A 120,884-nucleotide genomic window follows, 5' to 3' on the forward strand; every position below is an offset into this window, starting at 1 on the left:
GTAGAGTGCTAGCCTTGGGCAAAAGAGCTCAGAGACAGTGCCAAGGCCCTCAGTTCAAGCCCTATGATCACCGACAATAATAAAAATGATGTGTGTCATTGTGGGTCATTGCCCAGGATGCTGGCTTCTCACCTATAATCCTAGCTACTTAGGCTGACATCTGAGGATCAAAGTTCAAGGCCAGCTCATGGAGGAAAGTCCATGAAACTCTCTCCAGTAAATTACCAAAACAGCTGGAAATAGAGGTATGGCTCAAGTGGTAGAGCATCAGGCTTGGATTAAAAAAAAAAAAACAAGCAGGAGTGCAAGGCCTAGAGTTCAAACCCCAGCATTGGCAAACAAAAACAAAAACCAGCATTGGTGGCTCACGTTCATAATCTTATCTCCAATTAACTACCTTAAAAAGCTAGAAGCAGAGCTGTGCTTTAAGTGGTAGAGAACTAGCCTTGAGTGAAAAGCTAAGGGATAGTACCCAAGCCCTGAGTTCAGGCCTCAACTAATGGCAGAAAGAAACAAAAGGAGCCGGTGCTGGTGGCTCACACCTGTAATCCTAGCTACTCAGGAGGCTGAGATCTAAGGATGATGGTTCAAAGCCAGCCCAGGAAGGAAAGTCCATGAGACTCTTATCACCAAAAACTACTCAGAAAACTGGAAGTGGTACTGTGGCTCAAGTGGTAGAGTGCTCACCTTGAGCTGAAGAGTTCAGGGACAGCGCTCAGGCCTAGAGTTCAGCCCCATGACCAACAAAAAAATAAATAAAGGAAAGGAGGAAGGAAGGAAGGAAAGAGGGAGGGAAGGAGGGAGGGAAGGAGGGAGGGAGGGAGGGAGCAAGGGAAAGAAGAGAGAGGGAGGGAGGGGGGAGGGAGAAAAAAGGGAAAGAAAGGAGAAGAAAGAGAGGAGACAGAGACAGAGACACAGATACGCCATCATGCTGAGTCCTGGATTCCTATCTATCTCTTACAGCAAGTTCAACAGAGACATACACACAGACTGCTAAAGACATATATATATATATATATATGTATTTGTTTGTTTGTTAAGGCCAAGCTGAGAAAGCAGATTCTAATTTGTGCTGCATTTGCCCAGTGCAATCCATTTTTACCCCTCTTATTTCTGGGATAATTCTTCTGAGGTTGCCAAGTATTATGAGCTCTGCCTGACACTAAGCATACTGAAATGGTGGCTACACACTAGTATCACATTTCCAAGCTCCAGAGCTCCTTCATATAGAGAGATGTGTATATATGTGTGTGTGTATGTATATATATATGTATATATACACATATATTTATACACGTATACATAATATACACATATATACACGTGTATATATACATACACACATATATGTAGGTATGCACATATGTATGTAAGCATGTATGTATGTGTGTGTTTTCACCCCTCCTCTGACCCCATTGGTTTAGGAGACTAAAGTACCCTGAGGATAGAGACTATAACCAACTCTTTTTGAAAAAATATTTTATTATTGTTAAGTAGTTGTACAAAGGAGCTGTCATTCAACAAAGCAGTTTATCAATAATGTGTCTTGATCCCATCACCCCTTTCAACATTCTCATCCATCCCTCTCAACTCATCTCTTCTCTCTCTTATTTTGTAGGATATACATCAAAAAAATTTATTTTTGAGTCCAGTCGTGGGGCTTGAACTCTGGGCCTGCGCGCTGTCCCTCAGCTCTTCAGCTCAAGGCTAGTGCTCTACCACTTGAGCCACAGTGCCACTTCCAGCTTTTTTCTTTTTGCTTATGTGGTGCTGAGGAATGGAACCCAGGGCCTCAGGCATGCAAGGCAAGCGCTCTACCACTGAGCCACCTTCCCAGCCCCACATCAATTTTTTTTTACTGCACCCCTCCCCTTCTCTTCATCTACCTCTCCTCCCCTGGACCCTACTCCACCCTTTTCAAGTTCCTGGTGTTTATTTTGTTGAACTATTATTTTGCCTAAGAAATTATACTCTGAGTACTACCCTAAATCTACCACATTTCAGCTAATATATTTGTGTATATTTCCTTTTTTGTTGTTTTTTTGGTTGGTTGTGGAGCCTGAACGCTGGACCTGGGCTTGAGCGCTCTTGAGCTCAAGGCTAGTGCTTTACCAATTGAACTGCAGCTCCATTTCCAGCTTTTGGTCATTAATCAGAAATAAGAGTCTCATGGACTTTTCTGCCCATGGACTTTCCTGCCCTGCCTCAGCCTCCTGTGTAGCTAGGGTTACAGGCATGCATCAGCAGTGCCTGACTTGCAATATCCTTTTTTTTATGGATGATGATATTGCAACTTACTTGCAACTCATCTTTTAATGGATGAATAAAATTCCATTGTGTGAGGTATATATCCCTCTCACATTTTTTTTTATCGATTTGTCCACTGAGAAACATAAGGACTAATTCTATACCTTGGCTATGGTGAATAGTGTTACAATAAACATGGTTGTGCTGATGGCTTTACTTTATCCTAGTTTGGGATAAATACCAAAGAGTGGAGTTGCTGGATCATAGAAGAGACAAACTTTTGTTTGTTTTTGGGTCTGGTCCTGGGGCCTGAACTCTGGGCCTGGGCGCTGTCCCTCAGCTCTTCAGCTCAAGGCTAGTGCTCTACCACTTGAGTCACAGCACCACTTCTGGCTTTTTTTCTTTTTGCTTATGTGGTGCTGAAGAATCGAACCCAGGGCCTCAGGCATGTAAGGCAAGTGCTCTACCACTGAGCCACCTTCCCAGCCACCCCCCCCCCTTTTTTTTTTGCTTTTTTACAGGTACGGGAGCTTGAATTCAGGGCCTAGACACTGTCCCTTGTAAGGTATATTAAATAGGTAGGTTTCATTAGGTAGCTGATGAAGAGACCACAACATGCTATTCAGGCAGGAAAAGAACTTTATTTATCAAACTGCTGTCCCCACTGTGCATAGTGGAGAGGCATGGCTGAAAAGGAAATGGAGACTCAACCCTGGGCCAGGAACCGGAAGAGGTATGGCCAGGTGGGGGAAAGGTGTGGTCACACTGGATACTGGGCGGAAACTTAGCCAAGAGGTAGGGAGGTGTCCCTGTGCAGATCTTACATCCCTTAGGCTTTTTTTCACAAAGTTGTTGTTCTACCACTTGAGCCACAGCTCCACATCTGGCTTTCTGGTGGTTAATTGGAGATGTGTATCACTGACTTTCCTGCTAGGGCTGGCTTTAAACTAAATGTCCTCAGATCTTAGCTTCCTGAGTAGCTAAGATTAAGCAATCAGTGTCTGGAAAAAAAAAGTCACTTTATTTATTGATTTGTTGCCCCATGCTGGGACTGAGCTTATCATTCATTGACTGACACTTTACCACTTAAGCCACATCTCCAACCCCAGAATCACTAATGAACTACTGGCACCTAGCCTGATAAACTCTTACTTGCCACTTAAGTGACTACGAAATGGCCTGGCCCACAATGAACATTCCATATTCACTGTGAAGCAACATAATGAATGAATGAATGCAATACTAAATAAATAATTTGCCATTTTCTTCCCTTTTCTTCTCTTGCTGCTGTACATCTATCCTATGCTTACCATGGCAGTCATCCAGTGAAGGAAATGTGTGTGTGCGTGTGTGTGTGTGACATATGTATATGCATACGCACACATATGCATAGCACCCTGAGCTCTGCAGGAATGGGGTGTTATAACCTCTGTTGCGATAAGATTCTAGAGAATAGATCCTGCTCCTGTGTGCTTGCTGTTCATGTGCTTTACTTCTGCTATGCCCTGGGGTTCAGCAATTGAACTCCCATTTTCTGCCATACTGGCTAATATTTATTGTTTTCAGAGTGTACATAATTTATTAGCAGGAGTTACAGCCATCCAGTGCTTTAAATTATACATGAAATCATAATAAAAATTTTAAAAGTAACCAACATCCCTCCCTGATTTCAACTTCGTAGAGGGTAAATAATAACAATTGTATATTTGTTCCTAAACAGATATTAGATCTTCCTTCGTTTACCTGAACTCAGTGTCTGTCTGGTGCTTTCAGCCGCTCCTTGGCATCTGTTCTGCTTCTGTAGGATGCCATGTTTTCTCCTGAAGCTTGGATCTAGACATTTCCAGAAAAGGCTGCCACTGAGCTTGATAGAAAATTTTCACTTCTAAAAATCAGAACCTCATTTTGAAGTACCTGGAAATACAAAGCAGTCATCTATATCTCTATTATCTCTATATATACCAAGATATCCATATATGCATATATCTACATATCTATTTATATATAATATTGATATGTAGATATCGATATATCTATAAATGTACTGATATAGGGGCTGAATTCAGGGCCTTACATTCTTGCTTGGCTCCTTTGCTCAAAGCTGGCACTTTACCACTTGAGCGACACTCCACTTCCAAGGAACTGCTCTTCTGTGTGCCAGTACTGAGGCTTGAATTCAGGGCCTAGGCATTGTCCCTTAGCTTGTTCACTCAAGGCCACTTGAGCCATATCTCCACTTCTGGCTTCTGTGGTAGTTAATTAGAGATTAAGAGTCTCATGGACTTTTCTGCATGGTCTCTTTGACCAGTGATCCTCAGATCTTAGCTTCCTGAGTAGCTAAGATTAAGCAATCAGTGTCTGGAAAAAAAAAGTCACTTTATTTATTGATTTGTTGCCCCATGCTGGGACTGAGCTTATCATTCATTGACTGACACTTTACCACTTAAGCCACATCTCCAACCCCAGAATCACTAATATTAATAGGCACTGTATGTAAATCTTCCATATACTGAGTTGTTGAGAGTTCCTAGTATATTGGTTAAGACCATGGGTTGTAGCGACAAATGAAGCCAATTTTGAATTCTTTTTTTTTTGGTTGTGGGGTTTGAACTCTGGGCCTGGACGCTGTCCCTGAGCTTTCAGCTCAAGGCTAGCGCTCTACCACTTGAGCCACAGTGCCGCTTCAGGTTTTCTGGTGGTTAATTGGAAATAAGAGTTTCTCATGGACTTTCCTGCCCGGGCTGGCTTTGAACCATGATCCTCATATCTCAGCCTCCTGAATAGCTAGGATTACAGGTGTGAGCCACCAGTGCCCCATCAAGTTTGACTTCTTACTAGCTATGTCACCAGCTACTTCACTTCCCTACACTCAATATGTGAAAGACTGCCCGTAAGCGGGAAAGGCAAAATGAAATCAAGATTACAAATAGAAAGCAGTGCTTCTCAAACTCTATGTGCACAGGGATAACCAGGGCCTTGCTAAAATGCAAACTCTGATTCAGTAGATGGAAACTGAGGCCTGAGACTGACTTTTTCTAGTAAGCTTTCTCTCTGGTGAAGCCACTGAAGCCAACCCTCTGTCTGCACTTTTATTACCTGGCACATTGTGAGTTCTTAAAAATTGTCATCTCTTCCATTATTCAGCGTGGTGATGATGGAAAGAGTATGCAGAGGGTTTATATATATATATATATACATATATATATATATATTTGGTGGTACTGGAGATGGAAAACTAAAGACCTGATTGATGTTTGCTAGGAAAGTACCCTACCATTTAATTTATAACCACAAGTCTTTTTTTTTTTTTTTTTTTTTGGCAGTCATGGGGCTTGAAATCTGGCCTGAGTGCTGTCCCTAAGCTCTTCAAATAAAGGTAAGCACTCTATCACTTAAGCCACAGCGCCACTTCTGGTTTTCTGAGGGGTTACTGGAGATTAAGAGACTCACGGACTTTCCTTGCCTGGGCTGGCTTTGAACCGTAATCCTCAGATCTCAGCCTCCTGAGTAGCTAGGATTACAAGGGTGAGCCACCAGCGCTCAGTACCTCAAATCATTTTTTTTAATCTTTGTTTTTTCACATTGGATCTTATACTTTGGTCTCCACTGTGGACTGTGATCTTTCTACCTCTACCTGCTGGTATTACAAGCATATGCCACCATGATTGGCTATGTGGTAGTTTTGGGCTTTTGTAACTTCCATCACTCATTAGAATTACATGATCATTTGAAAAGTATAGGTGCATGTTTCTCATCTCAGAATATACTGGTAGGTATCTTAAGGCAGAGTCTAGGAGCACTTGTAGCACTTCTTAAAGTGCTTTAATGTGATCCAGGATAAAGTTATTTTATAGCCACTAAAAGACTATCCAAAGGTCTCCCTGGTAAAGAATTCTACTTTACCTGATGCCATTTTTAAATGTGCTGGCTGAATCGTGAGCATTAAGAGAAGAGAGCTGGGCACCACTGGCTCATGAGTATAATCCTAGCTACTCAGGAGGCTAAGATTTGAAGACAGAAAAATCCCTGTGAGACTCTTATCTCCAATTAACCACTCAAAAACCAAAACTGGCACTGTGGCTGAAAGTGCTAGCTTTGAGCAAAATAGAGCTCAGGGACAGCATCCTGGCCTTCCTGATTTCAAGCCCCACAACCAAAAATAAATAAACAAATAGGTAGGTAGGTAGGTACAGGTAGGTAGGTAGGTAGGTAGGTAGATAGACTAGTTACTTGGGAGTCTGAGATCTGAGGATCATGGTTCAAAGCAGCCCAGGCAGGGAAGTCTGTGAGACTCTTACCTCTATTTAACCACCAAAAAAAAAAAAAAAAGCCAGATGAGCACAAATGCCCAGGTACACCATCTGGGCCCTGAGTTCAAGCCCCATGACAGGAAGAAATAACAAAAAAACAATAAAAATTTGGCCCTAGGCTGCTCTGGACTTTTAGCAATTCCATGGCCAATCCCTGTGGGCAAACTTTTAACAAGCAAAGGAAGAAAGGGTTAAAAATGGCAAACATTATAGGGGATCCAACTCCATGATTTGCCATTTGTGGGTTCTTGGCACCGAACTTTAACTTTTTGTTCCTCAGAAACCTCATCTATAACATGGGAATAATCCCCAGCCCATCTACCTCACAAACACATGATTAAAGTGAAATACATTCTCTATAATCTAGCTATTGGAAGTGTGGACCACAAACCATCAATATCAGTATCACCTGAGTATATGCTTGAAACTCAGCCTCTCCGAAGGACTGAATAAGATCCAATTTTATACTGGTGGGTACGTTCACTAATACAACCACTTTGGAAAGCAGTCTGGAGGTACCTCAGAAAGCTAAATATAGACCTCCCCTATGACCCAGCCATACCACTCCGAGGCATCTACCTTGAGCAACAGGAATCAGGACACAAGGATACATGCACCTCCACGTTCATTGCAGCACTGTTCACAATAGCCAAGATATGGAAACAACCCAGATGCCCCACTACTGATGAATGGATCAAAAAATTGTGGTACCTATATACAATATTATGCAGCCATTAGAAAGGACAAAATAATGGCATTCGTGGCGAAATGGATGGAACTAGAATAAATCATTTTAAGCGAGGGGAGCCAAGAGCAAAGAGACAAATGGCACATGGTTTCCCTGATATGTGGATGTTAAATCCAAAATGCAAGGAGATATGACAATGTAAACAGGACTCAAGAAACAAAGGGCCTCCACTCAATTTGCTGAATCATTTCTAAATGACTCCGTGTTCTTGACCACACATTTGGTGTGTGTGTGTGTGTGTGTGTGTGTGTGTGTGTGTGTGTACTTGAAGGACACTAGGAGGGCACAGAGTCATAGGGAAATGGGAAAATATACAACAGAGGGGCCCATCAGCTGCACTGGACATTGACGAAAGGAACTAAGCATCTCAAGGGCAGCTATGGGAGGAAAGGAATGAGAGGGAAAGAGGAAACAGCTTACAATAAGCAAAAGGAAAGAAATGTACCTATCACCTAATTTGGAAGAAATAGTTGTATTGTCAAAGCTGATAGAATTCACAAACATTATAGACTATGATAATGACAATTTGGCTTATAAAAGTTAAAGTGTGTTTGTGATTTTAACTAAATATCACTATCTCACAATACTGTAAAATTTGTGTAACCACTTCATCTTAATAAAAAATTATTTAAAAAATAAAAAGGCAAAAAAATCCAATTTTAACAAAACCAAATGATTGCTACACCAAAATGGTAAACATTGCTTCATAGTATTTCATATATTATAAGGGCTATAAGATGAATGAAAAAGGCTGGTCTGCACATGTGGCTCTCGGCAAGACCACTTGCCTAGCACATGCAAAGGCCTGGGTTCAATCCCTAGCACACAAAGAACAAGCTCTCTATTATTCATGAAAAATTAGAGACAGGTGCAAAAGCAACTAAATAATAATAATGCTAAATAATAAGTGCTAAATATTGTCCATACTTTTCTAGAAGCCATATCAATTGACCTTCTTTCTAGCTCTCAACATAATAATCAGTGCTCTCCAAATGTTTTCCAATATAAGAAATAAATAACAAGAACACCAATGAAGATGTGGTTCTAGCGGTAGAGTACCAGTCTTGAGCAAAACTGCTCATCAAGAATGCTCTCATTCTGAGTTCGTCTCATTACTAGCACAAAAATAAATAAATAACAATAATACTTATACATCAGAATGAAATAAAGGGACACGGTTGTGGAAGACAAGCTATTTATTTTGTGTACAGCTTCATCTGAGCCTTTGCAGAAATGCAGACTCTGAAATGAGGTCTGATATCCTGTATTTCTACAAAGCTTCTAACAGACATCTAAGCAATAGATTGCAAACAAGAATTTAGAGCATAAAGAGGTAAACATGGGAATTCAAGTCACTCACCTAAGCCCTGTCCCAGCAGCCACTAGAGCCAGGGAGGAATAAATATCTCAGCATATCATAATCCATCTGTTTCATACTGGAATACCCTAACCCATCCCATTCAGACTGGGTCCAGAAATATTGCTCCTTGAACTCAATGGCACCTAGTGTTGGATATACATGCTGGGGCGTGGCTAAGGACATTCCTGCCTTCCCTGCATACACCAGTGTTCAGGGGGAAAGGAGGTACTGAAGCAGAAAAATAGGTGGTCCTCTAGCCAAGATACCCATCCAAGTAAGCCTAATGCCTCTCCAGAAGTGTAGAGTTGCATCACTTCCATGAACTTCCCCACATAATTGGTTTCATAGCAATATGAGCTGGTGTAGCATTTCTGCCCCTCAGCTTCGTGGGACTATGTCCAGTTTGGGCAGTGTTACATACTTCCTTCTACCTGTACTCATCACATAAGATTTTAGGAAGACATTTAGACATTTATCTAAAAGAAAAGAATATATTCAATAAGCATTATCAAAAAAAAACCCTGAGGAGATTCAAATATTTTTTTTATAGAATTGAATTTTACAGGAAAACTTAGCCTTAAGAAAAAAAACAAACTTGGTTGTATTAAAAAAAAAATTAACTTGGGCTGGGAAGGTGGCTCAGTGGCAGAGCGCTTGCTTTGCATACCTGAGGCCCTGGGTTCGATTCCTCAGCACCACATAAGCAAAAAAAAGAAAAAAGCTGGAAGTGGCACTGTGGCTCAAGTGGTAGAGCGCTAGCCTGGAGCTGAAGAGCTGAGGGACAGCGCCTAGGCCCAGAGTTCAGGCCCACGACCGGACCCAAAAAAAAAAAAAAAAAAAAAATTAACTTGGGCTGGGGAGGTGGCTCAGTGGTAGAGTGCTTGCCTTGCATGCATGAGGCCCTGGGTTCGATTCCTCAGCACCACATAAGCAAAAAGAAAAAAGCCAGAAGTGGCGCTGTGGCTCAAGTGGCAGAGCGCTAGCCTGGAGCTGAAGAGCTGAGGGACAGTGCCCAGGCCCAGAGTTCAGGCCCCATGACCGTACCCCCAAAAAAAAGGAAAAAAAAAATTAACCTCTAGCTGGGTTCTAATGATTCATTCCTGTAATCCTAGCTACTTGGAATGCTGAGATCTGAGGCTTGTGGCTCAAAAAAGTCAGCCTCCGAAGAAAAGTCTAAGATTCTTATCTCTAATTAACCACTCAAAAGCTGGAAGTGGAGGTGTAGCAAAGTGGTAGAGCCTCAGCCTTGAGAGAAAAAGTTGAGGGAAAGCACCCAGGTCCTGAGTTCAAGTCCCAGTCCCAGTCCACACACACACATACACACACACACACACGTACACACACAAAACCCAGTCCTGTAACAGTGGCAGTCACACAGATACTAATGCGAGACTGTTCTTACGTGGATGTGTGTTCCACCTATTTGCTTCCCTAGGGCAGGCCTTGTACCCTCTGTACAATTAACAGATTTCAATGGAGGAACTCAGTTTTAACAATACCAATGATACTGCCTTAGATGGTTTTTGTTGCTTGTTCGTTTTGATTTTTCAATTTCCTATTCTTTTTAATTCAGGGGAAATTATTTTTAATAAAACAGAAAAGAAAAAGAAAAAAGAAAACCTGGCTGCTCAATGACAAATATTTCAAAGTTTGGCTCTGCTGCCCTCTAGTGCCAGACATTTTAATTTTCACTACTGAAAATGTAGAAAAAAGGTGAAGAAAATGTCCATATAGTTCCAGCTGAGGTACTAATCACACCTCCACTATTGGTTCCCCCCCCACACACACACACACAAACAGGTAAGGGTAGGACAGTATCTATACCTGGCCTTTTATTCACCTTGCAGTTTTAAGACTTAGAAGGTCCTTATTAAGAGGCAAGCCTACTCAAGGAGATAGTCTGTAAATCCTTTAAAACTTAAGCTAGTTCAAGAGGAGATACAATGTAGATTACTTTTTTAATGGTGCTGGCACTGGAGTTTGAACTTGGAGTTTTGTACCCTTGCTTCACTTTTCACTCAAGGTTGACACCCTGCCACTGACTCTTACTTCTACTTCCAGTGTGTGTGTGTGTGTGTGTGTGTGTGTGTGTGTGTGTGTGTGTGTGTGTGTGTGTGTGTGTGTGTGTGTGTGTGTGTGTGTGTGTGTGTGTGTGTGTGTGTGTGTGTGTGTGCACCCTGCCACTGACTCTTACTTCTACTTCCTGTGTGTGTGTGTGTGTGCACCCTGCCACTGACTCTTACTTCTACTTCCAGTGTGTGTGTGTGTGTGTGTGTGTGTGTGTGTGTGTGTGTGTGTGTTTCTGGTTAACTGGAGATGAGAATTTCATGGACCTTTCTATGAGGGCTGGCTTCAAAACTTGATCATTCAGATGTCAGTGGGGATTTCATCCAGTGCCTGACATACTTTTACAGTGAGAAAGGATCAGGAAAGTCTACAGGAATTTGGTCATACAGCTGAATACAGAGAACCCTGGCTATTCCAAGGCTGGGGATCAGAAGCATGAGTGTCAAAATGCTTCCTCAAAACCTTCCATGCTCCTGGATTTGAAGGATTAACATCTTGAAAGTGGCAATGCTACCCAAAGCAATTTGCAAATTCAATGCAATATTCATCAATAGCCCAACAACATTTTTCAAGATATAAAGAAAGCAATCCTAAAATTCATATGGAATAATAAAAGACCTCAAATAGCAAAAACATTCCTTAGCAGGAAGAACAGTGCTGGAGGAATATCAATATCAAACTTCAAATTCTATTACAAAGCCATAGTAATATAAACAGCTTGGTACTGGCACAAGAATAGGCCCAAGGACCAATAAAAGACCCAGAAATAAACCCACAGACCTACATCTACCCAATATTTGATAAAGGAGCCAAGAACACAGGATGGAAGAAAGACAGTCTCTTCAACAAATGGTGCTTGCAGAATTGGCTATACACATGCAGAAAACTGAAGTTAGATCCTTATATATTACCCTGCAACAGAGTCTATTCCAAATGGATCAAAGACCTCAATGTAAGGCCAGATATCTGAAAATATTGCAGGAAGAGATAGATGAAACACTAGTGGCTCACTGGACAGGTGGAAACGTTGTAAGTAAAGATCCAGAATCACAACAAATTAAAGACTGGATAAATGGGATTACATCAAACTGAAGTGTTTCTGCACGGCAAAGGACATAGGCAACAAGATCAGTACAAAGTGCACCAAACAGGAGAAAATTTTTACATCAGAGAAGGGCCTCATATCTAAAATATATGTAGCACTCAAAAAATTAACCTCCCAAAAAATAACCCCTCAAAGAAACAACAACCCAATTCATAAAAGGGCTAAATTAAAGAGAGATTTCCCAGAAGTAAGAATGGCCAATAGACACATGAAGAAATGTTCATCATCTCTGGCCATAAAAGAAATGCAAAGCAGCCAGGCACTGGTGGCTCATGCCTGTAATCCTAGCTACTCAGGAGACTGAGACTTGAGGATCGCGTTCAAAACCAGCCCAGCAGGAAAATCCATGAGATTCTAATCTCCAATAAACCACTAGAAAACCAGAAGTGATGCTGTGGCTCAAGTGGTAGAGCACTAGCCTTGAGCTGAAGAACTGAGGGACAGTGCCCAGGCCCAGAGTTCAAGCCCCAAGACTGACAAAAAAAGAAAGAAAGAAATTAAAAACAAAACAACATTGAGACTTCACTTCACCTCAGTTAGAATGTCCATTATCAAGAAAACTAACAATAACAGGGATGTGGCCAAAAGGGAATGCTACTACAATGTTGGTGGGAATATACTTGTTTAACCGCTCTGGAAAGCAGTATGGAGGTTCCTTAAAAGACTGAACATAAAATAGCTTTCCTATGACCCAGCAATTCCAATATTTGTTGCAGCATTGTTTACCATAACCAAAATATGGATTCAATCCCTTAGTTGACAAATAGATCAAGAAAGTGTGAGGTAGGTAGGTAGGTAGGTAGATAGATAGATAGATATACAATTGACTTCTATGCTTTTATCTGAAGGAATGATACTGTACCATTCATAAGGAAATGGAAAGACTTGGAAAAATTATATTAAGTGAGGTAAGCCAGACCCTAAAAAACATAGATTGCATGGTTTTCCTCATTTATTGTTGAAAGTGCTTATAAATCTACAAGTAGGGGCTGGGAAGGTAGCTCAGTGGTAGAGTGCTTGCCTTGCATGCATGAGGCCCTGGGTTCAATTCCTCAGTACCACATAAGCAAAAAGAAAAAAGCCGGAAGTGGCGCTGTGGCTCAAGTGATAGAGTGCTAGCCTTGAACTGAAGAGCTGAGGGACAGCACCCAGGCCCTGAGTTCAGGCCCTACGTCCAGACCCCCCCCCCCCTAAAAAAAAAAAAGAGAAAAAGAAAAAAAATCTACAAGTAAATCTCTTTTCTAGCTCTTTCTCAGCTCTCTCTCTTTCTCAGGTCTTTCCCATGCCTTTCTCAGCCGCATGGAGGGCCAATATGGCTGGGTCCAGACAGAACAATGAATAAACCTACCCCTTACCTGAATATACCACGTGCATGGTGCTGTTCTTACTAGCCTAACTCTTTTTAAAAGCCTAACATAAATGGTGCCGAAATCCGGGAAGGGTTTAAAGTCAGGATAGGTGGGATTCCTCTGTTTTTTGTTTTTTCCTTTTTCTGTTTGTTTTTTCCCTTTTTGCTCTGAGGAATACCCACAGTTCTTTTTTTTTTTTTTTTTGAGTCCAGTCATGGGGCCTGAACTCTGGGCCTGGGCGCTGTCCCTCAGCTCTTCAGCTTAAGGCTAGTGCTCTACCACTTGAGCTACAGCGCCACTTCCAGCTTTTTTCTTATGTGGTGCTGAGGAATTGAACCCAGGGCCTCAGGCATGCAAGGCAAGCGCTCTACCACTGAGCCAACTTCCCAGCCCAGGAATACCCACAGTTCTGATGGCCTTTTGCAAGCCCATATGTCTGCTGCGGACACAGCACATGGATACCATTACTGGCCTTCACAACCACGTCCACACCACTTCTCTACTCTGGTGAGTTAAACTACTCTCTACGGTTCTCTGTTGCTCAGTCTCTGTCCAGCTGTAGCACACGCCAGAGAGCTCCTACGGCCTTTACCTGAAAGGCCGGTCACCTCTGAAGCCGAGGACGCTTGGTTTTGGGGGCTTGGCCATTTCTCTCTAGAAGGCTCTGGGGGAAGTCAGGATGCCGCTTCTGCCTGGTCAGCTCTCCTTCACTCACCACACTGACTCTCCTACACATTTAATGGGGTGCTGCGAATCACGCCTGAGCCATGAAACCCCTTTGAACTGCCTTCTGCACTCCCTGGAAAGCCAGAGCACATCATTTTTATGCTATTCTCAGATGTAGACAGTTTTTGCCACTGCAATGGTAAATGGTCAGAAGTCTGTTTACTTTTCAGGCTCTCTTTGCTCTCTCTGCCATTCATGTCCAACTTTGCTATCTGTCCCTTTCTCTTTTCTCATTTTGGCTTGTGCCCTGAAGAGTGGGAGCAGCCTGGGTGCCGGGCACCCCCCTCTAGGTTCCCTCTCAAAGGCTAGCCAATGTAGGCTTAATCTGTTTGTTCAGGGTTTCTTTGCATTTTTTCAGAAATTCACCATCTTGAGTTCGCCATCTTGGCCACATGGTGGGTTAAGGGTTTGGTCCCATCTGACACTTAACCTTCCACCAAGCTTACTACTCCATCCATCTATTCTAAGGTGCCTTGCTAACAAGTTGCTCTTTTCACAGGCCCTGGTAACCGAGGCCCAACCATCTGATGTGCTTTGTTAGCAAAGACGTCTAAACATTGTTGTCAAAATTTTAGGTTTGAGTTTTGCCTTTTTTGTCTTGTGTTGTGTATTCTGGTACTGACTACGTGACTAAAATATTGGGCATATCTGTGTTAAGATTCTCACATCTAAGAAGTTTTGTCATTCCAGAATATTTGTCTGTCAATTCTTAATGATAACCAGGTAAACTCTACTTATTCTACTTGATCTCCTGGTTGCTTTAATTGGAAATAATAAAGGTCTTTTGTGGCAGATTGCAGTTCAAAGCCAGCCTGGGCCGAAAAATCCCTAAGACTCCATCTCCCAACTAACCTGCAAAGAGTCAGGCTTGAAGCATGGCTCAAGACTCTTATCTCTATCCAGCCAAACATTGGTGGTAGTGCACTAGCCTTGAGCAGAAGTGCTTAGGGACAGTTACCAGGCCTTGAGTTCAAACCTCCTTGAATACCAACCGAGACAAGCCATCCCAGCAACGAGCACCTAGACTCAGCCAGTCTGGGGAACAAGGGACCATGGAGAGGAGTAAGAGGAGATGATGTCACATCAGCAACTTTGTGCCTGCCCTTTCAAAATTAACCAGAGCTGGGAGGTAAGTACAAGTAAGAAGCCTGCCCATCCAATGTCTATACCTGTCTACCTATTAACTGAACAGAAATTTATATTCTTGTCTTTGTCACCTGACTTCTCTACCTAGTCGCCAGATGTCAGTAGCAGCTAGGGACATTTCTACAAACATTTTCAGTTCCAAGTCCTTCCTCTTGCCATTTATTTGCTCTCTAGTATTTTTTTTCCAGCCCCTCAATGCCTCATGAGACTTCTCCAGACTTCATCTAAGGACTCACGCCACCAAGGGACAGCTGCTGCTCACTGTCTTCTCTGGGAGGGGACCAAATTCCAGCCTTTTACCCCTATTGTCAACACCCCTTGTCAGCAGGAAGTAGCTAGGGAGAATCCATGCCCTATTTCATGATTATTAAAGGCTGGAATGTAAGGTCAGCTCTTGGATGGTGAGCAGACTCCACCCTCCTCGCAGCAAAGACTCCACCCAGTACCTGTGTTACCTAGGCAACTGGCACACCTGGAAGAGGTCACATCTGCATCCACTGAGGTCACATCTGAATTTGATGTGGCCACACCTTTCTCTGCCCATACCCTAGATAAGGCCTAGCCCAGGCCCAGACGCTCTCTTTTCTAGCTCTTTCCCAGCTCTCTCTTTCTCAGGTCTTTCCCATGCCTTTCTCAGCCGCATGGAGGGCCAACATGGCCTGGTGCCAGCCAGAACGATGAATAAACCTACCCCTTACCTGAAAAAAAAAATCTACAAGTAAAGATACTGGTGGTAAAAGACAAATACATTTGGACATGATAAGTTATACAGGACTCTACACAAGGAGGATATTCTTAGGAATGGATCACAAAGGTTCAATAGCTATGGCCATCTGATCATATAAAATGATCTCTATCAAAATGAACTTCAAGAAATGGAAACCATGTTTTTTGTTACTTTGCTTCTTATTTTTTCCCTCTTTTGTTGCTGTTTTTTTACTACTGTACCTTTTGTCTTGCATGTAAGTTTATCTGATTTGGGGATGGTAAAGGAGAACAGAGAAATGGTGACATAAAGGGTGAACAAAACAGCCATGATACTCACTAGACACTGTTGAAAATGAACTATATAACTTGTAGGGGAGTGGGGCCAGGAGGGAAAAACTGGGAGAAGAGAAGGGAAGAGGTAACACTGTTCAAAAAGAAATGTTCTCTGCTAGGGGCCAGTGGCTCACACCTGTAATCCTAGCTGCTAGGATCTCAGCCTAGAAGGCTGAGATCTGAGGATCGTGGTTCAAAGCCAGCCAGGGCAGGAAAGTCCATGAGACTTTATCTCCAATAAACCACTAGAAAACTGGAAGTGGTGCTGTGGCTCAAGCGGTAGAGGACACACCTGAGCTAAAGAGCTCAGGGACAGAGCCCAAGCCCAGAGTTCAAGGCCCACGACTGACAAAAAAAAGAAAGAAAGAAAGAAAGAAAGAAAGAAAGAAAGAAAGAAAGAAAGAAAGAAAGAAAGAAAGAAAGAAAGAAAGAAAGAAAGAAAGAAAGGAAGAAAGAAAGAAAGAAAGAAAGAAAGAAGGAAAGGTACTCACTACTTGATTTACTTATCTGTAATCCTTCTGTACATCACCTTTACAATAAAACAATTTAAAAAATGCTTCCTCTGCTCCCTCAAAAGTTGCCATTGTCTATCTAAGAGCAATGCCTTAAGCCAATAAAATTAGAGCATAGATCTTGAAATATGCAAAAGTCCCTATCACAACAGGTGACTCCCTTTAACATGAAATTGTGTTGAAATCAAGAGCCATAGATTTGGAGTAAAAAAACAGATTACATGCTTCCCTTCTTTTATGTATGTGTGTATATATATATATATATATATATATATATATGTTAATCTTTTAATTATTATTATAAAAGTGATGTACAGAGGTGTTACAATTACATAAGTCAGGTAAAGTGTACAGTTCTTTTTGGACAGTGTCATCCCTTCCCTCGCTCTCTCCCAGTTTAGGTGTCATCATTCTATTAAGATATATCATAGCAGCCAGGCACCAATGATTCACGCCTGTAATCCTAGCTACTCAGGATGCTGAGATCTGGGGATTGTGATTCAAAGCCATCCCAGGCAGGAACATCCGTGAGTCTCTTATCTCCAATTAACCACCAGAAAACTGAAAGTGGCACTGTGGCTCAGTGGCTAGAGCACTAGCCTTGAGCTGAAGAACTCAGGGACAGCACCCAGGCCAAGTTCAAGACCCATGACCAATATATATATATATATATGAAACCATTTGGCCTGCTTTTCTCATCTGTAGACTGAACATGATGGATAATTCTGCTCTCTATTAAATGTTGGTGAAACCATACCTTATGTAATGGTTTTCTTTATTATCTTAGAGATCCCTGAGAACAGTGGGTTGTACTAGGGTTGAAGGTTAATGAAGGGTTATGTACAGAAAACAAACACTTGTTTTCTGACCTATGCCTGGTAACTTGATGACTATTATTAGGTAGCCATCGGCAGAGTATGAAGTCTTTAACTTTTTAGCAAAATCAAGGAGAGAATTTGCAGGGTAAACAGGTCCCTATGAAAGAACTTCAGGATCTGAAAATCCAAAAGTGGAATCCTATAGTAATACCTTAGAAACAAAGATAGGAAATCTTTTTTTAAAGGTAAGGGGATCATTAACATGGGAAAGATGACTGGAGATGAGAGAGATTCAAGTTATAGATAGCAGGATCCAAATGTAGAACTCACAGAGATGGTTTAAGAGACAGACAGGCTCAAGAGGCTCCAGAAGCTCTTGGAAAGGTGGTTCTAGATAGTGGTGCACAACAAAAAGAAAACGGTGAAACCATTCTCAATTACTTCTACTTGACTCATTTAAGAACAAGAAATAACCAAAGTTTTATCACATCAGACATATAAGAGAGAAAAGATTCCCTATTGGCCAATGAGTTAAAATCCAGAGTTATTTTTGACATTAAGATATTATTATAATAGGAAAAACAGTCTGTCTAATGGTAAATGGCTTTAAACACCAATGGGTAATACTGACTCTAGAAGACACAATCTGGAAATAGAAGACTGGTACTAAGAGATCTGCCCTAATCCAATCCAAAAAATTAAGATTGCAGTTAGGGAATGCAATGTCATTTCCTCTAGGGATTGTTGATTTCCTGGAGACTTGTGTACAGCAATGTTTTTTAAGTGTTAATGTACAGACTGCCTTTTGCTTCCTGATGCCGCAGAGGTTGCACAGGTCAAGCCTGTGGTCGATGCCAACATGCGCTGTCACCTCCTACCTTCTGGCCGCCCTTGGGGGCAACTCCTCCCCCAGCACCAAAGACATTAAGAAGATCCTGGACAGTGTGGGCATAGAGGCAGACGATGACCAGCTTAACAAGGTAATCAGTGAGCTAAATGGGAAGAGCATTGAAGATGTCATGGCCCAGGGTGTTGGCAAGCTTGTTAGTGTGCCTGTTGACAGGGCTGTAGTTGCTTCTGCTGCACCTGGTTCTGCAGCTCCTGCTGCTGGTTCTGCCCCTGCTGCAGCAGAAGAGAAGAAAGATGAGAAGAATCTGAGGAGTTAGACAATGACACGGGATTTGGCCTGTTTGATTAAATTCCTGGTTCCCTGCAAATAAAGCCTTTTTATGTATCTTGAAAAAAAAAAAGTAGACTGTCAGCAGAGCTAGTGAAACTACAGAATCTTTGAGCTGAAGGTATAGTTTGGTGGTAGAGTGCTAGCCTAGCATGCATGAGGCCCTAGATTCAATTCCCAGCACTTTGTACATACACACACACACACACACTCTCTCTCTCTCTCTCTCTTTTTCTGATTCAGCATACCAGGGCAGGGACTGTGAGTCTGCATTTCTAACAAGTTCCAAAAGGATGCTGATGCTGCTAGCCCTTGGTCTGCACTTTGGATAGCAAGAGTCCAGATTTCTATTATGTTCTTTGGTAAATGGAAATAATTATTGGAGAGAATAGCACTGGGTTTTGTGTTGGATCAATTAAAGCAGATGAATTGCTAGTAATAAAGAAATGGGATTCTAAAAGTTACTTGCCTGCCTAGGTGGGCACTAGTGGCTCATGCCTGTAATTCTAGCTACTCAGGAGGCTGAGCCTTGAGAACGATGGTTCAAAGCCAGGCAGAAAAGTCTGTGAGACTCTTCTCGCCACTAAACTACAAAAAAAAAAACAAAAAAACTGGAAGTGGCACTGTGGCTCAAGTGGTAGAGTGCTAGCCTTGAGTAAAAGCTCAGGGACAGAGTCCAGGACCTGAGTTCAAGCCCTAGGACCAGCACAACAAAACAACAAAAAAAAATGTTACCAGCCCTGTATCTGTGCTGGTGGCCAAATAACAGTATGATCTTTTATAATTATTTATATGTACTTAAGTAGAATATGCACAATTTTTCTATATGGTTTTTACAACTTAAGCCTTTAAAATATGAAGTATGGCTGGCCTTTTGTGGCTCACACCTGTAACCTTAGCTACACAGGAGGCTGAAAATTGAGGACTGCAGTTTGAAGCCAAGCAGAAAAGTCCCTGTGAGACCCTTATCTCCAACTAACCACTCAAAAACCAATAGTGGAGCTGTAGCTCAAAGTGGTAGAGCATTAGCTTTGAGCAAGAGTTCAGGGACAGCACCCAGGCCCTGAGTTTAAGTCCCACAACCACTAAAAGAAAAATAAAATAAAATATGAAGTATAACTGAGAGCTGATGACTCACACCTTTAATCCTAGCTACTCAGGAAGCTGAGATCTGAGGATCATGGTCTGCAGCTAGCCCAGGCAGGAAAATCTATGAGAGACTTATCTCCAATTAACCAGCAAAAAGCCAGAAGTGGAACTGGGGCTCCAAAATGCCATTAAATTGAGGACTAGGGAAACTGCAGGATGCTTTTGAAAATTACAGCTTGGCACTAAATTTTGCCCAAAACATTATATAATAGGCATATATTTTGATAGGGCTGAATGGACATCTCTGAATCTGCGCTTGATGCTCAAGATGTTTTGTTCAAGGAACATGTGACAGAAATGGGGAGGGAAGCAGGGGAGAAAAATTCAAGTATTTGAGAATTGTAGTCCTGGTCCTGCCCTTTGATGCATGTGCATTTGGCCAAGTTGCTGAATCTCTCAGCTTCTAGGTAGGGTCACCCTATTTCTCCTTTATGTACTTGAGAGCTCCTACAAATTACTGTGGTCTTTAGCATGTTGCTTCTCTCGGCAAATTCTCCTGAAGTGCTCTCATCCACTTGTACAACTTGGTACACCAGCACCTGATATTCTTAGTCCAGTTCTTTCTGTGGTTTGTCTCCCGGTACATTTATCTTATTGTACAAAACTCAATGGTTCAAAATATGCAGTGTTGAGATCATCACCATATTCACTTAGCTGTTTTGACTCTTTTTCTTTCTTTCCTTCCTTCCTTTAATCTCTTCCCTTCCTTCTTTTTGAAACAGGAGCAGCTCAGGCTGCCCTGAAACGTCCACTCCTCCCACCTACTGAGTGCTGGAACTATAGGCAGGTGCCACCACGCCCAACTTCACTCTCCCCTCGATCTCAGATGCAAGCACTGCTACTTTTGCAACCTAAATATTTCTGGAATTCATTGCTCTGTGTAGATATCCCATAAGCAGCTCGACTTGGATGTATTCAAGGCCGAACTCATTCCTTTCTCCTTTCAAACCTGCTGTTTTCCACCCTGTTTTACGGAATGTTATCCCCATCTCCTGTCATCAAATCTAGAATCTGGTTGTCATCTTGGATTTCTCCCCATCTCTCAAAACCAGGTAATCACCAATTCCTGGTATTTGGCTTCTTTGGCCTGATCAAACCACTTCTGCTTTCGTTGTTCCTCCTTAACTTCCTGAAGAGTTCCACCAGTTTTCCCACTTCCCTCTAACATGTCCACAAGGCAGGATCACAAAGCGATCCTGTCGCCAACTTCTCACTCCCCCATCTCGCTTTTTAGTCCTTTGACCCCGGGTATGTCTAACCCCGTAGACTGAAGAACACTAGGATTATAAGCCGTTTACCAGTAGTGAGTACCACGCCATCCTCGGGCGGGTTCTGCCCGGGTCAGTCTGTGATGTGTGCCAGCGCCGGGCCCTCAGCCGCAGTGCCTGCGGGGTGCCGGGGCCTTCCTGGGAACCGCCGCACGCCAGCCACCGCTTCCACCCGAGGACGTCCGGGTCACGCCCCGAGGCCGTCACAAGGGCGCCGGCCGCCACGGCGAGCTGGCGGCTCGCGCGGTCAGCTCGGTCCTGGGGAGGCCGAGATGGAAGGATCGCGGCTGGAAGTCAACCCGGGCGGGAAGGTTCATGACACTCTTGTCCCCAACTAACCACCAAAGGAGAGCTGTGCTCACCGGTGGAGAGCTAGCACCGAGCCAGGCCCCGGGCTCAAGCACCAAGACCGGCAAAGAAGGGGCCCAGCGCGTTCCCCGATCCCGGCCTGTGAAAGGGATAAAGGGCCGCTACGTAAGGCTGCGTGCGCGCGCACGCACGCGCGCTCAGGCGCGCACCGGGCCGCCGCGCACTTCCGGGCGGCCTCAGGACTGCGGACCAGAGCGGCTTCCCGCGGCTGGTCCCGCCATTGGCGGGCGTTTGAATGGCGGAAGTGACGAGGGCCGAGCGATGGCCGCCCCTTAGATACGCAAACGGCTGCCGGGAAGCTGCGCGGTGCGGACTGCCGCGGGAGCCCGCCTGCTGCCCGGGTGAGTGCTGCCGCCGCCCGCCTGCGGAGCCTCGGCCCCGGCCGCCCGCGGGCTCGGTTGCGGCTGGACGGCGGCCGGGGGTGGGGGGCGCGGGGTCCGGACGGACGGACAGACGGCGGGAGCGCGGGATCCGAGCGCCCGGACGGACGGCGGGAGCGCGGGGTCCGGACGCCCAGACGGACGGACAGACGGACGGCGGGAGCGCGGGGTCCGGACGCCCAGACGGACGGACAGACGGACGGCGGGAGCGCGGGGTCCGGACGCCCAGACGGACGGACAGACGGACGGCGGGAGCGCGGGGTCCGGACGCCCGGACGGACGCCCGGCCTCGCCCCTGCCCCCGCCTCCAGGCCTCCCGTCTGAGTGCAGTGGTCCTTTAAGAGCGCTGCGTGGAGTCATGTTTTGCCAAGAGCGCTCGCGCGGCTCCACGACCTTTAATCCCTCTGATTATAGACATACACAACATGTACATCCTGTCACTCAGCCTCTGGAACGGCAACCATGAGCCTAACATTTGTGTGAGGCAGTCTTAGGCTCATTAAGTCTCAGTCGTTCGTTTAACCCGCTGTGGCAGATAGCACTCCCCTGATAGAGCTTAAGAAAGCCATACCAACAAGATTAAGTGACTTGGCTAGTGCCTGCTAATTAGTGGGCATGGTTGGTTAATTAGCCCACCTTGTCTGAGTTTAGTGTTTTGTGATTACCACGTGTCAGGAATCTTCTAGATGAAATTTTGCAAGGTAGTAGAATCACCTTTGTTATTGTTACTAAAACATAGAATTTTAATTTTGACAGGAACAAGTAATTTCTTACTAAGTAATTTCCTCATAAATGAGCAACTTAAGGAAGTAGCACCAGCAGTAATAATGATTGATATGTATAAGAAAGGAGTAATGGAAATAGAAAATAACACTTGATAAAGTGACTGGTTTGCACAATTTTCAGTGGTTGATAAAAATAAACAATGGGCAAAAGAGATGAGAAATATGAGTTTATAAGGCCTGTACTATCTATCCATCAATTACTAGGGGAAGAAATAATTATAGTAGAGAAGCCTAGTAAGGCATTGTCTTAACTAACCTATCAAAACTCACATCATCATACAGACATCACATACCTCCTGATAAGTATATTATGACTTTGTGCAATATTTTAAAAAAAAAAATTTCCAGTACTGGAGGACCTAAACTTGTTAGGCAAGTTCTTTACCACTTAAGCCACAACCCTCTATTTTGTTGTTGTTGTTGTTCTGCTACTAGGGCTTGAATTTGGTGCCTGGACACTGCCTCTTATTTTTTTTCACTCAAGGCTGGCACTCTACCACTTGGGTCACAGCACAAGTGACTTTTTGGTAGTTTATTGACTGTAAGAACTCAACAGACTTTGCTTCCTAGACTGGTCTAGGCAAAAAATTAAATATTTTTTTTACCCCAGGTTTTAGCATGGTAGAAAGCAAAGAGCCATTTCACATGAGGCAAGCAAATTCTTCTCTTGGCTCTGCCAAGAGGGCAGGTCCATTAACACAGAGGCCTTTATTTCTTTCATGTATAATATGAAGACAAATAACTGACACCTTAAGTACTGTTACCAAAGCCTTTACCAATTCATTTTACCAATATCACATCAGTATGACTCATTGGAACAGTTTTAAATACAAACATCATAATCCTGTTGAAATAGTGATACTTTAAGTGAATTAAGACACTGAATGTGTCGTCCAAAACTAAGCACCTATGTAGTTGCTTCATGGAGTAAGTTCACAGGCATAAAATGGTATATAAGGTCATCTGTGTCTTCATTGAAGTTACACTGAGATGGAGAATTCACTGGAAAAGTATTGGCCCACGTTAGGTCACCCTAGGTCATATTCTGTTTGTGCCTAATTGAACACAGTGTGCATTTATAGTATGTGAAAATGTTATTAATTATTGTAATTGAAAGGATTCTTCACATCCATCCCAGGGGACCACCCCGAGGCAAGCAGGCACATAAGAAAGTTAATTATAAGGTTTATTAGAGGGGCCATAATTCCCAGGAGCACATGGCAGGTAGTTTTGGGGGGAGAGGGCATGTAGGTGCATGCTCAGGTGGGTCTGGGTGGAGCCAGCTGTAGGGCCTGGGAGGAGTTCAGGTATGGTTGGAGCTGAGAACCAAAGATTAGCATAATGCTAACATTTCCCCACTTTGTTGTTTAATAAAAATAGGGGTACCAGGCCGTGGGTGTGGGGGGAGGTAATGGGTAGAGATCATTTCTTCTGGAGCTACTTCCTGCTGTAAAGGGGTGAAGTAGTCAGGGGTCCCTGCTTCATTGCTCAGCCGAGCACTGTCCAAGAGCCATTTTGCCTGACAGTTTGGTTGGTAAAGGTCCTCATCTTCTCCATGACAATAGTTATCTAAAATGCAAGACACAATAAAAGGCAAAAATTGCTGTTAGTAGCCCAAGAGAGAAATATGCCATGAAGGGATTTATTTCCAGAAGGGGCTATCAAAGACCTGAAATTGCCTTTTCTGTCTCAAATTAGAGATACAGCATGGTACCTGACTCCTGGCATCCTTGGAGGGGGGAGTAAGACTTTTCCTGCTTTGGGATTACAGTAATTTGAGGAGGAGGTAGCAGAGATATTTAAAGATACCAGAGCCAGTGGGTATCATGGGTTCTTTTGGCTTCTTCCTGCTAGCCTGGGAGTATCAAGGAGTCCCCTAGAGCTGGGGGTCTTTAGAGTCTAGGTCTGTGCTGGGCAAGGCAGGGCAATGTAAGTGATGTTTCCAGTTGCCTATAGTAACAGGATGGCCTTGACTTGTTCCCAGGTGGTGCCCTGGGTGGGGGATGTTATCCTGTTAAAAGAAACTTTTGAAAGGTCAGACAAAAAGCTGACAAGGTAACAAGGTCAGTTAACATAAATGATATAGGAGAACACCCATTGGCCATGGGCCAGAAGCATTCCATTTGGAGTATAAGCCCAGTTGTGGCTTATTACAAGAAAGGAGGAATAACTGGACTCAGGGCAGGAAGGGGGTGTCTAGGGTATTCTTGGCACCTGGGTAGGGGAGAGCATAATGGGCTGGTTGGGAGTACCAGGCAGAGGCTACTATAAATACAAATAGCAGGTAACAAAGGCAAGACAGTAATTTTCTGTCCAGTTAGAAGGTAGACAGGCATGGACATTAGGTGGGCAAGCAACTGTTTTTCTTGATCTCCTGGCTCTGATTAAAAGAGCAAGTGTAAAGACTCCATTTAGGATGTCATCTCTTATTCCTCTCCATTTTCCATTGTCAGGATTGACTTTGTCCTGGGGGGGGGGGGGGGGGGGAACGTTCCTCAGCATTCGTTGTTGGGATAGCTTGTCCCAGCTGGCATTCACAGGGTGTGCACTCAAGGTTGTCCCTGAGCACTTCTACTCCAGGCTAATGCTCTACAACTTAAGAATTACAATACCGTTTTCAGCATGCAGCTGGATACTTGGAGGTGAGAGTCTCTTGAGCCAGCTTCCAGCCTGGGTCTTTACTAATTAGTCAGGAGATGGAGTTGTGCGTGGGCTGGGTTTGAACTGTTGCAAAAGGAGTCTTTGTCACAAAAGCCCTTTTTATTTCCAGTTAAAACAACAAGGAGATCAATGGAGATAGAGGTTACCTATAACTTGTTAACAGTTTGACTAACAATTACTTGCCGGAGTTTTGTAATAACATCGCAGTAGATATTTTTAAATTGCAACTGATTGGCATTCTAAGTACTGCCCATTGCCCCTGGGCAGCCTGTTTAAAATGGCTTATATTCAACAGTTAATTTTTAACAGATGTACAGACCTTTTCTTGGGCTATAGTAGCATAGGCTGTTTAGCACTATGGTTTGCAGAAGCATTTTTCTGGATGGTTGAGGAACCTGATCTCTAGTGACACCAACAATGCCTACCTGTGTAGGCCTTTAGACAGATCTCAACAGGGACCTAACCTCAGGTCTACAAACTTTCTTTCCTTGGCAGATGAATTTATATGGCTGGTGCCAGTTCAAGTCACTACCAATTAGGACTTTGAGCAGATACAGGGGGGTTGGGATTTAAATTATCCCTCACATTTTACAACCTTAGCGTTTACTACCCACTATCACAGATGACTGGCAAGTTCTTGCCCAGTTAGACAGATATGGGCATTAGGAAAGCATGCTTACAAACTTATCTTCCCATGACCTCCTGGCTCTGATCAGCTTTTGAAGGGCCAAGCACAAGTGACTCCAGGATCTGACACCATTTTTGCCATCCATGTGGTTGTTTGTAATTGCCTCTGGATGTTGAAACATTGCCAGGGTCCCCAGAGTGCCTTTCTCCAGGCTGGGATAAATGCATCTTTGGCATTCTCCTTGGTCGGTTGCTGGACTTGAACTCAGGGTTTGAGTGCTATCCCTCAGCTCTCCAGGTCAAGGCTAGCACTCTGCCACTTTGAATTCTTAAGCAACTCCACTTTTCAGTACTCTGCTGGCAGATTAGAGATGACAGTCTCACAGGGACCTTTCTCTGTTTCTCTGCCTGGCTGGTTTCAAACCACAGTTCTCAGATCATTGGGGCCCTTGCGGTGAGTTCTGGGCACTTGGCCGACATTTTGCTCAGAGCAGGGCTTAGTAGCCCACCAAGGCCCAAGTGGCCTTACTATAGAAATACAGAAATTGGAAACCCAGATCTCTGGTCAACTGGTCACTTACGTTGGGGTAGGACTTAATTAGCTGGTGTTGGATGGGCAGCAGGTAGAGGGCGTGGTCAGAAGAAAATTACCTAGGTGGTCCAACTCTGGCTGGAGTGTAGGATTGCAGGCTAGGTCCCTGGGCAGCTGGTTGGACCCTCACCCGAAGTGGAGCAGGGAGCAAATCCACCAGGGAACCTATCCTCGGTTTTGGCACCAAATGAAAGGCTCCTTCACATCCATCCTGGGACCACCCAGAGGCAAGCAGGCACACGAGAACGTTAATTATAAGGTTTATTAGAGGGACTGTATTTCCCAGGAGCTGGAGTACATGGGAGGTGGGGAGAGTGAGGTAGGTGCATGCTCAGGTAGGTCTAGGTGGAGAGGGAGTAGCCAGCTGTAGGGCAGGAATTCCAGGGCTGGGAGGAGCTCAGGTATGGATGGAGCTGAGCACCAAAGGTGGACATAATGTTAACAGTAATTAATATTAGTTTTAGTTTAATATTTTTTTATTTTGTGTCAGCTATCGAAACCAGGGTATCACACATGCTAAGCACATTCTCTACCACTGAGCTACTTTCCAGCTTTTTGGGGGAGAGGAGGGGTTGTTTTTTATTTTTTTCTGGTCGGTCGTGGTGCTTGACTCTGAGCCTGGGCCCTGTCTCTCAGCTCTTCAGCTCAAGGCTAGCACTCTGCCACTTGAGCCACAGCACCACTCCCAACCTTTTCTGTTTATATGGTGCTGAGGAATCAAACCCAGGGCCTCATGCATACAAGGCAAGCACTCTACCACTGAGCCATCTTCCCAGCCCTTGTGTTGCTATATATATCAGGTTGGCCTTGAACTCAGAATCCTTCTGCCTGCCTCCTGAGTGCTGAGGTTACATGTGTAAGATTTTTTTTGAATGACAGCCACCATCTTTCAATTATTAAGAATATATCTACAAAAGGAAAATTGATCAAAAACTAGAAGAAGTAATACCAAGACAACAGTAGAAGGTAATATGCATTATACCTGGATAGGGCAAGAATGGATGAGCAGAGCAGCATTTACTAGAAGACTGCATCATGGAAGTGGCAGGCTTCAGCTACTTTCAAAGGTTGAAGTGTGCAGGAGTATAGCTTGTCATAGTAAAGAGGCCTGAGAAAGAGACTTAAGATAAAGTCATGATGCCAGCACCAGTGGCTCACACCTGTAATTCTAGCTACTCAGGAGACTGAGATCTGAAAATCACAGTTCAAAGTGAAAATCCCCAGTGTGAAAGTAGAAATACATCTGGTTCATCTAAATACCACATCCAAATGAATTATTCTAATAGAAGTGAGTATTGTTTTATTTTTTGTTTTTTGTTCTTGTCATCGGACTTGAACTCTGTCCCTAAGCTTATTTGCTCAAGATTAAACCAATACCACTTGAGCCACAGCTTCACTTCCATCTCTTTTACACTTGCGCTCCAGCTTCACTTCCATCTTTTTTTTTTTTTGGTCCAGTCATGGGGCTTGAACTCTGGGCCTGGGCACTGTCCCTCAGCTCTTCAGCTCAAGGCTAGCACTCTACCACTTGAGTCACAGCACCACTTCCGGCTTTTTTCTTTTTGCTTATGTGGTGCTAAGGAATCAAACCCAGGGCCTCAGGCATGCAAGGCAAGCACTCTACCACTGAGCCACCTTCCCAGCCCCCACTTCCATCTTTTTTAATGATTAATTGGAGATGACTAATTTTGATGATTAATCTTTCATCCGGGAACAGTGATCCTTGCTTGTAATCCCAGTTACTCAGGAGGCTGAGATCTGTGGATCACACTTCAAAGCCAGCCCAGGAAAAAAAGTCATCATGAGATTCTTATTTCCAACTAACCACTTAAAAGCTGGAAATGGTGCTGTGGCTTAGAGTGGTAGAGCGCTAGCCTTGAGCAAAAGAGCTCAGGGACAGTGCTCAGGTCCTGTGTTCAAGCCTCATGACTGACAAAAAAAAAGTCTTTCCTCTCACAGACTTTTCTACACAAGCTGGATTTGAACTGCAATCTTCAGAGCTCAGCCTCCTGAATAGCTAAGCTTGCAGGTATGAGCCATCGGTGTCCAGCCTAATAGAGATTTTTAAAGTGATCAATGATACCTTTGTAATTATTAAAGAATAATTTGCTGTAGAATAAGCCCATGGGATTGCTGCAGTTATGAGATGCAGTGATGCTTGGCACTCCAATTATTTACAACAGACCCAGCAGATGGATATAGCTCAGCTTGCTTGTTCAGCTGGAGTTCTAGACCACTTGAGCCTTCATTTCTGCTTTTTGTAGGTTATTTTGGAGGAGTTTCTTAGACTTTTCTGCCAACCACAGTGTTGGCTTCATACTGATCCTCTGTCTCAGCCCTTTGATTAGCTACAGTTATAAATGTGAGCCAGCCACATTGGACTTCTGCTTTTTCATTCAAATGAAGTAAACTGAAAATGCCAATAGGAGTAAGTCAGATCTCAGATAATTCTAGGTAAATAGTATGCGACAAGTAGAGGCGAACTCTACCAAACCTTTCTGTTTCATTCTTTACTTCTTTTTAACCATTGTTCTGAGATCCAAAGGCTGGATTTATAATTATTAGTAAATAAGCTGGCTCTTTCTTGTTTTACCCCTCCCCGCCCCATTATTTTACTTGTATGTGCATAGCCATTTTTGGGGTTTTTTTTGGGTCAGTCAGGGGGATTGAACTCGGGGCCTGGGCACTGTCCTTCAGCTCAAGTGCTCTACCACTTGAGTCACAGAGCCACTTCCAGTTTTCTGGTGGTTTATTGGAGATAAGAGTCTCACGGACAAAAAAAAAAAAAGAGTCTCACGGACTTTCCTGCCTGGGCTGGCTTTGAACTGAGATCCTCGGATCTCAGCCTCCTGAGAAGCTAGGATTACAGACGTGAGCCTTTTAACTGTCATAAGTATGAATATGAATTTTTTAAATTATTTTAATGTCTGCTACCCTATTCAATCATTATCCAATAATCTTTTCTTTGTGGGAAGTGAACTTAGGGCCTCACACTTGCTAGACCAGAGCTCTATTTCGGCCACAGTTCCAGCTCAATATTTGATCTCTTTATAGATATTTTTATTTTCTTTCAATTCAGATCATTTATATTTAAAATACACAGAAATGAAGAGAAAAGTAGTGAATGCTGGAAAGCTGAGATTAAGTCCTAATGAGGAAGCTTGCATTTTGAAGGAAGATTATGAAAGAAGACGAAAACTAAGATTGCTACAGGTATGATTTATTGGGATTTATTTTAACTTCTTTATGTTCCTCAAATCATGTGTTTCTCATTGGAGTGTTTAAATGAAATACTTCATTTAAGTGTTTTTTTTTATATAAGAGCACTAGTTCTTGTGTATTAACCAGGTTTGGAACATTTTGAAAAAAAAATGGTAAGTAGATTAGAGATGAGTTGGAGGGTAGATGTGTAACTCAATAAATATTAGAAAATAATTCCAGTTTAAATGATCTGAAGTTGGCAGAAATTAAAATAGGAAGTTTAGATTGACTTTGAAGAAAATATATTGGAAAGATTATTGGCTTTGTTATTAGATGATTTCTCAGGAAATTATAGATTATTATCCTGTTCTGGCAGTGGAGAATAAGAATGGAGTCTTTGTGAAGTACGCTTTAGATGTGATTGTGTCTAGAATTGGAGATGTTGTCCACTAGAAATGGAGCTCTTGTCTGGCTGTTAGAGCTCTTCTGAGCCCTGAATTTTTTTCTCATATTACTATCTTAGCCTCTTATAGATTGTTAAGATGGTAGTGCCTGTTCCTCTAGGGGTTTAGAGTCAAGTGTAAAAACCAAAATTAAGAGACTTTGCGAGCCTTGTACTCAATACTCATCTTCCAGGTTCGAGAGCAAGAAAGGGACATCGCCTTACAGATAAGAGAAGACATAAAGCAGAGGAGGAACGAGCACTTAACTCGTTTGGCAGAGGAGCTCAGGGCACAATGGGAAGAAGCCCAAACTCAGAAAATACAAAACTTGGAAAAATTGTATTTGGCAAGTTTAAGAGAGATGGGAAAGGGACATCGGCAAGCCAAAGAAAATGTGAGTGACCTTATTTGACTACTTGATTGGTTGTAGCAGTGATATTTTGTCAGAGTAAATGATATTGTGTAATGTTTGTAGATCTGTGTATTTTGAATTTGCTTTGAGCAGCCTCAGACAACTTCTTTTGCTTAATATAACTTGAAAATAATATTATGTGCATTTCTTAGTAAATCATATCAAGTAAAATACTTATTCCTATGATGCTTGAATTAGCACTCTTCCATATTTTCTCCATTTGTGTAAATCAAGCAATAGCTTTTTAAATCAAAACTTCTTAAGCATTTTGGACAGATTCCAATTTAGATTTCCAATTTTAGTACCATTCTTGATATGTTGAGTATCTGGGTGAACATAAATACACTTACATTTCATATTTAGATAGAAAAACTGATAACAGAATGGCAAAAGAGTTTATTCCCTTTTTAAGGCTGTTCCTTGACTTACTTTTATTTGTTTATTGTCACTTATGGTTAGAAAATAGTATGCTTCGGCTGGGAAGTGGCTCAGTGGTAGAGCGCTTGCCTTGCATGCCTGAGGCCCTGGGTTCGATTCCTCAGCACCACATAAGCAAAAAGAAAAAAGCCGGAAGTGGCGCTGTGGTTCAAGAGGTAGAGCACTAGCCTTGAGCTGAAGAGCTGAGGCACAGCGCCCAGGCCCAGAGTTCAGGCCCCACGACCGGACCCCCCAAAAAAAAGAAAATAGTATGCTTCTTAGCCTCAGTCACACAGTAAACAGGCTGGTTCCAAGGAAGACGAATCTGTGGTAACATTTAGTAGAAAAAACAAATATCTTTAAGCAGCCTATTTTTCTCCTGGTTTTCATCTATGTTTTTAGTAATAGCCCTAGGTTCTGACATTAGCTTTTTGTGGCTTTGATGTCAGATTTTGCACCATTAACTTTTGTGCTTTAGCTAATCAGGAGACTGAGATCTGAGGATTGCAATTTGAAGCCAGCCCTGGCAGAAAAGTCCACGAAACATGACTCTTGTCACCAGTTACAGCCAGAAGTGGAAGTGTGGCTCAGGTGGTAGAATGCCAGCCTTGAGCAGAAAAAGACAAGCGAGAGAAGCTGAGGCCTATAGTTTAAGCCTCCATACCAGCGCGCACACGCACGCACGCACACACACACACACACACACACACACACCAGTTACAGCCAGAAGTGGAAGTGTGGCTCAGGTGGTAGAATGCCAGCCTTGAGCAGAAAAAGACAAGCGAGAGAAGCTGAGGCCTATAGTTCAAGCCTCCATACCAGCGCACGCGCACACACACACACACACACACACACACACACACACACACACACACACACACACACACACACACACACACACACACACACACACACACACACACACACACACACACACACACACACACACACACACACACACACACACCACTTTGTACTTCGGTGCAGTTTTCTCCAACCTTGGTCATTTCAGTGGCACTGAATGGTTTTTCCCTGGCTGAGAGACACCCAAGTATTACTGTATATTTAGCATGTTTTCTTGTTTGAACTCTGTTAGCTTGCTTCTGTTTGTCCTTGCTTCTGTTGTAGCCTATGATTGGTGATATTATTATTATTATTATTATGCTTTGGGAGGTACTGGGTAGCATGAGGGCAGAGATGACAAAAATAAGTAATGTCTATACTGATATGAAATATAGATGCATTTGTTTAACATGACATTTTAAGTAATATGTGCTTTTAGCAACCAGATTTGGATGCTGTGGCACGGCGAGCAGCAGAAAGGAAGAAAAAAGCAGAAGTGAGACATAGAGAAGCCCTGAAATTACAGAAAATTCAAAAAGAAATGTCTCTGAAACAGAAAACCTGGTAGTGTAATTTTTACCATATTATTTTCAACCATAGCTAACATTGTTGAAAAAAGAGTACATATGATATTGTGTGGGCTAGGAATGTGGCTCAGTGGTAGAGTGCTTGCCTAGCATGCATGAAGCCCTGAGTTCGATTCCTTAGTACCACATAGACAGAAAAGGCCGGAAGTGGCGCTATGACTCAAGTGGTAGAGTGCTAGCCTTGAGCAAAGAAGCTCAGGGACAGAGCCCAGGCCCTGAGTTCAAGCCCCAGGACTGGCAAAAAAGATATTATGTAAGCCTATTACGTAAAAGTCATATAGTGTATCCACTGCATTATTAAAGTACATTTAAAACAGTGCAGTGGGGGAAAGGTTTACTTGTGATAACTGATGAGTATTGCCATGTTGTAGTCTGAACGTTCTGCAGAAATGGATGGACTACTCAGAATGTAAGGTAGCCAAAATCTAAAATATGTCTGTCTCTGATGTAAAAGGGAAATAAAATTGATGCGATTAAGAATGTTAGGACAATGGGTTAGGCGCAATGGGTGACAATGTTATCAGACACCTTGTACTCATGTACTGTTTTGTAGAATGGGAACTTCTTTGTACAACTACTTAAAGATCTAATAATTTTTAAAAATGTAAAAAAAAAACAAAAAACATTAGGACAGCTTGTAGACCTTGTGGATGTCATTAGGTTGGTTTTCTTTGTTTTGGGGGTTTTCTTCATGTTTTAAAAATGCCGGGCACCAGAGGCTCATGGCTGTAATCTAGCTACTCAGGAGGCTGAGATCTGAGGATCGCAGTTCAAAGCCAGCCTGGGCAGGAAAGTCCATGAGAGTCCAATAAACCACCAGAAAACCGGAAGTGGTGCTGTGGCTCAAGTGGTAGAGCACTTGCCTTGAGCTGAAGAGCTCAGATACAACGCCCAGGCCCAGAGTTCAAGTCCCATGACTGACAAAAAAAAAGAAGAAGAAGAGTTTTAATGGTGTCTGATGGTCAGTTTGTACAGTGGCCCATCTTACTTGATATGTACTTTGTAACTGTTCTAAAGAATACTAGATGTTTGTGAAAATGTTATAGAGTTTTCCGTAGATTGGCGTCTTCCAGTTGGTAATGTCCACTATGGATGGGCTTTTGTTATATAGTGTGCTAAGCCGGTAGGCTTAGGCTAGAGTCTATGCCTTTGATGTTTCTAACTCTGATAGAACCTGAGAGATTAAGTGATGATCTCTTGTTTTTTAAGGCATATAAATGCTCGGAAGGAAGCATTGCTTGTGGAAAAGGAGAGATCTGCCAAAATTACAAGCTTGCCAATTCCTCCTCCAGCTCCTTTTGAGGTAAATTACTTTGAGCTCTGAGAGGAATTAGTTCATAATAATTCATGATGTTTAAATTTTATTGGAGTTTATCATTTGTTTAAACTTAAATGTTTAGCTGAGCAGAAGTGGATTATTCTTGTGATCCTAGCTACTCAGAAGGCTGAGATCTGAGGATCATGGGTCAAAGCCAACCTGGGCAAGAAAGTCAATGAGACTTCTACTTCCAATTAATCACTAAAAAGCCAGAAATGGATTGTTGCTCAAGTGGGATGGAGTGCTAATCCCAGGGACAAATGCACAGGCCCTGAGTTGAAGCCCCAAGACTAGCACAAAAACAAAACTTAATCTTTAATTGTGTAAGTAACATTTGAGTGTATCTGGAGTATATGTGCATACATGTACAATATAATTCTTTCTGAGGGACAAGGACAAAGGGAAGACTAAGTATGGATGATGAATAATTGTGCAGTACATTACAACTATATAGGAAAATGGCATAAAGAATCTCAGTGAGAAGGATTGGGATTGGGGGGGAGGGGGGAGGCTGGGAAGGGATGTGAAGGGTAAACAAAGGAGGAGGCTGCAATGCTTGGTAAGAAATGTACGCATTATCCTGCCCATGTAATTGTAACCCCTCTGTACAGTATGTTCACAAATTAAATTAAAAAAAAAAAAGAATCTCAGTGAGAGCTGTAGATCTGCTAACATGGAGATGAATGAGGATCAGTGATTAAAACAGCTTATTTACATCTATGAAAGTAGAACAGTGAGACTGGTGGAGGATGTGTTGGAAAGAGGGGAAGTAAGGGAGAGTGGAGGAGGTGAAGATGGGGATGTTGTATTCATGTATGGAAATGTTACCATGAAAAATCCCTTGTATAACTAATGTATACCGGTAACAATCTTACTCCTGATATGTAGACTTAAAAAAAAGCAATACTGGGCTGGGAAGGTGGCTCAGTGGTAGAGCGCTTGCCTTGCATGCCTGAGGCCCTGAGTTCGATTCCTCAGCACCACATAAGCAAAAAGAAAAGAGCCGGAAGTGACGCTGTGGCTCAAGTGGTAGAGCACTAACCTTGAGCTGAAGAGCTGAGGGACAGCGCCCAGGCCTAGAGTTCAGGCCCCATGACCAGATCCAAAATAATAATAATAATAAAAAAAGGCAATACTTATTCATGTATTGCCTAGTTTTGCTCAATTTGGTGATAATTTTGAGTGTGTAAATATGTGGGTGTGCACGGATATGTGCAGACACTGAATCTTGAATGCATGGCCTCATGTTCTTGCTTGGGTTTTTCACTCATGGCTAGTGCTCTGCCTCTTGAGCCACATATATCCAGGGGTGTTTTGCCAGTTAATTGGAGTCTTTTTCTGTCCATATTGGCATATTGTCCATATTCTGTAATGCTCAAGTCTCAGCTTTCTGAGTAGCTCAGATTACAGGCATGAGCCCCAGAACCTTCCTAGAATTGATGGTAATTTAACCTTTAAAATGCAGCCCCAGTTTTGGGAAGAGAGAGAGAGAGTGTGTGTGTGTGTGTGTGTGTGTGTAGTATGTCCATTTATGCCTTTATTTTTCTGGAAGTACTGGCCATTAGGAATTATGAATTAAATCTTATTTTTATTCCAATTACATAAAGAAGTCTGTTTGGTGGTTTTTGGAGTTTTTTGGTTTTTTGGTGTTTTTTTTTTTTGCTTGCGTATATATGTGTACGTTTGTATGTGGACATGTATGGCAGTCCTGAGAGGCTTGAACTCAGGGCCTGAGCTCTGTCTCTGAGCTTTTTTGCTCAAGGTTAGCACTCTGCCACTTGAGCCACAGCTCCACCTCTGGCTTTTTGGTAGTTAATTGGAGATAAGAAATTCATGGACTTTTCTGCCCGGGATGGTTTTGAACTGAGATCCTTTGATCTCAACATCCTGAATAACTAGGATTACAAGCATGAGCCACTGTGCTTGGCTGGTTTGGTTTTGGTTTGTTTTGGTTTGCTTTGGTTTTGAAGCATTGACTTTAAAAGTTACTGAGTGGCTAGGCGCCTTTGGCACATTCCTGTAACCCTAGCTACTCAGGAGATTGAGACCCTGAGGATCATATTTCTGAAGCTAGCAAGATCTTTTGTGGAGTGGAACATTCTTCTCTGATATAAGTTAGTGTATTATTATTATCTCTGAATTTCTTCTTTGTAATTTCATTTTCTTTCTGTTCTTTCGCATTTTCTTCCTTCCCCTTTTTCTGGTGGTACAGCAGGTTGCTACAACTCATTTTCAGCTTTGGCCAGATATTTATCATCTGAAAGCTTGTGCCAGGCTCCATCCCACCATCCCAAAGATTCTGATTTTAATTGGCTTAGTAGAGGGCCGGTTTGTCCCCACTTTCTTAAAGCAGTTCAGACAATAATACTCTAGTTACTGGTTATATTAGTTTTTGTTAATACCACCTTTGTCCCATTTTCTTAGTATTATTTCTTCTTTTTTTTTGGTTGGTCATGAGGATTGAAGTCTGGGCCTGCCTGTGTGCTGTCCCTCAACTCTTCACATCAAGACTAGTGCCCTACCACTTAAGCCATAGCCCCATTTATTGTTTCTTTTTTTAAAAAAAATTATTGCTCAGTTTTCTACATTAAAGCTAAATCTGATTCTCAATCCACTCTTTTTTTTTTTTTCTCATCCTCCCTTTTTCCCTCCATTCCTGTGCTCTCTTAGAAGATTTTTTTGTTGTTGTTGCTGTTCTTTTTTTTTTTTTTTTTTTTTATTGTAAAGCTACTATACAGAGGGTTACAGTTACATGAGTGAGGTTATGAGTACACTTCCTCTTGAACATTGTTACCCCCTCCATTGTTTTCCCCCTACCATCCCCTCCCTCCCTCCCTTCCCCGAGGTTCTTTTTTTTTTTTTTTGATTGTGATTAAATGATTACATAATTTCAAAGTCACAAGTTCATTCTAACTTCCCTGGAGCAAATTGTCTACCACAGTCTGTAATATATAACAGTGTTCACATGTTATATACCATATTTGTGATCAGCAGCATGGGGATATTTAGTAGTGGTTCAACCAGATGAGCGGGAGTTCTTTGTTTCTTAAGTCCTGTGAGTTTTGTCGTATCACCTAACCTTTTGGATTTAGCATCCACTTTCAATCCACTCTTACACTTTTCTTCCTTCAAGCTTGTGTTAAATTTGTGTCAGTGTCTACACTTTGCAGTTTTTACGAGTTTTCTTAGAAATCAGTTAGGACAAAAATTGTCACAATGACTCTGTTACAAGAAAAACTGTATACCTACTTGAAAAGACAGGCTAGCCTAGTGCAGAAGAAAGTCGGCAGAAGCATTAGCATTTCCTTGTAAATATTTCTTTCACCATGTTAGATGTAAAATGTTGTATTATTAGAACCGTTACTTTGAGCTCCTTAAAGGCAGGGACCATTATTTTATTTTACTTTTCAGTATCATCATACAGTAGGTAATTAAGAGATTTTGTGTTTGAGTTAACTAGATGCCAGTGCAAAATGTGATAGACCAAATCTGCTTTTATGACACAATGTAGGAAAGTAGGAGTAGTAATTTGTCTCAGCTTTGTGAGAATTATTTTGTTCCTAATTAGTATACTTAAATTAATTGGCCAGGGCCTCAACACCAAAACAAAATATGTCATTAAACATTGAGAAGTGAACTGATATGCACTACAGTGGAATTTTTATGATTTTTATGACTCAGTATGGAAAAGACATAATAACATAATAACAGTATGGAAAAAACATAATAGTCTGGGGGCTTTTCTGGTTTTTATTTACATATGGAATACCTTGCCAAGTACAGTAAACTCATGCCTGTAATCCCAGCTACTTTGGAGGTAGAGATTCTCAGGATCACAGATTAAAGCCAGCCTATCTCTTAATATGTGAGGCATAATGGTATATATCTATGGTCCCAGCTATCCTGGGAAGCCTTAGGTAGGAGGATTCTGGATGGGACCAGCCCAAGAAAAAAAATGTGAGACATACCCAAAAAATAACTAAAGCAAAAAGGGGCTAGATGTCTGACTGAAGGTCTAGATTAGTTGCTTACCAAGCATGAGGTTCTTGAGTTCAAACCCTAGTACTACCAAAAAAAAAATCTCATTGGCAATGAAGTTCAGAGGAAGGAAGTATGACTATCTAGCATATATGAGGCCATGAGCTTAATCCCTAGTCTGAGGCGGCGGGTGGGGGGAGGGGGGGATGTGTGTGTGTGTAAAACATCTCTTTAACTTGAAATTTGAAGTGAAGTAAAAGACAGCTAGAAGATGTTTTGAAGTACTGGACATCTAGTACTTCCATAAAAATTTGAAATAATTTAGCTCTAGTAAAAAGTTTCTTGTAGGATATTTAGCTCATCTCAAATGAGCTTACAGCTAATTTTCAATCCATATTCTGTCACTAATGACACAAGGCCATACACTAGGCATGTTACAGAGAAAAGAAAAAGGTTTTGGTGTATGGTCCAAGGTTGAGGGACTTAGACACAGTCTGATGTTGTTCTTTACAGTGGCAGAGCTCATTTGGTGAGGAGTGTTACATGGCCAGAATCAAGGAGTGTGCCAGACTGCCTTGTATAGCAACTCTGGAAAAAATTGAGAGGATTAGTCTGCTCCTGAAAGGAGAGCCTCCCAGAGGTTCCACCTGGCCCCCAGTAATATCTCATAATGGGGACTAAGTGTAAGATTTAGAAGAGGACAAACCATAGCATAATTAAAACACAATTAGGATCCAGCTGTCAGTGAATGTTAACTCTGTTAATCTGAACATCTATGTTTTATATTCCTCTTCGCAGAACATTGAAATAAAAAAGATTTCTTCAGTGAAAACCAATAGTTCTACCTACCATCATATGTCCACATTTGTGAATAGACAGATGGATACATCAGAGGTGATTGACTTTTTCTTTCTTCTGTGTTCACTGAATTGAGTTATATCATGGTTCTATGTCTAATGTTGCCAGATTTCAAATTTTAAACAGTTTTACTTAAAGGCTATGCTAGCATAATAGGTATCAAAGCCTCTTAAATATGTTTTTGAGTTTTCATGTCAGGTGTATAATGGCTGTTTCACTGGTTCTTTCAAAATAGATTTTCTTGCTCTCATTAAGTGTACAAAATAATGGGTTTTATGATTCTCTAAATTTGATTTAAAAAATTTTTATCATAAATAGTGGTCTTTGTGGTGAAAATTTTAGATTTGTACATGGTAACTATGGTTAAGTGCTAATTATTATATCACCAAAAGTATATTTTGGTTAATACCTTAATGAATTAATCTTAGTCTTTATATATATATATATATATATATATATATATATATATATATATATATATATATATACGTGTACTTTTCAAAACATGATTTTTAATAGTCACTTAGTATTAATCATTGGGTTTATTTAACTCATTATTTTGGGTTTTACTTCTTTAAATAATGCACATTTATATCCATAGCATTTGAAAGACTAGATTCTAGAAGAGCAGTTTTTGATTCCTAACTATAATACTTAATGCAGATCATTGAATTGCTTTTTATAAAGTATCTATGAGAATGGTGCTTTTATACACCCTTGTCATATGGAGGAAGTTATGGCTTAAAAATGATTGCCATCTGGCACTGGTGACTCATGCTACTCAGGAGGCTGAGACCTAAGAATCTTGGTCTGAAGCCTACCTTTTTTTCCCTCCTTTCTGGTCAGGAAAGCCTGTGAGACTCTTACCTACAATTAACCATCACAAAGACGGAAGTGGAGCTGTGGCTCAAGTATTAGAGCTCTAGCTTTGAACAAAAAAGTTCAGAGACAACACACAGGCCCTGAGTTTAGGCCCTGGAATTGCACCCCCTCCCCCCAAAAAAAGAGATTACCAGCTTCGAGTGACAAATGATATTTTTGTTATTATGACTACTATAGATTTTATTTTTTAATTTTTTTATATTTTATATATTTGGCTAGTAGGAAAGTAAACTATCAATGTAGTATTCATATGGGGTTTAGAATAAAGCAAATATGGGCTGAAGTATGGCCAAAGTGTAGAGAACTTTCCAGTTGCTTAGCATGTGAGGACCTGTGTTAAGTCCCCAGCACTGAAAGAGAAAAAAGGGAAAATAAAGAGAATGCAACAAATAGATATTTTGGCTGACTTCTTAATAGCTGGTGTTAAAGTCAATGTACCAAAGGTAAGTATCATCATTATAGAATGGGCTTCTAAGATTGAAGACTTCACTTACTTAAGATTTATTTAAAATTGTATAATGTTATGATTTCAATATCTACAGTTTTTGCAGTATTTAAGAGTGATGAAGAAAGACTTTTTTTTCTGCCTCTCCATTCATGTAGGATAATGCTGAAAGTGCTGCATTTGATTTTTGTTGTTATTGATGGTTGTGAGGCTAAACTCTGAGCCTGGGTGCTGTCCCTGAGCTCTTCAACTCCAGGCGAGTACTCTATCACATGAGCCACAGTGCCACTTCTGGTTTTCTGGTGGTTAATTAGAGATGAGAGTCTCATGGAGGTTCCTGCCACCAAGATCCTCAGATCTCAGCCTCCTGAGTAGCTAGTATTACAGGCATGAGCCACCGGTATACACTAGCTTTCTTTTTTTGATAGTCACAATGTCCTATGACCTCTTCAGTTTCAGGCAATGTTGGCTGCAAACCAAAGACAAAAACTGTTTCCCTTAATTACTATGTAATCTTAAATGCTGTAGGATTTTCACTATCTTTCAGCAATTTCTTTTTTTTTTTTTTTGGTCCCGTCATAGGGCCTGAACTCTGGGCCTGGGCGCTGTCTCTCAGCTCTTCAGCTCAAGGCTAGCACTGTACCACTTGAGCCACAGCGCCACTTCCGGCTTTTTTCTTTTTGCTTATGTGGTGCTGAGGAATCGAACCCAGGGCCTCATGCATGCAAGGCAAGCGCTCTACCACTGAGCCACCTGGTTCCTAGCCCTCTTTCCGCAATTTCTTTACTTCAGAAATATTAAGGAATATGTTTAGATGAGTAAAGCTTAATTTGGTTTGAAATTATAAAACTATACTGATTTTGTCCTTTTTTTTTTATCACTTTGCAGTTGATTAATTGTGGGCCTCTTAATTTTAATAAATAGGAAAGTATTTTTAAGGTTATTTTTATTTTGAGCTAATTCTTTGTCTCACAATTTAAAGAAAAAAATTATTTAAAATATTCTTGATTGACTGCTAGCCAGATGCTCATTTGGCTGCTGAAAAAGAAGCTACCCGATTGGAAGTACTACAGAGGCAAGCTGCACAAGAGAGAATGGAGCAATTTGAGAAGGCATGGGCACGGGGTTTCCAAGCTATGCAAAAGATCCATTTGGCCCAGGTAAGACTCAACTTGTACTTGTGACTACTACTGGTGGTGTTACAGACCTGATTAGTGAATGAGCTCAATTGGGGAGGATAAGGAAGGATGTTAAATATATCAGATTAATCTGATTTCAAGTTTCCCACTTCCCTTGTCCTGCTAGTTCAAGTTTAGGTTAGATTACGCTGTTCTCACAGCGTAAATTCTAAAATTTTACTAATGATTTTCTTAAAGGTTATTTCAATCCCAAAATAACCTGAAACTATTAATTACTTTCTGAATATAGTTAATTGTGCATACGTGCTGTATAAATTTAAGGATTCCATTTATTAAATGTTTATTGAGCAAAACAGCAACTGGCTTTGCAGTATATTGATTAAAAAGTAAATGCAGCAGGGCACTGGTGTCTCACGCCTATAATCCTAGTTACTCAGATAGGTGAGATCTAAGGATTGCAGTTCGAAGCCAGCCGAGGCAGAAAAGTCCCCCTTCAATTACCCACTCAAAAATCAGAAATGGAGCTGTGGTTGAAAGTGGTAGAGTGTTAGCCTTGAGCAAAAGAGCTCAGGGATAGTGCCCTAGCCCTGAGTTAAGCCCCACAACCTACAAAAGAAAAGTCACAGTCGTGGCTGTCAAAGAGCTCTGAAAAAGCAAATATTGTAGACCAGGGAACTACGGTTTCGGCCTTACTTATGTTGTGTTGATTCTTGAAACACAGAGTAAAAATAATTTGGCCTTACTTACGTTATTTTGATTCTTGAAACACAGCCTAAAAATAATTCATCCTTAAAAACTTATCCTTGAAATAAAAACGTAATTTCATTTTCTGAATTTGACTAATGTACTTGGATATTTTAAATACCCACCTTAGGTATGAGTTTTTAATTCTGTGAAAATTAAATGCTTATTTTTTTAAAAAAAAATCATTTGATTAACTTGAACAAAATTATGATCATTTTCCTTACAGTTTTGGCTTTCGTAAACTGGGTAATTATGACTGAAATAAAGGAATTATCTTTAGTCTAAGGTTTAAAGCTATAGAAAAAATACATATAAGAAGCAATGGTAAATTGAATCCATTCTTCTATAGCAGTTTTGTGTGGCTGGTGGCTCCAACTTGCAAGGATTACTTCTCCTCTTTATTAATTGTTATTTGATCTCAAACAAGTTACTCAGCCTTTCTGAGATCTTTTCCAGGGGCTTTTTAAGGAGATAATGATCTTGTAAAGCCTGTAGGGAATGTGCATGGAGTTTCCAAAGTTCACAGTAAATGTTGGTGGTGTAATGATCACTGTTATTTGCTTTCCTTTTAGTGAGTTATAGTAGTACACTTACTCAGATAATTTACTGAGATGATTTGAATTTTTATGTAAATAAATGTATTCTCATTTGGTTCTTTATCACTTCCACTTTACTATACACTTTGTGCTTCTTACATATGAATGTTTGTTTAACATGGAGTACTCTTAGTACTGGCATACTTCCTTTTCCCTGTCTGAACCATTTTGCTGTGGTACCTGTTGTGACTATTTTCCTGATTGGTCTGTTCTGCATTGTGTGTGGCTATGATCTATCTCTCCTGGGTTTATTTTGGTTTTTTCCTTCCCTTACTCTAAACAGTGTGTGTTCTCTAAATACCCCAGGTCTTCATTGCCATACTTTTGTGCTGCAGTATTTTTTTCCTTTTTACTTCTACTACTTCACTCACATTGACTACTAAATTCTCATTCCACAGACTGAGCAGTCTTCCTGTCTCTCTTCTTAACTTCTGCTGACAACACTGTGCTTAACCTCTCCTGTTGGCTATATTCTAAGCTTACAGAGAGATGCAGACCCCCATTAGTGATGGAATATTAAGAACATGGAATAACAAGAAGTATCATTGTTAAGCCAGAGTTACTCTGGGTCTTAGTATTTGTCTGTGTATGGAGTACATTGTAGGAGCCATGGCAACTTCATGTTAAAAGTAACTTACTGACTTTCTTCAGAAAGGAGAACAGTAGTTGGCAGATGCTTGAAGCTCTGTGATCTGGCCAGAGCTACTCTCTCATAGTAGTAACAAAATCCTACCTGTTGGGCTCACCCACTGCATGCTGGGTTGAGGGTTTTTTCCCCTAGTTTGCTCCCCTATTTGCTGACATTCAGCAAATATTTGTTGAATTCCTAAATTAATTAATGTAATTTTTTTGGTGCAGAACAATAAGGGAGAAAAGGAAGCTGTAGGTCCTCTGTTCCTCATAGTTTCCCCACTTGTTTCCCTTGCTGATTAATATCCAGAGTTTGACAAAGCTATCATTAATTTCTTTATTCTAAAGAATCAAGAGAAAGTACTGAAAGAACTCAAACAGCTTCAACAAGAGGACTTGGCACGCAGGAGGCAGACAGTGGCCCAGATGCCACCGCAGCTCATTGAGCTTCCATACAAACGAAGTGAGGTGAAAGAAGACTGGCAGAGAGAGCTGGAGGTTGCTTTTGAAGACATGTACAGTGCAGACAGGGGTAAGAGCTAGAGGTTGCTGTTGAAGACATGTACATTACAGACAGGGGTAAAAGCTGGAGGTTGCTATTGAAGACATGTACAGTCAGACGGGGAAAGAGCTGGAGGTTGCTGTTGAAGACATGTACAGTGCAGACAGTAAGAGCTGGAGGTTGCTGTTGAAGACATGTATAGTCAGACAGGGGAAAGATGTTTTCCACAGATTTTCAACAGTGCTGTTAAATATTTTAGTGGGAAAATAAATCTGTGATGGTAAAGCAGTTCTTATTTTGAAATAAGCTTTCAGTTTGAAAGAGTCCCTAGCATTTTAGATTTTAAACGGCCTACTTCTTTTTAATCATGGTAGAATGGAAACATCTCTATTTTATGCTTTTTATTATTAAGAGGTGAGAGGAAACCTGATTTTGCATCTTGAGCCAGAGCCTTTGCCCATGGTGAGTGACCAGATTCACGATGAAGAACTGGATCTTTCTATGGAACGGGAAGATAGAGAAGAACCTGAGAACCTTCAAGTTACGGATGCTGCAGTAATGTGTCCTACTGAAACAAATGGTAAAAGCTCCTTCTAGGCCCAATATGGCAGTATTTCACAGGAAAAAAAAAATCCACTGCTATCCAACAGAAAGGTCTGTTCTGGTTTAAGTGCAAAGAATGACCAATCCTACAGGAAGAGAGTGCCTAGGTGAGGGTTACTATTTTCAGGTGCTCATAATCTGGAGATTCTTAGATTAATTAGCTACTCAATTCTGAATTCATTTGAATGGTCAGCAGTTTTTAAGCTTAGAAATCCTCCTGGATACTTCCTATGTAATGATGAATGCATGGACATTATCGCCTTCCCTTCATCTCTGTCTCCAGCATGCTGGACTGTTCACGTAGTCCCACAGATACTTCAGTGTCCAGCAAAAAATTAGCATCATCACTTGCCTACTGAAACTTTTTCTTCCTATCTTCCTTATCTTAGTGAATAATGGTACCACAGTCTGAAGTTTCCCATGCCACACTAGTGGATTCTTTTTTGACACTTCCCCTTTCTTTTACTTCCATACCTCCTTAAAGACCAAGTCCTTTTGGATTGACTTCTTTTCCTTCTCTCATACCTCTGTTAGTATTGCCTGTTGAAAACCACTCAGATTCCTTGTTATCTGTACCCCACACTGTGTAGTTACAACCCTAAGATTCCAACCTTATATAAGTCTACTAGATTCCTCAGGTGGGCACTCTTTTATTCTTGGCTTATCCACTTATTCTATGCCTACATTGCTATCCAAACAAGTATGTTTGGCTCTGGCATAAATTCAATGTAGTTGCAGTATTTACCTGTCTTTTTTTTTTTTTTTTTGGTCAGTCATGGGTCTTGAACTTGGCCTAGGAGCTGTCCCTGAACTCTTCAGCTCAAGGCTAGCACTCTACCACTTGAGCCACAGAGCCACTTCCAGTTTTCTGGTGGTTAATTGGAGATAAGAGTCTCATAGACATATCTGCTTTGTCTGGCTTTCAACCACAATCCTCAGATCTCAGCCTACTGAGTAACTAGGATTACAGGCATGAGCCACCAGCACCCAGCTTCATTTGCCTTTCTTCTAGGGTTCCCACTGAAACATCATTTTTGGCTTCTTCAGAATCTCATTTTTCTTAATAAGTCAGCAGTGTCTTTAAAGAGATGTTCTACCAGGACTGAGAATGTGGCTTAGTGGTAGAGTGCTTGCGTAGCATACATGAAACCCTAGGTTGGATTCCTTAGTACCATATAAACAAAAAACTAGAAGTGGCACTGTGGCTCAAGTGGTACAGTGCTAGATTTGAGCACAGAGAGGCTCAGGGATAGAGCCCAAGTCCTAAGTTGGAGCCCCACATCCAGCAAAAAAAAAAAAAACCACAAAACATGTTCTACCATTTATTCAGCCTTTTATTTTATTTATTTATGTATTATTTTTTGTCAGTCGTGAGGCTTGAGCTTAGCCTAAGTGCTGTCCCTAAGCTTTTTCTGCTCAAGGATAACACTCTACCACTTTTGGCTAACAGCACCACTTCGAGTTTTCTGGTGGTTAATTGGAGATAAGAGTCTTACAGACTTTTCTGCTCCAGATGGCTTTGAACCATGATTCTCAGAACTCTGCCTCCTGAGTAGCTAGGATTACAGGAATGAACCCCCTGCACTCAGCCAAATTCTTAGTTTAAAATACTGACAACTAAAGTTCAGAATGCTAATTGGTGGTAGAGCTCTTGCCTAGTATATGCAAGTGTCTGAGTTCAATCCTCAGGAAAATGCTGATAATCTGTTTCTTAAAAATGGGTTGTCTGCCAGCAGCTGGTAGCTCAAGCCTGAAATCCTAATTACTCAGGAGGCTGAGATTTGAGACTTTGGAGCTGAAAGCCAGCCTGAGCAGAGAAAAGTCTGAAACTCTTCATTTAAGCTCCATCTGTGCACTTAGGTTCCCTATACTTTGTAAGTCTATAGTACAGTTACAAATTGTGTTTATGGGTGGGTGTGGATCCTGTGGGTGGGGATAGGTGGATGGGTATGGATCCTGGGGCTGGATCTCAGGGCCTGAGTGCTATCCCTGAACTTTTGTGCTTAAGGATAGCACTCTAGCACTTGAGCCACAGTTCCACTTCAGGCTTTTTGGTGCTTGCTTGGAGATGAGAGTATCAGACACTTTACCGCCTAGGCTGTCTTGGAACCACAGTCCTCAGATCACAGCCTCATGAATAGCTATGGGTAAGGAACTAGTTTCCCAGTTTTCATCTGTGGAGATTTCTTAATTTTATTCTTTGATTAGCCAGTGCACTGTTTCACTCTGACTTTCGTTTCCATAGAAAATTATTGACTTGGGCTGGGAAGGTGGCTCAGTGGTAGAGCGCTTGCCTTGCATGCATGAGGCCCTGGGTTCAATTCCTCAGCACCACATAAGCAAAAAGAAAAAAGCCAGAAGTGGCGCTGTGGCCCAAGTGGTAGAGTGCTAGCCTTGAGCTGAAGAGCTGAGGGACAGCGCCCAGGCCCAGAGTTCAGGCCCCATGACCAGAACCAAAAAAAAAAAGAGAAAGAAAATTATTGACTCTACTGATTCTTAACATCACATCATCAGTCTGGATAAAAGAATGCTTTTGTTTTTGTTTTTGATCATTGAAGGTACTTTATGACTATAGAAGGGAGAAGTTTCCTCACATAGTAACATTGGGAATAACTTGGGAGCATTTAATTTGCTTTAAAGTTACAAAGCAGTTTTTGAATTATGAGTATAGAAATCAGTAGAGCATATTTTAGGTACTAATCTTAGCAACAAATTGACTAGGAATATGTAGTTTATAATCATTTAATAAGCAAAAGAAACATTCTAAGTTTTGAAGCTTGAAATTTGTGTTACACGTATATTATTGAAAAAGCCAAATTTAAGCATGCTTTCTACTTAAATGTAATATTAAGGAATACAAGAGTGTTTTTGTTTGTTTGTTTGTTTGTTTTGGTTTTTTGCTAGTCCTGAGGCTTGAATTCAGGGCCTGGGCACTATCCCTGAGCTCTTTTGCTCAAGGCTAGCATTCTACCACTTGAGCCACAGCACTGCTTCCAGATTTTTCTGTATGTGGTATGGAGGAATCGAACCCAGGGCTTCATGCATGCTAGGCAAGCACTCTACCATAAGCAACATTCCAGTCCCAAAGTTGTATTTTTATTTTAAGTAAGGGATCATAGCAGTAACTGAGTATAATGATAGAACACTCTCTGCCTGGCACATAATAGGTACTAAATAAGTGAGTTTTTTTCTTTCTTTTTCCCCTTGGCAGTGAAGACTCATCAAATTCCATCAAGAATTCTTTTTAAAAAATTACTAAATAAGATTCGAAGCCAAAAATCCCTATGGACAATTAAATCCATGTCTGAAGATGAATGTGAAATGACTACAACTGTTAGTGAATCTGAGAGCAAAACAGCAGCAATTGAAGCAGGAGCAGTTGATGGTGAGGAAAGAACATTTTCTCCGTTTGTCTATTTGATAGCACAAACTTTTTTAAGTTGTTTAAAAATAGACTCATTCCTGAAACATTGAGGTAAGAGGTTAAAAATTAGAAAAACAAATAGTGAAAACCTTATTGAGTCTCTGTAGAATACATATTAATCTCAGTGAAGTCAGTGAATCAAAATTAACCAAATTCCTATTGCTGGCTGTGGCTGTGACATTTAGGCTGTTTATACTTTTTTTTTTTTTTTTCAGTACTGGGAATTGAACTCTGGGCCTCTCCCTTGATGGGCAGGTGCTCTATCACTTAAGCCATACCTCTAGCCCCTTTTCCATTGGTTATTTTCAAGGTAGAGTCTCTATGCTTGGCTGGACCTCCATCCTCCTAATTGTGCTTTCCTATCTTGCTAGAGATAACAAGCATGGACCAATATACTTTTCCCATAGCAGGGATGATACGTGTGTGCCATTGTCTGAGATGGAGTCTTTCAAAGTTGCTCTTAGCCCCAGGTTACAGGTTGGAGTCACCACGCCTAGCCCATGTCTTTTCTTCCACAGATTTTTTTTTTTTTTTTTTCAATTCTGAGGTTTCAACTCAAGACCTTATTACACTGGCACACTTGCTTGCTTGACATGTGTGTACCACGTGAGCTACACTTGTAGCTCCCCACTTGCCTTTATTAGCATACATTAATTGTACAATGTAGGAGGTCTTTGTTGTGATTTATCAAGTAAAATAATTTGGTCAGTTGGTGCTAGTGGCTCACACCTGTACTCCTAGCTACTCAAGAAGCTGAGATCTGAGGATTGAGGCAAGCACTCTACCACTGAGCCACCTTCCCATCCGACTCCTTCTTGTCTCCTTTTTATCCTTGCAGTTGTTTGTTTTTGCCAGTCCTGGGGGTTGAACTCAGGGCCTGGGCAATGTCACTGAGCTTCTTTTTGCTTAAGGCTAGCACTCTTAACACTTGAGCCATAGTGCCCCTTCCAGCTTTTTCTGATTATGTGATACTGAGGAATCGAACCCAGGCCTTCATGCATGCTAAGCAAGCATTCTACCACTAAGCCACATTCCCAGCCCATCCTTGCAGTTTTGTTTTGGGTTTTTTTCTCCCCCCAATCAGTAATCACTTTGATTTATGTTTATTTTTTTCCAACAAAGAAGAGAAATATATGATTCAGTAATGCAGTGTTAGGTTAATGGCAGAATACTGTGTGTGCAGAATCAGTGGTCCTGACTGAGCTATAGTGCGTGACACCATATCCTTGCAGTTTTATAAAAGAAAGTTTATTATGACCTTTCCTACATGTATACAGTGTACTTCAATCATATTCTGCCTTGCTGTCTGTCCCCTTTCATTTCCTGCTAATTCCTTCTTCCCCAACAATCCTCCATTTATGTTCATGGTGTTTTTTTTCTCCTTGTGATCTCCTTTCCACATAATGAGAGAAATAGCCATCATTGCCCTTTTGTGTAAATGATATTTTGTGTCTTTTTAAAGACTCTATAGAAGTATATATGCCACAATTTTTTAATCTGTCTATCTGTTGTAGACACCTAGGTTGATTCTGTAACTTGGCTTTTGTACTAGTATTACAGTAAATATGAATGTGGAGGTATTTGTATTATGTGCTTACATCACTTTGGATATGTCCAAGAATGATATAGCAGGACCATATGGTAGATATCTTATTACTCTTTGAAAGAACCTCCTTCAGCAGTGTATAAAGATATATATCACACACACACACACACACACACAAACACAAACATACCTACCTACCTTCCACATCTTCACCAGCACTTGGTGTTGTTTTCTTAATGATTGCCATTCTGGCTGAAGTGAGATGGAATCTCAGTATAGTTTTTTTGTTTTCGTCTGTGCCTGGGCACTGTCCCTGATCTGTTTTTGCTCAAGGCTAGTGCTCTACCACTTTGAGCCACATCTCTACTTCTTGTTTTCTGGTAGTTAACTGGAGATAAGACTCTCATAAGATTTTCCTACCTGGGCTGGGTTTAAACCGTCATCCTCAGATCTCTGCCTCCTGAATAGCTAGAATTATAGGCATAAGCCCCCAAGGTCTGGTTCTCAGTATAATTTTGATATACATTTCCTTTATGGCTCATTGGTGGTGAATATTTCCTCATATATTTATTGGTCATTTCTATGTTTTTAAAATATTTTATTAAGATGTTGTATAAGGGTTACTGTTATATAAGTCAGGTAATGAGTACATTTCTTTTTGGACATTGTTACCCTTTGCTTTCCCCTATTTTCTCCCTCCTGTCACTCTCCACAAGTCACACAGTTCATTTGAGTTCTTTGTATATTCTAGATATTAATCCCTTCTCCGATAGTTAGTAAAGATTTTCTTGCATTCTGTAGGCTAGGTCTGCATTCTGGTAATTGTTTCTTTTGATGTGCTTGATGAAGTCCTGTTTGTCTATTCAAGCTTTTTTTTTTTTTTTTTTTTTTTTGTCGGTAGTGAGGCTTGAACTCTGGGCCTGGGAGCTGTCCCTCAGCTCTTCAGCTCAAGGCGAGCACTCTACCACTTGAGCTACAGCGCCACTTCCAGTTTTCTGGTGGTTTATTGGAGATAGGAGTCTCACGGTCTCTCCTGCCCGAGCTGGCTTTGAACCGCGATCCTCAGATCTCAGCCTCCTGAGTAGCTAGGATTACAGGCGTGAGCCACCAGCGCCCGGCTATTCAAGCTTTTTATTTCCTGATATTTTTTTTTTTTTCACTCACAGCTAGGGTGCTACCACTTGAGCCATACTTGAAGTTCCAGCCTTATGGTGGTTAATTGGAGAGAAATATCTGTTTGATTTGTGTTTCTGGGCTGGCTTTGAACTGAGATCCTGAGATCTTAGCCTCCTGAGTAACTAGGATTACTGTGCTTTTTGAGAGAGGCTCAATATGTAACCAGCCAAACCTTAAACTCATGATCCTCCTTACCTTCAGGAGTGTGTACCAGCACATCTTTCTCTTTTCTTTTTCTTTTTTTTTCTTTTTTTTTTTTGCTAGTCTTGGGGCTTGAACTCAGGGCCTAGGCACTATCCCAGAGCCTATTTGTGCTCAAGGCTAGCATTGAGCCACAGCTCCACTTCTGGCTGGAAATAAGAGTCTCATGCCTGCCTGCGCTGGCCTGGAACAGCAGTCCTGAGATCTCAGTCCCCTGAACAGTTAGGATTATAGACATGAGCCATTGGCACCTGGACATATTCAGTATATGTTTGATTTGTTTATATGTTTGATATGCTATATTATCAGAGCCTAGTGCTCTTCATTAAAGGTGCCCAATTAGTATTGGTTGAATTAGTTGAATAGCTTAAATCAAGAGATATGACTTAAGAAATCAGACATATGTATACTGTTTATAGCCATAGACATGTAAGAAATCTTTCTCTTTTTTCGGGGGGGGGGGGGGTAGTGGGAGGAGTTGCCAGTCCTGGGGCTTGAACTCAGGGCCTGGGCACTGTCCCTGAGTTTCTTTTGCTCAAGGCTAGTACTCTACCACTAAGCCACAGTGCCACTTCCAGCTTTTTCTGTTTATGTGGTATTGAGGAATCGAACACAGGGCTTCATGCATGCTAGGCAAGCAATCTATCACTTAGCCACACACCCAGACCCAAAGAAATCTTTTAATGGAAAGAATTTAGTGAGAAGAGGGCAACCATCTGAGTAATTACAGGAACCTTTCATTAATACATAACTGAGTTCTTTCTCTATACTCATCTTGCTTCATCCTTCCCTTCTCCTGACCATATGCGCACGAATCTTTAGTTCTCCTCCCCACCTCCCACCCTGTCCACCCTGTCACAGGTGTGGAGGGGAAGAAAAGTGTCCCAAACCAGCAACTCTGCTTTTTACCATTCATGCATGCATGTGTGCATGCACACACACAAACATAGCCAGGTAGAAGTGGTGCACCTCACCTCTGTCTCTTACAACTGGCTGCTTTCTGACGAGGGATTGTTTAGAGACTACAGACCTCCTCCTTTGGTTTCCTGTGTAACTGGAGTTACAGAGATGAACCACAGTATCTCACTTACTCAGGCTACTCAGCTGGCAGCACCTTTTATTTTATCTTTCTTTTCCTGCCAGTACTGCCCTTGAGCTCAGAACCTGAGGGCTCTCCTCCTCCAGTTCTTTGAGCCAAGCTTCTTTATTTTTCACAGGGCCTTTTATTACCTGCTGAATCTTCTGTACCTATTAGGAGTCTGCTTCAAGGTCATTTCCTCCAAAAAACAGATCAGACCTGCTAACTCAATATTATCTTTAACACATTCATTCTGTTATATAACTCTTAAGTTTTTCCAGGATAATTATATGAAGAATTTGTCCCTCCCTTTACCCTGTTAAAAAATTTCCTCAAAACCTGTTCTCATTTACCACGGATCCCTTAGTAGCTAAGTGCCAAACAGTTAAGTGAATGCCTCAGAGTATCTGGCTGCTACCTTCATGTGGTGAGAGTAAATTGTTGATTTCTTTTGTGTCCTGGCTTCACAAATAATAAAAATCCATGCATTTAAACATATCAAAGATATACTGACTTTTCCTTAGCTTCTCTTTGTTACTGTTGATACTTCACCTATTCTGTGCTTTTCCATTGTGTTTGAAAACTGTCAGCATACATTTTAAACCAGTTCTTTTATTTCCTCCTTGTTCATGATTTTAGTCTTCTGTTCTATATTGTGATAAGATCCTTGGGTTTGATAGATAATATATATGATCATCAAGAAGGTGATGGGATCTTAAGTGGTTCACTTCAGGTAGACTGAATGGGTAATCTGAATGTCAGTTTTTAATTTTTCCTTCCTTTAAGCTTGACAGTGATGATATGGTTATAATAACAGTGGTATAATCTCTTATAGTTATCCAAAGTGATACATTGACAATTGAGTCTGGACCACTCTCTAGTGATGATAAACCACTTCTGCACCACAGAGACACTGGAAAGGAAAAAGGTATTTCTTTTTATCACATCCTCAGATTAAACTTGGTAGGCTTTTGAGGTATTTTTCCTAGTAGTATTATGTAATAAATGAATGGTAGGACATTTATTGCAGTCAGTATTCTAAGTTATTGAAACTAATTTTTCTTTTGGGCATTTTCATAGACCTATATGAAACTCTACCTGGCACAGCTGTCGCTCAGAGCTCAATTCTACTTCATCCTCAAGAAGAAGCGATCAGAGTTAGAGCAGCAGCAAGGCAGAAACAGGTTATGAAGTTTTATTTTTAAACGTTTTCTTCTCCTAGATACTGTGATTTTGTTTAACCCATGTAATCTGTCTTACTGTCTGGCTAATTTTGGTATCATGTTTTTTTATCTTGTCTTACACAGACATTTAGCTGATAAAATATATTTTGTCTTTGCTCATTCATTTGACCCATACTGTGTCTACTTTGTATTATATGCTTGTATTACTATAAAATTTGAAAAATTTTTAAAAAGTTAGACACTGTTCTCTTTGTAAATGCCTTATATACATAGTAAGTGCCCAATGAAATGTTTGTTGAATTACCAAGTTCTTGCCCCATAATCCGACAGCCCAGATGGGCTTTATATAACCCCAAAAGATTTTAAAAGGTAATACTTTAAAGAAATTAATTTTGGGTTGCAGTGCTAGGGATAAACTTGCTAGACAAGCACTCTACTGTTGTGCTAAACCTTCCGCCTAGCTTATGCCTCTTTGGAGGTCCATGAGACTCTTATCTCCAATTAACCACCAGAAAACTGGAAGTGGAGCTGTGGCTCAAATGGTGGAAGAGTGCTCACCTTGAGCTGAAAAGCTCAGGATCAGCACCCAGGCCCAGAGTTCAAGCCCCACGACCAAAAAAAAAAAAAAAAAAACAACTACATCTGTGTTCCTTTTTCTTTTTCAGTAAATATTTGCAAAGCCAGGAACTACATTGTTGCCTGCATTTGGCAGGCAACAAAACAGACTAGTCCTTTGGCTTCCAAATAGCTACAATACTTAACGGCTGTTCCTAAGAAATCAAATAGTTACTGGAGGCCCCAACACTTATTTTCTTTAGTAATATTCATACTAGGAACAATGTAAATTAAAGAAGTAAGCAGAGTTCAGCTGCCCAGTGTTTGCAGCTTTTCTGGAAGTGACTCTTAAGTGGTAATCGTGGTTTCCTGCCTCCCAGAAAACAGAAAACATTAATGCCCTAATTCCCTCTTTTCTCTTCCACATTAAGCTTTTTTTCTCATTTGTCTTTTCACATCTCTCCTGTCTTCCTTTGGTATTACTAGTAGCATAAATAAAACTCCTTCTGGTAATGAGCCCTGTTTCTTCCTCCTTTTTTTTTTTATAATTTTTATTTTGGTGGTACTGGGGTTTTAACTCAAGGCCCTGCACTTTGTAGGCAGATTTTCTACAACTTGAACTATATCCCCAGCCCTTTTCTGACTTCATAGTTTTTTTTTCAAATAAGGCCTTTTTGTTTAGGCTGTTCTAGACCGTAATCTTCCTATTTACATTTTCCATATAGCTGCGAGACCAGATGTGCACCATCATGCCCAGCTTTATATTGGTTGAGATGGGGCCTTTTGATCTTTGCTGGCCTTGAACTATGATCATCCGGAGTTCTGCCTTCTATAATAGCTAGGATATCATGTGTGAGCAACTACACTTGGCCTAAACCTGTTTTTAATTTAATGAATATAAATTTTCTTTTGTATAAGTTTGTTGTTAACAGATCAATAACATTCTCATTACCTAGATAATGGATATAGAAGTGCAAAAGCGAAAGCAGTTGGAATTACTAGAACAAATTGAACAACAAAAATTAAGGTTAGAAACAGATTGCTTCCGGGCTCAGTTGGAAGAAGACAAAAGAAAAAGAACTCAGCAGCCTGAGGTAGGGTATAAGAAATGTCATCACAACTATGGGGGAGGAAAAGGAAATATGAGCAGTTGTAATATTCAGAAATGTAAAATACCCTTCATCTACATTTATTTGGTCATTTAATAAATAAAGTTATCTGTATAGACAAATAAGTTTGATTTTTTTTTTCTTTACAGTTTTAGTAGGCTGCCAAAACAGATATGACCATACACCATAATGTGTATGCAGAGATTTTAGACTTAGCACTAAAGTAGAATACTTCATTTCTTTTTATAGACGTGCCAATGTTTTTAATTTTGTGTTGTGTTCTAGCACAGGTTACTATGTAGCCTGCCCAAGGTAGCTTTAAACTGTGTTCCTCCTGCCTCAGCTTCCTGAGTGCTGGGATTCATGGGCTACACACACTCACACTCAAGAGTTGAGTAACTATTACCATTAGATCAGATTGTATGAGGTTTTTTTTGTTTGTTTTAAAAACACTTTGTTGTTTCATTTTTATTTATTATTGCAGTGCTTGTGATCAAACCTAGACAAGTGCTCTATAACAGCTGTATTCTCAGTCCTAATTTCCAGTCATTTTCTATAAAATAAAGCTGGGCACTAGTAGTTAATCCTAGCTACTTAAGAGGCTGAGATCTGAGTATCATTGTTTGAAGCCAGCCTGGGCAGGAAAGTCTGTGAGACTCTGATTTCCAGTTTCCTGCCAAAAAAAGTTGGCTCAAATGGTAGAGTGCTAGCCTTGAACATCACTCAGGCCCTGAGTTCAAGCCCCAGGACTGACTGAAAAAGAAAAGCCTATATAAAAATGTATAATTGTAGAACTTCAATTTGTTTTGTTTTGTTTTGACTTCAGTATTAGCTGGGTGCCCGTGGCTCGTGTGCCTATAATCCTAGCTATTCCACGATCTGAGGATTGTGGTTCGAAGCCAGCCTGGGCAGGAAAGTTCGTGAGACTCTTATCTCCAATAAGCTACTCAGAAAAAGTTAGAAGTGGCTCTGTGGCTACATAAGTGGCTCAAGTGGTAGAGTGCTAGCTTTGAGCAAAAGAAGTTCAGGGACAGCACCCTGAGTTAAAGCCCCAAGACTGGCAAAAAAAAAAAAACTTTAGTATTTGTTTCTGAAATTTGCCTTCTAATTAACTTTGTGTTTTATTAGGTCAGCATTGCTTCTGCATCAAGCACTGTCATTTCTGATGAGGATAACCATAGGCAGATGATTCGTAACTATCAACAGCAACTCTTACAGCAAAACAGGTATTAGAATATAATTTCTGTGTAAGAGTAGGCTACATCTTCAGGATTAATTATTTGATTTATATAAGCATCTGACTGGGATTTGTTTAGAACTTAGCATTTTGATTTCTCCAAGGGCAATGGGAGGGTTCCTTGTCTGCCATGATTATAGATAATCCTAGATTGCTCTTTGCTAAATTCAGTATGTAAATACTTGAGAATGTGAAGCCTTTTTTTTTTAATTTAAAAATAAAAAAACCTTGTTTTGTGCTTGTTTTTGATAGGTTACACAGACAATCTGTTGAAACTGCCAGGAAACGGTTACTAGAATATCAAACAATATTAAAAGGGAAGTACCCTTCTTCGTCAACCACATCATTGGTATCTGATTCTGTTGTATCAGAACATTGGGATCAGAGTAGGAGCCCAAAGTTAAGTCCCTACAAATACAAGCCTGTGCAGCCCATACAGTCCTCCAAATTAAAACAAGATCATATTCAGTCACTAAGACCAAGTCACATTCCACTAAGACAGAGTCATATTCCACAAAGACAGGTAGAAACTACAGAAATACTAAGCGCTTCAGATGTTTTAGCCAATAAGTCTTTAGACTCAGAAGAACATGTAAGGCAATTCTCTGGAACTGAAACACAACAGACAGACTGGTTGGTCCCTAATAAGTCACAAATACTTTCAAGGACCTTGTCATCGGATAGGGCACGAATACAAAATGCTAGAGAACTATCTGAAACATTTAGGCTAACAACTTTTCAAACTTTAGATTCCCAACAAGTATCACAGGACAGTGAAAATACATCTTCTAAGCTCACTGAACCTCCTTCATTCGTACCACTGGTACCTGAACATTCTTTTACTCTTCTCCCTGTTAAAGTTGAATCTGGAAAAATTCAGGAGCCTTTATCAACCATAAACAAAAGTGCAGTTTGTATAAGCCATTCTGTAGGCAGCCAGATCCATGATCAGCCTTTGACATCCTCAGAGACTATCACAGCCCAGCAAGGTAATTTGAAGGCTCTTCAAGAACAGTTAGAACTCCAGAAGGATATTCTTCAGGCAAGACAAGAAGCTCAGGAGCAATTGCTTTTGCATAAACAGAAGGAGTTGGAAGAGCAGATTGGCTTCTCTATATTCCTCCCAACTGTAGCAGATTCATTTGCTTCACTGACTTATTCCAAAGCTGAATCAAGAGCCCAGGAATCTTCTGTAGCCAAAAATGCTACATTAGCTTCCTCAAGCAATCCTGTGATCCAGCTTCAGGATAGTCTTATATGTTTCTCACAGCCTATGTTATCACAGCAAAATAATTTAAAATTTCCTCACAAACAGTTGAATGTTGTTAAAGATAGCCTACAGGCTAGACGGGAAGCTCAGGAAGTCTTATTTGTAGGTAAACAGTGTGATTTGGATGGAGGACTATGTTCTGAACAGTCTGCAACTTCTTCTCAGCCACATCAAGTAGCTCAGCATATGTTTACTTCATTACCTTTTGCTGTTACAAAATATAGAAAAATCCAGGAACAACATTTATCTAGGAATGAGGAAGGGTTTCTGTCAAGCCAGTCTGAAATCCCAGTGTGTCAGGATGGATCTTCGAGTTTCCTGCCTCTACATGATAGTTCAGAGTTACTCCAAGAACACCTGGCTACACAGAAAGATACTCCTCCAGCTAGATACAATGCTCATGTGGACATACTTTTACATAGACAAAAGGATTTGAGGGACATTGAGCCTGGGCGCATGAGTTTTTCATTCTCACCAGTATTAGTTCAGCATATAGATACTTCACCATCTTCTACTGAATCTGAGCCTAGATTTCAGAAACATTATTTATCTAAGAAGGAGAGCATAATTCCCTCTGATAATTTGATCAGCCCAGCATTTCAAGATACTTCTCTTAGCTTCCTACAGCATAGCTTGCCAGGGCAAGAAAATTTCACAACACTCCAAGAACAATCACACATACAGAGAATAATACTTGGAGCTAGAAAAGAATCTCAAGAATTTGTACACAAACAAACTGAATTGAAAAGAATTTCTTCTGAACAGAGTGGCACCTCTTCGCTATCACCAGTAGCTAAATCTGAAAGATTGCAAGACTTCATGTCAATCAAGAGTGACAGTACAGATCCCTTAATTCATTCTGCAATTCCTAGATTCCAGGAAAGACTTTTAAGATTTTCACATGTGCTACCTCTACCAGATAATTTGGAGAAACACCAAGAATACATAGACACACCAAAAGAGTTTGTAAATTTTAGTCAGAAAACTCAAGATAATACATCTTCTGAACAAACTGGTTTTTCTTTGTTTACACCTCAAATAGAACAGCACTCATTTACATCATTACCTTCTGCTGACTCTAGTTTAACCCAGGAGCCAGTTTCAATAGAGAGTGATAACAAAACGTCAAGACGTTTTCAGATCCCCAAGTTACAGCACAAGCTTGTACAGCTGTCACATTGTATACAGCCTCAACAAGATAATTTGAAGGCACTTCAAGAAAAATTAGCTACACAGAGGGAAGGCATCATTCAAGCTAGACAGGAAGCTAGGGAAGAAATGCTTTCATGGAACCAGCAGAGTTGGAAGGAAAGAGTGTCTCCTGAGCAGGGTGGCATCTCTCCCTCACTCTTAATAACACATCCATGTGCTTCATTACCTCTTACTGAATCTGAAAGAACCCAAGAATGCTGTCCTACAAACATTGATAGTACACCCTCCTCCAGTAATTTGGAGATGCTGATTTTGCCTAATAGGCAGTTGAGTTTATCACATACTTTACCTCAACAGGATAATGTGATTACACTTCAAGAGCACTTGCATGCACAGACAAGTTCTTTTCCTTCTATTGAGAAACCCCAGGAAGAGTTAGTGTTGCCCAGACAACATGAATCTGAGGCAAAAGTATCTTCTGAGCATTTTATCCAAGCTTACCATGGTGATTTCAAGACATTGCAACACCAGTTAGATATGCAAAGGAAAGTCATTCGCTTTGGCCAAGAAGTTCAAGAAGAACTGCTTTTACAGAAATTATGTAAATTGGAGAAAAGGGTATCATCTGAGCAGATTAGCTCTTCATTTGCATCCCAGGTAGCACAGCCTGTTGCCAGCTCTGAAGGAACCCAAAAGTCTTTCTCAACCGACAGCAGTAATGCAGAATTCTCCACGTTACATGGTAAGTTTTTGAGCTCTTCACAGCCTCTTCTGCCTCAGCAAGGTGATTTGAGAGTGTATCATAATGAGAACACCGAAGAAGAGCTGCTGTTAAACAAAGAAAGTCAGTTTAACAAAATTGAATCTGCGGAGCTTGCCCTTTCTTCTTCCTTTCTATCTGAGGATCTAGAGCATTCATTCATTCCACTACCTTTTGCAGAAGCTAAATATACAAGTACTTACAAAATGAACTCATCTAAAAATGAACATGAAGCTCCCTCGAGTGATTCTGAGATACCAGGATTTCAAGAGAGACTTTTGACTTATTCACAGCCAATCTTACTAAAGCAAAATTACATGAGTCTTGAGAAGCAGTTGGATCTACAGAGAGAAGTTTTGCATTATAGCCAAAAAGCCCCGGAAGAATTACTTGACCATATACAAACAACATTGCAGAAACATGATGACCATCAGGTATGTTTTAACCTAAAAACCTAAAATTTAAGCAGATATTTAAGCCACCTTACTCCCTTTTAATTCTAGGCCTCTGCTTTTCAGTGATTTGAGGACAAGTTTTACCTTAACTGCTTTCATCTGCTCCCATAACAATGGGGAAATTTAAATAAAAATTTCTGTACCTCATAAATGTTTATTTGAAGCCTGCCTAATTTTAAATGAATATAAAAAAGAATATAAATTTATAACTCTTCTTTTCTCTGCTATGCTCAGCTGGAATACAGGGGTTGGTGCATGCTAGGCAAGATCTCTACCACTCATCTCTATCTCCTGTGAGAACATAGATTCTAATTTGGAATGGAGTTTTGTTATGGATTTTACTGAAGTTAGATATGTGACTCAAGTGGTAAAGTATCTACCTTGAGTGAAAAAGCCAAGTAAGAGCACAAGGCCTTGAGTTCAAGCCTAGTGTTGGCACATACAAACACAAAACCCATGAGACTCTTTAACTCCAGTTAACCATTAGAAAACCTGAAGTGGTGCTGAGGCTCAAAGTGGTAGAGTTCTAGCCTTGAGCAAAAAGAGCTCAGGGACAGCACCCAGGCCCCAAGTTCAGGCCCCAAGACTGACCAAAAGAAGTCTGAGAATGTGGCTTAGTAGTAGAGTGCTTGCCTAGAATGCATGAAGCCCGGGGTGGGTTCAATTCCTCAGTACCACATAAACAGAAAAACCTGGAAGTAGCAGTGTGGCTCAAGTGGCAAAAGAAGCTCAAGGACAGCTCCCAGGCCCTGAATTCAAGCCCCAGGACTGCCACAAAAGAAGAAAAAAAGAAAGGAAGGAAAAAGGATTTTTGAGCTTAATATAGATAAAATTATAAAAGTAACTCACTGGTATAATTTTTCTTATGCCATAGCAGACCTTTATGTAATTGTTGACATTTGTATGAGTGTTCTTTATATGTAGTACAAGTACATTATTGATATTTATATGTGATTAAAACTAGTACCCACTTTTTCCTTAATTACATTACTGTGAATTGTTATAAAGGTATTTGTAGGGTGATTTAGAACTAGACTTGCTGGTCTTGCATCTGAATACTTAGAAAGACTGGCTCAGACATTCATAGCTCTTCACATAGGAGACAAGAGTGTTTTCACCTGTATGAATGTGTGCATATTACTGTGGGAGGTCATTGAACTTGAGTTTGAATCGAGTTCAGCAGAAGCTAAGTCTTAGGAATTAATATAGAGAAAAAATGATGGAAATGAGAAGCAGAGAATAGCCAAGTATAATCTTCCACTGCAAAGTACAGAGGAAACATAAGTTGTTGTGGCCATAGTTATGATACTTTTAATGGGAAGATAAACTTCAATATTGGGAACATATCTCGTTTTATCTGTGAATAAAATTGTAGTTGTGTGAATGATGTTGGTTTGGTAGAGATTCTAACATAAGTGAATTCCCACTTGACCCCCCGGTGTGTCATCCCTACTTTCCTCTGTCCACTTTTCAGACAGGTAAGCCCATGATTGAAAATTATCTTAATATACAGAAGATGGAGCAGTTCAGAGAATGGCTTCCTCATATCCAAGACCTGCATGCAGGCAAGGGCAATGCTGATGCTGATCAGCTGCTTTCAGAAGATTCTAGTGCCAAGTTAAGGGGTAACATGAGTGCATTTTATTGCAGTTCTGCTCATTGCTTTCATCCCCTACAGCTTGCTCGTTGAAGAGAAGCTTACAGTGTGCTAATAGATCTTTATTGTGCCTGATTTTGTCTTGGAATTGATAGGTGAGCATCTAGACAAAGAACTGGGTAAAAGAGCCTCAAAGCCACCTGTGGCCAGGGTTAAATGTGGACTGAACTTAAATCAGCATGAACTTAGTGCTATACAAGAAATAGAATCACCAGCAAGTGGCAAGACGTCTATACCAGGTAATCCAGTGGTTTGATAAATGATATTTTAATATTTTGCTGGTTTTCTGCAACTTTTTTAAGATGCTAAAATTTATCAAAAGAGACTTAGTCTTTACATTTGAGAAGAAAAAAACTTTTTTCTTAGATAGGTCTTTAAAACTTGTAGTTTGGAAAACAAAACAAAACTTGTAGTTAAAGCCGGGCACCAGTGGCTCAGGCCTGTAATCCTAGCTACTCAGGATGCTGAGATCTAAGGATCATGGTTCAAAGCCAGCCCCGGCTGGAAAGTCCATGAAATTCTTAATCTCGAATGAACTATTAGAAAACTGCTAAGTGGTGCTGTAGCTCAAGTAGTAGAGTGCTTGCCTTGAGATGAAGAGTTGAAGCATAGCATACAGGCCCAGAGTTCAAGCCCCATGATCAACCAGAGGAGGGGGAAGGGGCAAGGGGGGGGGGGACAAAACCCTTGTAATTAAAGAAGTGGTATTAGGTGACTACTTGAAATATTAGGTGACCACTTTTATATGTATAGAAGGGAAGCAATTTACAGACAGAAGTGATTGTTATATCCCATATTCTGACATTCTTGTTCCTTCTGCCATCTTTCATATCTACCTTCTAAATCTGTTTAGGATGTGACTCAATTCTTTTTTCTTCCATTGTTACTTTTCCACTTTCACTAATTTCACAGCTCTCTGTCTCTCTGTATTTTACAATTATGACTTACTTTAACAATATTTCCAGTATTGGGACTTGACCTCAGGGACTCTCGCCTCTCCACTTTTTTGCTCACAGCTGCTGCTCTACCACTTGAGCCACTTCCACCCTTTTGAAAGTTATTGGACATGAGTCTTGCATATTTGTCTGCTCCGGCTGATTACAAACTGCAATTTTCAAGTAGCCTCCTGAATAGCTAGGAATAGGCAGTGAGTGAGCTTACCAGTACTCCCTGTTTTCCATTCCTGAAGATGAGTAGCTTCTTTTTGTAACACTTGGTACCTTTAATTCCCAACTTTTTTGTGGGATTTGGCATTTGTTCTTTTTTGTATTCTCATTCAGAGAAGTGCGTGAGTCTTAGTTTATTTCAGTGGTTTGTTTAGATAAACTTACAAGATAAATCACTGGATTCAGGTCCACAGCTGAAACAGCCACATAAGGATCACCTAGGTCATGAACTGGAACATTAGAGCTCCATGAATTATTCTTCCCTTATGCCTTCCTAATTATCCTTCTAAGCCTGTATCTTGATGTATATCACAGATTAGTTGTGGCTGTTTCTTGAACTTAATACATATTATTCATGTATGTTATATCTTAAAATATGACTTGGGATTAGTAGATTATCCAGGCTTTTTTCTTTCTTGTGATTAGTCAGTATGAAGTATAATCTGATGTTAGGAAATAGGAGCATCCTTAAAGACTTATAAAACTGACAATAACTAAAAAGTCTGTGAATAATAAGCCATTATTGTTTTGTTGCTTTTAAGTTCTTATATTTTCCCTTTGTATCTAAATTGACATTTTTGTTTTAATGCATTGTACAAATCTAAGGAATCAATTTTCTTCTCAGATAAACTAAATATTTTTGAAGACAGAGACCCCATGAGAGTCTCAATAAGCCGAGAACAAAATTTCCTTAAGAGCCCCCCTGCCCAGAATGCATTTGTTTGTCATCAGCCGTCTGTGCAGGAGAACATCAGAAGTGACGCTATCACTGATGGAGCAGGTGAGAATTAAGTTGGAACTGGGACTAAAATTGGAACTGTAATTATTGTTAGTGGTAAGTAACCTCAGTGACTATTAGGAATGAAACTATGGTAGCACATGCATGCTCTGTGCTCTATGCATAGCAACTTACCTAAAATGGCCATCGTTATTAATACAGGGTTATTTGTTTCAAGGACTAGGTTTTGCTTTCTGTTAGTACTCACACATTATAGATTTTTTAATAATCATTATTATGTCTGAAGTTTACTGGGAAAACAAGTAATTTTGTTTTTAATTGCTTCATTAAATAAATACCAGTAGGAAGTAATAAGGGTAAGAGTTTGATACGGTTAGCAGCTCTATAGATTTTGTGTTATTTTTGTTTTTGTCAGGCCTGGGGCTTGAACTCAGGGCCTAGGCACTGTTCCAGAGCTTCTTTTGCTCAAGGCCAGCTCTCTACCACTTGGGCCATAATGCTACTTCCAGCCTTTTCTCTTTATGTGGTAATGAGGAATCAAACCCAGGGCTTCAGGCATGCTAGGCAAGCACTATCACTAAGCCACATTCTCAGCCCCAGATTTTGTGTTAAATAAAGACTACTTGTAACAGTCCACATTTAATATATTTGTAATCTATCTTTTAAATATCTTAAATTTACATTTAAATTCTTTTTATTTTAGCCTGTTATGTCTATCATTTATATCTTAGTTATACCTATAGTTTAATAGAATGAGATGAGAGACAGTCTTTTTGAGGGTTTATAGAGGGAAAAAATTGTGTCTTTTTGAAATTGCAGTTGGGAGTAACTGTAAAAGATAGCACTTCAGGAAATGAACCTGTGGCTCAGGTTGTAGAGTGCTAGCCTTGAACAAGAAAAGCTCAGGGACAGCGCCCAGGCCCTGAGTTTAAGCTCCAGTTTAAAAAAAAAAAAAAAATATATATATATATATATATATATATATATATATATTATATATACACACAATTTAGTACATTAAAACTTTTGAAGTTTTACAATAAAACTTTATATTTTTAGGTTGCACCACTGGATACTTGAATTTTACTTTTGTTCTATCTATGTCCTGTAGTCAAGGACTACAGGAGCAGAGCTTAGGTTTTTACACCAAGGGCAAGCCTGAAACACCTCAGTAAAAAGGTATTAAAACTTAGAGCCATCTCTCTGCATTTAAAGTTTCTGTATCTGTGGATTCAATCACTTGAAGATTAAAAATAATTTAAAATGGTGGGAGTGTAGTTCAGTGTTAGAGCATTTACCCAGCATGCCCAACACCCTGAATTCAATTCCCAGCACTGTCAAAGGAACAACAACAACAACAAAAATTGCATGTGCTACTAGATATGTTCAGGCTTTTTACTTTGAAGAATTATGTATTTTCAGTAATATAAAGATGATTAAAGTATGGGGGGAGGAAGTATGTAAGGTAGAGATTTCCAAATGACATACCCTTTTTATGAGGTGCTTGCTATTTACAGGGTCATAGAACCTGTCACTTTTGATTTGTTTTTTGTTTTTTGTTTTTATTTTTTGTGGCTGGTCGTGGGGCCTGAACTCTGGGCCTGGACGCTGTCCCTCAGCTCTTCAGCTCAAGACAAGCACTCTACCACTTGAGACACAGTGCCACTTCCAGTTTTCTAGTGGTTAATTGGAGATAAGTGCCTCATACACTTTCCTGCCCTGCCTGGCTTTGAACTGTGATCCTCAGATCTCAGCCTCCTGAGTAGCTAGGATTACAGGCATGAGCCACTGGTGCCCAGCTCTTCCCACTGTTTTCTTAGTAGCCCTTTAGATTGAATTACTGACTTCAAGCTCTATACCCTTAGCTTTTGTAAGAAAGCAATATTTTAATATAAAGAATATATATGTATATATATTCTCACATGAACTATGTAAGGCATGAATTATAGAAAAAATGAACTAGAATAGGAGAGTAAAATAGTACTTGAAGGTTAGTAATACTTGCTATTAGTTTTTGTAGACACATACATACACACTTAGGTTTGTAGATGTGTATTCATTTATGTAGAGAGCATCCATTTAAATATATATATATATATGTGATCTCTCATAATATCATGGCAATGGTAATAGAGAAATTTAGTTTTAATTTTATTCACTTTCAGAGCCACAGGTAGTTGTGTGTCTTAGTGAAATTTCTCAAATTCAAAACTCCAGGGTATAATTGGTGAAGAGGTATAATTTTTGTATGTGAAATTTAATTAGAAATGGCAGCACATTATTCATCTATACTCTGAATGTAGAAAACATTTCAGGTATAGTTCGGTGAAAAGTGATTGCTTAGCATGCACAGGGCCCTCAGTTTTAGTGGCATATAACTGCAGTTAAGGAACTTCAGAGAATTGAGTTGGAAGGATCTTCCTCCCCTCCCTTCTCCTCTTCTTTCTTCCTTCCCTTTCTTCTCTCTGTCTCTGTCTCTCTCTGTCTCTGTCTCTCTGTCTCTCTGTCTCTCATTTGTATGCTGGTACTGTGGCTTGAATTAAGGGCCTTCTGCTTTTACTTAACTTTCTTTTTGCTCACAACTAGTGTTCTCCCACTTGGCTTTTTTCTGATTAGCTAGAAATAGAATCTCTTGTCTTCCTAGGCTGGCTTCTAACCTTGATTCTCAGATCTCAGCCTCCTGAGTTGCTAGGATTATAGGCATGAGCTACTGGCACCTGGCTAACTCAGGATATTTTAGGTTTACCTTTGGGCAACATGTAAAATAAGTGTCTGATCACTAATAATTACACTTTGGTGTCTTTTTCTTTTTTGGGGGGGGGGGGGGATGTCTGGTCGTGGAGCCTGAACTCTGGGCCTGGGCGCTGTCCCCTCAGCTCTTTAGCTCAAGGCTAGCACTCTACCACTTGAGCCACAGCACCACTTCCAGCTTTTTTCTTTTTGCTTATGTGGTGCTGAGGAATCGAACCCAGGGCCTCATGCATGCAAGGCAAGCATTCTACGACTGAGCCACCTTCCCAGCCCACTTTGGTGTTTTTCTTCAGTGTCTCATATGCATTTTGCTCATATTTGAGTTATATTGTTCTTTTGTTATCCTTTTTGCTTCACAGTACAATGACAAAAGGATTTCCCACTAGTTAGATGTGTTTACCCCTAATAGTTATATATTTTTAAAGTGCTTTATTCAAGGAGTAAGAGTGACAAGTAGTTTCTTAGTTGTGGGGTTTTTTTCTCCAGTTAACTAGCAGAAGGCTGGAAGTGGAGCAATGGCTCAAGAGGATCAACCTTACTTAAAAAAAGATAAAGAATGCCTTGGGGCTGGGAAGGTGGCTCAGTGGTAGAGTGCTTGCCTTGCATGCATGAGGCCCTGGGTTTGATTCCTCAGCACCACCACATAAGCAGAAAAAGCCTGAAGTGGCTCTGTGGCTCAAGTAGTAGAGCGCTGGCCATGAGCTGAAGAGCTGAGGGACAGTGCCCAGGCCCAGAGCTCAGGACCCATGACCGACAAAGAAAAAAAAAAAAAGAATGCCTTTGCCCTGAGTTCAAGCCCCCATACTGGCACAAAGATAGGCAAACAGAATAAATGTATTTCTTTCCTCTAGTCTAAGATAAGGCAACTTTACAAAGCCAAAATGTTAAACTTAATTGTAGGAAAGAAGAGAATGATGACTTGTTGCTGAGAATTTGATTTGCCCTAATCTACCCTACCCTCATTTTGAATTTCAAAATCAGTTTTAGTCAAGGTCAAGGAATCTGATGTTGAAAATCATGCAGTATTAAGCTATGCTGTGGAAGGAGAAGAGTGCATACATGTGATGCCAGTTGTGCAGCCAGATAATAAGGTTAGTAATGTCTTCACATTTACTGTTTTTTTGGTTTATATTCTCTAGTTTCCTGAAAAATTGAAGTCTGTTATCTGAGGTCTGCTTTTATTATAGTGGATCAATGATGAAAATAGCCAAATCTGAGCATCAGAAGATCTACCAGTCTACCTGATGCATGATCTCTTTAATTCTGAGAAGCAAAACCACAAAATAATAAAGATATGTGTGTGTGTGTGTGTATGTCTGTGTGTGTGTCTGTGAGAGTGAATGAATGAGAAGCTAATCATTTCTGAGCAATGATGAAAAAATTTTAATACTGACCATTGTAACAATGAAGGTTTCTACACTTGACCTGAGCTCAGAAGTGACAGCTACAGAGATTGATGAGTTTTTGTAGATATTGCTTGATACATCATGTTCTAAGATCTAATATTTCCCTTTAATTTTTAGACTGAAACACAAGATATTTCTCATGAGCCATCTTCAGTGACTCTTTCTACTGGTAGCTTTTTAAGTTATGAAAACACAGATTTGAGCCTTATAGACACAGGTAACATCATCAAACTATGTAAACAAATTGAAAGACCAGTTCGAGCATAATGTTGGGAGAAGCATTACTTTTCCTTTAAAACAGTTTAAGTTTAAGCAGTTTAGGTTCCAAAAGGAAAGTTTTGGTGATGAATAGAATATTAGACAATATAGTATCCTAAAAATGACTGGAAGTCACAGGATGTTCTGTAAATCCTTTGTGAAACACTTGCTAGTCTGACATTTTCCCTCTTGGTAATCTGAACAGATTTCTTGGTAATGTTCATCTCTTAGCAATGTATATTGCCATGCCTCTGTACCAGAATGTTTCTAATGAACTACTTAGGCAATTAAAAGTAAGTGTTAATTCATTTAAATTAATTCATTAAATTCATTTTTCAGAGTCATTCTTGGACCGTCAGGAACAAGAATCTACCATTAAACAAGAAGAAACAGATATTTTAAGTTCTGTAGTTCCTTCAACACAAGTAATTTATACCTCTCAGCAGCAGCAGAACTCTTCAGATCTTCATAAGTCTCTATTGGAAGAATTTACTTCTGGTCACACAGAATCTCAGCAGAACACAGACAGTTGCATAAAGGAAGTAAATCTGATACCTGAAAAAACAGACTTGTGCGGTAAAATTTTAAAGGAATACTTTTACATAAATTATTTTTAACTTTTCACATTTCATCCTTTTTAGTATTATTTGAGCTGCATATATGTGTATGGTCTGCTGCAGCACAGTTATACCACAGAAAATATTGAGAGCATTTAGTGAGAAAAGTACCAAACTTAGTACCAGATTTACATGAAGAGGTAAATGAGATGTTTAGCCTTTTCACTTCCAGCTTAAAAATCAGAGAGGCCAGGGCTGGGAAGGTGGCTCAGTGGTAGAGTGCTTGCCTTGCATGCATGAGGCCCTGGGTTCAATTCCTCAGCACCACGTAAGCAGAAAAAGCTGGAAGTGGCTCTGTGGTTCAAGTGATAGAGCGCTAGCCTTGAGCTGAAGAGCTGAGGGACAGTGTCCACACCCAGAGTTCAGGCCCCACAACCAACAACAACAACAACAAAAAATCAGAGAGGCCTATATTCAATTCAGAGTTAGACCATTTCCTAGCCATGAGACCAGGGGAACAAGTGAAATCAATCCATCTTCCGTAAAAGGATGCTAGGGATTAAATAAGATAAAACCTGTGAAGTACTCTGCATACGAGAGTGAATCTTTCCTTTTCATCTTTTTTAAAATCATTAATCCTAAAGTGAACTATGTAAGAACAGAAAAGTTTATTTAAAAGAAAAAAAAGTAATGAGCACTATACCCCTTAGAAGGTTTGGGAACTGGAAATAGAAATTTATATTTGTCAAAAATTCTGGACACTGGGGCTGGGAAGGTGGCTCAGTGGTAGAGTGCTTGCCTTGCATGCATGAGGCCCTGGGTTCGATTCCCCAGCACCATATAAGCAAAAAGAAAAAAAAGCCGGAAGTGGCGCTGTGGCTCAAGTGGTAGAGCGCTAGCCTTGACCTGAAGAGCTGAGGGACAGCGCCCAGGCCCAGAGTTCAGGCCCCATGACCGGACCCAAAAAAAAAAAAATTCTGTTTTTTGTTCTCTATACCTGAAAACAGTCATAATAGGACTTAATTTAAAAGCATCTGTTGATTGTGGAGGGGAAAAAAAAAAGAAATGGCTTTGGTGAACTAGAGTTAGCTATTTTATTTTGAATGATAATGTCTCTGTACTCTTTTCCTGGGCTTTACAATGAAAACAAAAATTATCTCTCTCTCTCTCTCTCTCTCTCTCTCTCTCTCAAAAATACCAACAGTTGACCTTGACTTTCCAGAATTGGAATTTGTTTTCCCAAATTTGCATCGTCAGCTCTTTCAGCCCTTAAAGCCACATACAGATTTTGATTTCTCACCTTCAGGGATTTCTCAAGACAACAGCAACTTTTACCAGGTATATTAAAGTAAATGCTCCATTGCAAAAGAACAAGTTTGGTTCTTTTGTTTTGGTTGTTTTTTTGTTTGTTTGTTTTGTTTTTTTGCCAGTCCTGGAGCTTGAACTCAATGCCTGGGCACTGTCCTTGAGCCTCTCAGTACTCAAGGCTAGCTCTGTACTACTTGAGCCACAGCACCACTTCTGGCCTTTTCTGTTTATGGGGTACTGCGGAATTGAACCCAGCGCTTCACGCATGCTAGGCAAGCAATCTACCACTAAGCCATTTTCCCCAGCCCCACATTGTATTGTACATACATACATACATATATATATATCCATATATATATGTATATATATGTTTGTTTTTGGTGTGTAGTCATGGGGCTTGACCTCTGGGCCTAGGCACTGTCTCTCAGCTCTTCAGCTCCAGATTAGCACTCTACCACTTTAGCTACAACGCCACTTCTGGGTTTTGAGTCGTTTATTGGAAATAAGAATCTCATGGAACTTAACTGCCAAGGCTGGCTTTGAACTGCAATTCTCAGATCTCAGCCTCCTAAGTAGCTAGGATTACAGGTGTGAGCCACCGACGCTTGGCCCAAGTTGTTTTCTTTTATAGAAAAGATTTTTTTTTTTTTGGAGGGGCAGGGGTCAGTCATCAGGCTTAAACTCAGGGTCTGGGCACTGTCCCTTAGCTCTTTTTGCTCAAGGGTAACTTGGAAAGATCCCATGTGAACCACCTACCAAGTATGGTTGTATGTATCTGTAATTCCAGCTGTTTAGGAGGCTTCAGGTTAGAAGAATGGCAGTCAATGGCTGGCTCCTGGCAAATATTGACCCTGTCTGAAAACTAATGCAAAAAATGGACTGTGGGTATGGCTCAAGTGCCTAGCAAGCATGAGCCTTTAAATTTCAAATGACTCTCCCTCCAAAAACAAAAGTCCTAATACTGACACTATACCCTAGGCCAATTAAATCACTGCACTAATTTGCTTTTTTAAAGCTCCCAATTGGTTCTGATGTGGAGGCAAGATGGAAAAATCTCTGCATTGGTGTGGGCTTGGAATATGGCTCAGTGGTGGAGTGCTTGCCTAGCGTGCATGAATTCCCGAGTTCCATTCCTCAGTACCACTTGAACAGAAAAAGCCAGAACTGGTACTGTGGCCCAAGTAGTAGAGTGCTAGGCTTGCGCAAAAGAAGCTCAGGTACAGGCCGAGGTCCCGAGTTCAAGCCCCTGGACTGGCTAAAATAAGTAAACAGTTTAAAAACTAAAAAGCTAACTGAAATTGCTCAATATTGGCACTTAAAAAATAATATGAAGTTGATTTGGCTATTTCAAGCTTTTTCTGTTTCTGACAGACCATAGGTACCTCATCTGAAAGACACCATGCTACTGTATCATCCAGAAGTACAGTTTCTTTTACAGCACTGAGGCAGACCCACTTACATTCTTTTCCTAATACAAGGCTAAGCCAGCAACCTGACGCTAACTTGGCTCATACTGCAACTTCTAGTTTTGCTGCAGAAAACACTGAGGGTATGTACATCATAGAAAAAGTTAAAACTCAGTACTTTATAGTTCCTTTTCATCATTTCCTTAGGGATTAGGAAATGGCACTGTGTCTCAAGTGGTAGAGTGCTCACCTTGAGCTGAAGAGCTCAGGGACAGCACCCAGGCCCAAAGTTCAAGCCCCACCAATGACCAAAAAAAGAACCAGGCTCTTCTCCTTAGGTATTATTCCTGGATACTTCTTTGCCTGCACATTTGTCCTCAGTATTAAAGGTATATTTATTCAAATTTTTAAAAAAATACACACACACTCTCAGCAGGGCACCAGTGGTTCATGCCTCTTATCCTAGCATCCTAGCAACCAAGGAGGCTGAGATCTGAAAATTGCAGTTACAAGCCAGCCCAGCCAGCAAAGTCTGTAAGACTCTTTAACTCGAGTTAACCACCACCAAAAAGTATAGCTGCAAAAAAAGTATAAAAGCTCAGGGACAGGCAGGCTCTCAGTTCAAGTCCCAAGATTAGGTGACAGATGCATGCAAGTAAACACATACACACATACTTGAACCTGGAAAGGCTGAGATCTGAGGATCAAGGTTCAGAATCAGCCCAGACAGACATATTTGTGAGATTCTTACCCTAACCAGCAAAAACCTGGAAGTGAGAGTGTGGCTCAAGTAGTAGAGCTCCAGCCATAAGCAAAAAAGAGCAGCACATCACACGTATCTATGTTTATACTTGATTTAAATTTTTACAGTACTGATTTTCATTAAAAAGTACAAAAGTTCCCATTGAGATTCTGCACTTCAACCCTTGTAATTCTTTCAAGATCTTTATCACAGATTATGTATTTGTTACATCTAGGTATACACATGTAGAGACATTACGTGCATTCTATTTCAAGTGTACTCACTTCCATAGGGAGAAAATCTGCATTGTGTTGAATATATTTTTATTTAGAAATACTTGCAAATATGTAAGCTGTAGAATTCATTGGAAACCATTATGCTCATCTTTCATATTTATCTATAGCAATCTTTGCTCATAAAATTGTACAAACCTGTGCTGAGTGCTGGTGACTCATGCCTGTAATCATAACTGCTCAGGAGGCTGAGATCCTAGAATAACGGTTCAAAGCCAGCCCAGGCAGGAAAAGCTGAGACTCGTATCTCCAATTAACTATGAAAAAACCTAAGTGGCACTGTGGCTCAAAGTGGTAGATCATTAGCCTTTGAGCTGAAAAGCTCAGGGACAACACCCAGGCCCAGAATTCAAGCCCCTTAACCAACAACAAAAATTTTGTAGGGACTATGCATCAATTGCAGAATGTATAAGACGTATTTTTTAAATTTTGTAATGTAGGATCTGAAGAACCTTTTCCACAGCTTCTGCCAGAAATTTCTTCCCAGGAGGGGAGCCAGCATGCGGATCTTCCAAGTATTGTTAGCATTGAAGCAAGAGATTCTTCCCAAGACATGGAAAATGAAAAGTCTCCCTCTGAACAGACTGAAATTATACAAAATAAGAAAAGTGTTCATTTTCAGCTTTGTGTAGGAAATTCCAGTTCAACCTACAGTTCATCTGATGCTGGCGTGTTCGATCAGTTGCTTGTACAGCATAGCACTCCATGTGGCTCTCTCTCAAGTGACTGTTCAATAAAACTAGAAAGTGAAGGCAGACTGGATTTCCAAGAACTGTCCAAAAGACAGATTGTCACAATATTACAAAGTCCAGAATTCAAAGATGATAAAAGTGCAATCTGTAGTTTGCCTACACATGCCCATGTTGAAGATATTGACTCACAATTGCATGTAAGAACAGCAAAGATAGGAACTTCAACTGAAAACTATTTTGAGAATTCACTGAAGATTGAAACTCCAGAAGCCCTAAGAAACCTACCTCAACCAGCACAATCAGAGCCCCATATAAGTTTTGGATCATTTTCATTCCAAAGCTCTATTCCAGTGTGGGTAAGAATTCCAATTAACATAATTTAAATTCCTTTGAAATACTAGAAGCAACAAGTGTAATGGTTAATGTTCTTGAACTTCATTCTTAAATTTTTAAACATTTTTTTAAAAATATTGCTAGAGATTTATCCCAAGATCCCTTTCCTGTGCTTTGTACTTGCACTTTGTACATTTACTCAACCTGCTGGAAATAATGGAGCCTGCTTGATCACAATTCTGTAAACAGTGCCTACAGTGTAGGCAACTCATTCTTTTAAGTACAAATTGTTGTGCAGTCCTTTAAGTAAGGTGGCATGTAAGGTCAGTGTCACCCCCCGCCCCAATTGCTCTCCCACATTTTTTTTTTACTTAATACACATCTGTGTGCCCACACACCTATTACCTCACCCATTTTTGCTTCCTGGCATTCACTTTGGCAATTATCTATTCTTAGTTCCAACTTTCTGGCTCTTAATTGGAGGAGTCTTGACTTTCTTGCCTATGCTACCTTTTAAGCCATGATCTCAGCCTCCCTAGTAGCCAGGATTAAAGGCAGTAATTGCCACTCCTCAGGCAGCAGAGGGAGGTGTACATATGAAACCAAGCAGCCACTGCTCTTTAGTCTGACCCTGTATAACCATTTAAGTTTCCAGTTGTATTTTTTCAGAAGAATCTTAACTATGGGTCTTCCATACAATTTCGTATTCATGTCTATTTGTACCAAAGGCTTTTCTCCTTCTGCACAGGAGACAGAATCTGGCCATGGTATAATGGAGGAACCAGATCTTACTTTAGTAAGCAGCAGTGACATCAGTATTGCTGAAACAAGCTTTGCAAACTTGACCATAGAAGAAAATGGGTCAAACTGTACTCAGGTAAACTTCTAATCATTTGGTGGACCATGAAATTACGAAAAAGTAACTTTGTGACTCAGTTCCTTTAGAGGATCTGCTGGTAGGGAGTATTTCATGTGGGTACCTGGAGCAAAGCCCAACTTTGTCCTAGTTTTACTTTTATCAACTAGAGGTGATATACAGAGATTGTATTGTCTTCTGTCCCCTCCCGGTCCCTTCCTCATACTTACGTGCATGTACCTAGCTACCAAGTGTGCAGAATACAAACTAATGTTTGAGGTACATTTTCTTAGGGGAGGGATAATGAAAACCTGAAGGTAGGGTGTGACAGAAGCAATTCTAAACCTTTTTTTTCTATTAGGTTACTGAATATCTGCCATCAACAGAAACCTCAGATTACCCAACACCAGCAGCTTCTACAGGTATGCATCTAATAGTAGAGGAAAACGGGAGCTCATGAAAACTACAACTGCCATTCAGTTTTAATGAAAACATTCCAAATTACAGCTGTATCTGGGAGCTTGCAAGCAGCATCATTTATAAAAAGATCCTACCAGGGGCAGAAAAGAATGTGTAAAACTCAAATCTCTGAAGACTCGCACATTGAAACAGGTAGTTACCATGACTTCTTTTCAGTGCATTCAAACTCAGCCCCCTGAAAGACATCTAATGCTTTCTTTTCTCAGATTCAGATTCATACATGGGTCATCACAAGGGTGTAAATAAAGTTAGAATATCTCTTTCTGAAGACAGACATCATGAACAAGCCATCATGCAAAAAAGGTAGCAAGTGTTGGTGCTTTATTGATTTAGGTTTCAGCAGTATTTGCATTTACTTCATAGAAATTCTTTCAGGTTATACAATCAACTAGCTGAAGTCAAGCAAAAGGAAGAAAAGGGAAAACTGGAGGCTTATGCCCAAAACAGAGCAAGGGCGAAAGAGTTTCATAAGGTGAGCAGGACACCCCACCATGTTACTTCATTCTGGACACTAACTGAAACCACTAAACTTCCTTTTACTCTCTCCACAGAAAACACTAGAGAAACTTCGAACCAAAAATACATGCTGACTTTCTACAAACAGGATACAATGGAGTTTTATTTGAAGTCAATAAATTTTTATTTAATAATTTTCACGTTATGTTGTGATTCCTTCAGTGCCCATCAAAGTGAAGCTCAAAATTTCTCTTAATCTAAGGCAGCCCTGCAGGAAAAGTAGATACAGGTTAATCTAGAACATTTATGATTATTGCTTTTTCCAATTTTTTCCAATTTTATTACAGTATATCTCCTCTGGAAAACATAGCACTACTATTGAGTGACTATCGCATCCTATGGAGAACTTCTATCTTCGGTCACAGCGTTAAGAGCTCTTGGTTTGGAAACCCAACAAGCCCTCTTTGAAATGACCACCATATAGTATCTTCTGTGTTATATACACACCTTTTTGAAGCAAACAATTCAAGTCAGCCGTACCACTGCTCAGGAGGCCAAAATCTAGTTGCTATGTTCAAATGACCAACAAAAAGCTGAAATTGATCAGCCCTGCATAACAACACAGAAAAGTAACTCACCTAACAATATTAGAAACAATATTAGAAATCTTGGGAAGGTAGCTCAGTGATAGAGTGCTTGCACTGGGTTTTTGATTCCTCAGCACCACATAAGAAGTGGTGCTGTGCTCAAGTGATAGAATGCTAGCATTAAGTTAAAGAGCTGAGGGCCCAGAGTTCAGGCCCTACCACCAACTCATTAATATATATTAATCTTATTAGAAAATTTATTTCTGTACTATTAGACAGTGAACATTGTTGTGAGCCAGAGAAATGAGTGTCACCTCTGCCTGATGAAGGCATACAGATTTGCTTAGGAGGTACCTTCAAATACAACACACTCTCCCCTTGCCTTTATAAATACACTGAAACATGTACAGCATGAGCTGCTGCACTCTTTAAACCCCTGGATGGTGTACATGGTTCTACTTAATGTCCATCAATGTCTTCAATCTCCTACAAGCTCCCCTCAGAAATAACATACACAGCTGGTCTACAGAAGAATAAAACTAGTAAGCTAGTGTTCCCAATAGGCTGATTGCTAACAATGTAGCATATACAATGAAAACCTAGTGGGGAATTTTTTTATGGTCATGTCCACAGCGAATTAGAAACTGCATTCTATCAGCCTTGGTAATGACCATTAGACAAATAACAAAATACTTTGCTATTAGGAGAATACTTACCTGCCACAAATCTTTTATTAGGGCTTCTTGCACTATTACAGAATTACTGATGACACATCTGTGAATAAAAGGACTTTCAAAATTAGGTGGCTAAAACTTAAAATACCCTTAACCTTGCTGCATTCTTCAATACATAGGTCTCTAACATATGGCACTGGGCAAAGGATGTGACATGATCATCACTAGCCTTAGCCAGACACTGTCTCATAAGAATAAAAAAAATATTACTCTGATACTACACCTCAACTCCGAAATTTGAATCTCAAGTTACCACTGCTAAAAACAGTTCTAAATTCCTTCTGTGGACGTTCAGAAAGGCTGCTTCATTCAGCTCATTCAGAGCAGTTGAACATTTTTGCCCATCATCATAACATCATACATCACTGCAAGCCATATAAACATGAATGATTAACCTTTGTTCCTAATAGTAAAAGTCAAGTGAAAAAAAAAAAATCAAATTTGGTTGCAATGACATTGCTAACTAGTCCTGTAGTGAATTTACATAGCATCACACAAATTAGGCTACCGGCACGTCTAATTAATGAGATAAAGGTTCTTACCTAAAATCCTTGAAATGTCATTCCACAATCAAATTTTGGGATCTTAGAAAGAAAGTACAGAAAGCTCATTATGAATAATTCTTTGCATTACTATTAATACTGAGTGAACACATTTCTCATTTTATCTTGACTTATGAGCTTATGTTACAGGTCTCATTGTCACCACTGCAATGCATATACTGTGATGGAAGCACAACCTGTGTCTGAATTTAGCCTCAGTAACCAGTTTTGGACCCTGATCAACAGTGCCCATTCATATCGGGAATGAGGCCTTGTGCAAGTTCCTCCCAAGTTCTGCATATGCATGAAGTCTGTTATAGGGTAGAAATGAACAGCTAGGTAGGAATAGAAATAGCCTTACACTTTAAGTCCAACAGCTTGATTCAACTGCTAACTGCCTGCCTAGAGAAAGAAAAGCATTTACTGAGATCATTTATTCAAAGTATTATCAATATGAACTGTCAAACTGTATATACTGTATCAATAGAACTACCAGGTTTACCATGGACAAAGCCAAGAAAACCAACGATGCCAGATATTGAATTTCTATTGCACTGTCCTTTGAACACATCAGCAGGAGGTATTGCTGAGTGCAGATACCATACAGTGCAACTATAATTACACTGTGTTCGCCTTCCATCATGCTGAGAAAATTTGACTTTATGCACCATTATTAGCCCAACAATGTAATTATCATCTTACAAACTATCCATCTTTATCTAATCAAGCCAAATAACTAGAAAGTACACTAGAGTTACTATAGGATTGAACTATGGTATCACCTACTGGAAGAGGGCTTTAATTCATGCCTGTAATCCTACCTAAGTCAGGAGGCTTATAGTTAGTTGAGAATAGCTGTTTGAAGCCAGCCTGGGGAGTAAAGTCTGTGAGCCAGAACTGGAACTGTGGCTCAAGTGAGCAAAATAAAGCTCAGAAACAGCACTCAAGCCCTTGAATTCAACCCCCACCTTAGGCCTGAAGGGCCAAGCACTGCCCACATGAAACATTACAAATGTCATGGTTATTGCTGCTTCAATTTTTTTTGAGCTAAGAGACCCTTTTTTGAAACAAGGTCTATACTCTAGAGTGGTCTCAAGCTGCCATCTTCTGGTCTCTGAAATTGCAGGTATGGGCTAGTGTGCTGGTCAGCTTAATCTCCTTATTGACTCTAGGTATTCAAGACAAAACATGCCTAACCTGCTTATGGCATATACCTAGTCTATTGTGGTATGAAGCCAGCCTGGGCAAGAGAAGCCGCTGAGACCCCAATTCATCTGGCTTTTATGGTAGTTTATCTCCAGTTGCAAAGCTAATAATGAACAGCACACTAACCCTGAGTTCAAGCCCTGTACTGTGGCACTAAAAGCAAATTTATAAAAATGGCACCCTTGATGCTGTGGTGACTCACTTTAATCCTAGGCTCCTGAGGACTTTCAGACATTTGCAATTTAGTCAGCCCAAGCAGTCCATTTCCAATCATAAAGCCCCACTGGGGATATGGCTCAAGTGATAAGCATACCACCCCAACAAGCAAACCAAACAAGGATGAGACTGAGCTCTTGACCTCAGAACAGGCAAAAAAAAAAAAAAAAAAAAGGAAAAATAAGCATAGGAGGGCACAGTGATTCATGTCAATAATCACATCTACTCAAGGAGCTAAGATTTGAGATCTGAGGATCAACATTCAAAGTCAGCATAGGCAGTAAAGTACTTCTATACACAGTTAAATTACTTCACTTACCCAATTTTCTTATGAATAAGCTGGCAGCATAGTAATTTCTCCTGAGAAAGTATCAAAGAAAAGCTTAGGACGCTCTATTTCCAGAAATTGAAAGGTATTACATATTTAGAATGAATAGACATCTAGCTCTGTCAGAATTAAGCTATAGTTCATTCTGTATCATGCAGCAGTTGAACAGTTACATTCATCATCAGAACTAAAATGCTCTTACCAAAAGATTTATTGGGAATTAAAACTTACCTATATCACAGTCAGGAATTGTATAGACTTCAGAGACATTCTAATACCTAAGTTAAAATATATATATATGAGCAAGGCATGATAGCTTAATGCTTTTAATTCTACCTACTTAGAAAACATCTGAAGCCAGGTGCTGGCGGCTCACACCTGTAATCCTAGCTACTCAGGAGGCTGATCTGAGGAATACGGTTTAAAACCAGCCCAGGCAGGAAAGTCCTTGAGACTCATCTCCAATTAACCACCAGAAAACTGGAAGTGACCAAAATAATCTCAATGTATATAATGGTATACACACTAAAACATTTGTATATTCACATAATTCTATTTTTATATAAACAGACATATCATACATGTCTTGTGTCTTGCAGTTACTTCCCACAGACAGAATAGTCCTGTGAGTAAAGCACACCACAAATTTACTCTGTGAGGCGTTTCCAACGATGTGTTGCCACAGATGCTCCATCGGGATAGACCTCACCAACACTATTTTTAAGTATGAAATCAAATTAACTAATTGTCATTGTCATTAGAACAGGAAACCCAAGGCATATTTCACATTAGTCAATCTTATACTTACTGTAAATATGATCCACTCACAGTAAATTTGTCTTGAACTCCAGACCTCATTTTCTCAAAATAGAAGCCTTAAAAAAAAAGCCATCTTCATGTTATCACATTAACAATTAAATGTTTACTAAGTCTCAGAAGCATAAATTTGATTTTACATCAACTTTATTCTCAGAGCAACCTGTGTGAATTAAAGCCTCACATTTCGAACTGTTGTAGTAATCATATTCCTTCTTACATGTACCAAAATCTCATATCAGCAATGAGTTCTGGGTTGCAAAAGAGGATTTACTATTTGCACCTGTCTGTAAGGCTTTGTTACAAATTAAACAAAGACACACACAAGTGCTCCAATATACATCAATACATAATTAGTAACACTGTAATTACAGTAGTTGAAAGCAAAGGTATTACAGTTAGTAAAATAGGAATCTTTATGGTGCCGAGGATTGAACTTAGCTCCTTGGACTTTCAGTCAGATCACCAACTCATGGGAAAACTAATTCTTGTAACAATCTGAAACATTGAACTAAGGTATCTGAAACATTCAGATACCTTCCATCAATAAATTGCTTACAGCTTTAAATAACACCTATGGTTTTAACAGAGGCATGAAGATGAGTTATTTCAAGGATCGCCTGAGCTATTATTACATTACACACCATATCTCAAAAAGACCACAAAAGTTGGCTGTATAAAAATGACTTAATACTTTTTTTTCCTCATCATTAAAATCGTTTCAATGTTGCAGTCACATCTGTTAAGATTACCTTGCTCTGAAATCAGTTATTAGTGTTAAAAAACAGGACTAGGGCTGGGAAGGTGGCTCAGTGGTAGAGTGCTTGCCTTGCATGCATGATGAGGCCCTGGGTTCATCATTAAAATCGTTTCAATGTTGCAGTAACATCTGTAAGATTACCTTGCTCTGGAATCAGTAATTAGTGTGTTAAAAAACAGGACTATGGAAGTGGCGCTGTAGCTCAAGTGGTAGAGCACTCGCCTTGAGCTGAAGAGCTGAGGGACAGCGCCCAGGCCCAGAGTTCAAGCCCCACAACCAACAACAAAAAAAAAACAGGACTATGGCTGGGAAGGTGGCTCAGTTGTAGAGTGCTTGCCTTGCATGCATGATGAGGCCCTGGGTTCGATTCTTCAGCACCACATAAGCAAAAAGAAAAAAAGCCGGAACTGGCGCTGTGGCTCCAGTGGTAGAGCGTTAGCCTTGAGCTGAAGAGCTGAGGGACAGCGCCCAGGCCCAGAGTTCAGGCCCCACCACCTGACCAAAAAAAAAAAAAAAACAAAACAGCAAGACTATAACTCGGAGAACAATACCCCACCCTTTCCTCAGCGTTTCCTTTTTAACCATTTTGTTCTCCTTGTATACACTTCAGATGTTCCTATTCTTCTCCTTTGGATGTTCTTGATTCAAAAATTCTTCATCGAAAACTGGTTCATACATTCACATTTAACCTTCCTATTGAAAGTCATTCTTGCTGTATATCGTTTACCTCCTTTTCAGGCCAATCTGTCCTCTTTACCCTTTTTGTGTTCTTAGAAGTTCTCTTCTTAGACAATGCAACTTCATTATTTTCTTGTTCTAAATCCACCTTTCTTTTCTTTGGGAATTTAGAACTTATTATGAAACGACTGTGCTCCTACATAAAAAAAAAAAATTTCAGTGTAACTATGCAGATAATCTATGTGTCTTAATGCCATTTCTTGGGGGGGGGGGGGGGGGAATGTAAGCTATATCCAGGTGCAAAATTCCAAATTGTCTACATATTTTCTCATTTTACTATTAATACCCCAAATTTAAAAGTTCATAGAAATCCTTTCAGCCCAGGTCACAGCTCAGTGGCAGAATGCTTGCTTTAAGACAATGTTTGATCCCCAGCAATGCAAATATAAGTGTCCATATTATCTTTGTCACATATCTCAAATATTTCTTGTTTCCTGCATTAAATTTACTGAGCCTTTCAAATTTAAATGGTATGTACCAAAACTGCTGTACCAGCTCCTAACTTCCCCAAACGAGGTAAAACACTTACTACCATCTGGATATCACAATCATGTTCAAGGTGTGCAGTCTCCTCTTCACCTCTGTAACAAAAAGATGCATACCTTAAAAAATGAAGTCTTTGTTAATCAGTTATATACTCTTGATAAAGCAGTACTAGTGATGGGGGAAAAAGAAAAACTATTCTGTTTAACACTCCAATAGTTGAGCTCAAGCTCAAATACAATTCTAACTACAACTTATTCCAGCATTTACTGAGTATTAAAAACACTGTGGGTCAAACCTATTAGCATAGTTATTTAACATGACTCAACTTACAACTCTTCAATAGGAGAAATGGATCCATCATCATCCAAGTATTTGTATCTACGACTATCCAGATCTTCCTTTTCTAAATCTTCACCAACATTCATTTGTTTCAATGATTCCTTAAGGTGGTGTTCATACTTTAGTTTCTCAATGTGGTTAAAAAATCCTCTTGCAACAGCTTGCTGTAAAAACATTTTGTTCTTTAGTGTAGTAAGTTTAGATGTTTTCCTTCATAATCATCAGGTAAAATAGGTACCTATAAAATGTGGACCATCTGGACTTTAACCAATCCCCATTTCTGGACTCTGCATTGTTCCTTATAATGAATCCTGTATTGTTTCTCTTGGGGGAAGGGGGGAAAATCATCGGTTCTGGAAAGGGACTAATTATCATTCAAGTATTTGAATGAATGGGTTTCATTTGAATTACTGCAAATAGGCAAAACCTGTATTTACAGGTTGTATTTTAAAACAAGAGACAAGGACTGGGAATGTGCCTCAGTGGTAGAATGCTTACCTAGCATGCATGAAGGCCCTGGGTTTTATTCTTCAGTACCGTATGTAAACAAAATAGCCATGAAGTGTCGCTCTGTGGCTCCAGTGGTAGAATACCAACCTGGAGCTGAAGCTCATGGACAGTACCCAAGCCCAAAGTTCATTGTTTTAGTCTAACATGCAACATCTAAATTTTCACTGAATATGCTACGATTCCACCCTGAAATCCAAGTGTTCAGCTTAGAGATGTGCTTTACACAGAAACTAGTATAAAACAGATTCATCATCCTGGCTTAGGTGGCACATGCCTCTAATTCCCATCTTGGCTGACTGGAGATCAAAGCAGTAAACAGTAAAGCTGTCTCCCATCTTCCATTAACCACTAAAAAGCCCAGTAAGTGGTACAAATGAGAGTGCACTAGCCTCAAGCAACAAAAGCTCACAGTGCGCAGGCAGACCTGACTTCATGCCTGGGGAGGGATGGGGGGGAGGCGTGGCAACTGGATAAATCATACAAAATCATTGAAAAAGGGATGGATGGAAACAAAGGAGTATTTTCAAAATATACTGCAAATAATCTGAATACAGCATAAGGGATCTCAATGAAAGCAACCAACCAATATGAGGTTAAAGGGCAGGGAAATGGACACCTTTTGTTGTCGGTCATGGAGCCTTCACTCAGAACCTGCACGCTGGAGCTCTTTTGCTCAAGGATAATCCTCTACTACCTGTACCACAAAGCCACTTGAGGTTTTGAGTGGTTAGTTGCAGTCTCAAGGAGACTGATCTGCCCAGGCTGGCTTTGAACCTGGATCCTTAGATCTCATCCTCCTGAGTAGTTATGATTACAGGAATTAGCCACTATTACCCTGCTCAAAAATTAAGCATAATTTTGCTTTCACAAAAATTTCATGTTTCATGACAGGAATATTAAACAGGCTCTGTGGTGAGTAGAGCTGGTAAGAGGGGTAAATAAGGATCAATAGTCATAGTAGTTTGTCTGCCTATATGAAAATAAAACCAGTTGAAAAAGCCCAAATAGTTTTAATGGGATTTGATGCAATGGGTGCTATTGGTTTTATTGTGTATGTTAACATTATCCTCACTGTAGTCCACAGCTCCACCCAGACCTGAGCTCCTCCCTGCCCTAGAGTTCCTGCTCGATAGCTGGCCACCCCCTATCCCATCTAGATCAACCTGTGTATGCAACTTGACCCAGAGCTACCCACCTGGATGGGGGGGGGGGGCCCAGATGCCATATTACTCCCTCTCGTGGGGGATATACGACCCCTCTAATAAACCTTATAATCTTTCTCCTGTGCCTGTCTGCTTGGGCATAGTTCCCTGGAATGGTTCTGATGGATATTAACAGTATATAGGAGTAGATGTGCCATGTGAAACCTCCCTTTGTATAACAAATGCATGCTAATATTTTTCAAGTATTTCAGGCTCTATTCCAAGTGTATTTCTTTTGGTATGGATTAAATTGGGCTTGAACTCTTGGCCTTGTGCTTTTTCACCAAAGGGTGGTGGTCTACCACTGGAAGCACAGCCCACATCCAACTTTTTGCTTTGCTGATTAACTTCAGACTTCTGCCTGAGGTAGACTGAAACTTAAATCCTCAGAGTAGTTAGGGTTGCAGGTGTGAACCACTAGTGCCAGACTTCCAGGGATACATTAGGACAATTCTGAGTATTTTTGTTTTGGCCAGCCCTGGGAGTAAGAACCCAGGGCCTGGGCACTGTCCTTGGGCTTCTTTTGATCAAGGATAGCACCCTACCACTTGAGCCACAGGGCCACTTCTAGCCTTTTCTTATGTGGTATGGAAGAGTTGAACCTGGGGCTTCATACATGCTAGGCAAGCACTGTAACCACTATGGAACATTACCAGTCCTCCATTTTTAAATCTATGCACATCAACAAATAAATACCTACCTCAAAGGTTAAAATTTTCCTCCATGGCAATGTTTTTTTTCCACTCTCTGTCTGTAAAAATAGAAACCTTGATCCTTTGTCTTTAATTTGTTTCTTATCTATGTGGGACCTTCTAGTGCTTCTTCTGCCTTTTGGTCTTCCCCTGGGTCCTAATTTTCGTTTATATTTCTTCTTTTTACGTTTCCGTTTCTTTTGCTTGAATCTTTCAAAAATGGCTTTTAAAGTCAATGGTCTTGGTTCTATAGATGAGTCACTTGATGAATCTGTTTCAACACTTTCAAATGATTGAGTAGGAATAGATTTTCTGATAAAGTCTGTTTTTTGCCTCCGTTTAGGTGAGAAAGGAACACATTGTGTTTTAAATAAACTGCTACCAGATGAAGAGTCCTCACTATTAACAAAAAAAAACAGTGAATGACCAATTATAATGTAGCAAAATGTACATTTCTTCCAGACTTATATATAAAACGCCTAGCTGGAAACTGGTGGCTCACACCTGTAATCCTAGCTACTAAGGAGGCTGAGATCTGAGGATCATGGTTCAATGCCAGCACGGGAAAGAAAGTCCATGTACTTATCTCCAATTAACCACCAGAAATGACTGCCAAAAATTAAAAGTATTTATTCTTACATCAGTAACAATAAAACTTTAGAACAGGGGGGAGGATTGGGTGGTGGGGAGGTAGGGAAGGGATGTGAAGGGTAAACAAAAGAGGAGGCTGCAATGCTTGATAAGAAATGTATGCATTATCCTGCCCATGTAATTGTAACCCCTTTGTACAGTATGTTCACAAAAAAAAAATTAAATTTAAAAAAAAAAACAAAAAAACTTTAGAACAGGGTAGAGATCAGCCAGTGTCCTAACCATCATATCTAAAATTGACACACCACCTCTGGTAAAAAACATATCTTCATTTTGTGAAACTATATGCTCCAGTGGTCTACAGCAATCCCTAACCAGTGCACTACACAAAACTGGGGTAATTTACTCAGTAATAGAATGTTTTTTCAATAACTCAAACTATACAAACAAGTCAGTGCTTTCTTAAGTCAATGAACTTATCTCCTGGTAACCAAATACCCTAAGTATTTTGACTAGTCAGTCATGTCTCTCATAAAAATCCATTTACCTTTCATTTTCAATTTCCATAGCTCTGTCAGATGACATGCAGTCAGCAGAATCCATTTGTCTTCAAGTTTTCTACAATTACAAATTTCAGTTAATGTAATATAGCTCCACAGAATAAATGCAAACACACCCAATCATCTAAAATCTAGAGCCTATTTCATTTCTGTAAACCAGGAAGTTGCATTCTGGGGTTGGAAGTGTCACGAGTTCAAGTCCAGTCTCAGAAAAATAAATGCTATATTTCCAGGCTCTTTTCACTTTTACTCTCTTCATATATTCAAAGCTTCATCAGCCACAGTAACAAAATCATTAATACAATAATGTATATTAGTAGACAAAAAGGAGTTTCCAATGCCCAAGGAAATTATGTATTTATATTCCTGGTGTGGGATTTACCAGAACTATCCTTGCTTTTATGGATACTGTTTTGTCCACAAACTAAGACGATATGCTTACTTTGTGTTAACTACTTATTTCACTATTACAATTCTCTTATACATGAAGCATGCCATCTAAATAGTAACAAGTCCTAAAATAAAGTACTCCAAATACAGAAAAATGGCCGGGACAGTAATTTTTTTTTTGTCCTTTCTGGTGAGTGCTGGTTCCAAGGCTTGGATTCTGTCCCCCTCAGCTTATTTGCTCAAGGCTGTGCTTAGGCTAAACATCCCCCTCCCCAGCCAGATGCCGGGTGGCTCGCGCCTGCCATACTAGCTACTGAGGAGGCTGAGATTTGAGGATCGCGGTTCAAAGCTAGGCCAGGCAGACACAAAGTCCCTGAGACTCTGATCTCCAATAAACCACCAGAAAACCGGAAGTGGCTCAGGAGGTAGAGAGCTCGCCTGAAGCTGAAGAGCTGAGGGACAGCGCCCAAACCCAGAGTTCAAGACCCACGACCGACAGAAAAACAAAAACAAAGCCAGGAGGAATGTAACCGATATAGCTGGAGCACCTTGGGCCCGGGGGCGCGCGCAGGCCCGGCGTCGGTCCCAAGGCGGGCCTGCTGCGGGCGCAGGCTGCGTGGCCGGCAGCGTCTCGTTACCGAGCTGAGGGCATAGCGCAGGTTAAGATGGCGCAGTGTCGGTCGCCGGCAGGATTGGATCCCGGAGCGCCGGCGGCACACGCACTTCAACCCCAACTCAACGGCTCCACCGAGGGCCCACGCTGTCCGTCCTGCGCGGCGCCGAGACAGGGCGGAGCCGCGGCGCGCCTCGTCCTCCACGCGGGCCCCGGCCGATGCTGCCCGAGCGCGCCGCCTGCGCGCGCTGAGCTCCACGCGGGCTGCAGCCCGAGCCCCCGGCCACCGCGAGGTCCCCCACACCCCGCTCTGCACAGGGCCTCGACCTCCTCAGCCGCGCCGTGCCCCACACCCCGCTCTGCACACGGCGCAGTAGCTACCTCCTCAGCCGCGCGGCGGAAAGAACGCGCCGGGCCCCCAGCCGCAGTTAAGACTCGCGTCGAAGTCTCGCGGCAACACAGCACAGCGAGAGGTGGGAGGAGACGCAACCCGGAAGCCCCTAAAGGACTCCGCGGGAGGGCAGCGCGGGGGGGGGGGGGGGGGCGGGGGCGGGGGAGGAAATAGGCGGGGCGGCTCGAGGGGTGGTGGGGCGTGGCCTGGAGGGGAGAGGCCGCGGGGTTGGCGCGGGGAACAGAGGGGTGGGGCGGAGGGCGCGGGAGGACGCGGAGGGAGGGGCAGCGGAGCCTAGCGTGGGGCGGCGCGGGAGGACGGAGAGCGGGGAAGAGGCCGAGGGGCGGGGGGCCAGGGGGCGTGGAGGCCGGCGTGGCCGGAGACGGAGGGGCGGAGCGGGAGCGCCGCTGCGGGGGACGGAGGGATGGGGGCCACGGAGGGGCGGGACACGGAGGCCGCCGCCGGACGTCGTTGCCGGCTGGCCCCCTCAGGCCTCCCCGCCCTGTGTTGCCGGCTGGCGCCCCCAGGCTTCCCCGCCCGGCGCAGCGAGGTTTCGGGAGCTCGCGCTGTCCGGTAGGTAAGCTTTGCGCGTCGGGCGCAGACGTGGGGTTGCCGGCCGGCGCCCGCAGGCCTCCCCGCCCGGCGCGGCGAGGTCTCGGGAGCACGCGCTTTCCGGTAGTAAGACTTTGCGGGTCGGGCGCGGCAGGTGTGCCGTGGGGTCTCCTGCGAGCCCATGTCAGGCGGAGCCTTGAAGCAGCCGGGGACCCTGTGCCTCCGGGACCGGCCTCTGCCTTGGACGCTCGTACTCTGTGAAGTAGCCTTTTTTTTTTTCCCCAAAAAAGTAGATTTTGTTGTTTAAAAACGGAAGAAACCTTTGTATTTTCATTTTTTTTTGGGGGGGGGGGCCCGGTCGTGGGGCCTGAACTCTGGGCCTGGGCACTGTCCCTCAGCTCTTCAGCTCAAGGCTAGCGCTCTACCACTTGAGCCACAGCGCCACTTCCGGCTTTTTTCTTTTTGCTTATGTGGTGCTGAGGAATCGAACCCAGGGCCTTGAGCATGCAAGGCAAGCGCTCTACCACTGAGCCACCTTCTCAGCCCACGGAAGAAATCTTTGATAGAACAATTCCAGACTAAGTCTGATCCTCGTCCTGCCAGACTTCGGGAGCTCACACCTGTAACCCTAGCTAACTTTTCTACAGTTCTAAAAGGTTTTATTTTTAAAAGTGAAAAGAAGAGCCGGGGTCCGGTGGCTCACACCTATACTCCTAGCCACGGGCAGCTGAAACCTGGAGAATCAGGCTTCAAGGCCACACTGCAGAGAAGTCTGAAAGACTCATCTCCAGCAGAAGCTGAGACGGCTCCAATAGAATGCCAGTGGCGAGGGAACCAGCCAAGCTCTGGATTCAAATCCAAATTAGGGCAAAAAAATGTTTTTAGTCTGACCTTGTAGGCACCTCTATCAGTCTGAAGTTACTATGTGCTCCAGTTGCTTGTCTCACAAACTGTCACATTCACCTTCATGAGTGAACAGGCACAGCACAAACTGAAAATGCAAACCCCTTGCTGGAGAAAAAGAGACGTGTCATTGTAGACGCTAAAATAGCTGGTGTAGTGGTGCATGCATATCCAGACACTTGAGGATCCCATTTGGTGGTCTGCATTCCATAGCCAGAACTTGTCCCCAATACAAAACATGCTAAAATACTCTAAAAGCTCCCCCGTGGAAATGCTCTGGTTTTGCCTTTGTTGGGAAAATGGATGAAAAAGGAAAAGGAATAGGCTGGACTTACAATCAACAGACGAGGAGTGCTAATTGAAGAACAGCCAGAGGCACAGACCTTCCCACGGTTTTGGAGGTTTTGGGTGTTGTGTGAGAGAGTTGGGACAGGTTTTTATATGAGGTCTGAGCAAGGAGACAGGTTAAGGAAAAATCCACTAGGTCAAGGAAGGTGGGGGCTTATCAAATGGAACCACAATAGGATGTTTACAGCTGGGCTTAAGACGATTGCCCTGCCAGCACATCAAACAAGTACACATTTACCTGGGATTTTACCTGGTGTCCCAATGTTCCTGGGACAATAGGGTGGGGGGAGTCAGTCCTTCATATTCCATCTTTAGGTGGAATGATCAGGCCAAGAAGGGAGAGGGAAGCCTTAGGTGTCTTAAAATTGGTTGTTGTAGGAAGTGGCACCATAGCTCAAGTGGTAGAGTGCTCGCCTTGAGCTGAAGAGCTGAGGGACAGCTCTTGAGCCCAGAGTTCAAGCCCCACGACCAACAACAACAAAAAAAAGTAAAGGAGAAATTGGTTGTTGTATACCATTGCAAGTAAACAAATTTAAAGCAAAATTATCAGCATGCTTTGCCATTCTTTTCTTTATATTGTACAGTACTTTTAAATACAACTTTAAAAACATTTAGATGCAGAATCACTGAAATGTCACAATTTATAGTTTACATAGCCATGTATTTTTTTTGTTGCTATGAGTGGAAGTGCTGTACAAAACTAACTCAGCTGTTCTTAATTTTTTCCCTAAAGTACTGGGGATTGAATCCAGAGCCTCATCAATGCTAGGCAAGCATTGTACCACTTGAGCTAAGCTCCAAGCCTTTTGGGTTTTGAGAAAGGGGGTGTCTTGTTATCCTTAACCTATTTCTGCCTCTCATGTAATGTTTTTATTCTACTTTTTTTTTGGTCAGTCGTGGGACTTGAACCCAGGGCCTTGATTGCTGTCCCTGAGCTTTTTTGCTAAATGGTAGTGCTAATTTGTGAGTGTGTAGATACACACACATACACACACACAAAATGTGTGTGTCTGGTGTCAGCATCTGGTGGCCATGTAATTGATAACACTAATTGCATACTGGCAATGCCAATCTTGTCCTAGCACCTTAAATCTGGTACATCATAAATGTTTAACAAAGCCGGGGACCAGTGGCTCATGCCTGTAATCCTAGCTAGTCAGGAGGCTGAGATCTGAGGATGGAGGTTCAAAGCCAGCTCAGGCAGGAAAGTCCATGAGACTCTTCTCTCCAATAAACCACAAGAAAACCGGAAGTGGTGCTGTGGCTTAAGAGGTAAAGCGCTAGCCTTGAGCTGAAGACCTGAAGGACAGCATCCAGGCCCAGATTTCAAGCCCCACTACCAATAATAAGTAAATGTTTAACAAGTAATTGGTGGCTGGATACCATGGCTCACATCACTAATCACAGCTACTTGGGAGGCAGAGACTTAGAAGGAGGCCAGCCTGGAAACTATCTTGAAAATAAACTATACAACTTATGTGTGTGGTGAGAGTGAAAAACTGGGAGAAAGCAAGGGAAAGGGTGACATAGTCTAAAAGGAAATGCACTATGCCTGACTTTTGTAAACCATCTGTTTAATAAAGACTTTGTTAATTAAAAAATAAAATATAACCAGGCACCAGTGGCCTATTCCTGTAAACCTAGCTAGCTATTCAGGAGGCTGAGATCTGAGGATCATGGTTCAGTCAGCGCAAGTAGGAAAGTCTGTCAGACTCCTACCTCCATTAACTACTAAAAAAAAACAGAAGTGGCCCTATGACCAACAACAACAACAAAAAATTATTTCTTTTTGTCACCTGAAATTATCATTCCTTCACTGGTGAGCAGATCTGCAGTGCTCCTAGAAACTCAACCAGCCTTAAGAGTTTTATATTCCTGTTGTGATTGGCCTGGACTGCAGTTAGAGTCCATCTATTCCCCCCTTCATTTTATTTATCTTGCTCTGCTTGCACATCTCAACATTTTTATACCTGATGTGAGGTAAGTACTACTATCTGTGGATGTGTTGCTACTTACTGTGAAGTGTATCTGGAGAATGATTTTAAGATAGCAAGTTTCACTTGTTATATTAAGGTAATTGAAAAAACTTGTCTACCAAGAAAAATTACTTATTTGTAAACTAAAGTATCAGAAGCTAATCATTCCATAGGTTTCCATTTCTATTAGTAATTTTAATTTTCTTTTGAAAATTGTAGCCTAGGCCTTCACACACAGTGAGACTAAAGGAGGATCCTCGGGGAAGGGGGGGGGGGGGGGTGGGAGGAACACAAAGGCACAATGCCTATGTGCCTCTGATCATGTAAAATAATAGTTACCGAAATTCCAAAAAAATTGTTTTTGAACTGTTTTTAAATTTTCCTTTGTAACAATAAAATTGTTTTGTTTGGGTTTTTTTTTTTTTTGGGGGGGGGGGTCCAGTCATGGAGCCTAAACTCTGGGCCTGGGCACTGTTCCTCAGCTCTTCAGCTCAAGACTAGCGCTCTACCACTTGAGCCACAGCGTCACTTCCGGCTTTTTTCTTTTTGCTTATATGGTACTGTGGAATCGAACCCAGGGCCTCATGCATGCAAGGCAAGCGCTATACCACTGAGCCAACTTCCCCAGCCCCTAAAATTTTTTTTTTTTTTTTTTGTAAAAAAATTCAGGTTTTGAGCCAGTCACTGGTGGCTCACTCCTGGAATCCTAGCTACTCAAGAGGCTGAGATCTGAGCATCTCGGTTCAAAGCCAGCCTGGGCATGAGACTCATCTCCAATAAACCACCAGGAAACTGGAAATGGTGCTGTAGCTCAAGTGGTAGGGTGCTTGTCCTAGGTTGAAGACGGACAGCACCCAGGCCCAGAGTTCAAGCCCCACAACCAACCAAAAAAAAAAAAAAAATCAAGTTTTGGGAACTGGGGATGTGCTTATAGAGTGTTTGCCTAGCATTCATGAAACCCTGGGTATAATTCCCCAATAGCACATAACAGAGAAAGCTGGAAATAGTGCTGTGGCTTAAGTGGTAGAGCACTAGCCTTTAGCACAGAGATACTTAATTTTTAGCTTAAAAGTCAAATACAAATTAAGAATGATTATGTGTGTGTTGATTCATATGCGCACACACATACACTATACAGTATAGTATAATAGGCATATCATGTATCTAGTATACATAATATGCTACCTACAACCACTTAGCTTGTGTGTGTGTGTATGTGTGTGTGTGTCTGCTGGTACTAGGACTTGAACTTTGCATTCTGACTCTGTTTTTTTACTCTTCCATTTGAACCATGCCTCTGGTATAGATTTTTTTTTGGTGGTTAAGTAGAGGTAAGAGTCTTAGAGATTTTGTCTGCCCAAACTGGCTTTGAACTCTGATCCTGCTAAGTAGTAAAGATATCCAGCTAGACACTTGTTCATAATCCTTAGTAATTTTGCTTCAAGACCTATTTACCACAATGGAGGGGGTAACAATGTTCAATAGGAAGTGTACTCATTACCTCACTCATGTAACTGTAACCCTCTGTATAGTATCTTTACAATAATAAAAAAAAAAGACCTATTTACCATTGACCAACCAAACCCTAGAAAATTAAGTTCATATGCTGGGCACCTGTTGTTCTGGCCTGTAATCCTAGCTACTCAGGAGGCTGAGATCTGAGGATCATGGTTTGAAGCCAGCTGGGGCAGGAAAGTCCATGAGACTTAGCTCCAGTTAACCACCAGAAAACCAGAAGTGGTGCTGTGGCATAAGTGGTAGAGCACTAGCTTTGAGCTGAACCTGAAGGACAGCACCCAGGCCCAGAGTTCAAGCCCCACAACTAACAAAAAGAGAAAAAGAAAAAAAGAGAAAATTAAGATCAATGAGGATAAGTGACCAAAGAAAGGAATCACGGGTACCTTCTTGGTTTGGGAATTTTCTCTTGTGTCTTTTTGTTTTGTTTTGTTTTTGGGTCCGGTCCTGGGGCCTGAACTCTGGGCCTGGGCACTGTCCCTTAGCTCTTTAGCTCAAGGCTAGCACTCTACCACTTGAGCCACAGCACCACTTCCGGCTTTTTTCTTTTTGCTTATGTGGTGCTGAGGAATTGAACCCAGGGCCTCAGGCATGCAAGGCAAGCGCTCTACCACTGAGCCAACTTCCCAGCCCTCTTGTGTCTTTTTAAATGTTAACCATTTAAAAGAACAAAGCCCAGTGCCAGACTCCTTACAGCATGGCCGATGGTGCTGCTGCTAATTTAACATTCCTGAGCCAAGGAAGCCAAGTCCATGCCAGGGTGTCAGGTAAGTGAAGCCCGGTTCCCGTCACCATGGACAGTTTCTTCTTTGTCTGTGAGCTCTCGGGCTACACTTATTCCTTCACCTTTAAAGTAGAGGAGGAGGAAGATGCAGAGCATATGTTGGCATTAACTATGCTCTGCCTCACCAAGGGAGCAAAGGATAAGGATAACATGGTAGAAATTGTTGCCCAGCACCATGACCACCAGGAGATTGCAGTACCTGTGGCCAGTCTCAAGTTGTCTTGCCAGCCCATGCTTAGTCTGGATGACTTTCAGCTTCAAATACCTGTGACTTTCCAGCTGATGTCTGGCTCTGGCCCTGGACAGATCACTGGTTGGCACCAGATTGTTACTATAAGCAATGATGGTTCTGAAGATGATGAGAGTGAAGATGGAGAGGAGGAAGCTGAGTTGTTCACTATCCTTCCTGCAAAAAGGAGAGGGGCAGGCTCTAGTTCTTTTTGGTCAAGTATCTGCCTGCTTACATGTGCTGCACACCACATTCCTGGACAAGTGTAAAGAACTATGTATGTTCTTCATTGTAGAGGAGTTGGGTGAAAGAGAGTTAGTATGGTGCTGGGATAACAAGGGCAGTCTCCATAGGGCCTTGGTCCCAAACTATGCCTTTTCTGTAAGGGTGGAAGACTTCTTTTTCATGAGCATTGAAAGTCAGTATTTGAACACCATAATAACATTTTTAAACACTTTTTATATTTTTAGATAAATGCTTAAAGTACTGAGGGGTTTCTGAAGGAAAAACAAAAAACAAAACCAGTGCCAGTAGTCCCAGCTACTCAACAGTCTGAAATCTGAGGATTGTGGTTTGAAGCCACCTAGAGCAGGAAAGTGCCTGAGATTTATCTCCAATTACACCACAGCAGGCCAGAAAAAAAAAAAAAAGAGCTATGGTAGAGTGCTAGCATTAAATAGTAAAGCTAAGGAATAGTGCTCAGGCTTGAGTTCAGTCCTCAGTACTGGCAAGAGAGAGTGATAAAGAGATAGAGAGATAATATAATACTGGTTGGAAATACAGCTCTGTGGTAGAAGCGTGCCTAGCATGCATGAGGCCCTGGGTTTGATCGCCAGGACAACAAAAAAGAATAGTATTAGAAGAGGTCACTTGGGCATTGTTCAGTTGAAATACTAGATGCTGTGATTGTCTTTCTGTGGGAACAGGAAAATCTTTTGCTCTCTTTGTATAACTGAACTCTTGAGTGTAGAAAATTCAAAATGTATTTTGCCCTCTTTATGGTTATGTAACTCCTTAATTGTTCATTTACAGAGCAGTGGCTGTTCTTGCTGATAACACTGTAAACTTGTAATAACTGGCCAACACCAGCTCCACCTGCAACCTCCCACCTAAAGAAGAGGGAAACATGTCTTGTAATGAATTTTCGCTTCATGTGCCAACTCTGAAGGAGCTTGCTGGAGGTAAAAACAATATTTACGTTGGGGTTTTTTTATTTTTATTTTTGTCAGTTGTGGGGCTTGAACTCTAGGCCTGGGCGCTGTCCTCGGGTCTTCTGCTCAAGGCTAGCACTCTACCACTTGAGCCACAGCACCACTTGCAGTTTTCTGGTGGTTTACTGGAGATAAACCAGGCCTTTCCTGCCTGGGCTGGCTTTGAACCAAGATCCTCAGATCTCAGCTAGGATTACAGGCATGAGCCACCAGCGCCTGGCTCACTTTGGATTTTTAAGGTCTATTTTAAGGTAAAAATGATTTTAATGTATTTTATTCCTTATCTGTGTTTTTATCTTGGTTGTTGAAATGGTGCTTTCAATACAGAATTTTCCATTCCAGTATCTGTCCTGTACTGTTTTGTAGTAGAGTAGGGCTTGAACTCAGGGACTGGGCACTGTCCCTGAGCCCCTGTCTCTCTCTCTCTCTCTCTCTCCCTCTCTCTCTCTGTCTCTCTCTCTCTCTTTCTGCTAGTCATGGCATTTGAACTCAGGGCCTGGGTGCTGTCCCTAAGCTCTTTTGCTCAAAGGTAGCACTCTGCCACTTTGAGGTACCACTATTCAATTTCTGGTGGTTAATTGGAGATAAAATTCTTAGGGACTTTCCTGCTGGGTCAGGTTTTGAACCTTGATCCTCAGTTACAGGCATAAGCCACTGGCACCCAGCTTGTCCCTGAACTTCTTTTTGTTCAAGGTTAGCATTCTACCATTTGAGCCACAGCTACATTTTTTCAGTTTTTTGGCAGTTTTTTGTTGGAGGTAAGTCTCACCAGCTTTCCTGTCTGAGCTGGCTTCAAACTGTGATCCTCAGATCTCAGCCTCCTGAGTAGCTAGGCTTGCAGGCAAGAGCCACTGGCTCCAGCCTGTACTAGTATCTTTTGTTTTTATTGAGAAAGTTCAAAATTGTGTTTCTCTTCAAAAAAAAAAAAAACAAGAAAACTAAATTAAGCATTTATATATGTTTGATGATACCAGTTTTACACAGGGGACTGGTACTCCAAGATTTAAATATGTGTGATGTGCCCAAGCAGAGTTCAAGCCACATACAACCAACAACAAAAAAAAAAAAAAAAGAAGGAAGAAAAAGAGAAAGAAAGGGAAGGTGGCTCAGAGCTTGCCTCGCATGTATGAGGCTCTGGGTTCGATTCCTCAGCACCACATAAACAGAAAAAGCCAGAAATGGTACTATAGTTCAAGTGGTTAAGCTCTTGCCTTGAGCTGAAGAGCTCGGGGACAGGCCCAGAGTTCAAGCCCTACAACCGAAAATAAATAAATAAATAAAATAATATAAGTATAGGTTGCCAGTAAGTCACACAGAAAACTTAAAGGAAGAGTTAAATGCTAAATTTTGACTTCATGTCAAGCATCCCTTTTTTACATGTTTATTAGTTTTGCAGAAGGGGCTGCAAGATAACTTCGCTGATGTCCAGGTCTCTGTAGTTGATTGTCCTGATTTGACTAAGGAACCATTTACCTTTCCTGTAAGAGGTAAGCAAGCTTTTTAATATGCTTTTGGTTTTCTTTTTTTCTGAGCCCATATAATTTTTTTTTTTTTTTTTTTTTTTTGGTCAGTCGTAGGGCTTGAACTCTGGGCCTAGGTGCTGTCCCTCAGCTCTTCAGCTCAAGGCTAGTGCTCTACCACTTGAGCCACTTCCAGTTTTCTAGTGGTTTATTGGAGATAAGAGTCATATGGACTTTCCTGCCTGGGCTGGCTTTGAACCGTGATCCTTAGATCTCAACCTCCTTAGTATCTAGGATTACAGGTGTGAACCACCAGCATCCGGCTCCATATAATTTTTTTTTAATCAGTAAAATAGCATATTGTTAAAAACTTATAGGCTAAATTTTGCCTGATTTCTATGTTCATTTTTAATGTTGGTCAAATTTCACTTTACACCCACATAGGAAAGATAATGTTTTATGTGCTTCACTGGTTGTATAATAGATATTCAATAAACTGGAAAGTTTTTTTTGTTTGTTTTTTTGTAGTACTAGTGAACTCTAGCCCGTTGTGGACTGGCCCAATGCCCCCCAGTTCTCAATAGGCTAGAATACTTTGTGTGTGTGTGTGTGTGTGTGTGCCAAAACTGGGACTTGCACTCAGGGCCAGAGTACAGTCCCTTAGCTTTTTCCACTCAATGCTGATGCTCTACCACTTGAGTGGTTACTTGAAGACAAGAGTCTCAAGGATTTTCCTGCCTGAGTTGGCTTCAAACTAATCCTAGTCATTAGGACTGCATGAACTACTACGAACCACCAGCTAAGAATGTTGATACTGTATCCTGATAACGCAATTGCTTTTAATTGTTCAAATGAGTACTGGGACACTAACTTTAATTTTTGGTTTTATTTCTTTATTCAATACCATAAAGGATCTTAAAAGGCTTATATTTAATTCACTTATTAAATACTTCCAACTTTTCAATAAATTTGCAAAGTGGTACACTGGAAAATGGAGACACTATTTGAAATGAAAAGGGAAGGACATTAATATTGGTTGAGTATAATAATGTGTCATTATGATAGATGCCCATTTTTTGCAAAGTATTAGTTGCAAACATAGAAAAGAAACTGAAGCTGAGAGAAGCTGAAGCGTGAGGCAGCTCTGTCTGCCTCAGATGTCCTTCTACCAAAACTATTGCTCTCTTATTATGTAATTGATACCTTCTATTAAAAAGATACCTGGATCCTAGAACCCTTAGCCAGGGCAATAAGGCAAGAAAAAGACATTAAAGGGATCCGCATAGGGAAAGAAGAAGTGAAACTATCCCTTTTTGCAGACGACATGATACTATACCTCCACGATCCCAAAAACTCCATCCCCAAACTTTTAGAAATCATAAGTCACTTCGGCAAAATAGCAGGATACAAAATAAACCCACAAAAATCAGTTGCCTTCCTATACACTGATAACGTACAGGAAGAGAGGGAAATAAAGGGAGCAACCCCATTCACAATAACCTCCCAAAAAATAAAATATTTAGGAATTAACCTAACCAAAGATGTAAAAGAACTATTTAATGAGAACTATAAAAAGTCAAAGAGAGAAATTGCAGAAGACACTAGGAAATGGAAAGACCTCCCATGCTCCTGGATAGGCCGACTTAATATAGTAAAGATGGTGATACTTCCAAAACTAATATACAAATTCAATGCAATTCCTATTAAAATCCCAATGACGTACATCACTGAAATACAGAAAACAGTCCAAAAATTTATATGGAACAACAAAAGACCTAGAATAGCCAAAACAATTCTAGGGGATAAAGACAATATGGGAGGGCTATCCATGCCGAACTTCAAACTCTACTACAGAGCTATAATAACAAAGACAGCATGGTACTGGCACAAAAACAGACCCGAAGACCAATGGAACAGAATAGAAGATCCAGATATAAATCCACAGGCCTACAGCCAGCTGATATTCGACAAAGGAGCCAAAGACATACAATGGAAGAAACACGGCCTCTTCAACCGCTGGTGCTGGGAAAACTGGGCAGCCACATGCAGAAAACTAAAAGTGGACCCCAGCCTATCACCATGCACCAACATCAACTCAAAATGGATTAAAGACCTTAACATTAAACCTGAATCTCTGAAACTACTGCAGGACAGAGTAGGAGAGACACTTGAACTAATAGGCACAGGAAGGAACTTCCTGAACAGAGTCCCAGGGTCACAACAAGTTGGAGAGAGACTCGACAAATGGGACTACCTTAAAATAAAAAGCTTCTGCACAGCTAAATCTATCGCAACTAAGCTAGAAAGACAACCAACTAATTGGGAAAAAATATTTACCAGCAATATATCAGACAAGGGGTTAACATCCTGTATATACAGGGAACTCAAGAAACTAATCCCTCCCAAACCTAACAAACCAATTACTAAATGGGCAAGGGAACTAAAGAGGGACTTCTCAAATGAAGAAATAAAAATGGCAAAGAAACACATGAGGAAATGTTCATCATCCCTGGTGGTGAAGGAAATGCAAATAAAGACAACCCTGAGATACCACCTTACCCCAGTCAGAATGTCCCACATCCACAAATCAGCCAACGACAAATGCTGGAGGGGATGTGGAGAAAGAGGAACCCTATTACACTGCTGGTGGGAATGTACACTTATACAACCACTTTGGAAAGCAGTCTGGAGGGTCCTTAGAAAGCTAAAGATTGACCTCCCTTACGACCCAGTCATACCACTTCTAGGCATCTACCCTGAACAACAGGAACCAATATACAAGGACACGTGCACCTCCATGTTTATTGCAGCACTGTTTGCAATAGCTAGGATATGGAAACAACCTAGATGCCCCACCACAGATGAATGGATCCAAAAATTGTGGTATCTATACACAATGGAATATTATGCAGCCATTAGAAATGACAAAATAATGGCATTTGCAGGGAAATGGATGGAGCTAGAAGGAATCATGTTGAGCGAGGTAAGCCAAGAACGAAGAGACAAACGGTACATGGTCTCCCTGATAAGTGGATGCTAAATCCAAAAGGTTAGGTGATACGACAAAACTAACAGGACTTAAGAAACAAAGAACTCCCGCTCATCTGGTTGAACCACTACTAAATATCCCCGTGCTGCTGATCACAAATATGGTATATAACATGTGAACACTGTTATATATTACAGACTGTGGTAGACAGTTTGCTCCAGGGAAGTTAGAATGAACTTGTGACTTTGAAATTATGTAATCATTTAATCACAATCAAAAAAAAAAAAAAAACCTCGGGGAAGGGAGGGAGGGAGGGGATCGTAGGGGGAAAACAATGGAGGGGGTAACAATGTTCAAGAGGAAGTGTACTCATTACCTCACTCATGTAACTGTAACCCTCTGTATAGTAGCTTTACAATAAAAAAAAATAAAAAATAAAAAGATACCTGGAGGGGCTGGGAAGGTGGCTCAGTGGTAGAGTGCTTGCCTTGCATGCATGAGGCCCTATTCTATTCCTCAGCACCACATAAGCAGAAAAAGGCAGAAGTGGCACTGTGGCTCAAGTGGTAGAGTGCTAGCCTTGAGCTGAAGAGCTGAGGGACAGTGCCAAGCCCAGAGTTCAGGCCCCATGACTGACAAAAAAAAAAAAAAAGATACCTAGAAAAAATTAAAAATAAATAAAACAAAAAGATACCTGGGCCAGGTGCTAGTACTTCATGCCTGTAATCCTAGCTACTCAGGAGGCTGAGATCTGAGGATGGTTGTTCAAAGCCAGCCCAGGCACGAAAATCTATAAGACTTATCTCCAATTAACCACCAGAAGACTGGAAGTAGAGCTATGATTCAAAGTGGTAGAGCGCTAGCCTTGAGCAAAATAGCTCACCGACAGTGTCTAGGCCCTGAGTTCAAGCCTCAAGTCCTAGTAATAGCATACACATGCACGCACGCAATGAAAAAGTCTGATTGTAAGTAGTCAGGCAAATTCTAAAACTTACTTGTGTCTGATTCAGATTCTCTCAGCACTTTGAAATCATTTAGAATAATATTTTAGGCTATTCTTATTTTGTGTAACTCCTTTGGCTTTTCTATTTATCGCTGTTTGAATTGCTACTTTGAAATAACAACTTTGAAATTTTTAGGTCTTGAAGATCTCTCTTAGCTATATGTAAAATATATAATATAGAATATATATTCTATATAATATATGTATATAAAATGCTGATGTATTTTCAGCTACGTAAAGGACATCTCTACCAATAATTTCCTGTCTTTCCTCTGTATTCACCATTATTAGCTCTCTTACTTAGACTGCTAAGAGTCATCTAATGTTTTCTCTATACTTGGTGTGAACCAAAGGCTCAAAAGTAATTCCTGGTGACTTCTCTAGAATTCAGACTCCCTGTCATTTCTGAGAAACTTGTTTATGATTAATTTACATGGAAAACATTTCCTAAGTCCCTATTTACAAGAAGGACCTTATAAGACTTTTTTTCTTTTTTTTGGTCTTTTGAACTCAGGGCCTGGGTGCTCTCCCTGGGCTTCTTTTGCTCACTAGCATTCTACCGTTTTGAGCCACTGCACCACTTCTGGCTTTTTCTGTTTATGTGGTACTGAGGAATCAAACCCAGGACTTCACGCATGCTAGGCAATCACTCTACCACTAAGCCACATTACCAGCCATATAATAACAATATTTTTTTAACTTAAAAAAAATAAACTTCCCAGGAGGCAGTGGCTCATGCCTGTAATCCTAGCTCCTCAAGAGGCTTGAGATCTGAGAATCCCATTTAAAGTCAGTCTGGGTAGGAAAGTCCCTGAGACTCTTTATCTCCCATTAACCAACAAAAGTCAGAAGTAGCCAGTGCTGGTGGCTCACACCTGTAATCCTAGCTACTCAGGAGGCTGAGATCTGAGAATTATGGTTTGAAGCCAGCTTGGGCAGGAAAGTCCATGAGACTCCTCTTATCTCCAATAAATTACACAGAAAAAAGCCCCAAATGGCACTGGCTCAGGTGGTAGAGTGCTTGCCTTGAGCAAAAAAAGCTCAGGGACAGCACCCAGGCCAGTGTTAAAGCCTCAGGACCAGAAAAAAAAAAAAAAAGCCAGTAGTACCTCAAGTGGTAGAACACCATCCTTGAGCAGAAAAACCTAAGGTCTAGTTCCCAGGCCCTGAGTTCAAGCCCCAGTACTGGCACAAAAAAAGAAAAACTAAGTAGACAAACTGAAATATAAAACTCCTAGCATCTAAACCTTATCTGTATTAAAACTACTAGAAATAAATTAAGACTATTTCCCAATATAGATGTAAAAACTATATATTCTCTCCAGCGCCAGTGGCTCAAGCCTGTAATCCTAGATATTGAGGAGCCTGAGATCTGATGATTGTGGCTCAAAGCTATGATGAAAAGTCCATTAATCTTCAGTCACCAAAATTCGAGAAGTGGAATTGTAGCTCAAATGGTAGAACGCTAGGCTTCAAGAAAGCTAAAGAACTGTCCCCAGGTCCTAAGTTCAAGCCCCAGGACTAGCGAACACACACACACACACACACACGCACGCACACACACACCTATTTCTCCTAGAGTGAGTTTGTTTTTTGTTTATTTGTCAGTCCTGGGACTTGAACTCTGGGCCTGGGCACTGTCCCTCAGCTCTTCAGCTCAAGGCAAGCTCTCTACCACTTGAGTATAGCACCACTTCCAGTTTTCTGGTGGTTAATTGGAGATAAGAGTCCCATGGACTTTCCTGCCTGAGCTGGCTTTGAACCATGATCCTCTGATCTCAGCCTCCTGAGTAGCTAGGATTATAAGCATGGGCCACCAGCACCTGGCTTCTTTTTTAAATTACAATTTTATTATCGTTAATGTAGTGGTACGAAAGAGTTACCATTCAACCAGAGTTGTTTTTAAGTTAAAAAAAAGAAAGTTCTAACCAAAAGAAGAAAGGAAGAAAGAAGGGAAGCAAAGAAGAAAGAAAGGAAGGACCTTCCCACTGGAAAAATATAGACTTTAAGAGATTATGACATTATAGGGGCTGGGAAGGTGGCTCAGTAGTAGAGTGCTTGCCTTGCATGCATGAGGTCCTGGGTTCAATTCCTCAGCACCATATAAACAGAAAAAGCCGGAAGTGGTGCTGTGGCTTGAGATGAAGAGCTGAGGGACAGCACCCAGGCCCAGAGTTCAGGCCCCACAACCGAAAAAAAAAAAACAAAAGAGATTATGACATTATCGACTAATTCTAGAAATTTTATCCAGTCTGAACTTGGCCCTGTCAGTAGCTTTTAGTTATTTGTATTCTTTCAACTGTATCAAGTGGTACTTAAAGATGATAATATTGCAGACACAGCTAAAATAGGACACGTGTGCTAGTTATATCTTCCAAGCCCGGCTGTTGGCAAAACTAGGAGAATGGAGAAGTGGCGTACTATGAACTATTCATAAATTAAAGTATTATCTTCTGGCATTTAATACTGAGGTGGTGTACTTACCTATTTTACCTACAGTTCCACTTCTGGCATTTTAGTGATTGAAGATTAATGGCTTGTGTTTTTTTAGGCATTTGTGGGAAAACTAGAATTGCAGACGTAGGAGGTGTGCCTTACTTAATGCCTCTTGTAAACAAAAAAAAAGTAAGTGTACATTTTATTCTTCACAGTCACATTGAAGATGGTGGAAATTGGGTTGATTCCTGTTTATTATAAGAAAATTGATCAATGTAGCAAGCAAAGAAGTGCTTTAAAATATGGTTATAAAAAAGGAAGTTAGGCCGGGCGCTGGTGGCTCACGCCTTTAATCCTAGCTACTCAGGAGGCTGAGATCTGAGGATCGCGGTTCAAAGCCAGCCAGGGCAGGAGAGACTGTGAGACTCCTATCTCCAATAAACCACCAGAAAACCAGAAGTGGCACTGTAGCTCAAGTGGTAGAGTGCTTGCCTTGAGCTGAAGAGCTGAGGGACAGTACCCAGGCCCAGAGTTCAAGCCCCACGACCGACCAAAAAAAAAAGGAAGTTAGGCCAGGCCCTGGTGGCTCACGCCTATAATCCTAGCTACTCAGGAAGCCGAGATCCGAGGATTATAGTGCAAAGCCAGCCCAGGCAGAAAAGTCTGTGAGACTTTTATCTCCAATAAACCATCAGAAAGACAGAAGTTGTGCTGTGGTTCAAGTGATAGAGCACTCACTTTGAGCTGAAGAGATGAGGGGCACAACCCAGGCCTAGAGTTCAAGCCCCATGACCAACAAAAGAAAAGAAAAGAAAAAAATAGGAAGTTATACTCACAAGATACTGTGTCGGAAATGAATTTTACACCTTGTGGGGGCGGGCTGTGGCAAGGAGTGGGGGAGAGAAGAGATGGTGGGAGAACAACAAAGGAGTGGGTAACAATGTACTTGTTACTTTACTCATGTAACTGTAACCCCTCTGTATAGCATCTTTACAATAAAAATTTTGGGGGCTGGGAAGGTGGCTCAGTGGTAGAGCACTTGCCTTGCATGCCTGAGGCCCTGGGTTCGATTCCTCAGCACCACATAAGCAAAAAGAAAAAAGCCGGAAGTGGCGCTGTGGCTCAGGTGGTAGAGTGCTAGCCTTGAGCTGAAGAGCTGAGGGACAGCGCCCAGGCCCAGAGTTCAGGCCCCACGACCGGACCCAAAACAAAACAAAACAAAAATAATAATAAATAAAATAAATAAAAATTTTTAAAAGTCATGAAATGTGTACGTTCTGATTTAAATATGTTTATCCTCATTATAGGTTTATGATCTGAATAAGATTGCACAAGAAATCAAGCTGCCTGGAGCTTTTATTCTTGGAGCAGGGGCAGGACCATTTCAAACTCTTGGGTTCAATTCTGAGGTCAGCACACACATAATTCTTCTGTCAGTTTCATGTTTGGTTTGTCTTTTCTTTTTACTGCCCTATCAACAAGCCTACTTTTTTTGAGTAAATTTTAAGTAGTTGAAATCATACCTTTCTACAGATATACAACTATTTGATACAGATTTGAACTATAGCACATGCTCCAACAGGTACAACAGTAGTGGATCAGTAATCTTTATGTTCAGATTTTCTTTTTTGTCAGTCGTGGGCCTTGAACTCTGGGCCTGGGTGCTGTCCCTCAGCTCTTCAGCTCAAGGCTAGCACTCTACCACTTGAGCCACAATACCACTTCTGGTTTTCTGTGGCTAATTGGAGATAAGAGTCTCACAGACTTTCCTGACTGAGCTGGCTTTGAACTGTGATCCTCAGATCTCAGTCTCCCGAGTAACTAGGATTAGAGGTGTGAGCCACCAGTACCCAGCTTAGATTCAGATTTTCTTAAGGAATAGGTTCAACCTATATGAGCCAAATCTTTATGGTATTCTGGGAAGACCTTGGAGTGTAAAATTTTGAGATCTTTCCTCAAAAAAAAAAGGAAAGGGGGGCTGGGAAGGTGGCTCAGTGGTAGAGCGCTTGCCTTGCATGCCTGAGGCCCTGGGTTAGATTCCTCAACACCACATAAGCAAAAAGAAAAAAACTGGAAGTGGCGCTGTAGCTCATGTGGTAGAGCACTAGCCTTGAGCTGAAGAGCTGAGGGATAGCGCCCAGGCCCAGAGTTCAGGCCCCACGACCGGACCCAAAAAAAAGGAAAGGAGATAGAGAAGGGGAAAGGAAAGAAAGGAAGGGAAGGTAGAATAAGAACAGGGACAGCCAGGCACTGGTGGCTCACCCCTGTAATCCTAGCTACTCAGGAGGCTGAGATCTGAGGATCTGAGATTCTTTTTTTTTTTTTTTTTTGTCGGTGGTGAGGCCTGAGTGCTGTCCCTCAGCTCTTAAGCTCAAGGCTAGCGCTCTACCACTTGAGCCACAGTGCCACTTCTGGCTTTTTCTGCTTATGTGGTACTGAGGAATTGAACCCAGGGCCTCATGCATGCAAGGCAAGCACTCTACCACTGAGCCACCTTCCCAGCCCGATCTGAGATTCTTATCTCCAGTTAACCACCAGAAAACTGAAAGTGGTGCTGTGGCTCAAAGTGGTAGAGTGCTAGCCTTGAGCAAAACGAGTTCAGGAACAGCATCCAGGCCCCAATTTCAAGTCCCAGGAACGACAGAAATAATAAATGAAAGAACAAGGGCAAAGGAGGGAAAACAATATAAACATTTATAAAATGTTTATATTAGATTTCCATAGTGATAACGTATCTGTGATAACTAACTTATAAGGAGGAAAAATGTATAAGTTTCAGAAGTTTGTTTACTCCCATTTTTTTTTTGGAGGGGGGGGTCAGTTCTGGGCATGAACTCTGAGCCTGGGTACTGTCCCTGAGCTCTTCAGCTCAAGGCAAGTGCTCTACCCCTTGAGCCCACAGCGCCACTTCTGGTTTTCTGGTGGTTTATTGGAGATAAGAGTCTCATGGACTTTCCTGCCTGGGCTGGCTTTGAACCGTGATCCTCAGATCTCAGCCTTCTGAGTAGCTAGGATGACATGTACCGGTGCCCAGCTAGTCCCATTTCTTAGAGCAAGAGGTTCATATTGGAGCAAAGCTGCTTATCCTGTGAGGACCAGGAATTAGAGACAGACGGATAGAGACAGAGACAGGGAGAGGTCACTAATACAACAAAGCCTTTCCCACACCACCCATTAAGCTATGAATCCATACGTGGATTGACTAATGAGATCCGAGCCCTTATAATTTAATCATCTCCCGAAATCTCCAACTCTGAACCCACTGTACTAGGCCCCAACCCTCAGGATACAAGGGCACTTAAGTTCCAAACTATAGTGTTCCTTGTGTTTTGTACCTAAAGATAAGTACTTCATATTTCATATGGTTTTGTATATGTTTAAAAAAATACTTGAAATAAAATGTCCTAAGTCTAAGACAAAATATTCTGCTACATTATTTAAGGTATTTTCTAGCCAGGTGCTGGTGGCTTACACTTGTACTCCTAGCTACTCAAGAGGCTGAGATCTGAGGATGATGGTTCAAAGCCAACCCAGGCAGGAAAGTCTGTGAGACTCTTTATCTCCAATAAACTACTCAGAAAAAGCCAGAAGTGGCTCTGTGGCTCAAGTAGCAGAGCGCTAGCCTTGAGCTTAAGAGCTGAGGGACAGCACTCAGGCTCTCCTCTCTATGAGAGCATCCACACTCTGTTAGTGGCGTCCTTTTCTTTCTTTGAGGAAAGATCTCAAATTTTTACACTCCAAGGTCTTCCCAGAATACTATAAAGATTTGGTTCATATAAGGATGAACCTATTCCCTACCTTTCTGCTTGTGCTTGTGTTTGTTTATTGTCTGTCTGCTTGCTTGCATGCTTATTCAATAAAGCTCTGCCAAGTTTTCTTACCATTAAAAAAAAAGAAGCTGCTTAAGGACAGCGCCCAGGCCCTAAGTTCAAAGCCTAGGACTAGTCCAAAAAAAAATATTTTCTAAACAGGGATTTACTAATTGCCTTTTTTTCTTTTTAGTTTATTCCAGTTATACAAACAGAAAGTGAACACAACCCTCCTGTGAACCGAAGTTACTTTGCGTGGATTAACCCTGTAAATGGAGGGTGCCTGCTAGAGAAATACAGTGAGAAATATCATGATTTTGGATGTGCATTACTGGCTAATCTTTTTGCCAGTGAGGGCCAACCTGGCAAGGTGATTTTTGTACAAATTTTTGTATAGAATTTTGTACAGGATACAGAATTCTAGTTGGATCAGCTGCACTGTACATTGATGAAAGTGAACTAAGCAACTCAAGGGCAGTGAAGGGAGGGAGGGAATGAGAAAGAGGGAACAGCTTACACTAAGCAAACAGAAAGAGATGTATACATCACCTGATTTGGAAAAAAAATAGCTGTAGTGTCAAAGTTTGTAGAGTCCATAGCTTTATAGACTATGATAATGAAAATGCACCTTGTGAAGGTTAAAATGTGTTTGTGACTTTAAGTATCACTATCCCACAATATTGTGAAGTTTATGTAATCACTTAAACTCAATAAAGAAAGAAAAAAGAGAATTCTAGCTGGGTGCTGGTAGCTCATGCCTGTAATAGTAGCTACTCATGAAGCTGAGATCTGAGGATCACATTTCAGTCAGTCTTGCCAGGAAAGTCTGTGGACCCTTATCTCCAATTAACCAGAAAAAAAAAAAAGTAGAGCTGTAGCTCGAGTGGTAGTATGCTCACCTTGAAGAGCTCAGAGACAGCACCCAGGCCCTGAGTTCAAGACCCAAGACTGACAAAATAAAACAATTAAAAACAAGGAAAATCGGTGCTCTATTTCATCTTTTCTTTCTGTGAGTATGCAAATAGATAGTGGTAGCATTTCTAAAGGCTCACTTTTTGTAAATACAGACAGCTGAAATGAATTAAGAAAAGTAAAAATACCTAATAAACATAGTGAAAACTTTTACAAGACATGAGAAAGCATCTTAATTACTCCCTTATGCTCATTTACCAGTGATTAACCTTTATGCCAGGAAATTCTCAGCTATTTATCACCATGACATATATGGTCATTCTCTAGAATTCAGTATACCATGAATAATTACAGGCTCTTGCCTGTAATCCTAGCTACTCAGGAAGCTGAGCTGAGATTCATGGTTTGAAGCTAACCTAGGGATGCAAAGCCTAGACTCTAAAAACAGCAGAAAGCCAAAAGGGGAGGTGTTGTTCAAGTGTGATGTTCAAGGAACATCAGCCATGAGCAAAAAAGCCATATGAGAGCAGTAAGTGGTAGTTGGCACAAAATTTTTAAAAAGGATCAGATACTAGTGGTTCATGCCTAGATACTCAGGAGGCTGAGATCTGAGGATCATGGTTTGAAGTCAGCCCAGGCAGGAAAGTCCATGAGACTCATCTTCAATTCCACACCAAAAATCTGGAAGTAGAGCAGTGGCTCAAGTGGTAAAGCCCTTCCTTGAGCAAAAAGCTCACAGTTCTCAAGTGCTGAGTTCCAGCTTCAGGATTGGCATACACACACAGGAGGGAGAAATGGAGGGAAATAGAGGGAAAAAAAGGAAGAAGGGAGGAAAGGAAAAGACATTATTTAAAGTTACATGTGTGTATGTATGTATATATATATATATATGCACACATATACATGTAATGTGTATATATGTGTGTATGATTAATTAAGTGTTTCAGAGGATTGAGACATCTCAACTCAAACTTGGATGCACTGAACAAATAAGAATATTTTCTTGATGGCACTTAGATAATGCTACATCTAAGTAGTTAATCACATGTATTTTGACAGCTTACTGATGTGCTTATTTGTGTTTCCTGTAGGTCATTGAAGTAAAAGCCAAAAAAAGAACTGGACAACTTAACTTTGTGACTTGCATGAGACAGGCTCTGGAAGACCATTATGAAAACAAACCTGTAGGGATGGGAGGCACTTTCCTAATTCAGAAGGGAAAAGTAAAGGCTCACATTATGGTAAGAGCTCAGCGTGCATTACATGATTGGTGTGTGTATATACACATACTCACTACCTTAGAATTTTTAAATATTTATATCTCTAAAGACACTTTTGTTGAAAATTTGAATATAAAAATAGACATCAGGGGCTGGGAAGGTGGCTCAGTGGTAGAGTGCTTGCCTTGCATTCATGAGGCCCTGGGTTCGATTCCTCAGCACCACATAAGCAGAAAAAGCTGGAAGTGGTGCTGTGGCTCAAGTGGTAGAGCACTAGCCTTGAGCTGAAGAGCTGAGGGACAGTGCCCAGGCCCAGAGTTCAGGCACCATGACTGGCAAAAAAAAGATAGACATCATATTGTGAGAAAATGCGTAGTGAAACTATTGCAATTTTATTTTTTATCTTTTAATCTTCAAATGATTGTATAAAGGATTTACAATTTAACATGCCCATATATGTATCTATCTAGTGCTTCTTGATCAGTGTCACCCCTTCCATCTTTTCCCCTGCCTACTCTACTACTCCTCCCCAGGCTCATATATTTCCATTTCTTCATCAGATATGTACATTGAGTATTACGACTATATTTGTCCACCATTCCCTTTTCCACTCATTTACAAGCCCCCTCTCACTACCTCTCCCCCTACAATGTTTATATTTCAATATGCTTTTTCTTTGCTGATGCTTTAGTTGACCCAGTGTCTCACTCATGCTAGGTAAGTGGTCTATCACTTGAGCTATGCACACTATCCTTCCATTTTTAATTATTTGTGAACAGGCCATATCTTCCATAGTGGCTGCACCATTTTACTTTCAGCAATGCACAAGGGCTTCAGTTTTTGTACATTGTAGCCAATACTTGTTATTTAAGGTTTTTATGGGCTGAGAAAGTGGCTCAGTGGTAATGTGTTTGCCTTGCATGCATGAGGCCCTGGGTTCAATTCCCACCACATTAGAGGAAAAAGCTAGCCATCCCACTGGGTTAAAGTAGTATCTTACTGTCATTTCAAGTTTAATTTTCCTAATAATTAGTGATTTTTAGTATCTTTTCACATTATTTTCATTTTTACTAATTTTTTAAAGATGTTAACATAAATCCAGGCACCAGTGAATTACCCCTATATTCTTAGCTAGTCTGGAGTCTAAGATGTGAGTATCCAGGGTGAAAACTAACCTAGGAGAGAAAATCTGTAAGACTCTTATTTCCAATTAACCATCAATAAGTCAGAAGTAGAAACTGTGACCCACATGGTAGAGTGCCAGCCATAAATAAAATAGCTAAGAGCAAATGTCTAGGCCCTGTATTTAAGCCCCAGAACCACACCCACATATATGTACTTATAAATGATAACATAGAAAACCACACATTTATGGGGATTTGATGCATTATATCATGTTTAAATTAGCTTAAATGGATTTGACAAGACAGTAACCATTATGGATTAAACATTCAAAATCCATTTTTGTAGCTTTTAAAAATGTACAGTGTATTACCGTTATTATTATACTATATTTATATTATATATTTTTATATTATACTATCATTATTTTTAGTTCACCAGAATTTCTTACTCTATCTAAATAAAACATATTATCAGTTAATCAACTTTACCCAGCTATCCTTCACTCATGGAAATCATATTTTGCTTTCAACTTCTTTTTTATTTTAATTTTTTTTTAGTAATTTTTTTTTTTTTTTTGGGTCCAGTCATGAGGCCTGAACTCTGGGCCTGGGCGCTGACCCTCAGCTCTTCAGCTCAAGGTTAGCGCTCTACCACTTGAGCCAGAGGACCACTTCTGGCTTTTTCTGTTTATGTGGTGCTGAGGAATCGAACCCAGGGCCTCATGCATGCAAGGCAAGCACTCTACCACTAAGCCACCTTCCCAGCCCCCCCCCCCCTTTTTTTTTTTTCCGGTCATGGGACTTAAACTCTGGGCCTGGGCACTGTCCCTCAGCTCTTCAGTTCAAGGCTAGCACTCTACCACTTGAGCCACAGCACTACTTTTGGTTTTCTGAGTGGTTGGTTGGAAATAAGAGTCTTACAGACTTTCCTGCCAGGGCTGGCTTTGAACTGTAATCCTTAGATCTCAGCCTCCTGAGTAGCTAAGATTACAGGCATGATCCACCAACACGCAGCTCTCTTTATTTCTAATTAACCATCAAAAAGCTTTGAGTGGCTCAAGTGGTAGAATATTACCCCTTATTAAAAAAGAACTTAGGGGACTGGGGAGGTGGCTCAGTGGTAGAGTGCTTGCCTTGCATGCATGAGGCCCTGGGTTTGATTCCTCAGCACCACATAAACAAAAAGAAAAAAGCCGGAAGTGGTGCTGTGGCTCAAGTGGTAGAGCACTAGCCTTGAGCTGAAGAGCTGAGGGAGAGCGCCCAGGCCCCGAGTTCAGGCCCCACGACTGACAAAAAAAAAAAACAACAAAACAAATAAAAAAGAACTTAGGGACAGCACAGAGGCCCTGTGTTCAAGCTATAGGACTGACAGAAAGAAAGAGAAGAGGGGAGAGAGGGAGAGAGAGAGAGAGGAAGGGAGGGAGGGAGGGAGGGAGGGAGGAAGGAAGGAAGGAAGGAAGGGGGTCTAACTTTATTCCTTTCTATATTGCTATCCAATTTTTCCAGTATGATTTGTTGAAAACATTGTTCTTTTCCCATTGAATGGTGTTAATATTTCTTGTTTCAAAAACATTTGACCCTGTACTCAAGGGTTTATTTCTTCCTATTATTCTTTCTGATGGTCTGAATGTCTGTCCTTATGCCATAGTGCATGCACTGTTTTGATTACTGTAAGTTTGTAGTTTTGAAAGTCAAAAAGTATGAGATTCTTACATTTCTTTGTGTGTTTGTGTGTGTGTGTGTGTGAGAGAGAGAGAGAGAGACAGAGAGAGAGAGAGAGAGACTGGGGACTGAACTAGAGTCTTACACATATCAGGCAAGCACTTTACCATTCATAGCAATGAGCTACATTCCCCTAGCCCTGATTGGTAAATTCTTTATTAGTGGTACTAAGCATAGAATAGGCCTTACACTTACACAAATGCCCTATCACTGAGGTAATGCCTTACCCTGCAGTGAATCTTCATAGATAGCATTAGGTAGTATTGATACCTCAGTATTAAGTTATCCAATCTCCAAACACATGATGTTTTCCCACTTATAAAACTTTTTTTTATGTCAGTCATGGGGCCTGAACTCTGGGCCTGGGTGCTGTCCCTCAGCTCTTCAGCTCAAGGCTAGCGCTCTACCACTTGAGCCACAGTGCCACTTCCGGCTTTTTTTTTCTGCTTATGTGGTACTGAGGAATAGAATCCAGGCCCTCATACATGCAAGGCAAGCACTCTACCACTGAGCCACCTTCCCAGCCCTATAAAATTCTAATTGCTGGGCATCAGTGTCTCACATCTATAATCCTGGCTACTCAGGAGACAGAGATATGAGGATACTGGTTCCAAGCCAGCCCATACAGAAAAGTCCATGAGACTGCAAATAACTACTTAATTTCCAAATAACTACCAAAAACCAGAAGTGAAGCTGTGGCTCAAATAGTAGAGTGTCAACCTTGACCAAAAATCTCTCAGAGACAGTAAGCAGGCCCTGAGTTCAAGTCCCAGGACTCACGCGCGCACACACACACACACACACACACACACACACACACACACACACACACACACACACACACACACACACACACACACACACACACACACACACACACACACCTTTAATTTCTTTCAGCAGTTTTGTATAGTTTTCTTTGAATAAGTCTTTTTCTTGGCTAATTCCAAAATGGGGTATGTGTGTGTGCCACCCACCCACACACACACACACACACACACACACACACACACACACACACACACACACACACACACACACACACACACACACACACACACACACCTTTAATTTCTTTCAGCAGTTTTGTATAGTTTTCTTTGAATAAGTCTTTTTCTTGGCTAATTCCAAAATGGGGTATGTGTGTGTGCCACCCACACACACACACACACACACACACACACACACACACACACACACACACACACACACACCTTTAATTTCTTTCAGCAGTTTTGTATAGTTTTCTTTGAATAAGTCTTTTTCTTGGCTAATTCCAAAATGGGGTATGTGTGTGTGCCAGTCCTGGGGCTTGAACTCAAGGCCTGGTCTCTATCTCTGAGCTTTTTTACTGACGACTGGTGCTGTACCACTTCTGGCTTTTTGGTAGATAACTGGAGATAAGGGTCTCATAGACTTTCTTGCCTGGACTGGCTTTGAACTGGGATCCTCAGACCTCAGCCTTCTGAGTAGCTAGGATTACAAACATGAGCCACTGGCACCTAACTTTTATTCTTTTTTTTTTTCAAAAAAAAATTTTATTAACAAATATTACTTATACAAAGGGGGTTTCATTGTGACATTTCCATACATGCATACAAGATACCCCTTCAATCTCATTCCTGGATTTAATCCAAAGCCCCACATGCCTAGAAAACTTACTAAACATTACGATGAAAAGCTGAGAGGTACCTGGCAGTGATGGCTCACATCTGTAATCCTAGCTACTCAGGAGCCAAAAGTGGTGCTGTGGCTCAAGGGATAGAATGCTAACCTTAAGCAAAAGAAGCTCAGGGACTGTGCCCAGTCCCTGAGTTTAAGCCTCAGGGCTTACACAAACACACACACACACACCATAAAAATACTTATTAGAGGCTAGGAGAAAAAGAGAGAAAAAGATCGTAATTGATTCAGCCTTTCATTTATTCCTAAATTTTAGTTTATACAAATTAGATTTTTTTTTCTTTCTTTCTTTTTTTTTTTTTTGGTGCTAGTCCTGGGGCTCGAACTAGTATATAGAGTCTCTCCCTGAGCTTTTCAGCTCAGAACTAGTACTTTACCACTCTAGTCACAATTGCACTTAATGGATTTTTTTGGTAGTTAATTGGAAATAAAACTCTCACTGAGCCAGGTGGCTCAAGCCTATAATCGTAGCTAGGAGGCTAAGAGCTGAGGATTATGAGTTGGAAGGTAGCCAGGCAGCAAAGTCTATGAGACACTTATCTCCAATTAACCACCAGAAAACCAGAAGTGTAGTTGTGGCTCAAAGTGGTAGAGCACTAGCCTTGAGCAAAAAAAAGCTCAGAGCCAGCACCCAGGCCCGAAGATCAAGCCCCATGACCAACAACAATAACAACAAAAGTTGAACTAACTTTTCTGCCCAGGTTTGGCTTGGAACTGTAATCCTCAGCCTCCTGAGTATCTTGGATTACAGGCGTAAGGTACTGGATCCCAATAATTCATTAACTTTTTGAAAACTTAGGTATAATAATAATAAGACCAGCCAGGGGCCTGTCATCCTAGCTACTCAGGAGGCTGAGATTGAGGATTGCCATTCAAAGTTGGCCAGTGCAGGAAAGTCCATGAGACTCTTATGTCCAATAAACCACCAGAAAACCGAAAGTGGCGCTGTAGCTCAAATGGTAGAGCACTGGTCTTGAGCTGAAGAGCTGAGGGACAGCACTCAGGCCCACTTAAGCCCCATGACCGACTAAAATAATAAAAGAAGAAGGAGGAGGGGGTGGGGGAGGAGGAGGAGGAGGGCTTAAAAGTATAACTGAATCAAATTATGCCATTATAAAAATAACTTTAATTTTCAATGATACACCATATGTTTACCTCTTTCATGATTTGTTGTTACAGCCTGCAGAATTTTCCTCCTGTCCACTGAACTCTGATGAGCAGGTGAATGAATGGCTGAATTTTTATGAGATGAAGGCTCCTCTGATTTGTCTTCCAGTTTTTATCTCCAGAGACCCAGTAAGTTTTTGCTGTCTTTTATATTACAGTGTACTATAGTGATGGCTTGATGTTAGAATTTAGGCACTTTTTTTTTTTTTCTGCTATCTAAGGACTAAGATAAGCTTTACAATGTTCTTGAAAGATAAGGCTTCCTTCCCTGAGTCAGACAGACAGATTATACCTTCCCTGAGTCAGACAGACAGATTATACCTTTGAGAAAGTGAAGCAACAAGATTTTCAGTAAGACCTAAAGCCATGCCATGAAATAGTAGAAACACAACTAGAATCTATTGCTTCTATCTTAGTTTGTGTTTATGTTCTAATTCTACACACTGGATAGAAATGAATATAGACCAGCCAGATGCTGGTGGCTCACACCTGTAATCCTTGCTATTTAGGAGGCAGATCTGAGAATCATGGGTCAAATTGATCCCAGGCAGAAAAGTCAGTGAGACTCCTATCTCCAATTAACTACCAAAAGGCCAGAAGTGAAGCTGTGGCCCAAACACTAAACTATCAGCCTTGAGCAAAGAAGCTAAGGGTTAGCATCCAGGCCTTGTGTTCAAGCTCCAAACAAACAAACAAAAAGCTTTTTTTATGATCTAATAAGCAACTATCTCAAAGCTATATTGTTGAGTTTTAAAAAAATATGTAGAACCATGTGTAGAGAATACTACAATTTGAGTGCAAAGGGAAAAAGTAAATATTTCAGGAAAGATAGGTAAGAAACTACAGATATTTGTTGTGTGAAAGGAAAGGAAATGAATGTTAAAGTTAGGGAAGGGATCATTTTACTGAAGGTATCCTTTGATTTCTGGAATCATGTGCTTGGATTGCCTATATTTTAAAATACACAGATGTAGCTAAGCGATATAATGCCTACATATCAGCACATAGCCCTTGGTTCTGCCAAAAAAAAAGAATGAGAAATTTAAAAATATTGCTGCTTAGTGGCAGAATGCTTGCTTAGCATATGTGAGGCCCTAGGATTGATGATCAGCACTACAAAAGAAAAATAATAATAATTCTTGGCATAGGGCTGGGAAGGTGGCTCAGTGGTAGAGTGCTTGCCTTGTATGCCTGAGTCCCTGGGTTCGATTCCTCAGCACCACATAAGCAAAAAGAAAAAAGCCGGAAGTGGTCCTGTGGCTCAAGTGGTAGAGTGCTAGCCTTGAGCTGAAGAGCTGAGGGACAGTGCCCAGTCCCAGAGTTCAGGCCCCACGACCGGACCCAAAAAAAAAAAATTCTTGGCATGGTGGTGCATACCTATAATCCTAACACTTAGGAATTAGGGATAAGAGAATCACAAGTTCTAGACCAGAGCTACATTAAGACCCTGTTATATACGAACAGTGTACACCAAAAAAAACTTTTGTAATGTAAATGAAAATAAAACTTTTTAAACAACAAAGAAGTATTTCTGGTACTGCTTTTGAACTCAGGGCTCCAGCGCTCACTACACAAATGCTATACCACTTGAGCTGTGTCCCCAGCGCTTATAGCTTTTGTTATGTTTTGAATAGGGCCTTTACTGGTTTTGCCCAGTCTTGATCTGCAGTTCTGGCTTCCTACATAACTAGGATGACAGGACTTCCCCAGCACATCTAGCTTTTTACTGGTTAAGATGGGGAGTCTATGGGCTTGGATGTAGCTCATTGGCAAAGTGCTTACCTAGCAGGTGCAACACTCTGGGTTTAGTCCCCAGGGCCAAAAATAAATAAACAAATAGATAAATAAATAAATAAATAAGGTGTTGATTGAGAAATTTTTGCTAGGCTGGCTTCAAACAATGATATTCCCAATCTCTGCCTCTTGAACAGTTAGGTTTACAGACATGAGACATTACACCCATGTCTTCTTAAACAAATTCTAATCAAAGTAATTAAGAGTGCATGATAAGAGGCTGAGATGGTAATTACTAAATGAGCAAGGGAACTAAAGAGGGACTTCTCACATGAAGAAATAAAAATGGCAAAGAAACACATGAGGAAATGTTCATCATCCTTGGTGGTGAAGGAAATGCAAATAAAGACAACCCTGAGATACCACCTTACCCTAGTCAGAATGTCCCACATCCACAAATCAGCCAACGACAAATGCTGGAGGGGATGTGGAGAAAGAGGAACCCTATTACACTGCTGGTGGGAATGTACACTTATACAACCACTTTGGAAAGCAGTCTGGAGGGTCCTTAGAAAGCTAAAGATTGACCTCCCTTACGACCCAGTCATACCACTTCTAGGCATCTACCCTGAACGACAGGAACCAATATACAAGGACATGTGCACCTCCATGTTTATTGCAGCACTGTTCACAATAGCTAGGATATGGAAACAACCCAGATGCCCCACCACAGATGAATGGATCCAAAAATTGTGGTATCTATACACAATGGAATATTATGCAGCCATTAGAAATGACAAAATAATGGCACTTGCAGGGAAATGGATGGAGCTAGAAGGAATCATGTTGAGCGAGGTAAGCCAAGAACAAAGAGACAAACAGTACATGGTCTCCCTGATAAGTGGATGCTAAATCCAAAATGTTAGGTGATACAACAAAATTAACAGGACTTAAGAAACAAAGAACTCCCACTCATCTGGTTGAACCACTACTAAATATCCCCATGCTGCTGATCACATGTATGGTGTATATGTGTACACCGTTGTATGTTATAGACCGTGATAGACAATATGCTCCAGGAAAGTTAAAATGAACTTGTGACTTTAAATGAGCATCATTATTCCACAGTACTGTGAAATTTGGGAAATTATGTAATCACTTAATCACAATTAAAAACAAAAAAAAGAACCTCGGGGAAGGTAGGGAGGGAAGGGATGGTAGGGGGAAAACAATGGAGGGGGTAACAATGCTCAATAGGAAGTGTACTCATGTACACTTGCTCATGTAACTAACCCTCTGCATAGTATATTTACAATAAAAAATTTAAAAAAAAAAGAGGCTGGGATGGTGACTCAGTGGTAGAAGGCTTGCCTTGCATGCATGAGGCCCTGGATTCGATTCCTCAGCACTACATAAACAGAAAAAGCCAGAAATGGTGCTATGGCTTAAGTGGTAGAGCACCTTGAGCTGAAGAGCTGAGGGACAGTGCCCAGGCCCAGAGTTCAAGCCCCATGACTGACAAAAAGAAAAGAGTGCATGCTAACAAGTTACTTCTCTGTTGTTATAGGGGTTTGATTTGCGACTGGAACACACTCATTTCTTCAGTCATCATGGAGAAGGTGGACATTACCATTATGACACTACCCCAGACACTGTGGAGTATCTTGGCTACTTCTCACCTGCCCAGTTTCTCTACCGAATTGATCAGCCAAAAGAGACCCATTTATTTGGGAGAGATTAAATCAGCTAATGCTTGTTTAGAAAAGTAAACTATTAGATTAATCAGCTTGTTAATTGATACCAATATAAAATCCAAAAGAAATTGTTTCTGCTATAATCCTATTTTAATAGTATTTGAAAGGAAGAGGTATATTGACATAGGTTACTTCATAGTTTGTCTGAAAGAGTCTACTGGGAACAAAGATATGTAATTGACATTTATTTTCTTTTTCATGTACTCATTGAATCAACATCAATTTTTTGTTCTTCAATATCAACAAAGTCTAGTTTATGTTTACATCCCAACTATGAGCACAAACAGGAATCATGGTAAAAGGAATCATATAGTCATTAATAATGATAATAATTACTACTGTCTGGATAGAAACATGTCTGAGTAACATTTAAAATTTCAAGTTAGTCTGACAACTAATACACAGATTATTTTCAAGCTTTAGGAAACATTCAGTGTTTCCACAATTTTTTTTTTGGGTCCAGTCGTGGGGCTTGTACTCTGGGCCTGGGTGCTGTCCCTCAGCTCTTCAGCTCAAGGCTAGTGCTCTACCACTTGAGCCACAGCGCCACTTCCCGATTTTTTTCTTTTTGCTTATGTGGTGCTGAGGAATCGAACCCAGGGCCTCAGGCATGCAAGGCAAGCGCTCTACCACTGAGCCACCTTCCCAGCCCCAACATTCAGTGTTTATAAGATGGGTGCTTGTTGAATCTTTGTACTTAATTTTTAAAATCTACTAGAAATCAGAATATAGTTGTTGTTTTTTCATGGAACAGTGAGCAGTGGGTGGCTTTCACTCTTTCTATGAATTTGCCTTTCACAAATATTAGCAAAAAGTTGGTTAGCTGTGATTCTTCCCGTATTTCTTTTTTCTTTTTTCTTTTTTTTTTTTTGTCATTGTGGAGCTTGAACTCTGGGCCTTGGAGCTCTCCCTCAGCTCTTGAGCTCAGGGTGAGCACTCTAGCACTTGTGCACAGTTCCACAATGCCACTTTGTGGTGGTTAATTGAAAATAAGAGTCTCACAGACATTCCTATCTGGGCTGGCTTTGAACTGTGATCCTCAGAACTCAGCCTCCTGAGTAGCTAGAATTAAAGGCGTGAGCCACCGGCACCTGTCAATTCTTCCCTTCTCGTGATTGCCAATCAGAAGCAGTTTGTACCTTACTGTTTGTTTGCAAGAAGGGGAAGGATGAGAATCAGCATCAAAGTACATAGATGTTGGGCTGGGAATGTGGCTTAGTGGTAGAGTGCTTGCCTAACATGCATGAAGCCTTTGATTCAATTCCTCAGAACCACATACACAGAAAAAGCCGGAAGTGGCACTATGGCTCAAGTGGTAGAGTGCTAGCCTTGAACAAAAGAGTGCAGGGATATTGCCCAGGTCCTGAGTTCAAGCCCCAGGACTGGCAGAAAAAGTGTAGATGTTACCATGTCACATACTGTATTTTTCAGTGAGATTGTTGCCCAGCATGAATCACTGTCTACATGAAGTTTTAAAAATCACATTTTTTACCATAATTTTCCTTGGTATTCTGTGTGTTTGTGTGTCTGTGTACATCTGTGTACACTTATTGCAGGCTTGAACTCAGAGGGTAAAGAGGCTGTACATTCATTCCACCTTTTTTTTCACTGTTGTCACTCTACCACTTGAGCCACAACTCCATTCTAGCTTTTTGCTGGTAAATTGGAGATAATCTCTCTGACTTTTCTTCCTGGATTAACTTTGAACCTTAGTTCTCAGACCTCAGCCTCCTAAGAAACTTAAGATTAAGGTGGGAGCCACTAATGCCTGATCTTAATTTTCTTTATATATTAGTCACTAGCCAGAAGTCAATTTTACACTCTTGCTAATGTCAACAATGTGTTAATTTAGGAACAATGTAGTATTAAGCATATAATCTTCAAATAATGTACTTGGATTGTTTTGAATGTTATTTCTAATATGGATTGTAAACAATTTTCAAGTGTTATTTTAAATTAAGCATTAATTTAAAACAAAGAAGTTTATATCTTGATATTGTTTCTTTTTCTATTTTGCCTTCTGACAAAAACAATACTAGTATTATTTTAACAAGTATTTGTTGAACACTTATCCTGCACTCTGAAGTGTAAACTTATTGACACCAAGCTGTTTGCTCACCATTGTAGCCATAATACTTTTAACAGTGTCTGTCCAGCCATTCAATAAATACTTGTTGGAGGAAAAAAATATTGGATGCAGCTGGGGGTCTGTCATGGAAGAGACAATAAGTGTATGTGGATACATATTATATACATATAAAAAAATATATAATACACATTTGGCACTAAGGACTATAAAGAGAAATCCTCCTGTAAAGGAGGATTCTGTTTTGGTTTGACCATCCCACACTAAGACACCTTTTATTCTCTAATTTGGTTTAGATATTGAGACTGGTGAAGACCTTGGAGGTCTGGCTCAGTTGGTGCAGCCAGCCATAACAAGAAAATTGAGTATGAGGCTAAGGCCAAGTCACTGGCACAATTAAAAAATAAATGTTTCCAAAACTGATGATACACACACCAACAGAGTATTCCTCATGCTAGGCAAGTGGTCTACCCTGGAGCCACATGTACAGCACAGTTTTTTTATTTCATTTTTTATTTTTTGTTTGTTGTGGGACTTGAAATGAGGGCCCAGGTACAGTCCCTGAACTCTTTTGCTCAAGGCTAGTGGTCTACCACTTTGATCCAGTGCCAGTTCCAGTTTTCTGGTGGTTTACTGGAGATAAAGGTCTCATATACTTTCCCGCCTGAGCTAGCTCTGAACCAGGATTCTCAGGTTTTCTGAGTAGCTAGGATTACAGGCATGAGCCACCAGCACTCAGCTCATTGTCTTTTTAAATACACCTGCTAGGTGACTGACAAAGCAATAAAAAATGATTTTTTAAGGAGCTAGGCCTACACCATAATCCAGTTCAAAGCCAGCCCAGGCAAAAAAAGTTTGTGAGCCAGGTGCTGGTGGCTCATGCCTGTAATATTAGCTACTCAAGAGGCTGAGATCTGAGGATCATGGTTTAAAGCCAACCCAAGCAAGAAAGTATGTGAGACTCTTATTTCCAATAAACCACTAGAAAACCAGAAGTGGCGCTGTGGCTCAAGTGGTAGAGCGCTCGCCTTGAGCTGAAGAGCTGAGGGACAGCACCCAGACCCAGAGTTCAAGCCCCACAAATTAAAAAAAAAAAAGTTTGTGAGACTCTTATCTCCAACTGACCACCAAAAAGCCAGAATTGGTGGTGTGGTTCAAGCAATAGAGTACCAGCCTTGAACAGAAAAGCTAAGGAACAGTGTCCAGGTCTTGAGTCCAAGCCCCAGTACTGTGCATATGTGTGCACACAAATTTTTAATATAAAATGAAAATGTAAGAAGTGTCTAAAAGCTGACTTTTCTGAATAGCACTGACTACTTATGTATGCCTATGAATTAGCTAAAAGTAGGAGAAAAGCAGGATTTTTTGCTTCCATTTTGTGTGTGTGTTTTCACTAAGCCAGTTTCTCTACAGGTAGTCACTTTGCAACCATTTTGGAATCTAGGAAAGACAGAACTGGTCAATAACTATATGGGGACCAAAGTTCCTTCAGAAAACAGGAGTGCCTCCCCAAGAGGAACCACCATCAGGTGACTATATTTTGTTTATTCTGACCAGTGATAACGTCTCCAGAATTCTTCCCAAAACAATGACTTAGATAGATACATACATACATACATACATACATACATACATACTGTAGTGGGGAGGGGCAGTGAGACCACTCAGTCTGCGGTGAAATGTAAAAGATTTTTTGGGGGGAGGGGGGTCGGTCGTGGGGCCTGAACTCTGGGCCTGGGCGCTGTCCTCAGCTCTTCAGCTCAAGGCTAGCGCTCTACCACTTGAGCCACAGCGCCACTTCCCGCTTTTTTCTGTTTTCTGCTTATGTGGTACTGAGGAATTGAACCCAGCACCCCATGCATGCAAGGCAAGCGCTCTACCACTGAGCCACCTTCCCAGCCCTGTAAAAGATTTTATTGAGCAAAAAGTGCTGATGCAGCTGGGCGCCGGTGGCTCATGCCTATAATCCTAGCTACTCAGGAGGCTGAGATCTGAGGATCACGGTTCAAAGCCAGCCTGGGCAGGAAAGTCCGTGAGACTCTTATCTCCAACAAACCACTAGAAAACTGGAAGTGGAGCTGTGGCTCAAGCGGTGAAGCACTTGCCTTGAGCTGAAGAGTGCAGGGACAGTGCCCAAGCCCAGAGTTCAAGTCCCAAGACCAAAAAAAAAAAAAAAAAGTGCTGACATGCCTACTCACCTGGAGTTGGAATCCCAGGAAATGGCCCCCAGTGCCAGCCCATATGGACTTTTAAGCATTTTGGGCTAGGGCAGGGAAAGGGGGAG

At 41.1% G+C, this 120,884-nt stretch overlaps 3 protein-coding genes, 10 non-coding genes and 2 pseudogenes across 26 annotated transcripts; 6 read left to right on the forward strand and 9 right to left on the reverse strand.

Annotated features, from left to right (window-relative positions):
- Positions 1-18,216: 18,216 nt before the first annotated feature.
- Positions 18,217-18,663, forward strand: LOC122112411 (annotated as a pseudogene).
- Positions 18,664-21,603: 2,940 nt separating this feature from the next.
- On the forward strand, positions 21,604-74,538 carry Cep295 (centrosomal protein 295). 9 transcript variants are annotated; one of them, XM_042685211.1, is made up of 30 exons: positions 21,608-21,733; positions 29,517-29,650; positions 30,275-30,475; positions 32,193-32,317; positions 33,550-33,643; positions 38,435-38,530; positions 40,841-40,981; positions 43,279-43,462; positions 43,845-44,012; positions 47,247-47,420; positions 52,296-52,388; positions 52,541-52,644; positions 54,156-54,293; positions 55,437-55,534; positions 55,798-59,161; positions 60,657-60,807; positions 60,935-61,078; positions 62,631-62,786; positions 66,477-66,586; positions 67,019-67,118; positions 67,499-67,735; positions 68,921-69,054; positions 70,396-70,573; positions 71,906-72,513; positions 73,239-73,367; positions 73,708-73,768; positions 73,854-73,958; positions 74,033-74,129; positions 74,202-74,298; positions 74,378-74,482. In XM_042685211.1, exons 1-30 carry the CDS (start codon positions 21,628-21,630, stop codon positions 74,414-74,416), a joined length of 7,566 nt encoding a protein of 2,521 aa, XP_042541145.1. In that variant the 5' UTR covers positions 21,608-21,627; the 3' UTR covers positions 74,417-74,482. The 9 variants fall into 9 exon arrangements, with proteins under 9 accessions (XP_042541150.1, XP_042541145.1, XP_042541144.1 ...); XM_042685210.1 differs by having other exon boundaries at positions 21,609-21,733; positions 55,798-58,709; positions 58,908-59,161; positions 74,202-74,538; XM_042685207.1 differs by having other exon boundaries at positions 21,609-21,733; positions 74,202-74,538.
- Positions 66,685-66,764, forward strand: LOC122112493. The gene has a single exon (XR_006148222.1). It is a non-coding gene; the product is annotated as a small nucleolar RNA U2-19 (small nucleolar RNA).
- Positions 66,860-66,929, forward strand: LOC122112492. Its single transcript, XR_006148221.1, has one exon. It is a non-coding gene; the product is annotated as a small nucleolar RNA U2-30 (small nucleolar RNA).
- On the reverse strand, positions 74,428-86,051 carry Taf1d (TATA-box binding protein associated factor, RNA polymerase I subunit D). Of its 6 annotated transcripts, none has more exons than XM_042685222.1 (14): positions 85,974-86,051; positions 84,577-84,647; positions 83,447-83,837; positions 81,026-81,198; positions 80,739-80,790; positions 80,199-80,345; positions 78,704-78,770; positions 78,127-78,173; positions 77,887-77,927; positions 76,507-76,543; positions 76,146-76,187; positions 75,586-75,643; positions 74,790-74,891; positions 74,428-74,550 (listed from the first exon to the last, which is right to left on the reverse strand). In XM_042685222.1, the coding sequence occupies exons 2-7, from the start codon at positions 84,630-84,632 to the stop codon at positions 78,750-78,752; spliced, it is 840 nt and encodes a 279-aa protein (XP_042541156.1). In that variant the 5' UTR covers positions 84,633-84,647; positions 85,974-86,051; the 3' UTR covers positions 74,428-74,550; positions 74,790-74,891; positions 75,586-75,643; positions 76,146-76,187; positions 76,507-76,543; positions 77,887-77,927; positions 78,127-78,173; positions 78,704-78,749. The 6 variants fall into 6 exon arrangements, with proteins under 6 accessions (XP_042541156.1, XP_042541154.1, XP_042541157.1 ...); XM_042685220.1 differs by having other exon boundaries at positions 76,507-76,547; XM_042685223.1 differs by lacking the exon at positions 76,507-76,543.
- LOC122112485 lies at positions 74,627-74,758 on the reverse strand. Its single transcript, XR_006148216.1, has one exon. It is a non-coding gene; the product is annotated as a small nucleolar RNA SNORA25 (small nucleolar RNA).
- On the reverse strand, positions 75,418-75,542 carry LOC122112487. Its single transcript, XR_006148218.1, has one exon. It is a non-coding gene; the product is annotated as a small nucleolar RNA SNORA32 (small nucleolar RNA).
- On the reverse strand, positions 75,889-75,961 carry LOC122112483. Its single transcript, XR_006148214.1, has one exon. It is a non-coding gene; the product is annotated as a small nucleolar RNA Z40 (small nucleolar RNA).
- Positions 76,285-76,417, reverse strand: LOC122112486. Its single transcript, XR_006148217.1, has one exon. It is a non-coding gene; the product is annotated as a small nucleolar RNA SNORA1 (small nucleolar RNA).
- LOC122112484 lies at positions 76,619-76,756 on the reverse strand. The gene has a single exon (XR_006148215.1). It is a non-coding gene; the product is annotated as a small nucleolar RNA SNORA8 (small nucleolar RNA).
- LOC122112497 lies at positions 78,013-78,083 on the reverse strand. The gene has a single exon (XR_006148226.1). It is a non-coding gene; the product is annotated as a small nucleolar RNA SNORD5 (small nucleolar RNA).
- LOC122112490 lies at positions 78,482-78,605 on the reverse strand. Its single transcript, XR_006148219.1, has one exon. It is a non-coding gene; the product is annotated as a small nucleolar RNA SNORA18 (small nucleolar RNA).
- On the reverse strand, positions 78,917-79,043 carry LOC122112494. Its single transcript, XR_006148224.1, has one exon. It is a non-coding gene; the product is annotated as a small nucleolar RNA SNORA40 (small nucleolar RNA).
- Positions 86,052-86,498: 447 nt separating the features above from the next.
- On the forward strand, positions 86,499-116,525 carry CUNH11orf54 (chromosome unknown C11orf54 homolog). Its single transcript, XM_042685217.1, has 9 exons — positions 86,499-86,560; positions 93,323-93,471; positions 94,890-94,988; positions 101,505-101,578; positions 102,697-102,798; positions 105,392-105,568; positions 107,202-107,351; positions 113,039-113,155; positions 116,328-116,525. The coding sequence occupies exons 2-9, from the start codon at positions 93,417-93,419 to the stop codon at positions 116,499-116,501; spliced, it is 948 nt and encodes a 315-aa protein (XP_042541151.1). The 5' UTR covers positions 86,499-86,560; positions 93,323-93,416; the 3' UTR covers positions 116,502-116,525.
- Positions 91,975-92,630, forward strand: LOC122112421 (annotated as a pseudogene).
- Positions 116,526-120,884: the final 4,359 nt, after the last annotated feature.

Source organism: Dipodomys spectabilis, unplaced genomic scaffold (assembly GCF_019054845.1).
Source record: "Dipodomys spectabilis isolate Male_0828 unplaced genomic scaffold, ASM1905484v1 ptg000094l, whole genome shotgun sequence".
In the NCBI taxonomy this organism is placed as follows: domain Eukaryota; kingdom Metazoa; phylum Chordata; class Mammalia; order Rodentia; family Heteromyidae; genus Dipodomys; species Dipodomys spectabilis.

What these genes read in the sequence shown, in the direction of transcription:
- CUNH11orf54 (XM_042685217.1), top strand. Translation starts at nt 93,417, where the DNA reads ATGTCTTGTAATGAATTTTCGCTTCATGTGCCAACTCTGAAGGAGCTT. An exon ending in ATTTACCTTTCCTGTAAGAG is followed by an intron (nt 94,989 to 101,504) that starts GTAAGCAAGCTT and finishes GTGTTTTTTTAG; the next exon opens with GCATTTGTGGGAAAACTAGA. An exon ending in CTCTTGGGTTCAATTCTGAG is followed by an intron (nt 102,799 to 105,391) that starts GTCAGCACACAC and finishes TTTTCTTTTTAG; the next exon opens with TTTATTCCAGTTATACAAAC.
- Taf1d (XM_042685218.1), bottom strand. Translation starts at nt 84,632, where the DNA reads ATGGATTCTGCTGACTGCATGTCATCTGACAGAGCTATGGAAATTGAA. An exon ending in ATGGAAATTGAAAATGAAAG is followed by an intron (nt 83,838 to 84,576) that starts GTAAATGGATTT and finishes TTTTGTTAATAG; the next exon opens with TGAGGACTCTTCATCTGGTA. An exon ending in GGAAAATTTTAACCTTTGAG is followed by an intron (nt 81,199 to 83,446) that starts GTAGGTATTTAT and finishes ATGTTTTTACAG; the next exon opens with CAAGCTGTTGCAAGAGGATT.
- Cep295 (XM_042685207.1), top strand. Translation starts at nt 21,628, where the DNA reads ATGGCGGAAGTGACGAGGGCCGAGCGATGGCCGCCCCTTAGATACGCA. An exon ending in TGGCAAGACGTCTATACCAG is followed by an intron (nt 61,079 to 62,630) that starts GTAATCCAGTGG and finishes TTTTCTTCTCAG; the next exon opens with ATAAACTAAATATTTTTGAA. An exon ending in AAAGCTCTATTCCAGTGTGG is followed by an intron (nt 72,514 to 73,238) that starts GTAAGAATTCCA and finishes CCTTCTGCACAG; the next exon opens with GAGACAGAATCTGGCCATGG.